The sequence below is a fragment of the Lethenteron reissneri genome, chromosome 36, assembly GCF_015708825.2.
Source record: "Lethenteron reissneri isolate LAM-NWPU_2019-01 chromosome 36, ASM1570882v1, whole genome shotgun sequence".
In the NCBI taxonomy this organism is placed as follows: Eukaryota; Metazoa; Chordata; class Hyperoartia; order Petromyzontiformes; family Petromyzontidae; genus Lethenteron; species Lethenteron reissneri.
The window spans coordinates 13,077,391-13,221,569 of record NC_083814.1 but is presented as its reverse complement, the minus strand read 5'-3'; the positions used below and the strand labels follow the sequence as shown (position 1 = coordinate 13,221,569).

Sequence of the window (144,179 nt, the reverse complement as noted above, 5' to 3'; positions counted from 1 at the left end):
CAGCAGCAAGCAGCAGCAGCAGCATCACGGGATAATGAGGCCCTGAGTGGAATCTTGGCTGGCGGCATCATTGGCGGTGGCGCACGCGTCTCGTGCTGGGGTTGGCTCTCTCGACTCGCAGAGCGGGTTCACGGCTCTCAGGTTGGGGCGCAGCGACCCACACCCCGCCCCTCCCCCCCTCCCCTCCTCCGTAAACCAACAATGAAGCGGGGGCGAAATTAATGGTGACGAAAATAACAACACGGAATACATTTTTAAAGTGTGTTGCTTTATTTACAGTGAGATGTATTTTGGCAGACGTATATTTGAGCATCTACTCATCTTCAGCCTTTTAAATTCATCATCTCACATCGCACAGACTTTATAAAGCTTAAACCAGTTTCCTTCCGAGTACAAAAACAATTAAAAATCTCGCTAAAATATAAAAATCATTATTCAACCAATCTCCAGCGTTCATCACAAACCTCCGACAGATGAATACAACCAACAGATGTATTTTCTCTCAACCCACACTGCTCCAACTAAACGCACATCTCTCCACGCTGGACTTCAACCATGAAGCTACAACCACTTTTCTCACGTTGAGGATGGTCGCGGGGCGAGGCGGTGGTGGCGATGGTGGTTGGGAATTGATTTAGGAACTGTGTTTCGTGCTTTTAGATATATTTAAAAAAATAGATTTTATACTTTTTATACAATTGTTTTGTGCCGTGTTCTGTTTATGCGTTCCATGTAACAGCCAGCGAGGTGCTACAGATCAATGCAAAATGAACATTCACTTAACTTGGAATCGTGTTAGGGTCCAAACGCAATTACTGGCCATACTCCCACGCCAGGAATGCAGTTGTGCATTAAACAGTTACATTAAAGAAAACGTTTAAAAGATCAGAGCTTCAAAGTTATTCAGTGTATGATGAGCACCATGTAATAAGTGGCTGTCCTACGGATATACTGTCCCGCGTCATAGGAATGTGGAATTTCCACGACTGGCTCAGGATCGCCAAAGGAAATGAGCGTGGCTCGATGCCGATAAGAGCAGGGAGCAAATCGATGCGATTGAGCGAACAGCGGTTGCCGTTTGGTGTCCACGTTTCAGCGAGCAACGAGGAGTGATTTATCCACGGGGAAGTGGCGAGCGTTGCGACGAGCCGAAGGGGGAAGGCCCACGTGCTCGCCGCTGGCTCGAGACGTCCCACGGCCGGGTTCGACGTCACCGCTCGACGCCGTTTCGCTCAGAATGGAGAGGGCTGCAACGGCAGACTCGGCGCTCCAAGTACTCGACCCGTCCGCTCCAGCATCTCTCCAGAGATGTTGTAAACGCTCGTCACGAGAATTAATCGGACGACATTGCGCTCTGATGGGTCAGGGTCGTGTACATCTTCAGCTAAAATAATATCAACATCAGAATATGTATTTATACTGGAGGAATCCGATGATCTTTGAAGCTCTTTTCATAGATGTCCAGGAGGTTCACAGATGTCCAGTTAGACCGTCCAGTAGGACATCTGCGAACCTAATGATGATGATTAAACGAAAGGCCAGTAAAAAAAGATCTCGAATTGCGTGACTTGCAGAGTTTTTTCACGAGAGCAACTCAGCGGTTTCCGACACAAACGCGGAGGATTTGTAGGAGGTTCGGTTTAAAGGAGGCGGCCATCCCCATCAGCTCCAGGATTGTCCCTCAAGAGGTTGCGATCGTGTGGACCACCGTGGGAATCAAATCTGTAAATGACGAGAAACACAATCGTAACAGACAAATAGTGCAGGCCGGAAAATCTCGAGTCTCGCAACAACAACACGACGACGTGAGCGACGCGCACTCGGCCTTTGTGCATTCAGCATTCGAGAAGTTACTTGGCCCCATCGTGCCAATGTGTGGCAGTGTGGGCACTCCACACACACGGCTCCCAGAGTCGGCAGCTGTGAGCATTGGTGACTGTACTGCGCTGATGCATCCTAATGAAGACGGGCCCAATCTACCGTTGTATATCTCGCTCTCATTTCTGCTGCTGCTACTGCAAGTCGATCACATTTGCGCAGACATATATATATATATTGTTATAGTCACCTCTGGCAAGAGGACCACACTGCACTGCTTCAGGGACTGTTGATGGCCTTTGTGCAGTATGCACAAAGGCGCCGTGTATTCTGTACGGACGATTCTGTGTCGTAGTTATGCAAACCAGTGAACAGGGCATATACATTTCAAACATTCGAGGAAATATATTTTTAGAGATATATTGGAGCACTAGATTCTTGTTACACGTATTCTTGGTTCTTTCGGTACAGTCACGTATTCACCTGTAATCATATACTCTTGCCGAGACACAGGGGAGGGATCTAGCCAGGGGCAATTGATGCCTTTAACCAATCCTGGGCACACAAAGACAGAAATCCCCCAGATAGCCTTACAGACTGTTGGGGCAAGTGCTATTAGCGAGCACCTATGAAGGCCGGCACGGTGGCACACGATGTGGTGGGTGGCAAAACTGCTTTGTCTCCCAAGTGGAGGCCCATGACCGGTTCAGATAATCGCCACTGATGTTGGTCGTGAGCGTGAATCGAATTCCAGTTGCCGGGTTCGTAGCGCAGCACGCTAACCGCTCCGCTACCGCTCCCCACATCCACCCACACACACACACTGGCCCGCAAGGTGAAGTATGGTTAAAAACAACCCCTTGGTCCACCACGACGGATTAGCTGCTTGATAGCGACCAAATATATTTCCCCGTGCGCGTCACGACACACCGATGGCCAGAAAATCATTCTTGCTTTCGGGAACCGTGCGCCGATTGAGCCGTCGCTGAAGATGTTATCCCACCGCCGCCGTTCGCGAGGGACACGAACGGCGGCCGGAGCTGGGAGCGCGCGGCCATCGCTCGCGGGTTCACAGCGAGCAGCGCGGGGGCTTGGGGCGGGACGCGGCGCCCGCGTCCATCCGTGCGGTGCTCAGAGGCCATTTGGCAGTCACCAACGCCGGACGGTGGCTTGACCGTCTCAATGGAGGCGGCAGCGAGGCCGGGCCAGCCCTGTGGAGCAGTGGCGGGCGAGTCGGTGGGCCGCGCGAGGGGCCCTCCTTCACCTCCGTGGGCCGCAAGCTCTTCACGGCGCTTGTGCACTCATCACGACCTCACGCGTCACCCCCAGGGACACTGCGACCAGGCCGCCGCCGCCGCCACCACAGGGGGCTCCACGGGACGCATGGCTGCGCTGCTGTAGGGTGACCTCCACAAAAGACCGTGCGGCTGATGGGATGTGTAAATATTCCCGTTATATTTTATCCGGAGGGACAGATATGGCGAGGAGGCTCGTTGTCCACTTATTACTTTGGGCCTCATTTAAAGGAGGGCAGACAGACTCAGGGGTGGCACGACATTCAATGTGAAACAAACGTTCATAACTATTACACGCTGGAGAGAGTAACTGCGCAATCCGCCCGAGCCGCTTGTGAGCCCTGCTCTCAGCCCCTGGTTGCGCGCGAGGAAAGTCTGCGACGCCCATTACTCGATTGTACTATTTTAGTTTTTCCATTTTGTCTGGCCCCATTTCTGAACTTTGAAACGTATTTTTTGCAACACGTTTCACCTGCTTAGAAACGTTGAGAAGGGGGTAGGGGTATCCCACCCATTCCTCTCCAGCCACCCCCCTTCCCTCCTTTCCCGCTGACGCGATGTTGAGGCAGGCGATGGAATCCCTTCGTCACGTCTGGCGCGGTTTCAGCGGCGGCCGCAGGAATCCGTCCACAGCGCGGATATTTCATCACCTGGGGGCGGGCGACTGACGTTGCGTGTCGCTTGCCTCTCACCTGCGTGCGTCACGCCAGGCCCGATTGAGTAACAAGCACATTGCCGTCCAAAAATAAACTCAAAATTGGCTCCCAGCGTTGGTACTTTTCTTCACTCAGAGCCCCTGGTGGGATTTCCACATTGCTGTGGTGGGTGCCAGTCCAACCATACAACAACCACGCGTTCATCAGTTTCCATTGGCAAAGAGCCTCCTGTATTTGTCTTCTCAACGATTCAATGCGTATCGTCAACAGCACCGTGCGCCGAAGAGGAAACGCATACCACAGGTGGCGTCTTCTCCTTGGACAGCGGCCGTTCTTCCCAGCAGCCAGAGGGACAACTCATAGGCACATAGGGACAACTCATAGGCACAGATGGACAACTCATAGGCACAGAGGGACAACTCATAGGCACAGATGGACAACTCATAGGTACAGAGGGACAACTCATAGGCACAGAGAGACAACTCATAGGCACAGAGGGACAACTCATAGGCACAGAGTGGACAAGTGATGGGGACTGCACGATACGCCGTGGGGCTTAAAGAGGGAAACTTTATTTTCAGAATGTTTTCCAAATGTACGGTCTTAATTTTGGTGAGGTATTCAGTCACGGTGTCCTCCGCACGTCATCGCCGGCATCCCACGCCGACTTGTGATGCGATAATTCGTCCGGCTCCAGCACACGAGCCGAACTCATCGCTCCGTCTCCACGGCGGACGTACTTGTGGGCGTGTTCTCTCCTCTATCCGCTACTACGTCTTTAGTTATTGACCATCAATGACCGACCGTTCTGGCGACGTGTCCTACACAAGCCCATTGGTTCTTATCAGTCGACACTTGAATGCACACACGTACATGGACAGCCATTCTGTCAACCCACTCCTGGATGAGGGTCTCCCGTGCCGTGCGGATCGTGGGGGGTCGTTAATGGACGGAACTGCAAAACACGGCAAGACTCAAACAACAGAAGACGGGCAACACTAATTAAACAGGGACAGTGAGACGGGCGGTACAAATGAGACAAACGTAGAATAAGGTCGAGAATCAAATCATGACAGCGAATCGCGACCATTAAAATTTGTGCACAACCCAATTACACGACCGCATTGCATGCAAGGGTCACAATCTCATTGCTCCTACAAAGGGGCATTTCAATACACGTGGGGCAAGACAATAATCGAAGGCGGCTTATTGGTGTGCTTATTGGTATTCATGAGAGAGTTTTCATGGTAACTGAGTGTCTGCTGAAAACAAGCCACCGAGAAGAATTTGTGGGTTTGCTTAAATCGCAAGTTTGTGGAATGTGAATTTCTACAAATGTCAAAAGTGAGAGACTCACAATTTACGGCTAAAAGTTGCTAAATATTTGCCTGTGGCTGTTGAACTTTAGCGGCTATCACGAGCCAGCTGCTCGCCGAGAGGACGGCTCAGATTGAAATGCACAATTATCACAAACAGTAGAAAACTGCCACCTGCAACCAGAGCATCTTATGGTTGCAGGAAATCGCGTGGGATGTACTTCACTAACTACTTACGCGCGCGCGCGTCCCAAAAATAATTTTTCGAGATTTTCGCGTAAAACATGACCATAAAGCCACAACGATTTAACCAAATGCACGGGAAACGAGGAGTCAATTATTGTCATTGCAACCGCGGCCTCTCAACGTGTACAGCAGAACGCCTTTTACTGACATCGTCGCATATTTTTGCCGCGGCTCCTATCACCCACGACGACCGCCACTCGTATGGGCCGTCTCATTTGGTCCATGAGCCTGAGGGGTTACCCAGCTCCTTGTGCCATTCAGAAGAGTCCGTCCGTGCCATCCATCCGTCCACATGTCCGTACAGACGTCCATCCGCACGTAGGCCCATCTGTCCATCCATTCCGTCCCTTCCATTATTCGTCCGTGCGTCCGTCCGTCACGATCCACACCTCCCCACACTGTACGTTGAAGGAAACAAATTAAGAGACGCTAAAAATGTTTCGCTTGCCGAGGAGATTCCCGGAAACATAATCACCGTTATGAATTCCCAACGTTTTGATCACGCGTTATCTAAAAAAAAAATTGGAACATCCGAAAGCCCAGCCGTGTGTACATGACGATGTCGTCTCAACGCTTCAATGTTCAAACCGGATGGAGTGGTTAATGACTGCTTGCCAATAAGCAACTTGGATTTCACATTTCTGTGCAACAGCTCAGATTCACTGTGCGTTGTGCGGCGGGCGACGAGCAGCAACTTGCATGGTCGAAGAAGAGTTGAGCCCCTTCTGACCCCACAATGCCAGCTCGTGGTCCGTGCGGCGTTTGATGTGACCATCGCCAAGGCAACAAGGTCAGATATTCACGAGCAGTGAGCAGCACCCACCCGGACCTGTCTCGACACGCGGTCGCCTGTTCGTCGTCGCATTCTCTAGAGCCAGAGGACTACGGGATGGCATCGTCGACATCCTGAACACTAAAGGACAAGGGAAGATCAAAGGTTATCAAGGAGTATTTTACCTCCAACAGAGTCTACCTGCAAGTCCTATAAACTACAGTCTGTTCTCCTATAACGCAGTAGTTGTTGCGTTCCTGAAGAATGTCGTGTTATGTCAAAATCGCGTTATAATAAACAAAGACAATATAGGGTAATGCACAGTCTACGATAACACACGAGATGCGTACGCAGGCTGCACGAAGATTGAGGCGCGTGTGTAGCATCTAGAAGCATCCAGCAGCATCCCAATGCTTTGTGTGATGATGCTACACCGAGGCAGCCGTACAGCCGCTTTTTCCAACTCCACGTTATATCCCATTCGTTTACACGTTATAAAAAATGTGTTCCCCAATACATGCAACGCGTTATATCAAATTCGCGTTATCAAAACACGCGTTATAGAACAGATTGTACTTCCGAGCGTACATATATATACACACTAAAAACGTATAGACATTGCAGGGGGTTCATAACAAATCTGTATCGTTTCGTATTTCACTCCAACTATACCCTGCGGAAAATGCGCGGGCAATGTTCCTGTGGTGTTTATTCTGTGATGAAGAAGGGCCATTGCCTGAAACGTCGCCTATTATACGAATGTGTCCTCTTGGGACCAGTGTTTTTGAGGAATGCGTTGAGGTTTTGTTACTCGGAATGAAATGCGTGAACTCTGCAGTCAGTGCGTAAACAGGAATCGATGTTTGGATGCAAGATTTGGGCGAAAGCGTCGGTTTTAATCGACTAGTCGTTAGAGGCAGTGGGGAAAACGTGCCCGTACACCACGCCTGTGCTTCTCGTAAGGGGCTTCCTCTCTCTACGCTCGCTGCGGTGTCTCCGCAGAGGGGAACCGGCATTGGTCGTGGGCAGCAGCTGCTGCTGCAGGACACGCAGGTTGCCTGCTGACGCCTCGACACTCACAGTCCCGCCACTGGTGACACGTCCAAGAAAAGCCACAAGGATCATTGTGAGTGGAAGAGAATTGCAAATGAGCCAGACGCTTTTAGCAGCCAGTTGCCCAATGGGACCTGTTTGCGGTGAGTGATGGGGGTGGTTGGGTGGGTGGCTTGTCAGCTACGCAACCGCTTGGCAAAGGTTGAATTCTGCACTTGTGGCTGCAGGCTTGCACCTTGCAATGCAACAGAAAACGAATTCGAACAAATTCTTTAAATTACAAAGTTGAATGTTTTATTTTTATTACTGTTAGGCTTGTTTATCCAGCAAAGTCTCACCGAGGCTCACGAGTCTTTTCCAGGAGGCTCTTTCCAAATGTTAGCTGTTGGAGGCGATGACTGCTCTTTGTGTGATCCCAACTGGGCCAATTGTGGGTCATTTTTTTTTCCGGAATTTTTTTAAACGTCACGAATTTAAATCACAAGATTTCCAGACGCAATCTTTAAAACCGAAAGATAAAATTAACCTGTGGTTGATATTTTAATGTGTGCGAGACATCCGTGATCTGGGCGAGGAGGTGTCAAGTCGAGGACAATACAGAAAATGTGAAACAGAATAAACTTCTGGCTTGTACGCCCACTTACAAATAAAGAATCGTTGTAGTCCACGCACTACGTCCTATACACTTTTACATCAGTAGGTTTAAACTGGACCGGGTTCACCCTTCTGGGCCTCATCAGCAGAGCTCGTGTTTAAGTGCCGCATTGTCGCGACACTGGTGCAGAACCTGTACGGTAATCATGATTACTACCCTGGAATAATTCGCTTTTATATTACGTCAGAAAGATTCGTAATGTGCATCTGCGCCAGAAGCATTCCTTTACACAGAAACTAAATGTCAACCAGTTAAGCCTGAGGCTTTTTGGTTAAGAGAACCAAAGCCTTTTCAAGCGTCCGTTTCCAAAACATCATTCTCTGACAAGTTTGTGTTTTAAAGATCATCCAATCAGCGGCATCGTGGGTTGATCTTTGACAACAATGAAGAGAATAACTCTTGTCAAAAAATACTTAAAAGTTTGCCGGGAATGGCTGAGTCCGCGTTGCGAAATGTTCCAACGCGGTTCTAAAATAGGAAGTCGGCGAACACGGCAATTCACGCGACGCTGTAGTTGCTCCAGCGAGCTCGACAAACCGTGAGCGAACTTAAACCGTTCAACATCACCTGGCCTTTCTCACATCAGCAGTCCACCAACATGAACACTCCAATCCATTCACATCAACACTCTGTGTTATGGATTACCACTCTTCAAATCGTGGCTATTCAGCATCCATTCCCTGCTGGGGAATTTGCCTGCGGAGTTGGCCAAACATCCCAGCAATATAGGACCACAGAGCGTGGGCGATTGTTGGCGCCAGTTCTGGCTGCCTTCCCTCCCCGCTCGTCTGTGGTCTCCCGCGGCTTGCTGGGGACAAGAACCGCGCGCGGAGTCAAAACTGAGACGTGGGTCTGAGCTGAAAATTGCACGAGCCACGCTGCAAAACAACAATGCACCATGACATCCTTTCGTCAACCCACTGCTGCATGGAGGCCTCCCAATGTCGTGCAACTCGTGAGGGATACTTCACTTACTTCACCACGTTGGTTGGTGCGGGGTTGCACTACGATCCCCGTACCCCGAGTTCGATTCCTACTCGTGGCCAACACCAGTGATGAATGTCTCAACCGCTCCTGAGTCTCCCCTAAGTCGACTCAGCGTCAAATGAGAACCAGGTGTGGTGTGTAAAACATTAGCACTGGGGAGACAAAGTCGGCCTGGCGTGGTGCTGGCCACCCACCCTCTTGTGTGCCGTGCCGGACATCATAGGTGCTACTCGCGCTTGCCCCAACAGCCTGTCAAGGCTACACGGGGTATCGTTGTCTACGTGTTATGTAGGTTGGGGCTCACAGACAGTACTTGCATAGCTGCGTGAAGAGTTTTTTTTTTAAACCAAGTAGGGATGATTGCGATGATGGTCATAACACACCGATTACACGGCAGCTCAACTTGTTAAATTTACGTTTATTCAGTGACTATTCGCAGCGCCTTTCTCTGGTGTAAACAGACACTTTTGAAATGATTAAATATGAGTACTTGAATGTCATGCAAAGGCAAAGGTTACATTCTTTGAAAATTGGTTCACGTTTTGTTTAAAGGCTCTCTGGCCAACTTGACAGATATCAATGCGTTCAGTTATTTGTTTCATTCCCTGATGTTCAGTGCAAGTTCAAGAGCGATGTTGCGAGAGTGACCACCCCACTGCCCTCTGACCCCGGCCGCCTGACTGGGACTGCCGGCCACGGCTGACGTCACAACCACCGCCTGGACTCCGCGCTCACCAACACGACGTGGGCAGCGACGGTGTCGCGTCGTCAAACAACCCCGATGACTGCAATGCGTGGGGAGGTCTTCATCCAGGTCTTCCCTGGGGTTTCCACCTCCACCACAACCACTACAACCAACAAAAACTGCAACAACCACCACCACCACAACCAAATACTACAACAACCACCAAAACGCTTCGCTTTCTACCCGCATGGCTCCACTTTATTCTCTCCTCCCGTCGACGTTTCTTTCCCACCAAGCTCTGACAGCAATAAGTTCACTCAACTCCTGAACCGCGTTGCTCCACTCTCATCTGTCACTATTTTGATTGGTGCTGTTTGTTGCTGGTCGCTTGACGATTTGGAGTTTAAATCAAACCAAGGAAGTGGTGTTTGGAGACATGCCTCTGTTTGTGGAGGACAGGAAAACACCTTGCCTCATTATTCTCTGTTACTATTTGTCTTGGGACACATCGTTCCGATTAATTCGTGCGCCCCTCAGGGGCAGTTATGCATGACTCAGTATCGTCATCACCACCGGCATCATCATCATCATCACCATCATCATCACGTCATAAATCACAAGCGTCCTGGGCGTTACCGTTGGGGAGTCCGACGAGCAGAGGATCAGGCCCAGTGGGGAACGACCCCGCAAGTGGCACAACCTCACACCGTGCACGTGGCAAGTGGCACAACCTCACACCCTGCACGTGGCAAGTGGTACAACCTCACACCCTGCACGTGGCAAGTGGCATAACCTCACACCCTGTACGTGGCAAGTGCCACAACCTCACAGCCTGCACGCGGCAAGAGCCACAACCTCACAGGCTGCACGTGGCAAGTGGTACAACCTCACAGCCTGCACGTGGCAAGTGCCACAACCTCACACCCTGCACGTGGCAAGTGGCACAACCTCACAGCCTGCACGTGGCAAGTGGCACAACCTCACACCCTGCACGCGGCAAGTGCCACAACCTCACACCCTGCACGTGGCAAGTGCCACAACCTCACACCCTGCACGCGGCAAGTGGCACAACCTCACACCCTGCACGCGGCAAGTGCCACAACCTCACACCCTGCACGTGGCAAGTGGCACAACCTCACAGCCTGCACGCGGCAAGTGGCACAACCTCACAGCCTGCACGTGGCAAGTGGTACAACCTCACAGCCTGCACATGGCAAGTGCCACAACCTCACACCCTGCACGTGGCAAGTGCCACAACCTCACACCCTGCACGTGGCAAGTGCCACAACCTCACAGCCTGCACGTGGCAAGTGGCACAACCTCACAGGCTGCACGCGGCAAGAGCCACAACCTCACAGCCTGCACGTGGCAAGTGCCACAACCTCACAGCCTGCACGCGGCAAGTGATACAACCTCCCACCCTGCACGTGGCAAGTGGCTTCCAGGTGGTGCAGTGGATCAGTGCGGCAGGTTGTGCGGAGCTGCGAGTGTCCCCCCCCCCACTCCCACCACGTCGTGAGTGTGCGGGTTCTCCAGCTTGCTTCTGTGCCCCCCCCCTCCCCACAGGCCAAATGGTCATTCGTGGAATTGTCCAAATATCCCAATGTGGGACCCCCCCCCCCCCCCTGACGGAGTTTTGAGACTCTAAGGCCGCTTTCCTGGGTAAGTAAAGGGCATGGAAGTCGAGGCGACATTGGGAAGCAGTCGAAGAGGCATCTCGACCATCACTACTCGGTGGCGCCCCTTTAGCTCCTTGCCAACCTCCGGTTAGCACGGTTGGCGACGTACGGCGTAAAAGAAGTTCAACATCCATATAAAGACAAATATACCCCTATAGCCTGAATAGACTGTTGGGGCAAGTGCTGTTAGCGAGCACCTATGAAGGCTGGCATGGTCCACGAGGGGGTGGATGGCCAGTACCACGCCCGACCGCCTTTGTCTCCAGAGTGGTGATGTTTACACACCGCACCAGGTACTAATTTGAGGCTGAGTCGACCTAATGGAGGAGGTCCAGGACCGGTTCAGATAATCGTCACCGGCGTTGGCCGTGAGCGGGAATCGAACTCGGGTCTTCGGGTTCGTAGGGCAGCGTAGCGCTGACCGCTACACTACCGCTACCCAGACATGCACGCACCCCACGTCACTCGCTCTCCATTTATCGCTATCGATCCTCGATGTGGATTCAAGCCAAACGACCGCCTCGTGTCCATGGCCCGTGGGAGCCGTGCTGACGTCTTCGCCAGGTCAGGTCGGAGTGGCCTGGCCACTCTCATCCTGGCCAGTCCCCAAGGCTGGGCCACAGAAGCCTTCGTCAGGGCACGAGCATGTCGGCAGCCTGCGGCCACGTGTCGCGCCTCGCCCGTCACCCCCAAAGGTGTCCACTTCTCCCCACGACTACTGCGGCTGACTTACTGACTCTATTGTACGTGGGTTGTGTAGGTATAGATGTGTAGGCATAGATGTGTGTAGGTATAGATGTGTAGGTGTCGATGTGTAGGTATAGATGTGTAGGTATAGATGTGTATATACGTACACATTTTATTTGGCAGGAGGGGGGTCGACAATTGTTGTAAACCTGTTGGATCAACTTTTTACCCCCACATCTGGGAGGGGGGTTCACTTTCTATAACTTTTTGATTCCGGCCTTCTGAAATGTAATTTAGTTGCCGGACAAACGGCACGCCAGGCTTTTATAGTAGAAGCGAGCGGCACGCTGGATTGGTGGCTCTTGAAGCAGAGCAGGCCATAGGTCAACGGGCTCTCCTTGGGAAATCTAATTCTAAATCTGATCGGAGAGCTGGGTCGACAGAAAGAATGCTACGCAACATTACACACTCATCGCTCACTCGTAAATGCCACCACTATCTCGCAAGCACAGCAGGGTTGAACCTGGCGGTGTGCAGCTGTATGGGTGACCACCACCGCCGGGGCTTGCCAGGTGTTGTAGTCACGGGGCTGCGAGGGGCGGCCGGGAGATGGCAGTGCCGAGGGTCTTCCCCTCGTGTGCTCGGTTGTCTCCGCATTGCTCACACACGGAGCCACATTCACATTTGTGGAATTGACCGAATTCGGGACCCTGCTGAAAAGAGTCTAGAGGCTCGGTGAGGACCATTCCGCTTGATTGGACCGACCCTGTTCCTGTCACGGGAACCCACGACAGTCACTGCGGGGCCTGGCACTCCACCGCCGTGTCCGTCTATCCGCCCGAGGACACGACTCTTTCTTCTCTCTCTCATTCAAACTACAAACGGCTTCCCGACACCAATGTCCAGATCTGTGTGGCTCTTGAGCAAAGCTGGCAACCGAATACTAAAATAAATAAATATAACTCGTAACATCACACCGCGTAGCAGCTGAATCCTGCTGCTCCACTAACAAAGGGTTCCCAAGATACGCACACTGACATTATTCAGCAAAGTGTTATTGTGCTGACCGGGTCTATATTTTCAAACCACAAATGTGACACCGCGAACAATACGCCACCGCGCAAAAGTGAAGATCGAGGTTGCTGAGAGCAGGGGTCCCAAACCTCCGGACCACGGACCGATATCGGTCCGTGGTCTGTTAGGAACCGGGCCGCACAGCAGCAGGAGGTGAGAGCGGTGAGTCCGCGCGTGGAACCCGCCCCCATTATTTTATTATTGACCACTTCCATCCGCGCCTCTTTCCCGCACTGCGCACTCGTCTCAGTCAGCGTTGGTGAGGCCACAAGCTCTAACCCCTAGTAGCCAAAATGAGTAAATGACAAAGTCGCTGGAGAGCTTCTTTGAAAAGGAGGAAAGACCCAATGATGACCCCCCCCCGGTCCATGAAAAAATTGTCTTCCACGAAACCGGTCCCTGATGCCAAAAAGGTTGGGGACCGCTGGTTTAGATCACCCGCTCTCGGCTTCCTGCGACGTGAAAAGTTGAGTTGTTTTTCATGTTTACACCTGCGATGAAGTTAGTAGCGAGGAAGCGGAGCTTGGACACCGCCCTGCCCCCATCCAGGGGTCACGCTCGGGCCCCCTTCTCCTTTAACCGTCAAGGATCCCGCGCGCGTCTCTATCGGCGCTGCGTTCCGGCTGGACCGGTTCCGTCTCCTGTAATTGCCTCCACTTTTCGCGACTCGCACGCTGCCTTCCAGAGCCCCCTGGGTGCCGGAGATGGCGGGAGTTGTCCGGGGTTGTGTCTGGGTGGGGATGGATGGGGTGGGGGGGCTCCTTCCTGCCTGGCGCGATCCTCACGATGCCTCCAAACATTCCAATTCACACATCGCGCCTTTGCGTTGTTTCCCGATAAGGTGGTGGAGCGGCCACACCTCCCGAGATGAGGCGGTGCGTACGTGAGGGACGTGAGGGGCGCGGGTGTTGGCTGCGAGGGGATGGGAGGGCTGCCACCTTACAGAGCAAAACAACAAACAAACAAACAGCGCGAACAGCCCGCGGGGGCACCTTGAATGCTAAAACCACGTGGATTTAAATCGTTAGAAATAATCCACAACCTCAAACACGTAACCACATTCATCATCGAAGGCCTCACCGAGTCTCAGGATTCTGTTTCAGGAGAGTCCTACTACATTCAGATGTTGGGCCACCTGTTTTATATGGAGACGGGGCATCAGGAGGAGAGACGGGACCGTGTAAGAAGATGGGGCACGTTTGGTGGGGAAAAGGAGACCTGGAGAGAAAAACAAACACAGCTAGAGGAAGTAACGTGCCAGACGCAGAGGAATCATGGCATCTCTGTCGTGAGAAATCTGTGACAGTCAATGAAACTAAGCAGCAACACATTCGACAAACCTATTCTCTACGATGCATCACTGACTTTTGCGTTGGGCCACGTAGTAGCGATCTGGCCAAATTGTGTCGTTAAGACCCTCCACCACCCGACGCAGCCAAACAAGTTAAATTGTGGAGGAGCTTACCAACACAGATTTGGGCCAGATCGTGAAACGGCCGACCCCTAACTCCACCCCTAAACTGTGAAACCCAAGTTCGAACCCGCAATCTCGGCGCTGCTCGCTCAGCGCTCTAACTACTAAGCCACCCAGTCATGGCATGATCATCATCACCAGCCAGAATCTATACACTGCTGCTGGATTAAGGACTTTCGCCATCTTTCATTGTCCTTCAATGCAACCACCCTTCCAGCTCCTGCGCGCTCACTTGCTGAATGTATAGCTCCATCTCTGCAGGGGACGTCCTCTCAGCCCAAACCTCCCATTGGGTAACAAACACGGAGGTAAAATTTTTCCAAGTTGCGCAATTTGCTCGTCGCTATTTCTGCGGGACCGCCGGGGGAAGGGCGTACGGATGGACACGGGTGCGGCTCACGATCTCTGACCCCCACGGGAGCCTGCGGGGGTTAGGTGTGGGCGAGAGAAAAAAACAACCGGACCGAAAAAGAAATGCGACGAATCGCGGTGATCTCCATTTACATTCCTAACTTTGTGGGGGATCCCAGCGTTCATTTCCACCGGCGAGAGAACGCAGCTCGCCCACCCTTCCGCTCGCGATTCCAACAACCCACGCGTGCACAGGGGTAGGTGCGTGCAGCCCTCAGTCCCGCCGGGCCGCAAGGATGACCAGGAGATGGTAGCACAGCAAGCGGGATCATGACCCCCATCTGTACGGAGCTGGCATGTAAAGGCTTTCTGCGGGTTTGCCAGCTTCCGCCTTCCACCTACCAAACACTCAGGGCCCGTGGAATTGGAGGGAAAACACACTCCAATGCAGGACCCTGCTAAAAATAAGTCTTGATCCGATGTAAGGTTTTCCCAGAAAAATGGCATTATATACACTGGGTATCCCATGGCATGGAATGTAAATTCCTGCTAATTATACGAGTAACAAATAAACCTTCTCACTTGCTGCATCATGAAGGTATTTAAATAATTCGGATATGTAAATATGTTATATTTTCTCCGGTTTGAAGTAAGATACATCTGGCAAAGGAGGATTCCTGTAATTTTCCAAAGGAGGTAGTCTGTCATTTGTTATAGCTCGCATAGATTTTTCGAAACCATTTGCGAAGATAACGCCAACAAATCACGCGAATAATGAAAGTTTTGAAACGCAACGAGAAGCCCGTCGACAACGGAGTGCAGCTCGCGCGCCACGCGGTCGCCCGGGCGACTCCGGGTGTTGTGGCGTCCCCGCCGCTCCCTGCCCGACGGCGGTGCGGCGTTTTTGTGAGCAACCGGCAGAGCTCCCCCGGAGGCGTCGCTACCGTTGTTGGGCGGCCGATTGACGGCGACCCAGGGGGCGTGGGGAGCGGGTGAGGCTCGGTGAATCGGCGCGTTTCCCCCAAGGCCCGGGTACCGCAGAGTTCAGACCGGGCCAGTGGTACGGCCGCCTGGGCATCTGTTCTCCGACCCGCGTGTTCCTCTCTCCCCGTCTCTCCCGGCACGCACCTCTCTCTCTCTCTCTCCGCGCTCTCCGCGAGGAGCGAACATCTCGGGAGCGCGCTCCTTCCTCTGGCTGCCACGCGGTCGTCAGTCTCGACCACCGGCCCCTCTGGCGACGCGTCAAGTCGAGGCCCCACCACCGACGTTCAGCGAAGCGCAATGCGCGCTGCATCCAACGCGCGCGCTCTCGTCCACGCCGCCCCCCTGCTGCCCCCGCCGTCTTCACCCCACGCATGCGCCTCTCCGCAGCTTGTTTTGCTGTTGCACCTCCTCAGCCTGCGTGCTAATTGTTGTTTTGGTTTTTCCAACGGTTCACATCGTCTGGAGAGGTTCTGCAGTCGTTAGCGCACTGCACAACAAAGCCAGCCACCCGTGTTTGATTCCCGAACACGGCTGACCGTCCACGGCGAGCGGTATCTGAACGCTCCATGCCCCCCCCCCCCCCTTCAAAGAGCCGCACTGAGCAGCGTGGTGAAGTTTTGGTCAAACCCCACGTGAGTTTGACACGTGGCTGGCTTTCGCGACCAATATCATCCATAACAAAGTTTTTATTAGTGTTAGATCGCGTCAACATACATGTGTTGTTAAAGCCGCCACCACCAGACATAGCCAATTAGTAATTCATGATTAATTAATGAATCATTAATCCTTCCCCCCCCCCACTTCGCACGAGAAGTGCTCACAAGTGACGTCATCACATCTACGCCTCTATATAAGGAACGAAACAGGAGAACTTCTCCACAAATCTGGCTGTCGCCTGATGAAGCTAGTTGTAATTACTGGCGAAACGTCGTACTCAGATTGTAAATGTTGCTCTCCAACACACCGGTGGTGCTGTACTAGTGACGAATTGGCACGTTCTGTTTACGTGACAACCCTTACTAGTTGGCTGTGTCGGGTGGTGGCGGGTTTAACGACACATTTATATTTTTACGCGATCTAGCCCGAAATAACCCCCCTGTATTATGAAAACCCACGTGACCAGCACAGGCAGCGTGGTGGATGCCCACGTGCTCAGCAGTGGACTCACGACGTGGCTGTAGATGGTAAACTGGTGTTGTTGTTATTAGTATTGTGATGAATCCAGGGATACAATGCGCATTGTCGTAGCACGTGTGGAGAGAACGGGACACACTGCGTGGGTGCCGGTGGGGGCTCCTTCTCCCGGGACGCGCGGCAGCGCGGGGTGTCAGCGCGTTGTTCGGGGACAGAGAGAGAGAGAGACAGAGAGAGAGAGACAGAGAGAGAGAGACAGAGAGAGAGAGAGACAGAGAGAGAGAGAGATACGCGTCAGAACCAACATAATTTAGGCCCCAGGGCTCTGGTGCTGCAGTGATAATAATAATACTCTTGCCTCAAAGCAACAAGCGCCTGGGTTCGATTTCCGACTTTCGGTCCGGAGTTTGTATATTCTCTCTCCCCCTCCGTTCTTCGGCGTCTCCGGATTCCTCCCATGTTTGAAACAAACGCGGCGTCGGCGATTATAAACTACTTCAATAAAACCACTGACAGCGCCGTCACGCTTCCTGGAAGCCACGAAACGAGAAGGAAGTTTACGAACTTCCAGGATGTGTGGCTCCCGTTTACATAGAACTCACCGTGACACCTGTCCCCAAAGATCCCCCGTGTAGGCTTAACGGAATGTAGGGGCAAGTGCTGTTAGCGAGCTGCACCAATGAAAGCAGGAACGGCAAACGAGGGGGTGGGTGGCCAGCAACACGCCGGGTCGCTTTTTTTATCCCGAGTGTCGATATTTACACACCGCACCAGGTACACAGGTTGAGTCTGAGTCAACCTAGGGGAAACCCAGGACAGGTTCAGATAATTGTCAGTGGCGTTGGCCGTAAGCGTGAATCGAACTGTGGTGACCGGGCCCGTAGCGCAGCGCTCCCCGCACACCTGTGCCCTCGAGCGCGACACCTGCCACCACGCCACAGGCGCCGGGGACGAGGCGGAACGACACGACCCCGTGCAGCTGGGATGGGGGGTGATGGGCGAACATGGCGATGCTGGAAGATTGCCTGCAAGTGACTCAAGCCGGGGACAACCCGCAGCATCACCTCCCACTAGGAGCACTGACAGGACCCGCCTCGAAAGAGTCCTGAGACTCACGTGGGGATTTGCTGCTCGAGCCAGCGTCACGATAATAAGAACAAGCGTTCGTGGTGGATCCTCTTGGCATTTAAGAGGAAGCTTTGATAGCCACGCCGCCTGCTCGTCCATTGTTCGTCGTGTCATATATAATCTGCAGCGCCTTTGTCAATCCACTGCTGGATGAAGGCCTCCCCACTCCGTGGTGCTCTCGGCTGGTTCGTGTGGATTGGTGACGGATGGGCTCAAGGATGGCGTCGAGGATCGGTTCGAACGTCACTCGCCACTGATGTTCGCCGTGGCGGCTACACACCAACTGGGCGTTCCGGGTTTGGAGTGCAGTGCACTGCTAACCATTGTACCACCGCTCCCCTCCCGACTCGAAGGTGTTAGGGACCACTCTGATCTCTGTTGTCCAAGCAGCCATGGAAATTCCACATTCCTATGGCGAGCGCCAGTATGACGAGGACAACCACATGGTAGAGTACAGTAAAACTCCTCAGATAAGCATTGAAGCATCGGTGCTCATTCTCTGTTTATAATCCTGAGGTAGTGGTAGGAAACTACACATTCCCATGGCGGGGGCAAGTCTACCCATCGGACAACCGCTGTTGACGTTCCCGCGCGAAGTGGTTCTAATTCTATGGAGCAGAGCGCCACGACGGGGCTGAGTCAGCGCCCAAGCGGGATGTGAGCCACTGGCTCGAGGTAGCCGGGACAATAGCGGGGAGCCGCGCTCCGGCGCGATGGAAAGTAGGGCTCACCGCGAATCCTTCGAGTGAATGGTGACAATACCAATAATGGGGAGCAATTATCTTTAAATTCAACTGAACAAAGGCAACGTCCCCACGTGATCTGCGCGTGTGTTCTGTGTGTGTACCGGACAGCGGGCACGCGTGTGCAGTGCACGTGAGAGCACGGAGCGACACGCAACTCGGCCTCACTGTGCACGTTGCGCTGCGCGCAGTCGCTGGGGACCCTCCCGGGGCCGCTCTCTCTCTCCACGCGTGTCAGCCTCGTCCCCTGGCGGCCACTCACGTAGCGTGGACCCGGGCGCGCCGGGTCGGCGCCTCTCCTCAACACCACCAAAGTGGAAACGCCATCAGCTCGGATCTCCGAGTGGAGTTCGCACGATCGCCACCGGCTCGGTCAAGGCCCCACTACGCACAGGATCCCGGGCATCGATTTCCCACCGGGAAGCCTCTGGGCCAGAGCCCCTCAACCGCATCCACCGCACAAACTATGGAAGCTGCAGCAGCAGTCTCAGATGATGCGGACACTGGGTGATGATGATGATGATACACACATGGGAAATGATCAACTCTCTGGCAGTGTGCGGAGACTGGTGACCACCCGGAACAGAACCATGGGACACGTAACGACTCAACTCGCAAGGAGGAGACATCGTCGCAGCAGCGATGCACCACTCCGCCGACACTCCTGCCGCAACCACGTGGATCATCGTCAACCACCTCGATGTGCAATGATAGGCGATGATCTCCATCAATATGAGAAGTACCAAGTAGAAGTCACGTGCCCGTCGGTAGATGAATGCACGACATGAGAGAGGTGTTTGAGTGATAGAGAGATTACCACCGCAATTATATTCCTATTCTTTGGGTCTCTCGGTGAAGCCACGTAGGTAGAACAAATAATAATAAAAATACTAACGTGGCTTTCAAAGCTTCCTGTTATTTTTATTATTATTTTTATTATTACTTTTTCTATCTACGTGAAATTACCGAAAGACCCAAAGAATATGAATTCCTGCAGTCACGAAAACTTTAGGTCAAGATCTAATTCTATTCGTGTTGTGCGTGATGACCACAGCGCTGCGTCCAGGAGCTCGATGTTGGTGTCGAGGACTTCTGCTGGCCACGAAGAGAGGGCTTCAGCAGGCAGAGTTCGCGTGGTTTTGCCGTTCCTCATGCGTCGAAGGAGCGGAGACCACGGTGGTTTATGACAGCAATCGGTGTTTTTGTCTCTTCGTGTTGTTGTTGTCGCTGCTGTTGCTGTGCTTACGCACCACGGATCTCCCGTGTAAAATAGCCGGCAAACTGGCTCAGCGGGACCATCCGTGCACGAAATAAAATCAACTTACACCGCCGCAACAGCTCTTCTGTACGCTAGGCGGCAGCGTAAATACTCATACCCAACCCGAACGATCATGGCTCTTAAACGGTAAACGTTTTCAGAATCGATTACCGGTTACCGGTTCGGGACGTCGGAAAATATTTCGCCGGGGGTGTTATCCGCGAGCAGGCGGTGCGACAGAAGTGAGGCGGGGGGTCAACTTCACCGCTGCGCGTCCGCTGCTTCAGCCGCGGCGCTCTTCGTGTTGAGTCGCGCGCCCCCCGCTCCGCCAGAGGGCAGTGTGGTCATTTAGCCCGGGTCGCTTCCACCTCCCCTCCACCCTCCACGTGAACATCTCTCTGTGCTGAAGAAGGGCCATTGCCCGAAACGTCGCCTATTATATGTAGTTTCCCGTTCAGGGCCACGGTGTTGTTATTGACGGATTTGTTGCGGTTTTTATACTTTATATTTTTAGTGCGCAACTGACAACGCAGTGCCATCCATCGTTTCGTTCGTCCAGAGCGAAGTGCGACATCGAGAAGACCACAGCCCGAATGCACCCGAGTGTCGGTCATGTGATTCCCTGACCACACTTCACCATGCGGGTTTAGTGAAGACGGGGAGCATAGAAGTGCAGTACAGCAACAGTTGTTGTTGTTCTACTGCCGTCTGGTGTCCGCCCCCAAACCGTGCAGTCGTCACGCAGAGCGCGGCTCGACCGCCCCCTCGCGCGCTCGCTGCGCGGGCTCGAGGCTGACGAGCTTGCGGGTGATGGGTGAGACGCGAGCACGGCGCAAGTCCCCCGAGTTCGTGACAGCTGAGGCTCGCCGCGCGATACTGAACACGCAGAGTCCAGCAGAGCGCACGGGCGGCATCGTGGGGTTGGCGACTTGGCTCGAGCACGCACGGAGTATTCGCTCTTTGCTAAAGTTCAAGACACAGCCACAGTGGTGCGACTGTGGCCATGCAACCAAAACGATGAACAATAAAGTCCCATAGAGATACAGATATATATATACATAGAGACACGGAGCGATACCTCGAGACCCATTGATATAAACTCTTGACTTTAAGCTTTCGTGACTGCAATAATTCATATTCTTTGGGTCTTTCAGCAAAGTCACGTAGATAGGTTCAAAGAAATAACAAAAATAACAAATTATTTTATTTGAACCTATCTACGTGAATTTACCGAAAGACCCATTGGTATACATTAAAAACAACCTCAGTAGTGTGATTGTGGCCATGCAACTCACACTGTGGACCCCTGAGATAGATAATGTTACTTAAGTTGCAATCGGTTCTTTATCGCTCACACGGGGTGTCTCATTGGGCAATGTATCCACTTCAAACTTACCAACAATCAGACGTGGAGTGCCATGGACAACGTGGAGACGTGTTGAGCGCAGCGATCTCACGCGGCATCGCATAGCAGACGGCGTGGACAGTGAGTGGACCCCACCACTCACTCACTCCCCACTATAATCACCGTAACGGGACTCGAACCCCGGCTCGCTGCCCTGCAGCCCCCACGTGCCAGCCATGTATTATACATGCACGCACTGCGTCCTCGGGCAGGGGGAAATTGTGCCGATCGATTTATCGACTGCGTTTTAACTTTTATCCTCAATCCCTTTTGGCACGGCACCCGGCCGCCACCTACAAAGTGGCGTCAGGATTATGGAGCCGAATGTCTCTCCCCCCCCTCCTCCTCCTCCTGCTCCTCCTCGCGGCCCGCATCGCCCCCGTTGTTATCCGGCCACAAACTCAGCACAGTCGCCGCTAGCAACGTGGCCACTCAGAGGTGGACACGAGGCGACGTCTCGAGCAATGACCCTTCCGAGCAGTAGTGACCTTCATCGCAGGTCTGGGCAATGCCCCTGCCTCCTCTGATGTGAAGACGGTTCAGTGCCCGAAACGTGACATATTGCCATGAAAGGCCACTGCTATGAAGAAGGATAACGCCCGAAACGTCACCAATGAGATACATATTTTAGGACCAGGTTGTTATTGAGGAGAGCTTGGAGTTTTTGTTGTATTTGTGCACCACTGCCAACGCATGTGCCAGGCTGACGGCTGGCGAGAGGGGCTGGCGTGGACAGGATTCAGCACTGACAGTAGAACAGAGATACGTACACTCCGCGACAATGTATGTTGACAGTATATGTTGACAGTATATATTCACAGTATATGTTGACAGTATATGTTGACAGTGTATATTGACAGTGTATGTTGACAGTATATGTTGACAGTATATGTTGACAGTGTATATTGCAGAGGTGTGGACTCGAGTCATGTGACTTGGACTCGAGTCAGACTCGAGTCATGAATTTGATGACTTCAGACTCGACTTGGACTTGCATAACAATGACTTTGTCCCACCTCTGAGGTGTGGACTCGAGTGATGTGACTTGGACTCGAGTCAGACTCGAGTCATGAATTTGATGACTTCAGACTCGACTTGGACTTGCATAACAATGACTTTGTCCCACCTCTGGTATATTGACAGTACATATTGACAGTGTATATTGACAGTATATGTTGACAGTGTATGTTGACAGTATATGTTCACAGTATATGTTGACAGTATATGTTGACAGTGTATGTTGACAGTATATGTTCACAGTATATGTTGACAGGGTATGTTGACAGTGTATGTTGACAGTATATGTTCACAGTATATGTTGACAGGGCATGTTGACAGTGTATGTTGACAGTATATGTTCACAGTATATGTTGACAGTATATGTTGGACCGCTGGCCACGTGTTTAGTTGACTGCAGGTGGCTGCCACTGCGGGCAGGAGGCCGAGTGCTGTGGGCCGGCGTGCTTCACCGCAAGGCCCGCGAGCCACTGGCGCGCCTGGTGGCCTTGAGTGGCGACCCTGACGCGCCCCGTCGTCCTGATGCTGTCACACCCCCAGTGGTCCCCAACGTGTGGCGCCCTCACGCTGGTGATGTCTTATCGGCGACAGTGCACCCCCCCCCCCCTCTCTGAAAGTGAGTGACGAACGCTGCCCTGCGCCCATCTCGCTTCGTTGGCCCGGCCTGGATTCATCCCGACACGAGGTGCAGACCAGGCGGGCAAAACGTCACCAAACATCCACAACACCTCTCAATATCCCGGTCGCTAAACGGAAACGGCCAAACCGGTAACCGATTTCAGAATCCATTGTCGATTGTGTGTATTTGTGTATGTGCGGCAAACAGGTGAACGGTATTTTTAAAAACCTGTAATGCAAAACACTGTTGAATACTGAACACATGCATCACACGTTAGACTCATAATGTTGTAGGTGGCAGGGACAGACAAGATATCAGAGTTAGTTTTGTCAGCCACGTGGTCTTCACCTTTTTACTCCCAAGTATGCGCGAGTGTTCACTGTCAAGTATCGTCGTTTGTGGAGAGATCTGCACATCTCGCAATGTCTCTGGGGCAACGCGGAGTCTCGTGGAGAGAAGCTTCTTTGATCGTCACCCCGAATTCCCGTTCAGCGCGAGTTCAGGCCACCTGGTGTCGTCTCGAGTGGGCCGACCACGCAAGCGACTTACACGTCTCCTAATCTACTCACAAGACTCCAAACGATTCAGAATGGCCCCGGTCAGACTTCCCAATCGCACCCGCGGACGATATCACACCTCGCTAATCCTCACAATCTGCCATCAGCCGCGAGATCATCCTCACTGCCTCAGGGCCCCGCACCGGGCCTGAGGCAGCCTCCACCCCTCCCCCCGCCCGTGCTGCCTGGACTGCCCCATTCCTGCTGCTCTCTGCTCCCCGCGGCCAGAGAGGAGGAGGAGGTCGCCGCTTCTCTTCTGCTGCCCCTGGGGTTTGGAATTCCCCTCCTCCCCCCCCCTCTTTGAGTGAAGATGTCATGTCTCCCCTTTCTCTCATGCCTCTCACGGTCTCTTCACTTGGACTTTTGTACGACTGAATTTGAACACGAAGAGCAAAATTACCAATGGGTCTACAGAAGAAGTAGTGTAACCAGGGTATAGTATCTGTAAATGAAGTAGTGATGGTGGGAAAGTAGTGGTGGTCGTGATGGTAGCAGTGATGCTTGTGATGACGGGAGTGTTATTATGGTCGTAGCGATGGTCGTGGCATTTATGTGATGGTGATGGAGGTGGTAGAAGTGGCGGCATTGGTGATAATGGTAGGATGCTGGAGTTGGAGAAGGATGGGGATGGAGGAGGATGGGGAGGAGGATGTGGGGGATGATGCAGAAGGAGATGGAGGGTGGTAAATGGGATGACGAGGAAGAGAATGGGGGGGGGGGGGGGTGATTGGAAGGAGGATGTAGGAGGAGGATGGAGGATAAAGGGGAGGAGGATGGTGGGGCAGAGGATGGAGGATGATGTGGAGGAGGATGGCGGGGAGGAGGCTGGAGGAGAAGGTCACACCTGTGATTCCGCGTTTAAATGCGCGCAGATTTATCGCGTCTCGCAATGCGTGGCCGGCGGATTATGTGGATGGATTGACGCGAACCGTGACAGGCAATTTAGCGATCGCGCGAGAAAGCAGCACCTCCCAACTTATTTATACCCATGCCGCACACACACACACGCGCGCGCGCGTATACACATGTACACACACGTGTACATGTATACAAAGACAAAGATCCCGCTTACAGCCTAAACATATTATTTGGCTAAGTGCTGTTAGCGAGCACATATGGATGCCGGCACTGCACACGTATACCGTACACATCCACACGTGTATGACGATGCTGATTAGACACACCGTGTCAAGAGCGGGCTAGAGTTTGCTTGTGCTGACCCAATGCTGCTGAAATGATGCGTTCCCCCCAGAAGAGCGTGTAGCTGATGAGATGGTGTAACACACACACGCATGGAGGAGCAGATGCGTGCAAGCCTGATCGTGAATGTCTTCTTCATTCCGATGCCTGCTGCACCTTCACCCATCACGTGACCCCCCCACCCGCTCCCGCACGCCGGACGGTGACGTTGCGTGTCATCCCACAGCGCTCGTTTGCATCGGTCTATGACGAATGCCAGTTTGCTTTAAACGAAACAAACAAAAACATTACGACCGACAAATTACTGGAAGAGAGTAGACGGAGCTGTTTACACGCGCATCTTCTGGGGTCGGGGGAATGTCACCTCTGGGGACACCAAGCGAACGCGAGGAAGGTCCGTTGCGAAAGAAGCACTGTTGGTGGGAGTCTTCCACAACATTCGTGCAGCTGGCATCTCCCGGACGAGGCTTCACGAAGCGCGCTCTCCTGCGTGACCACTTCACGCAAAACAAATTGAGACAAACGAACGGGCGGGGGCGATAATGTGCAAAGCCTTTATGTGAAACCGCAATTCTTTCTGAATCAGGCCAGCCGGCCGAAACGTCGAGACTTCTTCTTTTCATCTCCGCGACAATAACCGACGTTTTATTAACCTCATTTGTGAGTCAACGATGGCATGAGGGCGTGCAACTCAACCCTGGCGCAGGTCACCTCCTGCCTGGGTCACGGTCCCTGCCACTCCCGCAAGTCGGCCTCTCTGGGGGGCGGGGCGGTGGTGGGGGGGGGGTGGTGGGGGGGGGGAGGTGGTGGAGGGGGGCGGGGTGGTGGTGGTGCGGGGGTGGTGATGGTGAGGGGTGGATGGGGCTTGGTGGTTGTGGTGGTGGTGGGGAGCGGTGATGGTGGGGGGTGGAGGGGGCGGGTGTTATTCTGAATGAACCTGCCATGTTAATGGCCTTGTGTTGAATCTTGATTTGAAGCTTTCGTGACTGCAGGAATCCATACTTTTTGGTTCTTTCGGTAAAGTCACGAAGGTAGAAATAAAATAAAACGAATCACGACGTTACGAACGCAACACAAGCGCCCGTCTTCAGGTGAATATCGCGACAGCTGCGATGTCTGCTGTGAGCAGGACGATGTCTGCTCCCTTGTGTTGATTTTCCATCGCCACAGAAGCCACGTGGAGACTCGGGTTTCTTCTCAGGCGTCCTCGTCATCACCAGCCATGAACACCTCACTCGAGACCCATGCGTCATCGCACCTCCTGGCTTTGACATTCCGTGCAGACCGCGGAGTAACCATCAACCCCATCGGAACATCACGAGGCCGATGCGCACATCTCTTTCAAAAGTGAAAATGTTAAGACGAGCTACAGGAGTGCGACTGGGGCCATGCAACCTGTGGACCGCACAGTAAACCCTCTGTGGTCTGCGCTCCTTCAAGGGAGGAGGAGGAGGAGGGACAGAGAAACGACGCCAATTATCTCTCTCGTCGTGGCCAGCAGCAGACCTCGACATTGCCATCGAGCTGTCCAACGTATTGTTGCTGTATCGTGCGCAAGAACAGAACAGAATATATCCATCCACTGCTGGATGAAGTCTTCACGAAGCCGTCGTCAATATTCGCGATCTCGCGTTGCGCACGAGGATCTGTCGGGCGCGTTCCCTCCTTCAGCTGCCACTCCATGCTGAGTCTCGACCGCCGTGACGCGTCCCGTCCAAGCCCCACTCACTCTTGATGCACAAAGTCAAATGGGCATTGAGGTGCCTCCCATCTCCCGCTTGTCGAATCCACCAGCGGTGGAAATCCCACGTTTCTAGGGCGGGAGGCGGGGCGGTAGGCGAGTCTATCCACGTGACATCGACTATCGACTTCTTCACAAAAGTGGTTAACCGCTTTATCGACCCCGGAGTGACGATGGTGGGCTGAGTCACCCTCTCAAAACCATCACCAGCGGGGTGGGGTGGGGGCAGGCGCGCGCGCGACTCGACACGAGAAGACTTCTTCACGAGGCTTCTGCAACTTTGCTGACCTCCCCCGGAGTTCCCATCAACAGCGCCTCGCACGGCGGCGCGGGGCGCCCTACGATTTAATTCCTCATCCCACCACCACCACCGCCACCACCGGCTGCTGCTGTGTATTTTTTTAATAAATAAAGGAAGGAAGGAAGAGAAATCGATACGCGGTAATGAGAGTGGCGCTGCCGTGCCCGCGGCTGAGTGTCGCGGCGCCTCTGAGATATTTAAACACTCCTCCCGTGCCTCACTGCCACGGCCGTCTTTATCAGATAGCTCGAGATCGGTGCTCTCCTCCCTCCCTCCCTCTCCCCTCTCTCTCTCTCCCCTTTTGCTCCTTCTCGCGCCCCTTATCACGACGCATGCACACCCCGGATTGTGCGCTCCCACTCCGGGGGGCTCGCCCGGGGAGAGGGAAGTGAGAGAGGAGAAAGAGAGGGGGAGAGAGAGGGGTTGAGGGGTTGGGGGGGGTATAGGGAGGAAAGAGGGGGGGGGGGAGAAAGAGTGGGGAGAGCGGGGAGAGAGTGGGGAGAGCGTGGGGAGAGAAGAGAGAGTGGGGGTAGAGGAGAGAGTGGGGATGGAGGACCGAGAGGTGTGAATTTCCAGAGCTCCTCAAACACGGGGTTGTTGTTGTTGGTCTCAATATATCTAAATGCCTCTCTATGGCAGAGTACAGACGGGATATTCTCTTCTCTCGCTGTGCGCATTGTGTCAGGTGGGGCTTCGTGTTACCCACGCGCCCCATTCGTCTTCGTTAACTTAAATTCATCCCGTTGCATCAGCCTTGCTCACAGGCCCGAGTCAATTGACTGTCTCGTTCTTTTCCAGCCGTAACTCCACTCAACTCCACCGTCACGTCTCGACCTCCGTTGCACCGAGATCCTGGCGCGGTTCTTGTCGCGAGTCGAACTTCGCTTGGTGGGGAGTCCCAGTGCCGCAGGACTTCGGAGCGCGTGGCTCTGCGGGGCACGATGCCGTATCCCGCCCTTCACTCTCCTGGGGAAGGCTCTGGGCACGAGTCGTCTGGCTTCGCTGCGTGCTGTTGGTTACATGCGCGCGGATTATAGTTTGTGTAAACTCTTTGATTTAACATTTTCATTGTTTTATGATGACGACGATGTTGTATGACCAATTAAATACCCCTTTTAGAGATTGCGTGTAATTTGTGTATTGTTTATTAAAAGGTAAGAGGGCAGGGAGGAGAGAGAGAAGTAGCATTTGGGAGAGAGGAGAGATAGTTCGGTGGCGGTGGTGGTGGTGAGGGAGGGAGGGAGGCTCTCACCCTTCTTCACAAATCCTGTTACCGGCGGGACTCAAGCATGAAATCAAACTCGATGGGGCCAGAGCGCCCGCCGGGCACACGGATTCCTCGGGGCCCCCTCAGCACGGCCCCCCCCGCCCCGTCACGCCACCTTTCTCTTCCTTCCAATCCCCATCCCCTCGGTGCACGCCCCCTGCTCGGAGCGACATCGCCCGGCGCCACTGTTCCTCTCCCTCCGTCGGACCTGAGACGGTGGCGATGTTGAATTCCACGTTCATGTGGCGAGCGTCGAGTGCGCATCTTCGTCCCTGAAATGGACGAGAGTGCGGCAGGGCCCTGCCGAGAGCACGCGCAGCAGCTGAGACGGTCTCGGTGCGCAGTAGTTTACACCCGAGGCGTTCACGACCGATGCTCCGACTCTAAAGTTCGTCTCGTGTGGGACAGATCTACCAACACGATGCAAAGTCACACCGTGATTCACCCAAAGTATCCGCGTCGTTAATCGTCGCCTGGGTTGTTGAATCCGACTCTCGCGCTCGTGATGAAACCGTTCGGAACGACTAACGCTGCCGAGGCAGTGGCACTACTCGCACGCATCTCGCACCCTCTTCAGCTGCTGTTCTGACTGCGCTGACTGAACGCGTGAGTTGTTGGTGGGTGACGCAGAACGATCGAAAACTCTCTTCCGCGGGCTCATGCCGCGTTGCCCCCATGACCAAGTGCACGTGTCCGCACGCCCCCTTCCACCCCGCTCTCATCCACCCCGCGACTCATCATTTTGACCCCATTCCATCTTCATCAACTTCCATAAATAAAACCCCCTTCTGTGATGTGTTTTCCGGTTACGTCCGTCAACAATAATTTATTTTTAATAAGTGAGCTCTGTATCTATCTTCCGTGCTATGAAGAAAAAGGACCATTGCCCGAAACGTCGCCTACTATATATTAAACTATTTTGTATTTTACCAGGTCAGGCCCACTGAGCTACATAGCTCTCTTTCAGAAGCTACCTGGCCGCACAGGATCGGCTTGCGTGGAAATTTATAGCGGCCAAATACTCTGACCGTATGTTTATAAATGGGGAGGGAAAACCCGGAGGACCTGGAGAAAAATCCATGCGACTCACGGGGAGAGAGACACGCAAACTCCAAACATACAGCAGCAGGCGTCAGCGTCGGGATCGAACCCACGACCTCCTGTACACCAGGCGAGGTAGTTAACATCTCGCCACGGTATTATTCCCTATAAGGCCACAGTGTTGTTGACTAACGTTTTTTATATTTTTTATTGTATTGCGTTTGTTTAGTTGTCCTTCCCCCGCAGTTCCCATTGGCACGGTTGATTACGTACGGTTGGAAATAAGTTCAACATACATACAGAACAGAAGAACAAATGATAATGCATCATTCCATGATTCCGGTATTTCCATTGCTGTGAAAGTTCTCAATAAGGAGAAGTTTATGCCAGCAGTTGGCCCAACTTGTTTGATGACGGCCACGGTTATTCCATCTGGTTCAGGGGATGCTCACTTTTTCTCACTGTGCAGAGCAATGGTAACTTCTTAAGGTGTGACATCTTGAACGTCTTCTTCCTTACATTACCGACATGTTGTGGGGGTGTGGGACGGTGTTTCGGTCGTAAATATACGATCAGGGTCATCACTATAGACGGCTGCGATTTTAGCGCTGCTATTAGAGATGGAGGGATGCTGAGTCAGAGGGACATTTACGATCTTAGGGCTGCTATTGGTGGACACCTGTTCATCCACACGCGTCACATCCACGTGGAGTGAAGCGGAGGCGTAAGCGGCAGCGCCACGTAGGATCCATGCGTCCGCCTTTGTATCCCCACGGCTAAACCACACAGACGCGCGAACACCACGCTTGCTAATTGATTAGCGCGTGGAGATGGAATAACGGAGGTAGTGGCATCAGCCCTAATGAATCTGCTCCCCGCCTCCGACGTCATTTCTTCCACCTGTCATCCTCGTCTCCCACCTCGTCTCCCTCGCTGTGTCCCCTTCGTTCTATTCCGCCACGGGAGTCAAGGAAGGGCCAGTGGCAGATGGCGCGTGTGTGCGTTCGTGTGTTCGTATTTATCGAGAGGCGGAACAATGGTTAGCGCGCTGCGCTACGAACCCGGCCACCCGAGTTCGATTCCCACTCACGGCCAACAACACCAGTGGCGATTATCCGAACCGGTTCTGGGCCTCGACTCGGCCTCAAATGAGTACCTGGCGCGATGTGTAAACATCGCCACTGGGGAGACAAAGGCGGAACGGGCGTGGTGCTGGTCACCTACTCCCATCGTGTGCCCTGCCGGCCTTCACAGGTGCTGCTCGCTAATAGCACTTGCCTCAACAGTCTGTCAAGGCTATACAGGGGATCTTTGTCTTTGTTGGAGGCAATGGTGGAGCAGCGGTGGGGAGGAGAGGCGAGGAGGCGGGCTTGTGGGGGGGGGAGGGCAAGCAGCACTGCATGCGGATTGAGGAGGTTGGGGAGGGGGGAGGGAAGGGTGGGGAGAGGGACGGAGTCTGGGGGGCTCGCGGACTTGACGGGGGCGAGTGGGTGGCGGGGGGCGGGGGGCGCGGGGAGCCTGATTGCCAAAAGCTGATCAGTTGGAAACGCGATCCATCCCACAGAATCGAGCGTGCAAAGGTGGCCGCGTTTTCAGATTCGGCGTTAATCTGCTCGGAGCGATTGTGCACGACTGTGGAATTCGTCACAGAGATTTTTTCGACTCGGGAGCCACAATGGGATCTGGGTTTTTTTTTTTTTGCGGTCTCTGGCGCTCATCTCTTGCCTTGCCCAGCGCACAATGCGCGTGTGTGCGTGCGCGCGTGTGTTTGTGTTCCTCTTTCACTTGTCAGCCGAAATACAGGTGCAGCGAGACAGCCCCCCGCAATCCCACACCCCCACGCCTCCCCTCGCGCCCTCTCCCCATGCACCCCCACCCCCAAACACGCAAGGTGCGAGGATTAGTCTTTAGTCTTGAGCGTAAAAAAGGTCCGTGGGATAATAATGAGAATAATTACAATTATTTACCCGGCCAAAGCCTCGCTTAGTCCCATGATTCGCCGTAAAAGAGGGGTCTGGCCACGTTGGGGTGTTTGGCCACGAATTCCCATCGAGTCGTGAGACGCGCGCGTGGTTCCGTGTGGGGAGGGGAACGGAGAACCCCGGAGAACCACCCAGCACGGCGCCTCTGCCGTACCCAAAGGGGAGACACTTTGCACTGCCGTCTCCTGGCAGCCTACAACACCTGGCAAGCCCTTGCGGTCGTGGCTGTGGTGGTGGTAGTGGTGGCCGCCACCCACCCCAAGCACCAATCAGGCTCAACCCTACCGAGTGTCGGATATTTAACGACACCAGGCGCATTCAGGGCGATTTGGTCGCGAGGCGTCCAGAGTGGGTTGACAAAGCAGTCGTGTCGGGCACGCGCGGTTGTTGTCGCGTCCCGTGGCGTGGCGACTCCCGTGCCACGCGATCCGCAACGCGTTGCTCGCTTCGAGACGCGAATCTCCCTGGGAGAGGGATGCTCGCTCACAGTCTAGCCTGGCACAAGCGCCACTTAGTCGCCAACGGGGAGAGTGTGAGTTTGTGTTTACCTTCATAGGTGCTCGCAAATGTACGTGCGTATGCACTGTATGTTGAACTTCTTTCGCATCGTACGTAGCCAACCGTGCTAATCGGAGGTGCGGGGGAAGGACAACAAACTAAACACAAAATGTCGTTGCCCCAACAGTCTGTTTAGGACTGTAGATCCTCGTCTGTGTGTACCTAGCCTGGCACAAGCGCCGCTTAGCTGCTAACGTTGGTTGTTGTCGAGTGTTCTAACTCTGTGGGGAGCGGCAGTGCAGTGACGAGCGCACGACGCTACGAACCCGGCGGACCCGGCAGTCGATTTCCGCGCACGACCGATCAGAGAGTGGCGAATATTTGAAGCGGTCCTGGGCGTCCCCCGAGGTCGACTCAACCTCAAACGAGTACCTGGTGCGATGTGTAAAGATCGGCACAGGGGAGACAAAGGCGGCCTGGCATGGTGCGCCGTGACTTAATAGGTGATCGCAATCAGCACTTGCCCCAGTTGTCCGTTCAGCGTAAAACAGGGGATCTTTGGCTGTGTTATGTTTACATATATGTGTATGTGAGTTACATGTATGTGTTGTACATGTGTGTTATATGTATGTGTGTTATATTGATGTGTGTGTGTTATACTTATGTGTGTTATATTTATGAAGGCAGTCTGGTGTGTGTATTATAAGTATGTTTTGTCCATGTGCTATGTCTATGTGTGTGTTATATTTATATGCATTTGTGTGCTATATTTATGGAACCAGCGTGGTGTCTGTGTGTTATATGTATGTGTAAGTGATTGTTATTTGTTTTCATGTTTGCGTGTGTGCTTTGTCGATGTGTATTGCGTGATTGTGTCTATGTGTATATTAGTGTGTCTCTCTGTGCGCATGCGTACGTGTGTACGTGTGCCTATGTGTGTCTATGTGGAGAGGTGTTTATGTATGTGTGTGTGTGTTTACGTGTTTGAGTGTATTCGTGTGTGCCTGTTAAGCGTGTATATGTGGTACAGACCCGATGTGTGTGTTGTCTGTGTGTATGTAATGTATGCCCGTGTGTCTGTAAGGGTGTCTGTATCCACGCGTGTGCCTGTGTCTAGTTACGGCCTGTGTGTGTTGAGTCATAGCCGTGCATTTGAATGTTTGTGATTGTATCTGTGATTCGCTGTGAATGTCTCTGTGTGTCGGTGTCAGTCAGCGTGCAGGGGCTGGCGCACTGCGCCACGAACCCCGTGATCTGGGTTCGATTCCCGGCCACTACAATTTAAACCTACCCAGGGGCCTGCCCATAGGTCGACTCAGCCTCAAATGAGTACCCGGCGCGTTGTGTGAACATCGCCACCGGGGAGACAAAGGCGACCGGGGGCGTGGTTCTGGCCACTCACCCCATCGTGCGCCGTGCCAGCAGTCATTGGCGCTCGCAAACAGCACTTGCCCCTGCAGTGCGGTAAGGCTATGCAGGGGACATTTGCCTTTGAGTCTATTAAGTACTCGTGCGTGCGTGAGGCTGTCTGTCCGTCCTTGCGTCTGAGTGCATCTTCGCTCGTGTCGATCAGCCATCAGCTCCTGCCGCCTCTCTCTCTCTCTCTGTCTCTCCCTGTCTCTATCCCTGTCTCTCTCCCTGTCTTTCTCTCTCTGTCTCTCTCCGTCTCTCTCCCTCATCTCGGCTGCGGAGTTCCCACCGCCGCCGTCGTCAGCCCGTGGCTCGCACCTCCCTCCCACGCCTCGGCCGCGTGCGCAAAATTGAATTTGTCATCTGCGGCTCCTCATCCCTAATCAGACATTCCAGTCTCGGCAATTTCCCCTCGTAGCTGTCCGCAATCGTCCCCCCCCCCCCCCGAGTCGGCGGCGCGCGCCTCGCCCTGGCTTCTCCTTTCCGGCGGATCCCGCCGCCTAATCGTGGGGGCGACGTGTCCGGGACACCTGCTTCACGGGGGCGCGGAGAATCGGGGCTCTTTGGCAGCACACAAAGCCAGAGCCAGCGCCTCTCAGCAACAGCTGTGCGGATAGAGGGCGGGGGGGGCGATGGTGGTGGATGTCAGATCCTTACTTCGCGCTCTGCTAAATCGACGCTCTTCGGCTCCGTGAGGTTTTTTTTGTTGTTGTTGCGCAAAATAAATAAATAATGCGTCCCGGGATGCGGCCTCTCTCGCCTCCCCTCTCGTGAGAAAGAGGCCCGCGTAGAGTTTCCACCGTGGCCATCGCTGTGACGATGGTCCTGGTCTATGTTTATCTGTATCCGTGTATCTATGTGTGTCTGTGTGTGTCTGTGTATCTGTGTGTCTGTGTATCTGTGTGTCTGTGTATCTGTGTGGCTGTGTGTCTGTGTATCTGTGTGTCTGTGTGTCTGTGTATCTGTGTGTCTGTATCTTGTATGGATATGTGGGGAGCGGTCGTGTAGCGGTAGCGCGCCACGCTACGAACCCGGCGACCCGAGTTTGATTCCCCCTCACGGTCAACACCGGTGACAATGATATGATCCGACCTTAGACCTTTCCTAGGTCGACTCAGCCTAATATGAGTACCTGGTGAAGTGTGTAAAACATCGGCGCTGGGGAGACAAAGGCAGTCGGGCGTGGTGCTGGCCACAACACCCCCTCGTGTGCCGTTCCGGCTTTCATAGGTGCTCGCTAACAGCACTTGCCCCAACATTATGTTGAGGTTATACGAGGGATCTTTGTCTTTTGTATCTGTGTACGTATCTGTGTATATATGCATGCGAGTCTTTCTGTGTGTCTGCGTAGCTTTCCATATGCGCACATGTGTGTCTGTATTTGCACGTGGGTGCTTCTGTGTAGGGTTGTGTGTCTGTCTGAATACGGTGTGGGGAATGGTGGCGTAGCCGATCGCGCATCGTGCGACAAACCCCGGCGATAGAAAGTTCTGTTCCTGAGAACGGTTATCGTCAGTGCCAAATGAAATCTGCACCGGTCATGGGCCTCCCGTAGGTCGACTTGGCCTTAAACGAGTGTAAACATGAGCACTGGGCGTGCTTCTAGCCACACCGACGCTGTCGTGGGCCGTGCCAGACTTGAGTCGGCACTCACTGACAAAACTTGCCCCAATACTATGTTCAGGCTATACGGAGGACCTTTGTCTTTGTTTGTGTGTGGGGAGCGGTAGTGCAGCGGTGAGCGCGTTGCGCTACGAAACCCGGCGACCCGAGTTTGATTCTCACGGTCAATATTGGTGACGAAAATCTAAACCGGTCCTGGACCACACCTAGGTCGACTCAACCTCAAACAAGTACCTGGTGCGATGTGTAAAGCAAAGCATTGGGGAGACAAAGGCGGAGTGATTCTGGCCACCCACCGCCTCGTGTGCTGTGCCGGCCTTTATAGGTGCTCGCTAACAGCACTTACTCCAGCAGCCTGTTCAGCCTACACGGGGGATCTTTCTCTTGGTTGTGTCTGCTGGCATTGCCAGTCATCTCGGTCAGTCAACCCAGAACACCTGGGTCTGTCTCGTGGCCTCGTAGTGATGTCGCCGTCACGAAGGGAGCAGTTGGTGTCGTTGTGTCTGTTTCAGTACATATATGCGTGTCTGTGTGTACAGCGTGTGTGTCGTGATATCTGCTCGCTAACAACACGATGGTCGGGTGAGTCTCTCTCTGCGTTGGAATGCATCTGTGCTTGTCCAGGTAGATGCAGGCGGGCGGGCGTGTCTGTGACAGCGCGTCTGCGCGTGTCGATGGTCGGGAGAGGTGGTGCAGTGGTTATCGCAATTCGCTTTGCCGGCGACCCGAGTTCCCACTCACGGCGAATATTTGAATTGGTCCCTGGGCCTCCCCTAAGTCGACTCAGCCTCAAATGTAGTGCCTGGTGTGATGTGCAAACATCAGCACTGGGCAGACCTACGTAGCCAGCCGTGCTAATCGGAAGTGCCCCAATCGTCTGGTCCAGGCTGCATCGGGGTCTTTCCAACCCCAACGCAGTTCCCAGCGCCGCTGCTACGGGGCCCAACTGGACTGTCACCGAACCACGGTGATATTTAAGTACAGTTCGTCGGCAGTCGTACAAGCACGAGTCTCACCCGAAGATGACACGTTGCGTAGTAGGGGGGCGCTATTGAGTGGTGATGAGCAGATATTTTTTTTTTATTTTTCTAGAGCGATGCGGTGTTCTCTGAACCACGACACCTGTGTAAGACGACCTCACGGGATCTTTACGGCGCACTGCGAGGCAGACGGCGCGTGGTGATGTTGTTTCGGTTAACGCACCAGCGCAGTATTAACCAGGTCGGCCACCGGACTTTGAACCACGAACTTCTGTAGCAATGAAAACAAAAACACGGCGCGCTGCACGTCTATTCGTGTGCGTGATGGCAGCAGCAGCAGCAGCTGCTGCAGAAGCTGCAGCGAGTTCAGGGTTTGAGGAGCGCGATGCCAACCGATGTTGAGGTTCTGCTCGCCGTGGCGAGGGAGACGGCTCGAGGCGGTCTGCGATTCCTCATTGGGACCGACGGATGAGGCGCTCCTTGCTGATGTCAACGATGATGCGAGGAGACACGCGATGAGAACCACAACAACAAAACAGCCCAAGAGAGACTCCACTTGGTCGATGCTTAAGACTTGGTTTTTATTTGTGAACGCGGAGAGGGGTGGTGGACAGGGCGGGAGGGGGGCTTACAGAGAAACAGAGGCGTGGGGTGGGGGGGGGGGTCCCGGGGGGGAGCCCCCCCCCACACCCCCGTGATGTCGTCGCGAGAGCGGCGGCAGCAGCAGCTACCAGCGGCGAGGAGGAGGAGGGGGGGGGGCAAGGCCGTGGGGGGCGCACGGACGGACGGCGGAGCCGGGATGCAAGTGCAGCTTGCTATACACACACCATCTAGCAACACGGAATAAATTACAGGGACATATATGTACAGGCACGGCGCGGGGGGAGGGGGGGTGGGGATTATGGGGGGGGGGGGAGGGGGCAGTGGGGGGCACACGTGGAGCCGGGGTCGGTGAGATTCCGTTTGGATGACGCCAAAGAGCGAGACGGAATCACGGCTCTTGTGTCGCGGGGGGCACGGGGGGGGGGGGGGCAAGGGGGGGGGGGGGCACGGGGGGCGGCGGTCTCACCTCGGTACAAACGGTCAAAGAAAAACACACAAATAATAACCGGCATGGTCCATGTCCATCGCAGCGGCAGTCACTAATCACTCTTAAATAAGCCCCCCCCCCAGAAATCACCCCCACACGGGCGTAGTAGGGTGGCCATCGGCACCCCCCTGTGGTGTGCCGAAAGACGTCACACGCGTGGAGTGTTTGTCTCTGTTTCATACAGTATATTTACTTACAACTTTTACAGTGTCACCAAGGTCGTTCGCCGAATCTCGGGAGTGGACAATACGAGCAAAACAAATATAAAAGAAGAGCGCACGCGCACACACACACACGCGCACACACGCACACACACGCGCACACGCACGCACACGCACGCACGCGCACACACACGCACGCACACGCACGCGCACACACACACGCACGCACACACACGCACGCACGCACGCGCACACACACACGCACACACACACGCACGCACACGCACGCGCACACACACGCGCACACACACACACGCACACACACACACGCACGCGCAGGCGGGACATCGGAGACGTCACGGGCCGTGTGTCTCGCTACCGCACGCGGGACTGCGGCAGAGTTCGGATGGGGGAATTCACCCACCTCGCTCCTCCTGTGCGCAGCGTGTGGACACACCACCAAGTCCCACGGGACAACAACATTGTTGTACATTTGCAAAGTAACGCCTCTATACATTCTAAAAGCTGTTGCTAGCCGCATCAAAGGAACTTTTACAATAATAATATCATCATCCAAAATTGGTAATAATTTTGTAACAAATGGAAATACAGGTTCACGTTGTCTCGCTGCGGTTTCGACAGCGGAACTCCCAAGGTTCCGTAAGGAATTAGAACCAGCGATGTTGTCTTTATTATTTATATATCTCACAAGAGGCGGTGGGTGCCACGAGGGAGGAGGGATGTCGCCGCTCCGAGACGCGAGGCTGGCGAAGTGGGGGCAGCTTCGCGGCGACTTCCAACAGAGGAACGCGCACGCGTGTACGTACAGACACAGACAAGATCCCCCGTGTGGCCTCAGTAAACTGTCGGGGCAAGTGCTGTTAGCGAGCAGCGCTTATGAATGCGGGCACGGCACACGAGGGGATGGGTTCCCGTTCACGGACAACACCAGTGACGATTATCTGAACCGGTCCTGGACCTCCCCTAGGTCGACTCGGCCTCAAATGAGTACCTGGTGCGGTGTGTAAACGTCGCCACGAATGGAGACAATTGGCCAACCACCCCTTTGTGTACCGTGCCAGCCTTCAAAAGTTAGCAATTGCCCCAACAGTCTGCTAAGTCTATACGCGAGATCTTTGTCTTTGTGCACATACAAACGCTAACAAACAAAAACAACACGCTCCCCCATTCACCGAGGCAGAAGTCATTTTGGATCTCGTTCCGTTAAATGCCTCTGAACCCGAGCACACAACAACACGAGATGAGTCAGTGAACCAGACCCGGACCACGCTGGCCTCCGCCCTCCCCCACTCCAGAATGGAAGAGCGCGAATCTCCACGGGGTGGAGAGCAACTCCCTGGGATGCCCCACGACAGTGGCGGTGGCGATGTTGGTCCACTCGGGGCCACGCCACCGCAGGCGGCCGTCCGAGGAGAAAAATTCGGATGATTTTTTTTTGTGATTTTCTCAAACGACGTTTTTTGTTGTTGTTCCACCACCAATGTTTATACGTTCAAAACATACCACATTGGCACCTTGGCTATGCGCGCGTGTATAGATATACCGTACACAGACGCACATGTACACACGTACGCATATGCTGTATACATATGTACATACACATACATATATACGCACTGTGTATATACACGCGTGCTCACACGTACACACACACAGCGTATAAAATATTGGACGCTCGGTAAATGGAATGAAAAAGCTGAACAGCTCCACGTCTTACACCCCGCCGGGCGATGCAGAGCGGAGCGCCCGGTTCCAGGAGCGTCTCTCTCTCTCCCACCTCCACGCATTCCGACAGCCGGGCCGCCCGCTCGTCGTTATTTCGTTACCTCGTTAGGGTTAACGAGGTAACGACGTGCCCACCGCTCTCTCCCGGTGAGCGAAACCTGCCCGCTGTGTGGCGCGGTCAGAATCGTGGCCAGAATAAAAACCCCCAAGCTCGCTCCCAAACGACACCCCAATTTGGTCGGCGATCGGGAAAGGGAACCGGCAGTGAGAAGATCGTGGACGCTGCGGGGAGGGCGTAAGCTCGGTCCGCCACCCATCCAGGCTCGACACGGACAACCCGCGGATTGGCACCGTGCGTCGGGCGGCAGGAAACTGATTAGTACCGACATGTGGCGCCGGTAACGCCGCGTTGAACCTTTTTACGCGTTTAAGCAAGGGTAATTTGTTTGTTGTTGCAGCCAATACAGAATAAATGTTTGCACAAATTCGTGTCAAAAGGCCCTCCGCCACCCGACACGGCCAAACACATGACATCGGCACGTGCGCGCAAGCGTTTAGCGACGCGAGCGGAAGAACAACTCTCAACCAAATTGGCCGGCGTGCGACGAGGCTGGCTGAGAAGTTAGTAGTCCAGGGCTTGGTCCGCGGGAGAGGCGGCGCACGCCGTGAGCGCCGACTGCAGGCCGGCCGGCCGCGACGCGGCGAAGGCGGTCTGTGGCCGCTCGCCGAAAGTTCCATTTCCAGGCGACGCTCGCTCGACAGGCGTTCAGTATTTCAGACGTGGCGTGTGCCCGCCCGCCCGATGGCGCAGAAGCGATAAGAGGAGGTGTGTAATGGGAATTATTCTGATGAGGCTCCTCCTCTGGCGACGCGGTGCAGCCGCCTCGGCGACTATTTCACGCCGATTCACGCGGTGGCGCCTTCAGCTATGTTCGTCTAAAAAACATTTCTTCTCAAGGCCCTCTTTCATTCTCAAACTGTTGATGCAAATCTCCAACTGCGTTGAGCCATCATATCGAGCAACTTTTTGTTTAAATTTATTTATTTTCGTAAATGTTTGCTTCTGTTTTTCTTTTGCTATTCGGTAACACGGATAGCATCTCGCCCTCTCGGCACGGAGCGTCGGCTGTCCCTGTCATTATTTGTCCAACGAGCCAACACCATCGCCATCATCATCATCATCACAGGTGGTAGTGGCAGGGTGGGACCTGTGGGTTCTCTACGCCAACAGGCGCGTCGCCGAGTTCCCCCGGGGTGGCGTGTGGTCGACCGAGCGCCGCGGGGGGAGAGGTTCGCAGCGCCCGGCGTCGGTCGCCCACGTTTGGTCCGGCAGTTTCCGGGGACTGCTCGGGGGTAAAGAAGCTGCGTTACGTTCTGCATTGATTTTGTGGGAAGTGAATAATTGGTCACCATTTCGATAGACCGGGACCTGCCCCGGGAATGTGGAATTTCCACCAACGGCTCAAAGCCATCGGCAGAGAAGAGCACACTGCCCCACGCTCACTGGAGTGAGGAGACGCCGTGGCTGGGAATGTCTGAATTTTTCAAAAATGCACACGGCTTGCGAACTGGAATGGGCACCTGTGCGCCGCCGAGACGAGGTCGTCACTCGGGAGCTTCGGGGAGGGCGGCCCGCGCCGGCGCCTCTGCTAAACGTTGCCCGGTGACACGGCAGGAATGGACGAATTAAAAACACCGACGACGAAAAGAACCGAGGAACTCGGAGGGAGCAGCCCGGAGCGGCGTCCTTGCGCGCGGCTCTCCGGCGGACGAGTTACGGGCGAGCGGCACGGAGGCGTGCGGGGGCCGGGCGAGCGAGCGAACGAGCGAGCGAGGGAGCGAGGAGGAGCGGGTCGGGGCGGACGAGGTGCCGGCGGGGGGTGGCAGCGCATGGCCCCGTCTAGTAGGCCTGCCCCGTCTCCGCCACCTGCAGCAGCCCCAGCACGGCCGAGTGCTCGCCGAGCTTGAGCCGCCTCTGGCTGCCCAGGCCCACGTTCTTGGCCAAGTAGTCAGCGGCAGCTGCGGAACAGAAGCCAGGGAGGTGGGGGGGGAGAGAGGGGAAAAAGATTTTAATAAAAAGGACCCCGCGTAAATGAATTTACAAAACTATGAAACATTACCCGCGCATTAGTCTCGAGGAGAAATGCGTGGGGGATTTTGGGGTAAAGATGAACGCGGGGACGGCATTTGTGGCTAAAAGGTTCACCGCTGTTTCGAGTCCTTGTGACCAAGGAAATTAAATGTGAAACACAGGAATGCAAAATAAGTTTTGAGAGCTGTGGTTTCTTTAAAAAAAAAACCACGAGGTGGCCGGTGGGGGCGGCGGTCTCGTCATGAAGCCGGGCCGCACGTCCGCCGCGGCGGGCGCGCACAGATGCCGGGATTTCGCAGTCCCGAGCGCCGAGCCTTTCAAAAACAAACTCAACGCTTGGCTATTTAAGGAATTACTGCAGAAGGAGCTCTTTGAGGTCGGGAATTAAGCAGAGAGACGGCGGGGGCAGAGAGGAACGAGCCCGTGAACTTAGCCGCGAAAAGAGTAAAGCTCTATATTTCTTTCTCTTTTTGTTGATAAAAAATGTTTACCTAACTGTGAAGAAAGAAAAGTTAAGCCAGTTTAAACCCCACGAGGAGGCCAATTATTAATTGACCTGTGGCGCGGCGGGCACAATGCATCAGTAGGAAGCGGCGGCTCCTGTGGCGCTCCGTTAGGCCTGATAAACTACTCCTCCAAGAGTTCATTAAACACGCCCCCTCCCGTGGCCTCCACCTCGGCCCACGCTCCGCAGGGGGCCGCCCCCTTTTCAGGGCCTTTGTGCGTCCCACGCGACCCCCTGACCTCGGCTCCCCGGGCTGCCCGGGGGTCGCGAGGGGGTGAGTGACATCACTGGGCGAGCGAGGGGAGAGGAGGGGAGAGGAGAGGCCCACGCTGCCGGGGTTGGAAGTGATCTTATAGGACGGGTTCACAAGGTTACAGGGCCTGAAAAATAGCCGTCTTAACAAAACCTTTCTTCTTTATCGGGAGAAAGGGAGAGGTTTTTGTTGCGCTTTTATTATTCTTATTATTACAACTGTCGCTGCTATCGTCGGCACTCGGGAACGAAATGTACTTATTTCGTCAAATCATTTAAACTATGTTTATCGGTTTGTTTATGCGACTTTTTTCGTCAAATTTTTTTATTCACAGCTTGGTTCAATGCAAGCGAATCAGCGAGTAAGCAGAGTTCCGGAGCCCAAAACGTTCCTATTCATGATCATAGTTGCAGGGCCAAATTGCCGCTGGTAGCACCGAGGTGCCTGTGGGATGAAGAGGTGAGCCTACGAATTCGCGTCCGAGCAAAACAATATCATCGACGCTCAGAGATAAAGGGGCCTGAGTTAAGCCCTTTTTGTATCCTGTTGGGGCAAAGCATTGTTAGCGAGCGCCCCTTAAGGCTGGCAGAATACACGGGGGCTAAGTGGGGGCAGCGCAGACACACGCCTGGCCCCTTTGTCTCCACGGTCCGACCGTTTAGGCCGCGCCGCTGGAGAAAAGGCCGAAGGGGGTGGCCACGGCATGCCCCTGGCCACGGAATCGGTGCGGGAACCACATTGGCCGCTCCCCACACACGCAACCATCCCCTCTTTAGGGCACGTGCTGTTAGCGAGCACCTACGAGAGGGTGGTGTGGGCAGCAGCGTGTACCGTCACCTTCGTCACCCTTGTGCTAATGTTTACACAGCACAGCAGGTATTCATTTAAGGCTCAGTTTACCCAAGGGAGACTCAGAACTGGTTAAGATTTCACTTGCAACTGATGTTAGCCGTGGCCGAATCTCAAACCCACATTGGAGACTCAGCTCATACACACATTTCTCTACTCACCTACACAAAGACAAATGTCCCCCATATAAACCCTTTAACAGACTCTTGGGGCAAGTGCTCTTAGCGAGCACCTATGAAGGCCGGCATGGCAAATGGGGGGATGGGTGCCCAGCGCCACGCCCGACCGCCTTTGTCTCCCCAGTGACGATGTTTACACACCGCACAAGGTACTCATTTGAGGCTGAGTCGTGTTGGCCGTGAGCGGGAATTGAACTCGGGTCGCCGGGTTCGCAGCACAACGCGCTAACCCCTGCACGACCACTCCCCACACACACACAAACACAGACAGACACACACACAGACACACAGATAGACACACACACAGATACAGACAGACACACACAGACACACACACACACAAGCTGCCGCCGCCGCCGCCCGCCTCATGGGCGGCAGCGTCCAGCGGTGGCAGTGACAGCGGTGGTGGTAGTGGTGGCAGTACCTACTCTGTCCGTACTGGCTGTACTGGTAGGCGGCGGGCATGGGTTCGAGGCCGTATCCGGCGGCGGCGTAGGTGGCGGGGCAGTAGGCCTGGGAGGGCGGCAGGCCGCTGCCATCGTGCTTCATGCCGTCGCCGCCGCCGCGCTGGCTGCAGCTGGCGGAGAGGCCCGAGGAGTGGTCGACGAGGCCGGAGGAGGGCAGCGGGGACAGCGAGTACTCCTGCCCGTGCTGCGGGGGCATGGCCGACGGGTTGCCCAGGATTCCCATCATCTGCCGAGGTGTGCAGAGGGGGGGGGGGGGGGGGAGAAGACGGAACGGGAGGGGCGTCAACTCGCGTCGTCGCGGCGGCCGAGGTGAGCTGTGCGTCTCGCGGGGGGGGGGGGGGGGGGGTGTTGGGATCCGTGCGGATGTCGGGGGGATCAACGAGGTGCGGTGTCACTGTGGATCGCGCCACTCGCTGCTGGCAGCGTAGCTACGCAGGAGCCTATAGCGCCCGTTACGCAAAGTGGTCACTCGTTCAGGTGCTATCCAGGCTCAACACCAGCTTGGCTTGCGAGACCTGAGATTCTCCTCTTAACCTTGGCAGCGCCTCGAGCGGCCTGCTGATGAGAACACACCAGCCTCGACCCGAGGCTCGCGACTCGACGCGGGTACCCGCGAGCTGCCGACCCTGCGATGTATAACGTCGTAGTTGCGCAACGATTCACACGCAAGTTGAAGCAATAATCACATTCGAGTTTGCCGCTGTGACGAGTGTAGCGCCTCCAGTGGCTTGCAGGGCTTCCACAGTGCAGCGTGAACACAATTCACGACGCGCCCCACACCCCACCGCTCGCGCCCCGAGCCCCCTGCCGAGCCGAATGTTCCGGACAAGCGCACGCACACACACATATACACAGACGCACGCACGCATGCACACACACATATACACATATACACAGACGCACGCACACACACACGCACGTACACAACAACAACAACCGCCATTCGCCACTAAGTGGCGGTAACGTTACCACGACGCTTGTGCCAGGCCATGTGCACGTTGAGGCCACGCCCGCTGGCAGGAGGTCACGGGGCAGACCTAGGTGCCACGGGTCGACTGAGGTGACTAGCTGATGCACCACCTGTGCCCCCTGTGATAACTTGCTGTGCTTTAGCCTCCTCCACAGAGGCCGATCTTGACACCGCTGGTACCAGTCATCGGCAAGTCCACTCAGCTCCACATCCTCCTGTACCACATCACTCCATCTCTTCTCTAGCCCGTGCCACGCCCGTTTAGCCCCCTCGATCCGGCCGAACAAAAGCTGTTTAGGCATGCGGTGGCTGTGCATGCGGGCTACATGACCCAGCCAACGCAGCCTTGCCTGCCGGAGGAGCTCACCGATGGGACTTTGTCCAGATCTTTCAAGGATATGTGAGCTCCTCACACAATCCAGCCTGCTTAAACCCAAAATGGATTGTAGGGAGGTCAGCCTACATGTTTCTAACCGGCAAAGATGTTCCACTAGGGGGGTCCACGTTTTGCAAGCGTAGAGAAGGGAGGGAATGACTGTGGCCGAGAAGACCTGAAGCTTCGTGCGTGCGGATAAACAGACCAGGTAGCTTCCACACAGCATTACGCAACCGAAGAAAATATAATTCGGAGTGAGACCTCTGCTGTCAAACCGGAGCTGGTCATGAGCACACTGCCCAGGTATAAGAAACTCTCCACAACTGCCCCATCACTAATTTGGATTTGTGGGGGTGGAGCGTCCGATGGTACAAAATACCCAGGCAGGTGCTTAGTTTTGGTGGGGCTGATGGTAAGGCCCCACCTTTTAGTGGCACACTCTAGGTTCAGCAGCAGCGCCTCCAACTCCTCCTTTGAGTGAGCAGCAATTAACCAGCTCATCGGCATATATAACATGGTTGAGCAATAGGGAGCCATCCCTTGACCGCACCCGGGCATCGATCAGCCTCCCATTGTATCTGTACCAGATGGACATTCCTCGGGTACAGTTATTGAAGGCTTCACGAACTACGTGGTCTAAATAGATGTTAAATAATGTAGGAGCCAGAGGACATCCCTGTCGCACTCCAAAGTGAACAGGGAATGTCTCCGACTCCCTGACACGTAGTTTTACCCGGGCCCGCTCACCATCATGAAGGTCCTTAATGATCGTGAGCAGTGGGTCAGGGACTCCGAAAGCACGAAGAACAACCCAGAGCCCAGGCCTACTGAAGGTATCATAGGCCTTGACCAGGTCAATAACGTACACACGCACGCACACACACACACGAACACACACAAACACACGCACGCACACAAACACACGCACGTACACAAACACACGCACGCACGCACACAAACACACGCACGCGCGCACACAAACACACGCGCGCACACAAACACACGCACACAAACACACGCACACACACACACGCACACACGCACACACGCTGGGGAGCGTGGTAACGGCCCACGCTTGCGATCGCCGCTCAGGCGACGCGCAGAGCGCGGACAAATCAGCTCCACATGGGTCCTCCACTTAGCAGCCTTCAGGACCCATTTCCTGCCCTGCCCTCTGCGCCTCCCTCCTCCCGAGTTCGCATTCCCGTCGCGGCCGCACGCTCCACCCCCCTCGTCCCGTGCCCTCGCCCACACGCCCCTCGCTCGCTTGCCCGGCCGCTAGTGCCGCCGCGCTTTGAACGCGCCCCCCCCCTCGCTTCACCCCCACAAAACCCTTCACCTTCCCCCAGTCGCCCTCCGACTCTGAACACGCTCCCAAAAATAACTCTGAGCGCCGAGCAAGTGGCCCGGTGGTGAGCTGACGACTCCGTGGCGAAGGGGCGGAGAGAGCCCTCTCGTGACGAGCAACGGACAGCGAGCGTCGTTATGCCTGGTCGCCTGCTGGTCGCCTGCTGCCTAGTCGCATGTGGCCTGGTCGCCTGCTACCGGGCAGGGCCGACCCACCCCCCTTCAGGCTGGAGAGCGGCCCGCGGACATCAGCGAGCTGTCCCTGAGATGCCTTCGAGTGACCTTTGGTCCACACGCATCCAAGGGGCAGGCACCGGCCTCGCAAAACACAACCGAGCTGAAATGTAACGAGATTAACAACGGGATCAAATTTCTCGTGATGGATTTTAGTTGTGCAGTCGTCGGTGACCAGGCTGAGGCCATCAACTCGCTGAACTTGAGAACCCGGTTCGATCACAGGCAGTGGCCGGTGCCCAGGGTCTCAACGGCGCCCGCTGCCTCTGACGTCTGGTCCCATCCTCACCAACGTAGAGCCTCACCTGACCCTCACCCCTCACCCTGACCCAGGGCTACTCATCAGCTGGGGGAACACACGAGCGTGTGTTGTCGGAGACTTCGTCAATGACAAAAAGGACTTTAAAGTTACGGTCACGTGTGCGGTTGTACCGCGCTCTGGGGGCGACAATGCGGCCTCACGGCCACCGCAGAAGCGGCGGCACCGCTGGCGTGGGACGGCGCCTTGGAAGGGTGTGGTGACGTCCCCGTGGAGTCATCTCGCGACAAGGGCCTGGGGCGTCACCCCCTCACCTCCTCCCCCCTCTGACGATTCCAAGAATTGCAATGATTCAAGGTCACGATTCAAGAATCGTTAGAGGATTCGTCCCGCTCCCCCCACCTTGCACTCCGCACGCTGCACCCCACACTCACCACCCCACAACCCATACTCACCACCCCACACCCCTTCACTGCGCACCTTCCTCTCCCCATGTGCGGCTTTAGTGCCTGGGCTGGTTGGCAGACGACGTCGACGACGAGGAGGAGAGAGGAGAAGGAGGAGGAGGAGGAGGGGAGAGGAGGAGGGGGGAGGAGGGGGTGATGGGGTCAGCTACCCAGCAGCTCTTGAGCCATTACCGAGCTTTTAATTGACTTGAAAGGAGGGAAAGTCAGCGAGTGAGCGAGTGAGAGGTAGGGTGGGTGAGTGAGCGAGTGAGAGGTAGGGTGGGTGGGTGGGTGAGTGAGCGAGGGAGCGAGGGAGAGTGCCATGAGAGGCGATACGTGTGCGCGCTGATTTCAGCTCTCCGCTGTCAGCTCCGGTCAGTGCAGAGCCGCCGAACGCGAGCGTGGGCAAGGTCCAGCCCCCATCACACGCCTGACACCTCGCGCGTAATTAGGGGCAGGAATGCGGCAGCTCACATTCTGACGTTCCTCACAGCCCCCTCCCCACCAGCGCTCCACCTCCCCCCACCCCCAACCCCCCCCCCCCACGAGCCGTTGGATGCACGAGCGGCGTGGCGTGCGTAGCGTAGTGTGGGTAGCGTAGTGTGCGTAGCGTAGTGTGCGTAGCGTAGTGTGTGTAGCGTAGTGTGGGTAGCGTAGTGTGCGTAGCGTAGTGTGGGTAGCGTAGTGTGGGTAGCGTAGTGTGGGTAGCGTAGTGTGGGTAGCGTAGTGTGGGTAGCGTAGTGTGGGTAGCGTAGTGTGGGTAGCGTAGTGTGGGTAGCGTAGTGTGGGTAGCGTAGTGTGCGTAGCGTAGTGTGGGTAGCGTAGTGTGCGTAGCGTAGTGTGCGTAGCGTAGTGTGGGTAGCGTAGTGTGCGTAGCGTAGTGTGGGTAGCGTAGTGTGCGTAGCGTAGTGTGGGTAGCGTAGTGTGCGTAGCGTAGTGTGCGTAGCGTAGTGTGGGTAGCGTAGTGTGGGTAGCGTAGTGTGCGTAGCGTAGTGTGCGTAGCGTAGTGTGGGTAGCGTAGTGTGGGTAGCGTAGTGCGCGTAGCGTAGTGCGGGTAGCGTAGTGCGGGCAAGCGCCGACCTCCCCCTTAAACGAAAAACAACAATGGGACAGCGAGAGAGAGAGCGGGGAGAGAGACAAACCCCGGTAGAAAAATCCAATTGCGACATAATAACATCCACCAGGGCGCATTCACTCCAGAGAAGTACCACTGGAGAGGGAGTGCCTCACCGCTCCCCCCCTCACCGCTCCCCCCCTCACCGCTCCCCCCCTCACCGCTCCCCCCCTCACCGCTCCCCCCCTCACCGCTCCCCCCCTCACCGCTCCCCCCCTCACCGCTCCCCCCCTCACCGCTCCCCCCCCTCACCGCTCCCCCCCTCACCGCTCCCCCCCTCACCGCTCCCCCCCTCACCGCTCCCCCCCTCACCGCTCCCCCCCTCACCGCTCCCCCCCTCACCGCTCCCCCGTCACCGCTCCCCCCCTCACCGCTCCCCCCGTCACCGCTCCCCCCGTCACCGCTCCCCCCGTCACCGCTCCGCCCCTCACCGTTCCGCACAACAAGAAGCTATTTCATGCGCCGTGGAGAGCGAGGAGGAGGAGGAGGAGACGGCCCCTCGCTCCTCGTGCCCGCCCCCAGCCAAACCCCGAGCAGCGGAAACTTAAACGAAGCACGAGGAGCGGGGGGGGGGTAGGCGGAGGAGGGGGTAGGAGGGGGGAGAAGAGGGGGGGCATGGAGGGGGAGGGAGCCAGCGAGCAGGTTATTGCAAAGGGCCAGCAGGAAATTGGTGTCTTTTTTTTGTCGAGTTCTCGTTCTCGGTAGGAACGTGAATGTCCAGCTGCGTGGGGGGGGGGGGGTCTGTAAGCCGTGTGGGGGGAGGGGAGTGTGGGGGGGGGGGCTCCCGTCAAGCTGCGCGGTGCGAACGCGCCTCTCGCTCTGTCACCGCTCAACACTCGAGGGTTTGCGCGTAACCTGAAAACGACGCCGCCCCCGGCGCGGGCCGACGAGATGTCGAGCGGCGATCACAAGCTCCGGCGCGTTTCCCTCAAGCGACTCGCGGGGGGAGGCCTCCCCCCCGCCGGGTTGGGTTATCGCTGGCCACCGGCGGCAGTCACGACCTGGAATCGAACTCGGGGTCGCGGGGCTCAGGGTCCCCGCCCGGCTGAGATGTATTTCCGTGGAAACGAGAACGGGGCCGGGCAATTTGTCTCAAGCGTCGGAGACGCTGAAAACGTTCACATCGTCTGCACGTGCGCCCCCCCCCTCCCCACGCTCGGGCCCGCGCTGCCAAGCCAGCTCGTGCTGACAATATAATTTCTGGATCATTGACTCGCGCTACGTGCCCTGTCCGTCAGCCAGCGCTCGTTGGGTCGCTCGTTCGATCTCGCAGCGCGAGAACGCCACCTCCGACAATCGCAAATTGGACCCCGAAGGCTCCGTGTCGACGTTGGATACACGTAACATCTCATCGCCGCCGGCGGATTATTACGACGCGGGAACCGAGCTGGGAATTTCCAGGTCCGCGAGTGTCCAAGCGTCGAGAGCGGCTGCGACGCGTTCCGTTTCGAGGGGCGCGTTTCGGCCGTGATTAGAGGCCTGGAGAGGGCCGGGCGGCGGGCGAATGACTCAATCACTTAGGGTGGGCCAGCAAAACATCTCCCAAACGTGTTAACAACCCAAAGCCATTAGGCGAGAAGTTTTGGCACTTTCCTTTTTTCAAAGAAAATACTGAGATCGATTCTCATTAGGGGGCACGGCGAGCAGCACATAAAAGCCCACGACAGTAACACGAGGAACCATAATATTGCCAACACGTGTAACGGAGGTAATCCGAGCCGGGCCGAGAATGAATTCCGTGTTCCTCGTGCCGCTGCTGACTGACAGCGCCGCGCTACAAAACTGTTGGCGTCGATTTTCAGGCACGGCCAAAAAAATTCCCCGTCTCAAAAAAAATATAAAATATAAAATAAAAGATTTTAATACGAGCTGTCGGGTCTGCAGCGGCGGCTCGCGGAAGGCTTCTCTGCGCCGACTTCTCTCACTTTTGTTCTTTCAACACGTGTTCCTGTAACAGGGCAGGCCGCTTATTTATTTATTTACAAACACCGTATATTTCTGCGGGGATTTTTAACATCCATTCCTGGACACGTGAGACCGAGCAGAATGCGAGTCGCCGTGCGAGCGCGAGCGGTGGTTAGAACACCACCTCCCAATCCAGCGCCGCACGTCTGCCACGGACCTCCCCCCGTCGCCCCACCACTCCTTGACCAATTTTACTTTTCCACAAATGCATCTTAACTGCGCTCTCGGCGTCACGGCACGAGATGAAGAATCCATCTGGAAATCTTGCACGGTCGTGTGAACCACCCCCGCCCCCTTCACAAAATGTTAGAGAACAGCCCACGGAAGCGGACATCACAGAGCTACTTTTTGAGGTCCTTTCAAGTGACCTGTGTTCCACAGAGTAGGGGGCAGAACTTCCCCACCGGCCCACCAGGGTACCGTGTGTAGCACGGCAGACAAACCATTATTTATAGTTCTCCGAGATGGAGTTTTTGTGCAGTCATCGGTGACCGGGCTGAGAACATGAATTCGCCGCGTGAGAGGTCCCGGTTTAATCGGGGGCGGTCGTTAAAACCCGGACTGGAACCGGGAACCAGCGGCCCTGGTTTCGTGCCTCCGGCCTCTGAGCCACCCGGTTCTCCTCCCTCGCGTCCCAACCTCAAATTCACCGCGCTCCGTCAGCCCTCGGTTCACGAGAGCCCAGCACCCCTTCCTCCCTCCCCCACCTCCCTCGGCACTCTCCTCCTCCTCCCTGTACCGCCGCCCCCAAAGAAAAATCACCCCTGGCCGTTAATTGAATCCAACACAGTCGAACAGAGTTAGTCTTTGTCCGGGCCCCCTGGCAGCGGTGGGCCTCTCTCGCTGCCACTCGGTGCGTTCTCTCGCTCTGCACTTCACAAGAGGTGCGCTGCGAGGAGCGCTGTTGCGACTGCTATTATCAGCGCTCCATTGTACGGGGCCGTGTTTGCTGTAATAACACGGTCTGTTCTGCACGGCGAGAGGAGCGCATTTGTTCAAGGGCCGGACAGGAAATTGTTTAAATAAATCCGAAACAGTTGGCTTACCAGTTTTAATTTCCGTACCGATTATCGCGAGCTTACGCGACGAGATCAATCCCCCACCCACCCTCCGCCCCAATAAATTAAAGCGAGGCAATTTTCGGGCGCATTGACGAATCATGGAGGCACCTTGCGTGCTCACCGGTGGGAGTTAAACCAACAACAACGACAACGACGACAACAACTACAGTGACGACAGCGACGCGAGGCCATGCGAGTCGGGGCACGTGAACCCTCGCGTGCCGGGCATCGCTGCGCGGCCACGACGCCGGCAGCGTTTGCGCCGATCGCTGCCAGTTTTAAAACAAAAGAAGAAAATGGAAGCTCGTGACAAAACGTGCGGGGGCTCAGCACCGGGTAACGAGCAGAGAGGACGGAGGGGCGACGCCTGCGCGTGCCCCGGAACAGATTTAGAAGTTGTATTTATTTATTGAGATATTTCACCATCCCTGAAGCTGCAGCATCTCGTTTGCGAGGGCGTGCAGGATGCGCAGTTCCACAAATCAGGTGACCTCACGGTGAAAACCTCCACATCGCCATGACATTATTACACATGGGGGTCATTCTACAGTTTTACTAAATTGTTTCTGTTAATAAGAGGCCCGGCTTGACACATTCGCGCAAACCAAGGCAGCGTCACCGTCGCCAGGTCCGGGCGCCTCCGACGCCGCAGCAGCAGCGCTCCACGGGCGCTCGCGAGCGCAGCGGCGGTGCCACGCGCCGTGCCACGTGCCGTGCCACGTGCCGTGCCACGTGCCGTGCCACGCGTCTCGACCGCACGCCCAGAACCGCGTCCATCGTACGGCACGTGTCTCCGCCGCGAGCAGGCCCGGTGCTGCCACCACCGCGAGCCATTTCCAGCACGACGCCCGAGCGCGGTGGCGCTGGCGGCAGCGGCTCGTGGGGTCGGGCAACGTGGTGGCTTCGTGGCCGATCCGCGCTCGCGCCGTGGCCACGACCGCGATTCTCGTGATGCTCGGCGTGGCTCGGGCGCCTAACGGGTTGTGACAATCCGGGATATGAAAAAAAAATAAAGGTTGCGGAAAGAAAGAAAGAAAGGGGAAAAAAATGCCAACACATCAAACTACGTCTTAAAATGGGATTTTACATTTATTGTTTTTACCGTAGAAATTGGGAAAAAAATCTGTCAGGTCTCAGGAAGTGTAATTAAGGCTGAAGCGGCTTTGGGTTTTCTTTGGCGGGGCTCCAGCGGCGCGCGCAGCGAGCACAGGAACGCTTACCCAGGGCGTGACAGCCATCAGCGGCGCGCTTGTTGTGCTTGGACACATCCACAAAATCTTGCCTCTACCTCCCCTGCTGCTGCTGCCCCCCACCACCCACCCGCCACCACCGCCACCACCGCCACCCCATCTTTTCTTTTTAGCGAGGGAGCGAGCGAGCGAGCGGGTGCGAGCGGCCCGATATCTCGGCCTTCTGCGGCGCGGAGATAGCGATTGGGATTGGTGCCTTCTGCCAGTGGCCCTGGGGCAAGGCGTAATGGGCTGCAGATTTACCGTTACCCCTCCTTAACGAGATTTAGCGAGCTCTTTGAGGGCTCCACGCGGCTCAATTCACAGAGAGGGAGGGAGGTCGCGGGCGTGGGGCGGGGGGGGGGGGGGCGAGGAGGGAGGGAGGGATGGAGGGAGAAAGACAAAGAGGGGGAAAAACAGGGGGACAGATATTCGGAGGGGGAGAGGGACGGAAGATGAAATGGAGAGCGGCAACGAGAGGAGCGAGAGGTAAGGAGGGACGAGGGCGGAGGGCAAGTGGGAACGCTTGCCCCCGTATCGAGTGTTCGGGAGCAGCGAGCCCTACAGCGATGACCTGGCCTGTGGGGTCGATGTGAGGTCACTCTCGGTCTGTTCTCAGATCGGACCGACCTCCATATCGCCCCCTCCCCCCCTCCCAAGCGCATGTCCAGCGAAATCAATTAACCTGAAAAAACATTCCTGGGACTGTGGTAGAGAGGCGGCAGAGAGGCGGCAGAGAGGCGGCGGAGAGGCGGCGGAGAGGCGGCGGAGAGGCGGCGGAGAGGCGGCGGGGAGGCGGCGGAGAGGCGGCGGAGAGGCGGCAGGGAGGCGGCGGAGAGGCGGCAGAGAGGCGGCAGGGAGGCGGCAGGGAGGCGGCAGGGAGGCGGCGGGGAGGCGGCGGGGAGGCGGCGGGGAGGCGGCGGGGAGGCGGCGGGGAGGCGGCGGGGAGGCGGCGGGGAGGCGGCGGGGAGGCGGCGGGGAGGCGGCGGGGAGGCGGCGGGGAGGCGGCGGGGAGGCGGCGGGGAGGCGGCGGGGAGGCGGCGGGGAGGCGGCGGGGAGGCGGCGGGGAGGCGGCGGGGAGGCGGCGGAGAGTCGGCGGGGAGGCGGCGGGGAGGCGGCGGGGAGGCGGCGGGGAGGCGGCGGGGAGGCGGCGGGGAGGCGGCGGGGAGGCGGCGGGGAGGCGGCGGGGAGGCGGCGGGGAGGCGGCGGGGAGGCGGCGGGGAGGCGGCGGGGAGGCGGCGGGGAGGCGGCGGGGAGGCGGCGGGGAGGCGGCGGAGAGGCCGCGGGGAGGCGGCAGGGAGGCGGCAGGGAGGCGGCAGGGAGGCGGCAGGGAGGCGGCAGGGAGGCGGCAGGGAGGCGGCAGGGAGGCGGCAGGGAGGCGGCAGGGAGGCGGCAGGGAGGCGGCAGGGAGGCGGCAGGGAGGCGGCAGGGAGGCGGCAGGGAGGCGGCAGGGAGGCGGCAGGGAGGCGGCAGGGAGGCGGCAGAGGAGGCGGCAGAGAGGCGGCAGAGAGGCGGCAGAGAGGCGGCAGAGAGGCGGCAGGGAGGCCGCCGAGTTTTTGCCGCGGCGCTGCCCACGAGGGCAGAGCGCCCCGCGCTGCCCACCCGCTTCCCATTCCCCGCGCGTGTCGACCGAGCGTCACGACGGGGCTCTCGCCGCCCCGCGGCTGCCAACGGGGGGCCCCGGCGCGCGAGTCGCGCTCCCCCCAGGTGCGCGAATCAGAGACGCGGACGAGTTGAGGAACAAAATCGGAAAAGCGGCGCGGAAAAGTTCTCAAAGAAGTGTGGAGAGGCGCACGCCGGGGAGTACGCCACGAGGCAGCGAGAGGAACGCGACGCGGATTAGGGAACGCGAGTCAGAGGCGTCACACTGGCCGCGTGCGGAGAACGTGAGCGGGCGGGGCACGTGGACGGGGGGGACGGGGGGGACGGGGGGCACGGGGGGGACGGGGGGGACGGGGGGGGGACCGGGGGGACCGCGGAGTGTCGCCCGCCGCGGAGACGGAACGCTCCGTCGCGCTTCTGCGCGGGGCTTCATCGAACAGTGGGCAGCAGCTGCTGCTGCTGCTGCTACTGCTCGTGACGATGAGTAGCCCTGGTAGCCGTCGCGTGCCCCTCTTACTTGTGAGAGCACGTCAGAGGGACACGTGCCGCAGAGACGGCGAGAAAGAAGAGGTATCGAGGCGGGCGGGTGGCGGGGTTGGTACATGGGAGGGGGGGCTGGTGGGGGGTACATGGGAGGGGGGGGGGCTGGTGGGGGGTACATGGGAGGGGGGGGCTGGTGGGGGTACATGGGAGGTGGGGGGGGGGGCTGGGTGCGCATCGGGGACGGGGCGGGCGGTGCCCGTCACTGGGCGAGTTCACGTGCCTCTGCCCAGGGCTGCGAGCAGCAGAAGAACAAGGGCTCCAGTGAGAGGCGGGGAGAGCACGCGCTAAGATTCCTCGCGGAGCGGTGGCGGCGGACCCCGGCAGCTCTCACGGAGAGAGGAATACAAATAGAAGCCAGCGAGCAGTCACACTGCTCGCTCCGGGGCACAGCGTTTTGAATTATGGGCATTTCTTTAAAAAATATATAAAATTGTCTATTGTTTCCCTCCCACTTTAATAATGCTGCCAACCTATTTCGGGATTGGCTGTGTGACCGCTGTTTAATTATTTATTGTGTTATTCATTTTTTTTATCCCGCAAGCAGAATTTGGGTTTCTTTCATCACCGCGCCGAATAAAAGATTCTCTCTCTGTGTGTTTTGACAGCGGAGAGATGGTGGCATGGGGGCGGCAGGCCGAGGCGCTAGCAACGTGACGGGGAAATCTCCCATACGTCTCCTGCTGTGTGACTTAAACCCATAGATCATCATCAGTCTCATCATCGTCGTCGTCGCCGTGATACCCACCACCACGCCTGCACTTGCACCGGAAGCAAAAGCTGCTGAGGAATTCAACGGGAAAAGATGAAGAAAGGAAAATGAAGATAATTCCACTCGCAGCACCGGGAATCAAACGGTCGCCCCGGCACAAACCGGGCTCAACAGGGAGACGATGCTCGGCAGGTGAGGCCCGCAGCTCTCGGCAGGTGAGGCCCGCAGGTGAGGCCCGCAGGTGAGGCCCGCAGGTGAGGCCACAGAAGTGGCTCCCACGAGGCGCGGTGCTGCCGAGATCCGCGCGGTGCTCTCGAAGGGAGCGCGGCCCGCGGCACCCGTAATGAACATATTGCCACTTTCTCGCGCGTTCATTTTAGTCTCCACATCGGCGGCTGCTGCCAGCGTTCGGCGCGTTCGCCCGGAGAACAATTTAATGTCTCGCTGACTGGCGGGACCCTTAATCGCACGGAGCAATCTGTCTCGTTAATTAGCCCGGCGGAGGTAATTAAAAGTGATAACTGCGGCGGCGCTCGGAAGCACAGGGTGAGCCGGTGTGGGTGGGGGGGGAGCCGCGGAGGGGGGGGGCAGGGGGAGGTTGCCGGTGGGGGGGGGGGCTGGAGGCCGTCGGGTAATGAGAGTTGACGCTTCGCTCCACCGCCCCCCTCCGGACAGATGGAGCCGGGCCGCACGGCGGCCGTCACGGACGAGGGCAGCGGCGGGGTCGGCCGTGGAGAAACCGCGCGAGGAACGTTCTTTCCCTCTCCCGTTCTCGCGGCCGCCATCCTGAACAACGATGGGGACGACGCTGAACCGCCGCTCCCCCCACTGCCCGAGCCCCCCCCACCCACCCACACCGCCACCCCGGGCGTGGAGTGAAGAGTTCCGTGTAATCGCTGTCGCCAATCGGTGCGAGTGGCAGCGCCACTCCTGCATAATGAACCAATTTATTCATTTGCGTTCTGTATTAATTACGCAACGTGGGAGATTAAATGAAATTGGCACGTTTTAAATAATAATAATTACCGCCCTTTTGTCAATCGCCTGCTGAATGAAGGCCTCAACGGTGCCGTGTCGGTCACGGGGGTTGTTTGACCATACTTCACCGCTCTGGTCAGTTCCGGTTCGCAAAGTGGGGCGAGAGACACGGGACCGGCATTCGAACCCGGGTCGCCAGGTTCACAGGGCAGGACCCACAGCACCGCTCATCTATACCAACACCAGCGTGGCGAGACAGTGAAATGTGCCGTAACCACTGGGCTTCGGGTTTTTTTTTTCCCGACTGCCGAAAATCGGTTTTAATTTGAAGCAGCTAAATGTCACGGCGACCTCGTAGGGTGGACCTGGCGGGGTGGACCTGGTGGGGTGGGCCTGGTGGGGAGGGCCTGGTGGGGTGGGCCTGGTGGGGTGGGCCTGGTGGGGAGGGCCTGGCGGGGTGGACCTGGTGGGGTGGGCCTGGTGGGGTTGACCTGGTGGGCTGGACCTGGTGGGGTGGGTCTGGTGGGGTGGACCTGGTGGGGTGGACCTGGTGGGGTGGGCCTGGTGGGGTGGACCTGGTGGGGTGGGCTTGGTGGGGTGGACCTGGTGGGGTGGACCTGGCGGAGTGGACCTGGTGGGGTGGACCTGGAAGGGTGGACTGAGTGGGGTGGACTGCGTGGGGTTGATCTGGCGGGGTGGACCTGGTGGGGTTAGCCTGGCAGGGTAGACCTGGTGGGGTGGACCTGGTGGGGTTGACCTGGCGGGGTGGACCTGGTGGGGTGGACCTGGTGGGGTGGACCTGGTGGGGTGGACCTGGTGGGGTTGACCTGGCGGAGTGGACCTGGTGGGGTGGACCTCGCTGGGCGGACCTGGCGGGGTGGACCTGGCGGGGTGGACTTGGTGGGGTGGACCTGGCGGGGTTAGCCTGGCAGGGTGGACCTGGTGGGGTGGACCTGGTGGGGTTGACCTGGCGGGGTGGACCTGGTGGGGTGGACCTCGCTGGGCGGACCTGGCGGGGTGGACCTGGCGGGGTGGACTTGGTGGGGTGGACCTGGTGGGGTTAGCCTGGCAGGGTGGACTGTGGGGTGGAACGAACCTCCCTTGATTCAGACTTGTTTAAGGGGCTCTGACCGGCGCGACGCGGTCCGTTTTAAAACCGTTCCGCACAAAGTGCCCAAATCTCAACGGCAAATTTTGGGCGAGCCGGCCCTGCACGCCGCCTCCTCCTCCGCCTCCTCCTTCTCGATGTGACCCCAGAAAGTCACCCTACACGTGTACCGCGCGGCATCTGTTACCGCTAAATTGCAAAGAGATTGTTTTTCCCACCAAGCACAAAATAACATGGAAATGGAAAAATGTCATATATATGCTTATTTACTTTTTCACGCTGCTGGCAGCATTACCATAGCGGAGCGCCGAGCGGCAGCAGGAGGTGTGACCTGAATACTGTCGCTGGGTCTCGGCCGCATATTCAGTGCGCATCGCGGGCTAACCAGAGGTTAGCACCCTCATTAGGGGGTAAATCTAAACGGTTAAATATCCCCCTTGCAGCATCTCCTTCGTCGCTAAATAAGAGGAAGGAGCGAGAGAGAAACGAAAGATCCCGGCACATTAAAGGTGAACCGTGTGATTAGCGTCATCCTTGCGGAGGTCCTACCCCCCCCCTGCCCACAAAGGGAAAGCGGAATTCAATTCGGAGCGTTAATCATCGGGAAGGGGAAAACCGTCGAATGGAACAAATTAGGCGGCGCCGTGACCACGTGACGGCGGGGCTGGGCGCGTCGGGGTGCCGCAGGAAGGTGTGTCACAGCAAATCGGTCCTGACACCCGCTAATGGGCTGGCTTCATCACAATAATTGGATGCAAATGGAGAGTGAAGTATCTCTCAGCTGGGCTCTGCAGGCCCGGCAGCCCGCGCCCACGCCCGGCCACGCTGCGACGGGCATCGCGGCGGAGGAGGAGGAGAGAGGCACACAGCTGGCGGGGCAAGGGAGAGAGAGCGAGCGGGAGGGAGGGAGGGAGCGGCGTGCTCGCTCGCTCGCTCGCTCAAGAGACAGCGAGAGAGAGAGGGCCTCTCCATGAATAATAATAATAATGATGATGAGGAGGCGGCTCGTGATTGGCTGACGGACATATGGTGGTGGAGAACTCGCGCTCGGAAGCCTTCCTTCTGAATTAAACATTATTGTCCCTTCCGTGGCGATCGGTGTCACAACCGCACTAAGCTGTCAGGACTGATTTACATCAAGATCTAATCGGTAATAAGACGACGAAGACCAAAAAAATAATAAAATGCACCTATGAATAACTCTCCGGGGCTGTGCTCCTCTCGAGTGTATTTTCATCTTTTAATTTGCAGAGCAGAGGTCACGGAGCAAAACTTTTCTTTGATCATCTCCCAATTCCTACAGTGCACCGGTGCACACCCACTCGCTCGCAACAACGCTGGCTCGCAACACCGCTCGCTCGCAACACCTGCTCACGATGATTTGTCGCGATTCCATCCAAGAACCGAGTGTTTTGTATTCACCGCGGCGAGTGGTACGGCCTCTCGTGACATCCCCTGCACCCCCCCCCCCGCCCCCACTTCGCCAGCAAGCACGGACCAGTGTGGTGAAGTATGGTCAAACAACCCGAACGACTAGCACAGTCAGGCGAGGCCTACATCCAGCAGTGGATTGACAATGGACGATCAATTTCGATTATTTAAAATGTCTAACAAACCTGACAATTCATTTACTATTTGAATGCCACTAAATGGTAAATGGCATGTTATATCTTATAGACGAATCGTGCACTTAACCAGGTCAGGTAAAAGAAGAGTAAGTTTAGTTCAACATTTTGGACCATGTTCCTGTTCTGCAATGAACGGGCCCCGCGGTGCCAGTGGGAGGGATCTCTCCTGCGACATCGGGCAGCCTGGCAGCGTTGGCTTAACTGCCCACATTCCGCTGCCCAGGCCCAGAGAAATCTAAACCAGCCTGCAGTTTTCCTTCCCGGTCAAAACACCGCCGGGAAGCGTTGCTCCCGTGGGACCGTTGTGCCACTCGGCTCGCAAGGTGAGTTTTCCAATCTAGAGTGAGTTTGTTTGTTCTCACGGTGAGGGCGCCCTCGTCACGCTGGGAGAGCTGCGGTCGACTGACGGTCACTGCTGCACCACCGCGGCACGGATCCCCCCTCTTTGCGAGCGGCGTCGGGGTGCCCGTTGGGTCCACTTCACGACGCTTCGGTAATCCCGCGAACAAATCGGCGGGCAGCTGCAGATATGGTATCGTGCGTGTACGAGCGAAAACATCTTTAATGTTTCGTAGTAAATTCCTTCTGTGGAGTTTCTTCCCCTCCCACCGTTAAACTTCTGGCTCAGGCCCAGTCCCATCTGGAACGGCTATAGGGACGCCCGCTCTCCGATGTCACAGAAATATGGAATGTATAAGCGCTACACGGCAATGTCAGTATCACATTGCACATCTGGTTGACTTTAGACGTCGATACACAGATTTTCCTGTGATATGCCAATAATTCAGATTTATTGAAGCTAAATATTGCCCTTCAGATTGCACGTCACGGGAGGCTACGGTGTTGGCGTGTTGGGTTTTTCTCTGTGGGAGTGTGGGTGACCTTCCCCCCCCCCTCCCCCTGGCAAAGCGGCAGCCAAAAAACACCAAATCGATATTTTTGAACCGGGTAATGTTTCTCGCTCTCCACACCCAAGGAGCGCCACGCGCGCGAGCTCTGAGCCCAACGCAGCGAATTTAGCGCAAATGGGCTTAAAACGAAAAACAAGAACGGGAGGTGGAAAGGGCTAGAAAATATAAAAATAAATATTTCACTCAAACCCCGGAAAAAATCCGCACCTAATTCCAAAAGCCGGGGCGAGGGCAGGAGGCGCGGTTTGTCCCAGCGTGAAGGCCAAGGCTGGACGACTCACATCGCCCGCCCGGCGGCGGCAGCGGTGACGGCGGCGGCGTGAGTGGCAATGCGAGCGACGATGTAAGCGACGATGCGAGAGACGATGCGAGCGACGGCGGTAGGGGCGACGGCGGCGGCAATGACGGTGCCGATGATCTCTCCTCGTCACACCTGCCAGCGTGGCATGTGTGACCAAGCCGATTCCGATGCCGACCCACGCCCTCTGACCCCGGCACCTTGGCACGCGGCGGCACGGCGCTTTCGCACCAGCTGGGCTTTGAGGTGTCGGCACGGGGGTGGGGGTGCGGGCGAGTGGATCAGCGGATGAGCGAGTTGGCGGTGGTGGTGGGGGGTGGGTGGGTGGTTGGTGAGCCCCAGGCATTTGTCAGATGGCCCGTTTGGCACGGACGGGAGCGTCGGGGGAGCTGGGAAGCAGCTTGAAATCCCGGGCGACGTGTGGGCGCGAGAGATTGTGTGGGAATGTGGGCGAGAGCCAGCGAACAGGTGCAGGCGCAAGGACGGTTCCGTGCTGACCGAGCGATTCTCGCGAACTTGCGATGGTAAACATTGCGCCGCGTGACATAGCGGCGTTCGCCGGTTCTTACGACGCCCGCTCAGTGTCAAGGTGGACGATGTAAATTGAGATGGTCCGTGACCCGTCGACCTTTGCTACTGCGTTAATTGTATCATGTGGTCAATGGTGAGACAAACACATCGACGTTTTTGTTTCTATGTCCGTTGACATCGTTGTCCATCAGCCTACGTGGCTCCTACCACACATCTCCATTTCTCGCACAGAACACCGTGGCCTGCAACACCAGGCATCGCAGTGGCATTTGATAAACAGGCCGCAACTTGCTGATGAGCTTCGGAGAAGTCGAAGCCAGTCTGGAATTTGCCCCGCTTAAACAAAGTGCCACTGGAGAGCCTTGGTGCAGAATGGCCTGCAGGCTGGCAGATTCAACAAACATTATGTGATTCTTATTCACTTTTGCAGAGCCTCGACTGCTCGTTAAACACGATCCGAATGCGCGTTCCGGCACGCACCCGCACGGTGACGGAGCGAGATGCGCAGAGGACGACCCAGGTGAAGCGCCGGCCGTTCCCACGTCGCCCCCGTGTCGCCCTCGCGTCACACCGCGAGAACGCCCTGTCGCGCCGCGGCCGGGACGAGCCAAGCAGCGTTACGCGCCACGTGAAGCGCCGTACAAAGCGGAGGCCGGCACCGGGGATCAAGTGGGCTCTGGGCGAGGCCGCTTCCCGGCAGAGGGGAACGTGGGCGCGTATCCGCGGATCGAGTGGCACGGCGCGGCACGGCGAGGAGTCGGGGGCGGCCGGGTGGCCCCCGCCATGAGAAACGAGCGACCGCACGGGCGAGCGCAAATCCACCGCTAAATCCGTGCCAGATGAGGCACGCCGGCACGTCCCGCGAGACGGAGCCCATCGCTCCGTCTCCACGGAGACGGACGTGTTTGGAAGGGGCGTGTGGGTGCGTGCGTGTGCGTGTGTCTGGGTGCGTGTGGGTGCGTGCGTGTGTGTGCGTGTGCGTGAGTGTGAGTGCGTGTGTGTGCATGCGTGTGTCTGGGTGCGTGTGCGTGTGCGTGCGTGTGGGTGCGTGTGTCTGGGTGCGTGTGTCTGGGTGCGTGTGCGTGTGCGTGTGCGTGCGTGCGTGTGCGTGCGTGTGTGTACGTGCGTGTGTGTGCGTGCGTGTGTGTGCGTGTGTGTGCGTGTGAGTGCGTGTGTGTGCGTGCGTGTGAGTGCGTGCGTGTGAGTGCGTGTGTGTGCGTGCGTGTGCGTGCGTGTGCGTGTGGGTGCGTGTGTCTGGGGCGTGTGGGTGCGTGCGTGTGCGTGCGTGTGTCTGGGTGCGTGTGGGTGCGTGCGTGTGCGTGCGTGCGTGTGCGTGTGAGTGCGTGTGTGTGCGTGCGTGTGCGTGTAAGTGCGTGTGTCTGGGTGCGTGTGGGTGCGTGTGTCTGGGTGAGTGTGGGTGCGTGTGGGTGCGTGCGTGTGGGTGCGTGTGGGTGAGTGTGAGTGCGGGTTGGGCGCTGCGGGGATGGACGAGTCGAGGGGTGCGTTGCTCCCCAACAGAGAGAGGATCACGGAACCGACATCACCTGGGATTCCCAGACAGCCTCATGTGTGTAAACAGGCTCAAACTGCTCATGTTACTCCCTTGCTCTGTGGAATTCTATAGCAAATCTTATCGGGAATGCTGCCATAATAATATCTTTTTAAATTAAACATAAAAACATATTTGTTTGAGTTTTCTTATTGTCAATCAGGACTGACAGATTTTTGTTGTGTTTATTGTTACTCGCTGCAGGATGGAGGGGCATTGCTGACCGCCGCGAAACAGAACCCGTGTCCGTCACGTTCCGGGTGGGGTAGACGTCGCTTCACCGGCACACGCCGCTTATCCGGGCGAGAACTCAAGAGGCAGGAAGAGAGCGATTCAATTGCACAAGCGAGTGGACCGAGTCACCAAAGTGACATCAAAACGAGGGCCGCGTGAGTTGGCCGATTCCCGCGCGCTCGCCGGTCGGCAACGCAGCGCGTCCCGCACGGCGCTCTCCACTCTCCCAGCCCCGCCGTCTCCGCCCACCCCGCGCCCACCTCCCTCCACCCCCCGCCCCACGCCGGCAGCCGGCCGTGAAATGTTTAGTAAATATTATTCCCCGCCGCCGCACGGGGCCGCCGCTTACACGGGGTCAGCCGCCGCACCCGGAGCTCGTCGCCCGCGTCGCTCACGCACGGCGAGCGAGCGAGCGGGCGATGCGACGCCGGTAATTGGGGGGAGGGGGGGGGGCTGCGGGGGACACGTGTCCAGGCCGTCGATGATCCCCACGTCCGTGCGGTTGTTTGTTTTGGGACCACCGGGACGCGGCGGCGATTCCTGCAACGCTTAACAACGCGGCCGCTTCTCCAGAAGCCGAACGGAGAGCGGGGGGGGGGGGGGTTGTTTATTTACGAGGGAGAGGCAGTCCGTCACAGTCCAAGGAGAAGAGTCTCGTGTGTGGAGCTGAACCAGGAGCAGGGAGAGTTGACAGCACGGGCAGCGGACGGAGCGTAGTGGGGACAGCTGAGGAGGACGTGGGCGAGGAACACAATGCAGAGAAAAGCCACGCACGTGACCAGGGGGTAACACTCGAACCTCCGTGTGGATGAATTCAAGAATCCATTCCTCTACGGCCATCCGTTGACCACCGTGCAGCCCATCCTCAGAGAAGCAGACTCATTCTGCTCGGGATGTTTTTGCATCTCGTGTCGTTATTATTTTTATTACAAAAGAAGCGAGGATAAAGTCCCCTCTGACGACTGGTCTCACAAAGGTAGTAAATTACCCCCTTTAGACGCACTATTTACACCCTTTGGCTGAGCTTTGATAGAGGCCTGGGAATTGACACTGATTGCCTTAGCAGATACTTTATAAAAACGGCAGTGATTTTTTTTCTTCTTTAGAGCAAAGAAAGACAAGATGAAGATGGGGGGGGGGGGGGGGGTGAGTCGGAAAAAAAAGTTCCCTCGCTCAGATCAAGAGCAAATTCCTGGCGTGAGAAGCTGTGAAGGATGGCGGTGGATCAGACCCGAGGAGCGACCCATCCATCACGAGGCACAGCCGCGCTGCCTGACAGGAGCAGGAGGAAGAAGATGAGGAGGTGGTAGAGGAGGAGGCGATGTTTACACACCGAACCAGGTATTGAATTGAGGCCCAGGACCAGACCAGATAATCGTCATTGGTGGTGGCCGTGAGCTGCAATCGAACTTGAGTCGCCTGGGTGCGTAGTGCAGCGCACTAACCGCTGCACCACCGCTCCCCACAGACAGGTACACGCGCACACATGCACGGTCACACACGCGCACACACGCACGGTCACACACGCGCACACACGCACGGTCACACGCGCACACATGCACGGTCACACACGCGCACACACGCACGGTCACACACGCGCACACACGCACGGTCACACACGCGCACACACGCACGGTCACACACGCGCAGCGAGGGGGTAGGACCGCGTGCGGGGCCCGTCACGGCAGAATTTACTCCAAGAAAATAAAAAAGAAGAAATTGAGCGCACGCGGGCGAGCGAGCGAGTGAGCGAGCGAGTGAGCGAGCGCGATGGAGCCCAACGACGTTTGCAGATGTACGCCCGTGGGAGCGCGGGCGCGGCGCTTCCATCCAACGGCAAATTCCCACACGAGCCATCGCCGCCGCCGCCGCCACGCAGATGCGCGCGGAGCATTTAAGGGGCCCCCCGGGAGGGTCGGGGTTCTCAAAACACTGGGCGGATGAAAGGAGCGAGGAAGAGCCGGAGCCCGCGCGGAAACCTCGGGCGGCCCAAAGCGCGCGGCGCGTAAACGAGCCGCTGGGAGCCATCACACTCGGGGCTTCGTGTACAAGACGCACTACCCACTCAAGTTATAAATAACAAAGCAGCGCGTCTATCATTTGCCGTTTGATGACGCTGCCATGTTCACCATCTACCTTGCCCAGCCCACCGCGTCTGTCCTGCCGATCGACTCACTGTGGCATCACGAGCGGTGGGGTAAAGTGTGGGTGGCTCCCACCTCTTCCCAGACGCCTGGCCACACACCCTCTCGAGGAGTCGCTCTGGAGCTCCCTCTAGTGGAGGCCCTTCCACCAGAGGTGAGCTGAGCGAGCAATTGCGGGGCTGCGCCTTTACCCTCTGACAAACGTAGAGGTGGCGCAGCGGTCCGCTCACCGCGCCGCCCACGTGGCTACCACAGTTCTATTCCCGGGCCACGGCTAACATCCGTGGCAAGCGACATCGCCGGACCGCTCCCGGGGGTAGCGCGCTCAGCGATCTCGCGCTGACTGGCGTGGCAAGATCGACGCGGTGTGCGGGGAGGCAAAGGTTGTTGTTGTTGTTGCTGTTGTTGCTGTTGAAGGGCATTGATCTGTGGGTAATGAGGCCGTTCCGTCACTCGCGAGCTTGGCGTTCCGGCCCAGGTGGCGGCGGGAGGGAATTTGAGGAATCCCCAGCTGGCTGACGCGTTGATCGCTGGTCAGGTCAAAGGTTAAGTGCCTCCCCGCTCAAACAAGCGCCGCGGGGTAGGGGCCAGCGGTGCTCATCTCTCCCGGTGGCCTTGAGACGGTGATGGAGATTCCACATTCTTATGGCAGGGGGCCATTCCCTTCATGGTACAACCGCTGGTGGACTTTCAAGAGCCCATAAGAGATATCTGTGTGTGTAAATTAACTATTATCTATAAATATGAACTAAAAGATAGATACATGATCTATTCACATTTAAATGAATTAACATATCTTGTAATATCCATAATAGAGGTGTTTTGGGTTAGATCGCGTAAATATATAAATGTGTCGTTAAACCCACCACCACCCGACACAGCCAACTAGTAAGGGTTGTCACGTAAATAGAACGTGCCAATTCGTCACTAGTACAGCACACCAGTGTGCTGAAGAGCCAAGCCACAACATTTACAATCTTAGTACGACGTTTCGCCAGTTATTACAACTAGCTTCATCAGGCGACAGCTACATTTGTGGAGAAGTCCACCTGTTTCGTTCCTTATGCAGAGGCGTAGATGTGGTGACCACCCTTCTGCGCTCTTGCACAATTGTGGGGGGGCAGGATTACTGAGGAAACGTACATGATGCATGTGCATTATCCGAGCCCTTTGATATTGTCCTTCTGGCGAATTGGCATGTTCTGTTTACGCAACAACCCTTACTAGTTGGCTGTGTTGGGTGGTGGTGGGTTTTAACGGCACATTTATATATTTAAGCGATCTAACCCAAAAAAACCTCTTACGGATGATATTGGTCGCGAAAGCCTACGTGTTTAACATATATTGTAATATATATTTACGATGAATTAGTAGATATCCATTTCTGTACTGTGTATATATGCACCACTGGTGGTGCGCGAGGCAGTGGGAAGCGGTGCACTACGACGTGGAGTCGCTTCCTTGGTGCGGGGCGAGCTGCTGGGAGAGCGAGCGAGCGAGCGACGCGGCATCGTGCCCACGTCGGGCGCTGCCGAATTTGGGGTGAAAGCGGCAACGCGTCCATGGGAACGTTCTCGTCGGCCCTGCCGCCCGTGCGCCCCTCCCTGCCGGCAGAAGGCGCTCGATCGCGGACGACTGACGGTGGAGAAGCCGGCCAAGGGGACTTTGTTTTTCGCGTCGGCAGCCGCGAACTCGCCGCTCGCAGCCCCTCGTGACTGCGCCCCGGGTGGGACGGGGGGGGGGGGCTCTGCGGTTTCCCGAACGCCCAGCGCCGCTACGGCCCCTCGATGAGTCACAAAAATTGCGGTTCCAGCAAATTCCAGTGCGCAACAACGACGCTGCGGGCGGAGCGAAGCGCACTGCACAGCGGCTGCTTTGTTCCCAGAGAGATAAACTCCCGTTTCGTACCCCCCGTCACGCCGTCTTCCTTCAGGGTTATTTTTATTATCGTCGGAGAGGGGGAGACACGGCGCAACGGTCGGCGCGTCGTGCGATGAACGCGGCGACGAGAGATCGATCCGGAGACGTGGCAAGCGTCGGTGGCGAGCGATGTTCTGGGCCTCCTCTCTCGCCGACCCCCACTGACCGGTGTGGTGAAGCATGGTCAAACGACCCCCATGACTGTGACACTGCTTGGGGAGGGGCCTTTATCCGCCAATGGTTTGACAAGAGGCTGTAAAATATTATTATTATTCTTGTTTTTGTTATTATTCACATTTGCGTTGGTTATATGTAACACAGTACAGACACTTGTTGAGCAGCAGGGCTCTGGACTCTGCCAAAACCGAGGGGTTGGGTGGCGAAGCGTGAGGGATGGGGTGAGACGGATGGAGGAGGCGAGGAAGGAGAGGGAAAAAAAGCCGGAATAAAAAAAAGTGCGAGAGAAACAATGAAACGAAAGCGTTTGGGTCATGTGGAATTTCACCGCAAAATTGGCGCTGAAAAGTTACACCAGAAAAACGTTCGCGAAATCCGCTTGAAGGGGGAGGCGGCGCTTTGCAATAAAACACGGGCGTGCAGAAGCGGCGCAAAATCGCAGACAAACGCGGCGCTGGAAATCATCTCCAGCGCTGTTTTATGCGCCATTGCAATCTTATTTTCTGCCTGTTAGCAGAGATCGTGTCGGGCCTTCCGAGTGCCAGGGCTGCGGCCTAATCGCTGTGTAATTGCTTGTAATTTACTTCTTACTCCGGATCGGCATCGGTTCTGCCGCAGGATTTAATGGCGGTTCACGGGATGAGGATAATTTGGGAGGGGGGGAAAGTAGTGGGTGGGAGGACGGGAAACGAGAGAAAGAGAAGCTCCTTTCAGCAGGTGGCGGCGGGGAGAGAGAGACGGTTTTAGCTGTCACTCACACACGCAATCCCTGCCAACCCGTCGCTAAAGACTTGCGTATGCAGCGCGGGGCGTGCGGGGGGGGGGGGGGGGGGTCGCAGGGCTCCGGGAAGCCCCGGCGGAGAACGCGATTTGGAATGCTTAACACTATTTGGCGCTACCTGGGCGCGCAAGGTTTAGCTAATCACTGCTAAGCTAAAATTTAAACACAAGCCGCCGCCGTGCCACGCCGCCTTCCACAAAGGCCGCCCTTTATTGTGGGCGGCGCGTCCTGCTGGGGAGGGCCAGTCGCAGGGTGACCGTCGCCATGGCGGGGCACCGTAATTGCCGTCGCGCCGTTGCGAACGAGGTCGCTGCCGGGTTTGTTCGGCGGTCGGGGCGGAGCGATGGAGCCGTGGTTCGATTCCTGGCCACGGCTAAGAGCAGTGGAGAATGAGATCTGAACTGGTCCTGGGCCCTCCCATCGCTTAGCCAAGCCGTGCTGACCCTGCGTGGCGAAGTATGGCCTAACAACTCTCATGGCCGGCACGGAGTGGTGAGGACTTTATCCAGCAGAGCCGTCAAGTCTGATTCTTCACTCACTTCCTGCATTGTTCTCCACAGTCACTCCATCACCATCAACAATGAAAATGCATTTGATTCGGTGTAAATTGGCGCATCTTCCCAAGCTCTCGCATAGCAAGGCCTTCATAGATCAAAATAATTCGTCAAGATGGAACAGCTCCACTGAGATTGCACAGAGGAAGTAAAAGCACACAAATTGGAAGAGGAGTAAGGCAAGGAGATATGCTCTCACCACGGCTATTTCTCAGCAATAAGAGACACAGACTCATAGTGACCCACAGACTCACAAAGTGACCCACAGACTCACGGAGTGACCCACAGTCTCACAAAGTGACCCACAGACTCACAGAGTGACTTACAGATTCACAGACTGACCAACAGACTCACAGATTGACCCATAGGCTCGCACGGAGACATCTGTCCTGACAGTATCTCAGATACTGATCTTAGGCCTTCTCTTCCCTTGGTCGCCAGACTCGTGGAGGCCACGCCCACTTAGCGCAGCTGCCACGTTCTCTGCTGGGCTTCTGCGTTGTTTCTCCTGCCTCGGAACGAACTTCTCAACATCCTTCCCTGTGCAAAACGCCAGCAGCAGCTTCTCGTCGAACTGCACGGTTGGAGGGCGGCCCTCTGGTCCACACCGTTTTCTCTATGCGCACGCTCCGCTCTCTTCTTCTCTTCCAAGGTGGTTTCCACAGCCCATCAAACACGCCTCCTGCTAAAGCGCTCGGCATCTTGACCTCCTCGCAGCCCCCTCCATAAAGGACATCGCCCGCCCCTGTCTCCACAAAACCCTCCGTCACCTCCACCATCTTCCTGCCGGCACAGCCGATTGGTCCGCGGGAGCCCCGTTTCTAACTTCCGTGACCTTATACCTGCAGACCGCGACCCCGCGCCCCCTCGACCCCACGCGCCCTCACCTGCGGGGAGAGGCCGTTGGCCATGGGCGCCATGTGGTTGGACGGCGCTGACGCGGCCGACATGAAGCTGTCCGAGTAGAAGCCGGAGCGGTTCGAGGAGAGGCCGTAGGCTCCGGCGCCGTCCCCGCCGGCCAGGCCGCCGCCCTGGTGCATGGAGGAGGGCGGCAGGGGCTGCGGTCTGTGTACCGTCGTGCCTGTGTCCACTGTGGGAGGACGACCATGTGGGGGAGGAGGAGAGAGGGTGTTTTTAAATGGGGTCGACGAGTCAAGGCCCATCAGGTGTAGAGTTGCCGTAGTCTGGGAACGTTTTGTGGAAAGTTTGAAGTGTGACTTTACATTTGAGTCAGATCAAACTCAAATTGGTTTGCCAAGAGACTAACCAACGAGGTATTTATGTGAATACCAATATTGCTTGCTGTGCATTGCGCGATGGTCTAATGTGCGCACGACGGTCAACATCAGAGATGCACGGAGAGGAACGTTGACATGGGGTCCCTGCCCAGGGTTCACGGCCTTACAAACTCCGTCTCTCCTCTACAGTGAAGACGGCTGAGATTGTGGAACGTTTAAACTTGGCCTAAAAACACCAAAACGACTCCGAGTCACAATTCTAAACCCAAATCTCTAAAATCTTACAATGAAACCCCCACCGACCCTCACCGACCCCTTCCGCTGACCCCCCCCCCCCCCCCCCCCACAGGGATGCTTGCCTTCAATAAATTACAATCAGCGCAAAAACACACCAGACAATAGCGTTTACTGTAACGCGCTCAGCGCACTAATGAATTAATTCCCACACACGCCAGCGCGTCATACACCCGCTCGCGTGCGCGAGCACAATGACGCACACCTGCAAGGCGCCCTCCGATGGAACCCTGCGCAGATTCTTTGCCGATTGCGTAAGTCAATTCACGTCGCTCACGGGCGCCGCCGGATCGTCTCCGGCGGTCAGCACGCTCGCGCGCCGCCACTGCCGCAGGGTCCGTCCATTCCCGTGGGGGGGCCCAAGCGGAGTGCGGCGGCGGTCTGTTCTAGAACGGACACTCGGGGCCCCGTGACGCCGAGGGAGGCAATGGGTGCCGTGGCCCGGCGCCAGAGCGAGCTCGGCTGACGAGGGACCCCACGATTTCTAGTGTGGCCAAAGGGCACGGCTGGATCGAGTCGGATGGATTGAGGGCTCAGGGAGACCTCCACCCGGAAGTGGATTGATCCCAGCCACTGCCGACAATGATGACGATGACCACGATGACCATGACGATGACCGCGCAGCGGCGAGCGCCTCACCTTGCGGGATGCCGGAGCCCGGGTAGGGCCCCTCAGGCAGCTGGTACGGCGGCAGGCCCGGCATGCTGGCCGGGGGGAAGCCGCCCGGTATGAGGTGGTTGAACGCCGCCAGTTGGTTGGCCCCGGCCTGCTTCCTCCAGCGGGCGCGCCGGTTGCTGAACCAGACCTGGGCGGGGGGTGCGGGCAGAGGGCAGCGCGAGTCAGGCGCCGCTGCCCGTCGCTCTCTCGCTCTCTTGCTCGCTGCCCACAAACGTCCTTTGTCCATTAAACAAAAAATAATTGCCGCGTTTCCGCGGATGTGAACGTCGCTCGTTGCGCAGCGCGCCGCCCGCCGTCCCTTGCTACCCGCCTGTGATTTATTGCCCAATTAGAGGAATTCACGGCAGTTTATTTATTACTGGGTCAATGTTTCCCCAAATTATCGCTATTATTTTTTTTCACGTCCGCCTCAAAACAGCTGCAATTAGTGGAATTTGCGTTTCGCAATTTTTCGTTTTCTACCACGCACGACGCGCACGACGAACGCCCCCGGTCGCGCACGCTTCTCATCCGCCGCCGACGCAGAGTCCGCTCGCTCTGCGGCCGCTTCTCTCTCCGTGCCACTGGCGCCAGGAGGGTCCATGCAGCCACGTGGCCACTAGGAGGAGGCATTGGACGGCGGCGGCGCGGGAGGAGACGGGCGGCACGGACGATGCCCGGGCTCGAGACGGCGCGGGAGAAGACGGCGAGATCCGCGTTTAAAAAGAATAAAAATAATAAGAAGAAAAATAATGAGAATAATCAGGCCGACAGCGGCGACGAAGCGTGGGGGAAGAGCGGCCGGAAGGAGGAGGAGGCGGGGGGTGCGGTCGGCCGTTCCTGAGCGACTCGATCGGCGCTCGCCTGACGCCCATGCGCAGCGCAAACAAATAAATAAATATTCTGCCGCGTGACATCTCGACGGCGGTAGCGGTGATCGGCGATCGGGGGGGGGGGGGGGGCGGTTTCTCAGGAGTCGAAAGTGCAGGGCTCCTGCGGGAGCTGCCCCCCCGCGCCCCCCTCTGCCTGCGGGTCAGGCAGCCCGTGGCCCCGTGCCACTCTCCCCAACGCTTTCATGTCGCTGCTGCACTTTGATTCGTGCGCCTTGGAAAGCGATTAGGGCCGCGCTGAGGCTGGGAGGCGCGAGGAGTTGTGTTACACGGGCGGCCCCCTCAACTCCGGGCATCGCGATCGCCGCGATTACTTATTTATTTATCCATCCACGTACATCCCCCCTTGACGCACTCCCCACCGCCACCACAAGCACTGATATCAGCACTACGACCATCAACTCCACCACCACCCCCACAATCACCATCCCCACCAACACCACCACCACCATCCCGTTGTTTCTAAGCCACTGGGCACCGACAACATTCTTTGTCGCCAGCTGCTGTGGTACCGCTCGAAATTCGCCCCGACGTGGCTAGAGAGGGCGAGCGAGCCGCTTGCTAACGCGTCTGCGATTGGCCCCCGATGAATTGTCACAGCCCCGGGCCACGGGGCATTCGCAGTCTCATGATGGGAGCGCCGCCGCCGCCACCCGCGGATCTCTAAATCCCATCGGCGGCGAGCGCCGTGAAAGCGGCGAGCCGGCGGCAAGGACCGCTAACATCACGGTGCAGCTTGTGGGAGAGACGCTGGGAAGGAGAGACGGAGAGAGACAGAGATGAAGATGGTGGCATGGAGAGATGAAGGGATGGAGATGGAGGGAAGGAGGAACAGAGGGATGCTGGGACGCTGATGCAGCTTAAGCCCACTTGGACAACGTAAACAAACATTGTTTAATCGACCGGGCGAGCGACTCCGAGGTGCAGCGTCTCCCACGCTGTGGAGGCCGGGTCGGGTGGTGCAGTAGGTAGAGCACACGGCACGCAAGTGGAAGGTTTCGAGTTAATTTCCCAGGTGGGGTCGAACTTGCCTCTTTATTCCTCTAGGGCCGATAAAGTGAGAAACATTTAGTGGGATGTGGACGGCGGTGGTGTCCTACGTGACGCGCCGCCAGCATAGGAATGTGGAACTTCCACAAGTGGCCGTGGAAATTGTAACGAGCGCCACGGCCCCAACCGCTGGGACGGTGGTGCTGCAAAGCGCTCCTCTTGCGAGCGGCGCCAAGGGCACCGCTCCCACGCTCCGCCGAGGGCACCACAACGAATGCCCGGGGGGGGGGGGGGGGGGGGGGCCCGAGAGAGAGCGCCGGTCCGAAGGGACGCTCCGTGCCGACGGCGCAGGTGCGGTGCCACGTCCACCGCCCGTGCTGCGGCTGGAATTCTGGGAGCGATAATGATTTTCCCAGCGCGGATTGCACATCGCTTAGGCTCGCTCCGCGCTCGCTCCCCGCTCCCCCGCCCGCCCGCTCACGCGGTCTCTACTAATTCCCCGTCTGGGAGCAATTACCGCCACCCCCCCCCCCCACGTCTGCCACCCCCTCCCTCCCCCCAACCACCACCCCACACGGCTCCCGCTCGCCCCCTCGCCGCGCCGCCGCTCTCCACTTACTCGTCATTTGTCCGACACGATTGCGCCGCTGGCTGGGTGAGACGCGGAGTGCCGAGCTGCGCCGACAGAGTTACAGAGACGGACAACGGCGGTGCGAGGCGCGAAAGTCGAGCACGGTCGGCCCGGACACCAGGGCCGCCGCCCGTGTCACCTGGCTCCTCATCATCATCATCACCTCCTCACTCCTCCAATCAACCACCAAGCTCCTCGTCACCTCCTTGCGCTCTCCGCTCAATCGGCGGTGAGCACGTACCCCAGGGCATGCTGGGAGCGTGCACGCCGCTATGGGAGCCCCCGGGGGGCTCCCACCGCTCCGTGTTTGGGTTTGGAAGCGTTGCTGCGTCTCCGCTCGGGGCCAGCTGTCTTCTTGTTCAGGGTGGGGACCGTGAGAGTCGTAGTCTTGGCATTCGGGGGGAAGTGGCAGAACCGCATGCCCACGATCCGCCGGGGGAGGGGGGGTTGGCGGGTCACGCGAAGATTTGTGAAAATCCCAAACCCGCTGAGCTGCGAGTGGGCAAGGAGATAGCAGTGTGGCAAGCGCCGACCATTGGGTTGTGCCCTCTCGTACGCCTCGTGGGGTGTCCTCCCTGTGCCAATTATTACCACAATGCCCGTTTACCCAGGAAACCTCACCGAGTCTCAAGACTCTTAAATTTAGATTGAAAGCTTTCGTGACTGCAGGGATTCATCTTCTTGGTTCTTTCGGTAAAGTCACGTAGAAGGGAAATAATAAAATAATAAAAATAAAACATAATAAAATCATTCTCACGACGTTTCGGTCACAACGCAAGCAGCCGTCCGAAAGAACCAAGAATATGAATCTCAAGACTCTTCTCCATGAGGGTCCTGCCAAGTTTCCATAGGAGGGGGCGATGTTGTGTGATGCCAATTGAATGACTTGAATGTAAATTTGCAGCATCGGAATTTTGGTCCAAGAACGTTGCATCATCGTTTTTTTTTTTAGCTATGGCAGCAAATCCGAGAACCCGGAGGAAACCCACGTCAGACTCGGGGAGAGAATACAAACTCCACGCAGAGGGGCACCCGAGTCGGGAATCTAACCAATGGCGTTTGTGCTGCGAGGCACGAGTGTCACCGTCACGGCGCAGCCCTGCCGACCGATGAGACTGCGCAACAGCTGAGGGGCCTGGCAGAAGGAAGGAAGCGATGGCGCTGATGGCAGGGGCCTTGATGTTCTCTTGACCCTGACATGGAACCGGAGAGGCCAGAGAAACTCCACGTGGGGGGGAGGGGGGGGGTGACACTGAACACTGCCACCTCCTCGTAGAACCCCACCTATAACACTTGGCAAGCCCCAGCGGTGGCGGTCACCCACCTTAGCTCTAGCCGGGCTCAATCCCGCTGAGCTTGCGAGAACCGCGATGGGTGCGGGGGCATTTGGGGTAATTTGGCTGCAGGGGAATTAGGGGAGCGAAAAGGGGAAAATAAGGAATGGAAACAAATTTAATTTGATGTTGTTTAGTTAACCAGGTGAGAGTTCTTTCACTTTTTTTCCAGAAAGCAACCCGAGTCACAAAGGAGCGGTTATTATTTTAAAATTTAGCTGCGGGTAATTTTCACGTTTGAAATATGAGCTACAGACACCGGGCACGCGGCAGCCTGCTCTTGAGAATTGCATCACGGGGTTCCCAAAACGGCCACGTTACAGCAGAGAGCACGTTCCGATCGATCGCCCACGCCCCCGCCCCCCCGCGACACAGACCGGGCACCCGTGGCTCGAGAAGAAATGATCGTGACGACGGCGATGGTTATTTTCACGACGACGATGACGAAGGGTTATATTAACCGCTCGTCAAATTCAGTGACATTGAACACTCGTGAAATGTGAAGCTGAGCTGGGGGGTGTGGGGAGGTGAAGGACGGAGATGGGTGGGGCGGGGGCTGAGCTGTGAAAATGAGCCTGGGGTTTGATCTCGGCGCGGTGAGGATTCCGCGTATCTTTCTGTCAGGAAAAAAACCCCAAGGAGCGAAGACACTTGCAGAATCCTGCGCTCTGCATAAAGAGACCGAGTGCCGTGCGCCCAGGAAAGCCAAGGTAATCCAGCGGCATTACGGACGAGCCGTGATGCCGGTGGCACGCGGCAGCGAGGAGGAGGAGGAGGTGGGGCGAGTGGGGGAGACGGCACAACGCTGGCCGCCGGTGCAGTGTGGGGACGCACGCACGCACGGACACGCGCACACACACGCACGCGGACGTTCACACGCACGTGCACGCATGCAGATATGAATGCACATGCATGCGCACATGCAGACTCTCACAATCGCACGTGCACACGTGTAGGCAGACACGCACAAAGACACGCGTGCGCGCACACACGTAAGCAGACGTGCATGCAAAGGCATGCACGCGCGAGCGTGCGAGCACATGCATGCACGTGCTCGCACGTGCTCAGGTTGACGTATGCGCACGTTCACGCATACACCCATAGACTAGCGCGCACGTACAACAGTACACGCATTAGCACAACCACGCGCATGCAAAAACGCTCCCGTGCGTACACGCGCACCTTTAAGCAAATGCACCCACACGCGCGCACCGCCCTCTCCCGCGCGCGTTCATTTTGCATTCCATTGAATGAAGTTTGTGCAAATGAACGTCCAGTGTGAGTGCTGATAACGCGGCTTAAAGCGAGAGAAGAAATGTGGAAATCGAGTGGGTGTCTGCGGAGAGGGAGAATTTCAAATGCCACTAATGCAGAATTAATTTTGCTTTCTGCTGCTTCTCCCTCTCCCCCGATCGTCCCCCTCCCCCCTCCACATCCAAGCGTAATAATTAAAAGCCGTTAAAACTTTTAATTCCGCACACTTCACCCAAGTTTAAGAAATCTAAAGTACTGGAATAATAATATAAAAAAATGTTTTAAACCATTACAGCTCATTAGGTTAAATTGAAAGCGTGAGCGATGAGTAATGACCGTTAACTGCTCGTGTAAAGATGCAGGGGGAAATAAATATATAATGGCGGTGATCCACAGCGCCCGTCCGAGCGGGGGCATCTGGGAGAGGAGGCGAGTTGGGGGGGGGTAATGGGTGGGTGGGGGGGGAGTCAGGGGGCCTGTGGAGCGGGTGGCTTCACGACTCCCCAAATCAACAGATCCGACAGATGTTGGCGCGGCCCTATCAAAGCGGAGGCAGACACCTGCCAGAGCAGGGACGCCCCGGTCGGGTGTCTGGCAATCGGAGCTCTGGGGACGCCGCGCACCGTCGTGATGTAATCGCATCCGAGCGAACATTTACGATCTCTCCCTCTCCTCCATCCTCACCGCCCCTCCGCCGACGCCGCCGCCCCGGCTCTGCGACCGTGGGCTCTGCCCGGCCACGGCCGCCACGGGGCTGCGGGCGGTTGCGCCGGTGAGCTCGCTCCGACACGCGGCCGTGAATGTTCCCCGTAACCACGGCGGCACCCCGCCGCCAGGGATATTGCTTCGGTAATAAATCTGAGGCTGCATCAACCGCCGGGCGCAGCGTAACGCCGCCCCGCAGATGGAATCGCCATTCTTTGAAGTGGAGGGGGGCTAACAAAAGACGGAGTTCCGGGTGGAGGCCGCCCCCGCGCCCAGAAGCTCCGGCATCGGCGTGTGCCGGAAGGGCGAGACATGATCCCCAGTCCCGGCATCGGTACCGTCGTGATATCTGACACACGGCCGCTCAATGGTTCACACGCCGGTGCAATGATCGCTCCAAATGTATTTGATGTTTTGTCACTTAATTTGGCTACGAATGGATTTTGAAAGCCATTTGTCCGAGCCAACCTTTGTCACGGGATTCATGCGAAGTTCAATGTTGATGTTTATGTGCGCACCGTATTCCCACGTCCTCTGTAACGCTGTTGTTCTTGCTTTGCTTTCTATTTGCTTCACTGTCGTACTTGTGCTTTCACGTCACTGCTTTTGTTATTTTGGTAAAGAGACTCCCCCCATCCTGGCCTCCTGAGTTCTCTCACCTGGTTACGCAAAAATCAACGTGCAACTGGACACATCGCTGGCGCGACGACGCGTGCCCGCAGGCCGCCACGCGCTAGCAGAGCGCCGGCGATGGGCTCGCGTCACGGCGATGCTCTGTCAGCCGAGTTTGGTCCCAGGCCACGGCTCACGGCGGTGGTCTGGGATGTTAGAACCACGCCGAGGCCACCCCTTCACCAACCCGCACTGACCAGCGTGGGCTGATGTGAGGCCTGCGTATTTTTTTTATTGTTAAATGTATTTATGTTTTTAAAGTGCTTTGCAGTTTCTCTATTCTTCTGTGTACATGTAAACGCATGCTGCATATTACACGCAGCGGTTTTTATTTATTTATTATTTATTTATTAACTCGTTGCCCGGGTTTTGAATCCATCCTGCGCGCAGCAAGCCCAGATCTCCAGCGCTGCAGATGTACTACAATAGCTGTATCCCCTTGACGGGCTCTCGACAAGAGGTCGGATAAAGGCCAGAGACTGAACAAACCAAACCGTGGCTCCACCACCTCCTCCTCCCTGCTCCCACCAACCCCGCCGCGCCAACTTCTCTCCGAGTTGGCGCGAGAAACTTCCACGGAGGAACGTCAGGGTCAGCAAAACAAATGGCAGAGGACGAGCGGATGAGCGGACGAGCGGACGAGCGGCGAGCACGCGCGAGGAGTCGGTGGGGTTGAGCAGCGATCGCCGGGCCCCGGCGTAGCGAGCGAGCCGGCTAAGCCGGCGCTCCGCGGGGATCACGGGGACACGGCGAGGATTGCACTTCGTGATCGCCAGAGCCCGCGGAATCATTTAGTCACCGTGTTTAGTAAACGCTCGGGGCTTTTGCTCTCTACCCCCCCTCCCCAACCTCCCGTGTTTGTTTAGGCTGTGGACAAATCTCTTCACGCTCGCAGGGAGCCTTCCGTGCGCGGAGAAAAACAAAATGAATAATGCAGCGGGCGCGGCGACGGCGCACTCCCCTCCGACCATTGTCAGTCAATTAGCGCACGCGGGCACTCGCCGGGGCTCCCTCTCCGCCTCGCCACAGAAAGGGGGCTTTGTTTCGGGGGTCTCGGCCCCGGGGGCCCACGGGGACTTGGAACGTCACGGCCGTGGCGAGCGGGGCTCAGGTGGAGCAAAACGCTTCTGCCACAAACGATCCCGATCACGCGCGGGGGCCAACAGGTGGCAGCCATCATCGTGGCGCTCCGCAAAAACCGCTCCACTCCTCCCAGCCGCTAGCTGCATGGCCGGGCCGAGCACTCTTCCTGCATCTCCTTCCCTCCCTCCATCTCCTCCTCCCTTCCTGCATCTCCTTCCCTCCCTCCTCTCTCCTTGCATCCATCTCCTCTCTCCCTGCATCTGTTCCTCCTTGCTTCTCTACAGCTCTCTCCTCTCTCCATCTCTGTCATTCTCTCCCAATGTCACTCTCTCGCTCTCCTACACCCCCTCACACAAACCTCAGGTTTTATATTAAAAAAGCACTCGAGGAAACTCGACGTGGCGTGAGAAGGAGACGCAAACGGTTTGAGTGCAGCGACCACGAGACGGAGAGGCGCGGAGTGGGGGGGTGGGGGGTGGGGGGGCACCATGTGTTGAGTCACCTGACATCACCGCTGAAACATTTAAGATGCTGCATCTCCGGCTATCCTATGCTCTCTCACTTCTACCAGCCTTGTTTGCAATTTCCGCAGTGACCCAGTTATTTCCAAAAAGGTCATTAGGAGCAGTTAACCGGACATTATAATGAGCTGCCTTTACTATAATGAATAGAATCCCCCAAAAAACATTTTTTTAGCTCACCAAAACTTTATCCATTTCTATTCCTTAAAGAGCAAATTGGCTGAATAGACTATCACCTGGTTAAATAAATTTCATGAAATCAATCCTGGGTTTCACCTCAGGCTAGACCAGATGAGACTGTATGAGGCCTAGCCGGGCTAGACACAGCCTGACAGGGCCTGCTGCTGCCTAGCCAGGCTAGACACAGCCTGTGTGGACCTGCTGCTGCTGCCTAGCCAGGCTAGACACAGCCTGTGTGGACCTGCTGCTACCTAGCCGGGCTATACACAGCCTGACAGGGCCTGCTGCTGCCTAGCCAGGCTAGACACAGCCTGACAGGGCCTGCTGCTGCCTAGCCAGGCTAGACACAGCCTGTGTGGACCTGCTGCTGCTGCCTAGCCAGGCTAGACACAGCCTGTGTGGACCTGCTGCTACCTAGCCGGGCTATACACAGCCTGACAGGGCCTGCTGCTGCCTAGCCAGGCTAGACACAGCCTGACAGGGCCTGCTGCTGCCTAGCCGGGCTAGACACAGCCTGTGTGGACCTGCTGCTGCTGCCTAGCCAGGCTAGACACAGCCTGTGTAGACCTGCTGCTGCCTCGCCGGGCTAGACACAGCCTGTGTGGACCTGCTGCTGCTGCCTAGCCGGGCTAGACACAGCCTGTGTGGACCTGCTGCTGCCTTGCCGGGCTAGACACAGCCTGTGTGGACCTAGCAGGGCCAGACATGGCCTGACAGGCTCTGGCGGGTCGGGCAAGGCACCGGCGGGGCCTCGGCTCACCTGCACGCGCGCCTCCGTGAGCTTGGTGCGCTGGGCGAGCTCCTCGCGCGTGTAAATGTCCGGGTAGTGCGTGCGCTCAAACGCCTTCTCCAGCTCCTCCAACTGCTCTGCCGTGAAGGTGGTGCGTGAGCGGCGCTGCTTGCGCTTCAGCGGCAGGTCCGGCTCGGAGTCCACGTCCGAGCTGTCCTCCACCGTGCTGCCTGCTGAACACACGGCACGGGCACGCACGGGCACGCACGGGCACCCATCGTCAACCACCACTCGGGCAGCACGGCCAGCGTGAACGCTGCGGCTGCCACCGCTCCCACCTTAAGATCGACGGGGACATCAGCACTCGGCCAATTATCAAAGCTGCGCAGTGTCCTGTCGTAAAGTTCAACGCAGCGATGCCGGTACTAGGCCTGGGTACAAATCAATATCCTGCTGCCACCCGAACACAAATGCCAATTCCTAGAGGGGGTCACTGACCTACCAATGGCAACGCGAGTCACCACCTTGGAATTTAACAACTTAGGGACAAAGATCTCTCACACGTGCTTGATTCCGGGTCATACATCCTGGCGTATGGGACTTTGGTGGCAATAGCGTCCGATCACTTGAACTGGATATCCTCAACAAAGTTAATATATACAAAACGATCACGTCACCGACTGCGATGGGACAGAAGACGTCACATGTGGTGCATTTCAATAAAATACGAATGAGATCATAATGTCTTCGCTGTTCACGAGCAGAAGACGTTGCGTGTGGAATGTAACGTGCATTTGTATTCGTTCTGATAACGATCCAAATGACAAAAAATTAAGTCAAGTGGGAATCCAATATAGCTAAGTGTATACGTTATTTCAAACAGCCCACATATATTTTAGGATAAAAAGTGGAAATATTGTGAAAAACACTTTGGTCAATTAATAAAATACGATGCCAACTGTCATCGTTATCATCATCATCGTAAGTCATCGTCACTATCACGTGATTCACAAGTCGCGATGAACAGCATTTGAAGCGATGTGATGAGACAAATCCGCATTGAGATGATCGTCTCAAAGCCAACCTAACCACACGGAGCTCAGTTTGAGCCCAAAAAAATCTAACATTTACGACAGTCGGTTATTTATAAAAATAGAAACAAGTCAAGTTTGAAACAACGCACAATAGAAATTCATTCAGAGGGACTCGGTGTGTAACTAGCGCAGGTCTCCACAAATAATTTGCCTTCGATGTTTTTTCGTTCGTTATCCAAACGAAAAAACATATATATATACGCTGTAAAAAACATTCATAAAGAGCCCTTATCTTGGAGGCGCGCAATAAACGCACACGCAGCACAATTTCAAAATCGGCGAAGAAGCGTCTTTGTGTGCGAAGAATGGGAGCCGTCCACAGACACGTTTTAAATATTCACAAAATAATTTGCCACGCTTCGCATTAATTCAAGAGCAGCGTTCGCTCCGTTACTAAATCAGCCCATGAAACCCAACACGGCCATTCTGGTAAAATTAGTCGGCGGCTGCGGCGGTGCTGGAACTCATGAAGCCGCCGCTTTGTGCAGATGCTGCACGTCGACGATGTGGACGAGGTGGATGATGTGGGTGATGTGTACAATGGGGACGAAGTGGATGATGTGGACGAGGTGGACGATGTGGACGAGGTGGACAATATCTACAATGTGGACGAGGTGGAAAAAGGAGACAGGAGATTAAAAGCGTGGCCACTTTCGTTGCAGTTTCAAATCAACGCCTCCGTTGGCCCCAATCGCTCGGGTCTAAGTTTTGTTGTCACTGCGAAGCCGGCGCTTTCAAGCAGGCGCGGTAAATCCGGGCGATTCCCATGCCGGAATTACTGTCGCTGTTACGGCCGCGCCGGAATCGGCCCGCGTGTAAAAGTGCTAAGCCGCCGCCGGGACCGCAACAAATCCGAGATTGGTACACGAGTGGCTCCCTAGGCCTCTTCCATCGCGCTCCCCAACAGGCGTGAGCGCACGAGACAAAGCCGGGCCCTGTCTCACCACTCGGGATTTGAACTCGCAAAATTAGACTCTGGGGCGCAAGCGGAGGGGCGGGCGGCGATGGGGCGGGTGGCACCATTTGGTTGCTTAGAAGCAGTTGGCCATGGCAGAGTGGCACTGTAGTTGTGTTTGGGGAGAGGTGGTGGCCATGGCAAAGTGGCGCTGTGGTTGTGTTTGGGGAGAGGTGGTTGGCCATGGCAAAGTGGCGCTGTGGTTGTGTTTGGGGAGAGGTGGTTGAGGACTTTGGGGAGATGAGAAGAGGATGAACGGGGAGGGGGGGTGGGCGTGCTGCTGTTGCGCGTTTGGCCGCCCACTCGCTGGCGCCCGCACGCTCACTGGCGGGCGCGCGGGCCCGCGAGTGCTGGAGAGGCCTTGGAGTGCGAGGCGCAGCGCTGATTAGTGCAACAAAAAAAGCGCCGGGATTACATTTTTCTCAAAGTCAGCATCAAGGAGCCAGGCCAAGATAGGCCACTCGCAACCACTGGCCAGGAGCTTTAATTAAACAAGGAATTATGGGATTACGCCGTGTGCAGCATTAAGGCCACTCGAGCTGCTTGCCGGGTCCCGCGGGGGACGTTATTACGCGGAGATAGGCAAACCCGCGGCCTAGCGGGATTTCTGTCGATAACGCCGCGTGGTGATGCATTAATGCAACGTGATTTGTTTCATACTGCTTTTTTATTTCCTTCTTTTAGAGGGGGGGGGGCAGGACGGGTGGGTGGGGGGGTTATTTCTTTTCCTTTTCGGTTTCTGCACAACTCTCTCCTGCTCGCCCGCCACCCCCCGGCCTCCCACCTATCACCTACCACCCCCCCCCCCCCCACATCTCTCATTCCAGTCTGTGTCTGCCCTCCCCCCCAGCCAACGAGATTTTTATTTATTTTTTACTGCTGCTGCCAAACGCTGCTGCTCGTTACTCGGAGAGAGGCGGCTGCGGTGGGCCGCGCGGTAACGCGGCGTGACAGTCCCAAGCGTGGCAGCCCAAATCTCACCTCTCCAGGACTCACGGTGGAGCCGTGAGTAGAAAGGCAAGGAGCAGAGAGGGGGTGGGGGCCGGCGGGGGCGGCGGGGAGTGGGTGGGTAGGAGGATCAGGAAGAGGAGGAAAGGGATGGGCGGCGAAGGCATTGGAATAAAGAGGTAGTGATGAGCTGAAGAGGGAGAGGCACCTCGCCTCATTCAGGGGAAAAAAAACGGAGTGCGAACCCGTGACCAAATAGGTTGTGGGTCAACGCAACCAATCATCATTATTCCTCCAAGGTCAATAAAATATGTATCACTTTGTGGCAAGCAAACTTCAGTTGTTAGAAAATAACAGATGTGCCTCTTGTCATAGCAATGTGGAATTTCCACCGATGGTTCAGGTAACGAGGCATGGAGCCCCGTCCCGGAGCGACGCACAAAGGGCGCTCGCTCCATCGCTCGCTCCATCATCGCGGGTTTAGCTGCCGGGGCGAGATGCTGCGGCGAGGGCGGACGACGACCGCCAAGCGTTGCGCAGCGACGGCGGCGCCGGGGCCATCGCCGTCCGCACGCCGCGTCGCTCGCCGGTGCCAAAAACGCAGCACAGAGAGGGGGCGAGGCGGAGAGGTGGCACGGAGGACACACCTTCAGAGGGGACTGCGAGGAGGCTCGCAGAAGAAGGAGGAGAGATAAAAAGATTAGAGGAGACGATAAAAGAAGAGCGGCCGAGGCACAAACGCGAGCGCACAAAGGGAGAGAGAGTCTCTTTGTTTTTGGGCCGAAAGCAAAGTGTTTAAGCTGTGAAAAAGCCTTCTGACAGGTGACTAATGCTACCTCCATCCGTCACCGGGCCAACCGTTGCCAGTAGGAACAGCCTTTGAACTTTACGGCAGCTCAAAGAGGAAGGTCAAGGAAAGGAGCGAACGGGCATCAGTCACTGGTGTCCAAATAAGTGGTGACTCAAAAGCTGTTTAAGAAGCGCACAATGGAACCGAGGCTGCCGAGTGAATTTGGAGGGCGCGACGGCACTGCCGTTTGGTGCAAATTGCACAATAAGGATTTAATTTGTACCGATTTAAGCAACTTACAGAGGGGATTGTTGAGCACTGGGTTCAAGCGGGACCGACGCCGCTGATGAGACACTGCAAGTCGAAACCGGGTCCAGAGTTTGCTTGTGTTGAATCTAGGCACTTCCAGAAGGCAGTTTGGCTTAAGTGTAAAAACAATTGCGTGGTTTTTTTGTGTGTGCGAATATTCTGGACACCGACGCTGTTGGTTGATTAGTGAGGGGACAGCAAGGGCCAGGGCGGGGTTGACGGAATTCGACTCGACCCTGCCGGCAAGGGTTGCCGCGAGGAGGGGGCCATCGCGTCGGCGGAGGGATTGTGCGTGCACGAGGGCGCAGCAGCGCGAACAGCCCACCGCTCCGCCACGCACACAGAAAGCGAGATTCACTAACGTTGCATGGGGCCAGGGCGGGCCCTCGGGGAAACCGAGAGGAACCGTTGGCGCGTTGTGGGGCGAGCCCCGAGTTTTAGAAGGAAAATAAAAGCTGGCAATTAAGTAAAAACCGCAGGGCAAAAATCGGAACGATCGGCACGCTCGGAGCAGCATGGGAGCGATCGAAACTGGAACTGAACGAGGATTATCTAAAACATTTAAAATATTGCGTTTCCAAAAAACGTGGTGCCGGGCCGCGCTGTGCCGACCGCGTTCGCACGACACGGCCGCTCCCCTAATTGTCTGTTTCCACACGTGGCCTCTCGTTGTGCTCGTTTCTTTATTTATTTTAAAGGCACTATTTCAGCGGCCGCCGCTGCCATATGGAGGCATTGTGCGCGGTGGCACGGCGAGTTATCTCGCGATATAATGGACAGATAATTCAGAGGCCGCCCTTCCTGAGCACAGAAATTAGTTCTGGCTCCGCCAAACAGAAGCGCGCGCAGAGCAAGCGGAGGCGGCCGTGGGGGTGAGAGTCGTGGGTGTGGTGGTGATGTGGTGGTGGTGTGGTGGGGGGGGGGGGTATGGGGTGGGGGGTGGCAGCGAGCTGAGCAGCCGTGCTGCACCTTTTGTTTTGTGGGAGCGCCTGGCTGTGGCTTACTGGCGGCAGATGGAGGATTCATCACTTACATCCACCGCACGCACCAACATCCCCGCACCCTCCTCCCTCCCGTCGCCACTCCACTCCGCTCTCTCACAAACCACCACCACTCCCTCCTCCTCCACCACCACCACCTCGCATCACTTCACCCTCCTCAGCACTCCCGCCGCCACCTCTCCCCCAGCGCCCGCTTTTCACGCCCCCCCCGCCGCCCCCTCCCCCACCCTGCCCGCGCCCTCCCTCCCTCTCTCTCTCTCCCAGGCGCCCTGCGCCCGTCCCGCGCCCCTCTCCCTCCGTCTGTCTGTCAGGGAGCGTCTTTTGTGCGCGCGCTTGGAGGGCGGGCCAGTAATGGAGCACATCATGGACTTCAGGCACCATCTGCGAAGTCTATCAAGCACTCCACTCCGTATTCATTGCTTTCTGACACATGCCCAGCGGGGAGTCTCGCGGGGTGGGGCTGCGGGCTCCGTGGGCTAGGGGGGGGGCAGGGCGGAGGGCTGCGCGGGGAGGCGGCAGGGTGCCGACTGCGCTCACCGCGGGCTCCTCGCCGCGCGAGGGGCTCCGCTGGGCGCGGGGACCCGCGGGGACCCACAGCCGGGGCCGCGCGCCGACACCGCGCAGCACCGCGTCGGCTAAAAAGTGAGACGCGTGGCTCTGACCCCCCCCCTGCCCCAACCACCCCCCCCCCCCCACGCTTTCTTCTCCTTCCACGTTCGCTACACCTTGCACGTTTGTCCAAGAAAATTGAACGAAAACAAAACTGTTCACCCCAATTAAGAACGAGGGTCGACTGTTACGAGCGACCCGCCGCGCCGAACGTGCGGAGTTTCCCCCCCGCCCCCGTCTCCTCCGCCCCCGTCTCCTCCCGTCTCCCCCCCCCCCCGCTCCCCCGACTTCGAGCGCTGTTTCTGCTCGCCGAGTTCAGCGGCGTGGGCAGCAAATGGGCGAGCTGGCGGTGCCCGCTGCGGGAGGTGGGGGGGGCGAGGTGGCCACGGGAGGACGCACTCGTCTAAGCCGCGTATGGCGCGTTCGGCAAAAATGGAAAAATAGCGATTTATCTTAAAACTCTTCGCGGGGTTTATTCTCTCATGAAAAAGCTCGGCAGCCCAGAAGACGCTCGCGGTTTTGAAGCCTGGCTCCTTGAAAAAAAGTTTCGCTTTTGTAGAATGAAGAGAGAGAGAACAGATCTTTTCTCTGTCTCCCAAGAACCCCCTCCCCCACCACCCCCCACCTCCCATCCTCATCTCCCCAGGAGCCCACGCCACTCTGAATACTGATCTGACAACCTTGCCCAGCACAAACGTGATATCAATAAAGTTTGACACAGCGACTGGCAGGACAATGCGCTTGCGTGGAAGGTGACTGGGTGAATATTAAAAACCGCCAGAGACCCAGAGACCCAAGGCGGGAGGGGAGGCGGCGAGGGCGGAGAGAGAGAGGAGGAGGGGGGCTTGTGGCCCCGCGACCCAACTTTTGGGGGCTCTGCATCGGCCATAAATCCACGACCTGGGCCTGGGTAAGGCCACAGAAAGGGAAGAGGTTAGAGAGACATAGAGAGAGAGACACACACAGAGAGACAGAGAGAGAGACAGAGAGAGACACAGAGACAGAGAGAGCTATCACAACTGGTGCCATTGAGAAGTGGGGCTCAACGAGAGGCACAGGAGGAGGAGGAGGCTCGCGCTCAGCGGCGCGTAGCTTCAAAGCCCGCGCGCTTTAATTCAATAACTCGCATTTGATCTCATCATTGTGCGGCGCTTTCACTCGCAGCGCCACGGCCACAGAGGCCGCGCCGGGCCCGCAGAGCGGCCGCTTTGTCCGGCGCCTTCGCACGTTGTGAGCGACGTGACTCGCTCGCCCGCCCGCCCACTCGCTCGCCCGCTCGTTCACTCAATCGCTCCCTCGCTCACTCGCTCGATCGCTCCCTCGCTCCCTCGCTCGTTCACTCAATCGCTCCCTCGCTCACTCGTTCACTCGCTCAATCGCTCACTCGCTCAATCGCTCACTCGCTCGCTCGCTCGCCAGCACAGAGGTATTTTTTTTACAAGATCTTTTTTTCAAACTTTGCCACCGCCAGTTGCAACTCAAACAACGACATCAAATGTATTTGTTTGACTGAAGAAACCCGGGTCGAGTCTCAATTTTAAGAATTATTAAAGCAAAACAAATAAAAAGTCAAACAAAATTAAGTACAGCGATTAAGCAAATCGAAATCGGCCCGAAAGGAAGAGTCACGTGAGAAGTGGCTGTGCGACGCATCGGTCCACGTCTCTCGTCTCCCGCCCCGAGCTGCCGGGGGAATTCGATCATCTGCCAAATCCGATGGGACGTCTCTCCGCGTGCAAGACGCCGCCGCTCGTCATTACTTCTCTACCCAGAATGCCACACCGAGTCCCGAGACCTGTTGCAGCAGGCTCCCGCTGTAGTTGGATCGTCGTCTACCAGTTCACGAGGAGTGACAGTTTGGCTTCTCGCCGGAGGAAACCGGAGGACGCGGAGGAAACCAATGCAAAAATGTGGGGGAGAATGAAGACAACTCCAGGGAGAAATGCGCCCGAGTCGGGAATCCGTGTTGTTACCACTGTGCCAGCTCCCCTGCCGCCCACAGCCCAGGCGAGGATTGGATTGTCCCATCAAATGGAAGCGACGACGAGAGGCGGGCTAAACGTTCACTTTTAGATGCACGTCGAGAAAAAAAAACACCACATGGTCCGTTGCACGTCCGTCGCAACGCGCAACGACGCCGCTTGCACGACGGTACAGGGGGACTGCGGCACGCGCGATGAAAGCCCTGCCGATCCACCACCGCACACAAGCGCCGCGCTGCTTGTGTATTTTTTTAATGATTAAAAAACGAAATGGATTCCTCGCTCAACTCTGGTGCAGCGAGTGGAAGCTGGGAGGGAATGAGGCGTGGGGAGACAGGAGGAGGAGGCGGATGACAGTGGGGGGCAGAGAATGGGTGGAATTGGGAAGGCGGAGGGGGAAAAGCAAATGCGTCACGAGCGTCGTTTTGTTGCCGTGACACTCGGATCGGCCCTGGAGCCGAATGTTTGGAGTCCCGCTGGGTCGCGTCGGCGAGAACCCACGCACACGCACGCACAGGCGGGGCACAAACGCACACGCACGCACAGGCGGGGCACAAACGAGTACGCACGCACGCGTACACAGACGTTAAACACACCGCGTTACACGCAAACTACGTTCCATTACACACACACAGTGCGTTACGCACACACACTTAATTACTCAAAGATCCCCTGTATAGCCTAAACAGACCGCTGGGGCAAGTGTTGTTAGCGAGCACCTTGCGCTACACACACACACTTTGGTACACACACTGCTACACACACACTACGGTACACACACTGCATTACACACACGCTACTTGACACACACTGCTACACACACACACGCACACTGCTACACACACCACCCGGATTCCAACTTCGCCCCTACCCCATGCACCGCTGTCGTGCCGTGCGCCGGGAGCGAAACGGGGGTGGGGAAGAGGAGGAGGAGGTGGGTGGTGGTGGTGAGGTGGTGGTGGTGGTGGGTGGGTGGGTGACGGTGGCTGAGGTGCGGGGGTGTGGTAATGGTGGTGGGGGGGAGAGAAGGGACCCCCACGATCCGGTTATTAAAGCCATAACAAAACTCTGGACAAATTTGCGATTAGTGCCACTCGTTGGCCGCGTGTTTACGTTGCGCGCAGGGAGAAGGAGGGTGGAGGAGGAGGAGGGGACACGGCGGCGCGCGCGCGTGCACAATAATTAATAATAAATACACCCGGAGCGAGCGGCCACGGCGTCCGGCCGAGACGCTGAAAGGCATAAAATGGGGAATGTTATGGATGTAGAAGCGATGTGTGGAGAACTCTTGATTTCTCTGCCCGCTCACCAGCAGGGAGGCCGCGCAACGCTCACCCAGGCCAGCAGCAGCAGCAGCAGCGCCCCCACTCCCTAGCCGTGGGGGCCGCGGCGGTGGGAGGAGGAGTGGAGGGGGGCCCTGATGAGGGGTTATGAATAAGCCCCCCCCCCCCCGAACCCAGCCCCGCACACAAACCCGCCTCTACTCACACTCGCTCGCTCGACACGCGCGCAGGTGAGCACAGGTGAGCACAGGTGAGCGCAGGGAGCGGGGCGGGGGGGCTCGCTCGGGCCCTCTGTGCCCTGCCGTGGCAGCAGCGCTGCGTCCGCCAGCTGCATGCCGAGGTCTGCTAGCCACGACGAGAGGCCTTCAGCAGGGAGTAACTACCTCGTTACTACCTCGTTACTATCTCATTACTACCTCGTTACTACCTCGTTACTACCTCGCGACGAGTGCGCTGCGGAGTCACGAGCTCAAGGAGCAGACGTAATCACCGCCTCTACAGGTCTCTCTCTCTCCGCGTAACAAATATGACGGGTTTGTTCACACATCCCATCAGCGCGCTGCTTCAGCAGCATTGGGGCTCAACGCAAAAAAATCTGGAGCGGTTGGTTTCGACCTTCGGTGTCTCATCAGCGGCGCGCGATTCGTGCTGCGTAGTTACGTGGGAACGGCTGCGCATAAAACAGACAAAACACGTGTCGGGAATTTGTCAAACTGCACGCAGCCAGCCGGGTAGTGGAGGGGGGGTGGGCATCCCGGCCAGACCGAGCTTGGTGTTTGTGTTCCGTCTCACGGATCGTCGGACCGAATTTCAAACGCCGCCGATGCCCCCGCCGCCGCTCGTGTCCTCCTCGGAGCGCTTCTTATGGCGTTGCCGGCTGCTGCTGCTGCCGCTGCTGCTGCTGCGGGGTCCCTGGGGGGACCCGGGGCTCATCGCCCGGCGCTGCCCACGACTTCAAAGCCTCCCCCGCACCCAGCAGCAGCATCGGCGGCAGCCCTCGTAATGGCATTGCAAGCTGCGCCGGGCGTCTCGTGCTCGCCCTCTCCTCTCCGGGGCTCCCACAGTTAACCCTTCGCCCGGCGCGATGTTGTTACAAGCTCCCGTGCTCGGTCCCAGCACCACCCCCACCACCACCCCCCAGTCTCGCACGCACAGATAAGCCGTGTTTGTTTGTTTGTTTGCGCGAGCGCGGCCCGTGGGGTCGCACTCGGCAAGTGGCCGAGGGAGGGTTATCTCGACTTCCTCTCACACTTTCCCACCATCAGCGCCGTCAATAGCCGCAACCGACCCCCACCCCCCGCTGTGCCCCCCCCCACCCCCCGCTGTGCCCCCCCCCACCCCCCGCTGTGCTCCCCCCGTGATGACCCGGCAGGGGAATTCTGGCAGGAAGCCCCCGGCACACGGCCTCGGAGTTGAAGGTCGCAGTTGAAGACTCGGTCTAGCAGACACTGCCCGATTCGTCTCATCCCACACTCTGTGTTCACCCACCGCACTGCAGGTCGCAACTCTTCTCTCTCTCTGCTTCTTCCCTCGCACTTACTCCACTCTCGAATTCCCTCCCTCCTCCCAACATCAACAATCGTCTCTATTCCGCCCACAACACCTTCCGACAACAGGCTCGCTCAACTCGAGTAACGTCTTCCTACACTCTCATCCGTGACGACGTTGACGGCAGTGATATTTAATCAACGTGACATTTGATTACAGTGCTATTTGTTGCTGGCCGTTTGACGTTATGGGCTTTTGGGCCTTTGCTGAGCAGAATAATAAATATGTTTGTAGACTGCAGGGATCCGACGAACGATAACGCTCTTTATCACAAATGTCCAGGAGCTTGTGCTCAAACAAAATTACAACTATCCTGGTCGACGATTCCCACCCGAGGCTTCTCTCCCCAGCACGCGGTGGCATCGCGGGCGTGCAGCGGCACGACCCCTGCCGTGACCTCGTGGGGTGCAGCTCGTGTCCGCGTGGGGTGCAGCGCGTGACCTCGTGGGGTGCAGCTCGTGCCCACGTGGGGTGCAGCTCGTGCCCACGTGGGGTGCAGCTCGTGCCCACGTGGGGTGCAGCTCGTGCCCACGTGGGGAGCAGCTCGTGCCCACGTGGGGTGCAGCTCGTGCCCACGTGGGGTGCAGCGCGTGCCCACGTGGGGTGCAGCTCGTGCCCACGTGGAGTGCAGCGGTGCCACCCATGACGCCCGATTCGGAGAACGACTCTCACATTTGCCCTGTGCGACTGCCGCACAAGCGAGCTCCTCCTGTGAGCAATGCCACGGCTCTGTTCCACACAGGCGATGCTCTAACACCACCTTCCCAAATCTCTCCCTCCACGTACACAATTAGATTTTTTTTTACAAATCCCATCGAGTGCACTATCACCAGCATTGCTTTCAGCGAAGCTAACTGCTGATGAGACACCGTTGGAACCGGCCAAGTGTTTGCTCGTGTTAAACCAAAGCTGCTGTACCATAAAAAAATCACCCCCAGAAACTCCTGTGACTGTTGGGAATGTGTAAAATAATTATTTTACTTTTCCATGTGGTGGGCCAGGTGTGAGAAGGATGCGATTTGTCTGCTTATCTGTTCTGTGTTTGCTACATGGGTAGCCAGATACTGGGCCAGCACTGCTGTGAAACTGGGTTCGAATCCAGGTTGCATCCCCCAGTGATTAACCAGCCAGGTTCTCAAGCGCAGTGAGAAAGTGTGACGGTGTCAGCCCGGTGCTCAACAACGACTGCACAAAATTACATTTTGACGAATACGTTTTTCAATTAATCGCGGAAGGTTCCAGCTCCGAGAATCAAATCATTTGGTTTGAGTGGCACGTGATGAACATTGTTTGGAGGCAAGAGTAAGCGTGCCCCTTGGCTGGATAAAGAAATTTATTCAAGTGACCTCAGAAGTTGTTCTGTACCAACATCTTTCGGAGCCATTCTACGACACGGGGTGACGCACGGCTCGCTGGGAGAGCCGTGCTCACCTCTAGAGTCGTGCTCACCACTAGAGTCGTGCTCACCACGAGAGTCGTGCTCACCACTAGAGTCGTGCTCACCACTAGAGTCGTGCTCACCACTAGAGTCGTGCTCACCTCTAGAGTCTCACCACTAGAGTCGTGCTCACCACTAGAGTCGTGCTCACCACTAGAGTCTCACCTCTAGAGTCGTGCTCACCTCTAGAGTCTCACCACTAGAGTCGTGCTCACCTCTAGAGTCGTGCTCACCACTAGAGTCGTGCTCACCTCTAGAGTCTCACCACTAGAGTCGTGCTCACCTCTAGAGTCGTGCTCACCTATAGAGTCTCACCACTAGAGTCGTGCTCACCTCTAGAGTCGTGCTCACCACTAGAGTCGTGCTCACCACAAGAGTCGTGCTCACCTCTAGAGTCTCACCACTAGAGTCGTGCTCACCTCTAGAGCCGTGCTCACCTCTAGAGTCTCACCTCTAGAGTCGTGCTCACCTCTAGAGTCTCACCACTAGAGTCGTGCTCACCTCTAGAGCCGTGCTCACCTCTAGAGCCGTGCTCACCTCTAGAGCCGTGCTCACCACTAGAGTCGTGCTCACCACTAGAGTCGTGCTCACCACTAGAGTCGTGCTCACCTCTAGAGTCGTGCTCACCACTAGAGTCGTGCTCACCTCTAGAGTCGTGTTCACCACTAGAGTCATGCTCACCACTAGAGTCGTGCTCACCTCTAGAGTCGTGCTCACCACTAGAGTCGTGCTCACCACTAGAGTCGTGCTCACCTCTAGAGCCGTGCTCACCACTAGAGCCGTGCTCACCTCTAGAGCCGTGCTCACCTCTAGAGTCGTGCTCACCACTAGAGTCGTGCTCACCACTAGAGTCGTGCTCACCACTAGAGTCGTGCTCACCTCTAGAGTCGTGCTCACCACTAGAGTCGTGCTCACCACTAGAGTCGTGCTCACCTCTAGAGTCGTGCTCACCACTAGAGTCGTGCTCACCACTAGAGTCGTGCTCACCTCTAGAGTCGTGCTCACCTCTAGAGCCGTGCTCACCACTAGAGTCGTGCTCACCTCTAGAGTCGTGCTCACCTCTAGAGTCGTGCTCACCTCTAGAGTCTAACCTCTAGAGTCGTGCTCACCACTGGAGTCGTGCTCACCACTAGAGTCGTGCTCACCTCTAGAGTCGTGCTCACCTCTAGAGTCGTGCTCACCACTAGAGTCGTGCTCACCTCTAGAGCCGTGCTCACCTCTAGAGCCGTGCTCACCTCTAGAGCCGTGCTCACCTCTAGAGCCGTGCTCACCTCTAGAGCCGTGCTCACCACTAGAGTCGTGCTCACCACTAGAGTCGTGCTCACCACTAGAGTCGTGCTCACCACTAGAGTCGTGCTCACCTCTAGTCGTGCTCACCTCTAGAGTCGTGCTCACCTCTAGAGTCGTGCTCACCACTAGAGTCGTGCTCACCACTAGAGTCGTGCTCACCACTAGAGTCGTGCTCACCTCTAGAGCCGTGCTCACCACTAGAGTCGTGCTCACCACTAGAGTCGTGCTCACCACTAGAGTCGTGCTCACCACTAGAGTCGTGCTCACCTCTAGTCGTGCTCACCTCTAGAGTCGTGCTCACCTCTAGAGTCGTGCTCACCACTAGAGTCGTGCTCACCACTAGAGTCGTGCTCACCACTAGAGTCGTGCTCACCTCTAGAGCCGTGCTCACCACTAGAGTCGTGCTCACCACTAGAGTCGTGCTCACCACTAGAGTCGTGCTCACCACTAGAGTCGTGCTCACCACTAGAGTCGTGCTCACCTCTAGAGTCGTGCTCACCTCTAGTCTCACCACTAGAGTCGTGCTCACCTCTAGAGTCGTGCTCACCACTAGAGTCGTGCTCACCACTAGAGTCGTGCTCACCTCTAGAGTCTCACCTCTAGAGTCGTGCTCACCACTAGAGTCGTGCGGTGTTTGTAGGCGAGCGGCGGCAGGGAGTTCGCGTCTCCTGCGGGCACTTCGGCTCACTCGGAGTTTCTCAACAGAAACGGAAACCGGCGCGGGGGCGTTGGCACCTGTGCCCGCGTCGACCGAGAGCCGAGGCCCCCACGGAGTCTCGGGACTCTCTCGCGGGAGGGTCCTGCGCTGTGACGTTTGGCCGGTTCCATCTCTCGCGGTTTCTATTTCGCTTGAAAAAAAATGAGCGCTCCCCGGCGGTGCGGTGCTGTACGGCGGCGCGACCGCCACAACCGCCGCGGGCGTGCGGAGCGCGAAGGCAAACACGGTTGGAGCGCGGCGGGGCTCTAACGAGCGCTTGGCCCGTCTCCAGTGGCGCGCCGAGTCGCCAACGCAAACGCGAGCCGTGCGGCAAGTCCCGGGGGCGAGCGCCGATCCGGCCCGGCGATACAACGGGCGAGGTCGCGGCGCGTCCATCACGCGGCGCGCACCCCACAGCTCACAGCTCACATCGCCGCCCGCGATCTCGACGGGAACGCTCGGAGACTGTGATTGTTGGCCGCGATTCCTGAGCACCGGGAACGGAGCGCGCGGGCGGCAGTGCGGGAGACGACTAACCAACATTGCTCGTTGTGAACATCATCGTCACCATCATCACCATCATCATCGCCACCATCACTACCACCATCACCTTTGCTTCATTTAATTGCTGCACGATCTTTTAGCTGTTTTTGGTGTTGTGCTCATTCTGGTCTCTTAAGATCTTCTCACCTGGTTACACAAAATACAATTTTAGCTTGAATCTCAACCATCATCAATGTTGTCGTCGTCATCACCACCAACATCACCACCAACATCACCATCAACGTCGAGGTGATGACGATGATGGTGGCTGTGGAGGATCGCGCCACTGCCAAATTTTCCCAACATCGGCCTAATCGTTGCGTCTCTCAAATCCCACGATTTATGTTTTGTAGTATATTCAAATTATTTCTGTACGATTTAGACGCTGCGATATGTAACCAAGTTACTATGACCATCAACACCTTCAACGTAATCATCATCATCATCGCATCCTCCCGGTTCCCTGCGACAGGTAAGAGACACTCGACGAGAATCCGCGGAGGTGAAAAGCGATGCCGAGGCGCTCGTGGTCGCGCGCTCACTGCAATTTCCGTGTTTCCAGAGCGGCCGTTCACGGAGATTTACCAGAAATCCACTCGATTAGCGGCGCTAAGTGGACGGAGGAGGCGGCGGCTCAGACGGGAGGATTGGGGCGGTGTGGCGCAGGTGCGGGAACTAATCGCTTTGTTTACTCGCGGGCCAAGTGGGGACAACTGCCATTGAAAAGTCATTAGTGGCAAGTTTTACGGGGATTTTTTTTCCGGGCCTAGATTCCGGCGGCAGACACTCGTGTGCGCGCCGCACTTCAAAGCCACTTCCGCCCCATTCTTCGCAAATTAAATTTGCGAGCAGAGGTAATGCGTGCGCGAGCGGGGGGCGGGGGGGGGCGGCCCACGCTCGTGGCTGTTATTCCACCTGCCGGATGATGGTACATATTTCATTTGTCGAGGAAATTCCCGTGGCCCTCACGTGAGACGCTTGCCCCCCCCCCCGGGCGGTTTTTTCATGAGCGCGCCCGCCACTCTCACAAAAGGGGCGATTCAATTGGGGGGGGGGGGGGCGGAGGGGGGGTCGCGTTGTGGCCGTGGCGAGCGGGGGAGCGGCCGCGGGGCCCGGCGCTCGCCCGCTCCGTGAAGGACTCCTCCTCCAACTAACGGCGGAGTCGCACAACCAAGGGCCGCTCTCGCTTGGCCAATGCGGCTCCCTTGCCGGCGGAGCGTGTTCGTCGTCATCCCGACAAGGTTGAGACGTGATGACGTCAAATTAAATAAGACGACAAATCTACGAGGGCGAACCCACCGCGTGCATCTCTTGCATTTTCATCTTGGCAGATGTATCACCTCTCGGTTGTCTGTGGATAGATCCGCACCCTGCGATAGGAACGTGTAAGTTCCACCCCCAGCTCCGAGCGGTTCGCAGGAGATGAGAGTTCCCTCCCACCGCTCCAGACGCATCTCAACAGGAGTGTCCGACTCTAACTTCGCTACATTTTAGGAGAATCCGTTCATCTATTATTGTGGTGGATTGTGGGTAATATGATTGGCATAACCGAAGGGGTGAATCTCTGTCTCAGCACGTGAACATGAAACGGCCCCCTATGATCCAGGAGCATCTCATTCAAATGGCAAATCTCTGGACCGGCTTTGACTTCCACGAGTCTCATCAGCAGAGCGCGGCCCACCGACTCGTCGTTCGGAGTGCTGTGCCCCGCGGGGGGGAGGGGCGCAGGGTGGACGCGAGACAGAGCGAGCGAGCGAGCGAGCGCATCGGGCAGCCATCCTCACGCCCGGCACGACACTCGGCAACCTGATGACGACTTCCTCTTCACCACCACAGCAACATGGCCTCACCTCCCGGCTCCCACCGTGAGCCTCCCCGTGTCGGGTTAAGTGGCAACAGAGGCGCGTGGGGGGGGGGGGAAGTGGGGGCGAGGCGGGGGGTGAGCCGGTGTGGTCGGACTGCCGGGGTTTCGGCTTCGGTGATTTCTCTGAAGCTTTGCTGGGGGCTGCTGCGGGGGGGGGGGCAGGGACAGGACGGCACGAGGAACGGGGGGGGGGGTGCCGGGGTTGGAGTGAGGGCAGCGGGAAAATCCATGGAGGTTAAACTTGTTCCAGCTGTGAGCCGCGAGCACCGCAGCACTCCAGAGGCTCGCGGAGCACGGGGAGACGCGGGGAGACGCGAGGAGACGGGGGGAGGCACGGGGGAGGCAGGGGGGAGACGGGGGAGGCAGGGGGGAGACGGGGGAGGCACGGGGGAGGCACGGGGGAGGCACGGGGGAGGCACGGGGGAGACGGGGGAGGCACGGGGGAGACGCAGGGAGGCACGGGGGAGGTTCGTGGCTTTGAGCGATGCCTGCCCCCCGATGCCCACTCGTGCAGAGTAAGCAACACTTGCTCCTTTTGGGGAAGTAAAACCCCAAACAACAACAGCGGAACAAAAAAAGATCCGCCAGCAGGTTTTATCTGCCACTTACATGCCTCCATAAGCAATTCCACCGGATAATTTCCCGAGAGAAAGAGGCGCGGTTGTAATTAATAGCACGGCTTCAATCAAGCGCCTCGCCAGTCATCCTCCTCGTCAGTGACTGCGGCCACGGCCCCGCAGCGCCGCTCGCTCGCTCGCTCGCTCGTCCTCTGCGCTGCACGCGCCGCTCCGCGCCTCCCACGGGGATTCTCGTCCCTGGAACGTCGGCACTGCCAGGGCCTCTGTCGGCACTATCGCCATTCCTCCTCCACCCCCCCCTCTCCTCCTCCTCACCCCCCCCTCTCCTCCTCCTCACCCCCCCTCTCCTCCTCAACCCCCCCCTATCTCCTCCTCACCCCCCCTCTCTCCTCCTCACCCCCCCTCTCCTCCTCAACCCCCCCTCTCTCCTCCTCCACCCCCCCTCTCTCCTCCTCCACCCCCCCTCTCCTCATACTCCCCCCTCCCCTCCTCATACCCCCCCTCCTCTCCTCAACCCCGCCCCCTCCCCTCCTCAACCCCCCCTCCTCCTCCTCAACCCTCCCCCCTCCTCCTCAACCGCCCCCCCCTCTCCTCCTCCTCAACCCCCCCCCCCTCTCCTCCTCCTCAACCCCCCCCCTCTCCTCCTCCTCAACCCCCCCCCCTCTCCTCCTCCTCAACCCCCCCCCTCTCCTCCTCCTCAACCCCCCCCCTCTCCTCCTCCTCAACCCCCCCCCTCTCCTCCTCCTCAACCCCCCCCCTCTCCTCCTCCTCAACCCCCCCCCTCTCCTCCTCCTCAACCCCCCCCCTCTCCTCCTCCTCAACCCCCCCCCTCTCCTCCTCCTCAACCCCCCCCCTCTCCTCCTCCTCAACCCCCCCCCTCTCCTCCTCCTCAACCCCCCCCCCTCTCCTCCTCCTCAACCCCCCCCCTCTCCTCCTCCTCAACCCCCCCCCTCTCCTCCTCCTCAACCCCCCCCCTCTCCTCCTCCTCAACCCCCCCCCCTCTCCTCCTCCTCAACCCCCCCCCTCTCCTCCTCCTCAACCCCCCCCCTCTCCTCCTCCTCAACCCCCCCCCCCTCTCCTCCTCCTCAACCCCCCCCCTCTCCTCCTCCTCAACCCCCCCCCTCTCCTCCTCCTCAACCCCCCCCCTCTCCTCCTCCTCAACCCCCCCCCTCTCCTCCTCCTCAACCCCCCCCCTCTCCTCCTCCTCAACCCCCCCCCTCTCCTCCTCCTCAACCCCCCCCCTCTCCTCCTCCTCAACCCCCCCCCTCTCCTCCTCCTCAACCCCCCCCTCTCCTCCTCCTCAACCCCCCCCTCTCCTCCTCCTCAACCCCCCCCCTCTCCTCCTCCTCAACCCCCCCCTCTCCTCCTCCTCAACCCCCCCCCTCTCCTCCTCCTCAACCCCCCCCCTCTCCTCCTCCTCAACCCCCCCCCTCTCCTCCTCCTCAACCCCCCCCCTCTCCTCCTCCTCACCCCCCCCCTCTCCTCCTCCTCAACCCCCCCCCTCTCCTCCTCCTCAACCCCCCCCCTCTCCTCCTCCTCAACCCCCCCCCTCTCCTCCTCCTCAACCCCCTCTCCCTCAACCCCCCCCTCTCCTCCTCCTCAACCCCCCCCTCTCCTCCTCCTCAACCCCCCCCTCTCCTCCTCCTCAACCCCCCCCTCTCCTCCTCCTCAACCCCCCCCTCTCCTCCTCCTCAACCCCCCCCCCTCTCCTCCTCCTCAACCCCCCCCCTCTCCTCCTCCTCAACCCCCCCCCCTCTCCTCCTCCTCAACCCCCCCCCCTCTCCTCCTCCTCAACCCCCCCCCCTCTCCTCCTGCTCAACCCCCCCTCCCCACCCCTCCTCCCATCCTCAACCCCCTTCCCCTCCTCAACTCCACCCCCCTCCTCAACTCCCCCCCCCTCCTCAACCCCCCTCCCCACCTATCCTCAACCCCCCCCCTCCCCTCCTCACCGTCCCCTCCCCTCCTCACCGTCCCCTCTCCTCATCGCCGAGCGTCTTGCTGCCCCCGACTCCCTCCGAGTGACGAGGGCGTCGGCACTGCACCAGCTGCCGACTCGCCACCTCCCGCCCCTGCCCGTGCCTCCACGCAAAACTAAACACGTCAAAGTACTTCACGCACAGCCCACGTTCACTTGAGCCAATGCTGGTGAATCGCGCCAGATGTTCATCGCCTCGGGACCCATTTGGCAGTCCACTCCGCATTGGTTCAAGCGAGCCCCAATTCTGCTAACGAGACAATGAATGGCGAAACCGGCCCATCGCTTTGCTCGCGATGAACCGATGCTAGCTGAAATGTTGCACTGCCAGAAGGAAGGGCCGTGCTGTCTGGCGAGATGTGTACGGAATTCTTCAGGGCAGGGAGAGATGTGTGAAGGACGCATTCACTACTTGTGAATTCTGCTTCTTGTATTCTGCAAGACGACGCCGATGATCACTTTGCGTTTTGCTGTCAATCTCTCGGTCTCACTTCTCCTCTGGCCCGGAGTCTTCTTCCCATAATTCCCCGCTCTAAAACCCTCCTCCTCCACCTCCTCCTCCTCTCTCCTTCTCCTCCACCTACTCCTCCTCCTCACCACCCGCCGCTCCAGACGCGCTCGTTGCCAGTATTTGCTCAGCAGCAGCGTCTTGAGGTTCGAAACCATTCACACGTTTTATAAATCCACTTTGCTTTGTGATTGTATTTAAATGTGTACAAAAGCACTTGCAAAAGTCAATAACAACGGATTAACAGATTAAGACGGGCGCATGCGTTGGCTCGCGCGCGCACACACCAGCCAGCACCCGCCACTAAGTGACGGTGATGTTACCACATGGCACGTGCCAGGCTAGGTGCAGACAGACAGATCTTACATCTGTGTGTCTGCAAATGCTGTTAGCAAGCACCTATTAAGGCCGAGCAGGCACAGGCGCGGATGGTGTAGGCAGCGCCATGTCCGCTGTCTCCCCAGAGCTGATGATTACGCACACCAAACCGCGTACTAATTTGAGGCCGAGTCGACCAAGAGGAGGCCCAGGACCAGTTCAGATAATCATCACTCGTGTCGGTGGCCGTGAGCGTTATTCGAACTCGGGTCACTAAGTGTCGTAGCGAAACGAGCCAATTGCTACAACATGCACACGCACAGACTCACACGCACAGACTCACGCACGCACAGACTCACGCACACACACAGACTCACGCACACACACAGACTCACGCACACACACACAGTCTCACACGCACACACACACACAGTCTCACACACACAGACTCACGCACACACAGAGAGAGACACTCACACACACACGGAGAGAGACTCACGCACACACACAGAGAGACTCACGCACGCACAGAGACTCACACACACACACACAGACTCACACACACACACAGACTCACACACACACACACAGACTCACACACACACACACAGACTCACACACACACAGAGAGAGACTCACACACAGAGAGACTCGCACACAGACACACACACAGAGACTCACACACACACAGAGGGATTCACGCACACACACAGACTCACGCACACATACACACACACAGACTCACGTACACACACACAGACTCACGTACACACACACAGATAGACTCACGCACACACACACCACAGGTGCGCGTGGCCACCCCAAGAGCCGTGCCTGCGAGAATCTCCGGATCTCGCGTCCGACGATGCGACATCGGAGGCGCGCGCCGCGGCTCTCCCGCTCGGCACCGATTGTGGCGGCGGTGGCGGTGAAGGGATGCGCGCGGGAGAGGATGAGCGGATTAGAGGAGTCCCCTCGGGAATCGGGGCACCCAGCCACGGGGGGGGGGGGGGGGGGAGGGTGGGCGGCACCGCTAATTATCTCGCGCTCACACCGCGCACCGCGAGCCTCGCCCGCAACACCGGCGGCAACACGCCGACGCCGCGGTTTTTAAAAGATACGCGTAATATATTAAATTGTTGTTATTTATCTCTCCCCCGACGACATTGCCACCGTGATTTCGGCGGCGCGTCAGTCAAGAGACGACGGATCGTTCCGTGCGCGGCTCCCGCAGGTAGCGGTGCGCCTCCCGTGCGGGAGGACGGCTCCCGCAGGTAGCGGTGCGCCTCCCGTGCGGGAGGACGGCTCCCGCAGGTAGCGGTGCGCCTCCCGTGCGGGGGGACGGCTCCCGCAGGTAGCGGTGCGCCTCCCGTGCGGGGGGACGGCTCCCGCAGGTAGCGGTGCGCCTCCCGTGCGGGAGGACGGCTCCCGCAGGCAGCGGTGCGCCTCCCGTGCGGGAGGACGGCTCCCGCAGGTAGCGGTGCGCCTCCCGTGCGGGAGGACGGCTCCCGCAGGTAGCGGTGCGCCTCCCGTGCGGGAGGACGGCTCCCGCAGGTAGCGGTGCGCCTCCCGTGCGGGAGGACGGCTCCCGCAGGTAGCGGTGCGCCTCCCGTGCGGGAGGACGGCTCCCGCAGGTAGCGGTGCGCCTCCCGTGCGGGAGGACGGCTCCCGGGGAGAGACGGCGGCGCGCAAATCTCTTCGCCGGTCGCCGCGGGGCATGAGCTGCATGGGAAGCAACGCCCTAGAAAACGCCAATCGATCTGAAAATGAGTCACCATAAGAGCTTGCATTTAACCAGATTAAGGGCAGGACCAAAGCGTAACCAGGGCACATATCTAACAAGAGAGGACCCGTATTGCCAATACATGTCAGGCAGTTCAAGAGCATTGGGTTCAAGCAAGCCTGAATCTGCCGATGATGAGAGACTGAATGTCAAAACCAGTCCCAAGTTCGCTTTTATTGAACCAATGCCGTCAAAATGATGCACTCTTGGAAGAAAAGCCTCATGGCTGATTGGATGTGTAAAAAGTTGTTTTTGTTTCGTGGAGAGACAGATATGGGAAGGAGGTGAATGATTCGCGATGGGTTTCCTTGGGGCAGTCACTGGTGACCGGGCCGACACCATCAACCCCACACTCGGATTAATCACGGTGGCTGCGTGGCTGAAACCCGGATTTGAACCCGGGGTCTCAGCGGCACCGGCTCAGCGCTCTGACCCCTGATCCACACGGTCACCTGAGCAGAGGCGATTCTTACGCTTTTGGTAAACCGAGCCGGCCACTCGAACGCCGCGCGGCAACTACGGAAAACCGCGGCGTGCGGCTGCGTGCGCCAGCCAGCACCAGCCGGGGCGGGCGGGCGGGCGGGCGGGCGGGCGACCGGATCGCGAGCGCGGTTTAATGGGGGCCGTGCGGGTGATATCCCTCGCCAGAACTCCTGACCGTACTGTCGGAATAAGGGCCCCGCATAAATGGATGGCGCTGAGCTATGGTGAGCGCCGGCGAGCCGCAGCGCTAATGCCGTTATTATTCGCCCGCTTTAGCCTCGTGTCTAATTAATGGGGCCAATTTTGAGCTGGATCTTAAGGCTGTGGAGACCCTTAATTACCTGCGTGCAAATCCCCGAACAAAAGGGCGCCCATTTACCCCCTTTCTCCAGCAGTAACAACCTGTCCTGCTTGACCCCGGCATGGTAGTACAGCCATCGCTGGGCCGCCGCGGCCAGCGTCTGACTGGTGCCGCGCTCGCACGGGGCTCACCGCCACTAAGCCACGGAGCCAGCGCGCTGGGTGGATGGGCGAGCGAGCCCGGCGAGAGGGTGAGCGAGCGAGCGGGCGGATGGGCGAGTGGGCGGACTGGCGAACGGGCAAGCGGGCGAGTGGGTGGACGGGCGAGTGGGTGGACGGGCGAGTGGGTGGACGGGCGGGCGGGTGGACACGCGGACGGGTGGACGGGCGAGTGGGTGGACGGGCGAGTGGGTGGACAGGCGGGCGGGTGGACAGGCGGGTGAGCGAGCGGGCGGGCTCGACGTCGCGTGGGAGGAGGAGAGGCGGAGGAGCGTAGGGAACGAGACATCGTTGAGTTTCCGTCAAAGCCCGCGGCTGCACGGAGTAATCTTTCAAACGCTCAGAAAACGTCCACCAATCTCCTCCATCTTCAAACGAGCGTGGAGTGGCGATCATCTCCGATCATGGGCACGAGAACATACAGGGCAATTCCATGTTCTTCAGGCAGGGGCCAGGCGATCCTGAGGATGATCACTTTTAAATTCCCACAAAGTAGCGTTTGTGAAACGAAGGAGCGGTGGAGCGGCAGATTCCGCGCAGTGCGATCGCCTCGGCGACCCGAGTTCGAATCCTCGCCAGGGTTGACGTCAGTGGAGACCCCAAAATCTGACCCGATCACGTGAGCCCCCTACACCAACCGGCACTGACAAGCATGGTGAAGTATGATCAAACAACCCTCGTGATCGATACAGCAGTGGATTGCCAAAGGATTGATTATTTACTTTTATTGTTCACACGCACACAATTTATGTGATTTTGTGTATGGCATGGATTATGCATTTCCTGTAGAGACAACATGTAAGAGTATTAAGCTAAGAAAGTTACGAATGTTTCTCCCCGATATAAACGATTTATTTAATGCAGTAGCCGCGATGCCTCGTGGCTACAATCACTTGATGTGCGAATTAATAATTTTGTTAAAATCGCTATCGAGCTCAGCGCCGAGTCCCTGTCACTTCTTCTCTCGTTGTCAGAAAATTAAATCAGAGAAGGAAGCTCTCCCCTTCAAATGAGCACCCCCCCCTCCGCCCCAGCGCAGGAGAAAAGTTAAAGAGACGAGCACAATAAATCTGTACATCTTCCTCCGTTTTTAATTGCCCGCCGGGTATTTTAATAAGCGGCTGCGGTTATCTGTGACCGCGTCTCCCACCGTGTGGCCCTAATGAGGCTTCACTGCCCAACCACGCAGAAAACGCGGCACGGGGGCGGCGGCCGTGGCGGGCGGCCGCCGCCGATGACCCAGATGAGTTCGTTCCCCTCTCTCCCTGGCTCGCCCGCTCTCCGCTCTCCCCTCTTCGCTCTCTAAAACCCTCGCAAAAAAAAAAAATCGGGAAAAGATCTGACGAGGGCTCCGCGTAATCTCCCGGCTAATTCCGCCCCGCAAAGTCGCGCGTGCGCGCGGGGGACATTTTTGACGTTCTCGCGTCGGCGGGGAGCTCCTCGCCGCGGTAATTGTGCTCGTTTCACTCGGCTCTCAGATCTCGGCACGGACCGCCGAGACGCGCTCAGCGCCCACTCCCTATTCCCTCCGGGGGCCCCGCGGAGACCCCCCCCCCCAGCCCCCACCAACTTCCTACGGGGCTCCCGACAAAGACTAAATAAACACGCGGCGGCGGCGACAGTGCCCCCCCCCCGCCCGCCACCTCCTCCTGGCCCGCTCCCTCGATATTAGTTTACTGTAATTCAGAGTCAAGCACCCCCTGTCACAGCCAAAACCACAATGGCCGAACAAAAGTCCAGCGGATTGGCGCCGAGTGCCAAAGAATTCGCAAAAGCGTCGTCGTTCTACAACAAGCCGGGAAACAAAAAGAGATCCAAAGTTAATCTCCCGGCGATGGCGGTGGCGGCGGCGGTTGCTTGTTTTTGTTGCTGTACTGCATCCCGTCCCGAATCCACGGCCACCCAGACTCCCCCCCCCCCCCCCCCTGTGCTGGGAGGGACGTCGATGAAGCGCATCGATCGAGCGGTTCGGTGCTCGCTCGATGTAAATGTGGAATTTAATTCCACGCCGGGCGGTGTAATTGACCCCTCTTTTAGCCGACAAATTGTCCAGCACGCTGCTGCTGCTGCTGAGTGCGCCGCTCGCCGCGTCGATTTACACCTCGAACCGCCAGTGCTGGATGGACTACAGAAGAAAAAAACTTCCACAAGCCACCGCTCCTTCCCAAACTGTTGGAGATGTTACTCAACAACAATAATAATAGCGGTGATGTAGACGTTTGTCAAGCCACCATTGGATGAAGGTCTCCCCACGCTCTTTCAGTCACGGAGGTCGTTTGACCATACTTCCCCACATTAGTCACCGGCGAAGAGGGATGACCAGGAAATCGCTCACCAACGACGTGCGCCACGGGCACGGATCGAGCCGAGCTCAGGGCGGCTGAGGGCTCTTGGCCCAGTGCGCTAACCGCCGCGCAACCGCTCCACCCATATTTTTAAATAGGCTGCTGTTTATTTTTTATTCCTCCTCCAAGACCCCCCCACCCAACGCCCCCCCCCGTCCAGCCTCATGCCCCGCCCTCTTCGCGAAATCTAAGGCGAATTCAGCGAAGCTCAAAGCCATTCATATCGGAGCAACCTTTGTTTGCGATTTAACTGGTAATGGTTTTGAAGGTGCGGCGCTCGGGGCTGTCTCTCTCTCCGTCCCGTCTCCCCGTCTCGCCCCGCGGTGTTTTGAAGTGAGGAGCGGGGCGGCAGATTCACATGTCAGCGCGTCCTCGCCCGCTCCCCGAGACCCTCCCACCGCTCGCCTGCCCCCTTTGTGGGCAAGTCCATCAAGAGACGGAAGTAAAAAGAGGAGCTTTGAACGGGCGGCGAGAATGAAAGCGGGATTATACGTCGTCGGGTTTACGTGCCAGGGAGCGCCTAGGAGACGCCGGCGCCTCGGAACGCCGCCACCGCCCCCTTCTCCCGAGCCGACGCGCCATTGTCCCCGTGTCATTGTATTGTGCGCGCATCCTTTTTAAGATATTTAGTCAAGTGTTGGTTTATCTAAGACACTCTCCTGACATGCTGCCCATTCTAAGGCGTCTTGTGACTTTGGACCCAAATGCTTTGAGAAATAAAAAAAGAAGAAGAGATTCATAAAAAGGGGGGGGGGGGGGGGTTGAGTAAAAAAAAACGAGCTTTCTACTTCTTTGTTGCAGTGGCCACTTTGTTGAGATATTTCAAAAGATAGGAGTCGCGCAGAAAGGGCCTCTCGTCTGCATTGAAAGGAAAAAAAAGCAGCCCCCTTCGTTGTGCATTTAGCAGCACGGGCAGAGCTTGGCACGGCGGAGCGCCGCCGCCGCCAGCAGCAGCAGCAGCGACGGCGCGGACGTCGAAAAGTCGCGGGCCGGAGAACCGCGTGGGCCGCGAACTTCCACCCAATAACCAATCTGCTGCTCCACGGAGCGGCTCGGGGTGCCGCCGTGTGTCGCAGCGGGGCGGCCTCTAAGCCAGGAGCTGCAAGCGCCGCGAGTGAAATTGCGGCGGGGGCTGCCACGGTGGTAGGCGGTGGGCGGGGGGAGGCATGGAGGGGTGGAGGGAGGCGGCGGGGCTGGGATATTTGGAGAAATAAATTGACATATTCTGGTCGTGCCGATCTCTAATTACGTCCATTCGTTTTCACCGTTACTCTGAGGCATTATGGGGGATTTTCCGTGTGCCCGCAGCGGACGGCCAATATGACCCCGGCGGAGGCAGGAAAGGTGGCGTCTGTGCGCACAATCACCCCCATAAAGCAATCGAGCCCTCGACGAGTCTCGCTTTGATGGCCACCGTTTGTGTTTTTTTTTGTTCCTTTGCCGCCGTTCCCCACAAAGGGCTCTCTCGCCAGGGCCCGGGGAACGCTTCTGTTGCCCATTTTCTTTTTTTTTTCTCCTGCCACAAACAAAAGTGGACAACAAACAGCCGAGGCCCGGCCCCTCTCCTCCTCCGCTTCAGACGAAACTTAATCAAGGCTCCCGGCCGTGAGGCTGTAAACGCCTCGCGCGGGAGGCAACAGGTTCTAAAATACGGCGGGGCTCCATAAACGCGCACACAGCAGCGCCCGTAAAGCCCCCCCCCACCACCCCCCCCCCACCCACTTCGGGCCGTCGCCACCGCCCCGAGGCTCCGGCCCCCGTGGGCCGCCGCCGGCCAACGCGGGGCCACGGGGGCCCAATAACGGCGGGCGGCGCGCGTTCCCGCTAATGTTTAACGCAGAGACAATGAGCGGTGCCCATTGGCCCCGGGGCAGCCTCCTCCTCCTCCAGTGTTGACATTAGTGCTCTGAGAGCAGTTGTTCGGATTGTCTGCAGCGTAACTATTTGCCTTGTTGGGCTCTTTGTCTTTGGGGATGATGCAGCCACCTTTTCTGTTTGAGCTTCTCATCAAATGCAGTGGGCGCCCTACGCTCTGCCCATGTTGTTGTTGTTGTGAGCTTGTGCGCTGTTGTTAAACAGCCCTCTCTGCCTGTTTATCCATCGTTTCTCCGTAAATGCCCCAAACATCCGCAATTCTATCGCTCGACTAAACGTCCCTCGGCTACATTTCCGTGTGCCGCCATCCACAGTTTGATGCCGAGCCGTCGATCCCGTGCGACGACTTCGCTCGCGACGGGATCTGACGCACACACTCCTCGTCCGTTTGCACCCTCGTGCACCAAATCACCACATTCGCATGTTTCTGTAACTTAATGTTTAGCATCAACGGTTTCTAAAAGCAATTTGTCCGAGCCAGCTGTCGTTACAGGAAACATATTTGACTCAAGTTATTTATGATCGTGCACGGTGTTCAGTTTCTTCCAAGACTCGGTTGTTTTTGCTCAAATGTCTCTTTGGTTGTTTGCTCTCATTTATATTTGTTTCAACTGTCCTACTTTGTGTTGATGCTCTGCACGAGTGACCCCGGTGTCACAAGTGACCCGGGCCACGAGTGAAACTCATATCCTGGTCTCTGGAATACCTCGCCTACTTCAATGAAATCAACTCGAGTAAGGGATCCGTCGCACGCAGCTGCAGCAGCAGTGACTTCACAGCAGCACCGGGGGGGGGGGGGGGGGGTACAGCGGTCATCCAAGCGCCCTGCCAACCCGTCAACTTGAGTTCGATTCGCAGCCACGGCCGACGTAAGTGGCGAGGGTAAAACCTGAACCGGTCCTGGGCACCCGCACACGATCCACCAACCTGCAATGACCAGGGTGGTGAAGTATGGTCACAGAACCCCCATGATCGACATGGCAGGGGCAGCCTTCATCCGGCAGTGGATTGACAAGGAGCAGAAAGCCGACACTGCCTTAGGGACAGTCACAGACACATAGTAAATACAGAGGTGCCCTTGCCTGGACTGTGGGGTCAAGTGCTGCTACTAATTAGGATAATATTATTGTACAATCCAATGCCAGTGGCTGTCTGAGAAACTTCTTGTGATTCTAAGTTGGTGTGTTGCTACCTATGTGCAGTGTTCTGCAGACAGAGACCCATAGACTCCCATAGATAGAGAGACTCACACAGAGACCCACAAACTCAAGAGACCCATAGACTCACAGAGACCCACAGACAAGACACAGATCCCCATAAACTCACATTAAGACCAACAGGCTCACACAAGAGACCCAACAACTCACCAAGACCGTGGAGACAAAGGTGAGCGGGCATGGTTCTGGCCACACCACCCCGTCATGCGCCATGTCGGCCTCATTAGGCACTTGCTAACGGCACTTGCCTGTACAGTCTATGTAGGCTACACGGGGGATCTTTGTCTCTGTTGTTGTATAGGGTGTGTGGATGGTCATAACGGGGGCTCGCAACGTGGAGACTCACGCCTGTGGTGGGTGCGGGGCTTAGGGAGGCGAGGGTTGGTGGGATCACGCAGTGGTTTGAGAAACTCCCAAACCCCGTGGAGCTACTCCCGAGCGTTGTCCCCTTGCATGCGAGGGGGGGGGGGGGTGTCTCTCAGGGTCCTCTGGCTTCCGCCCTATCCCGAGCCAACCGCCGCTTCACGTGCCAGGGGCTGTGCCGGGTCTCGAGCCTCGGTGAAGCTCTCGTAGAGAAGAAAGGCTTCCTCACGAACACGTTCGGAGCCAGCGGTGTAAATTCCACATTCCTATGGTGGGGGTAAGTATATCCATCGAACCACCACTGCTGACTTCCGCCACGAAAGTGGTATTAATTTTATGAATCTCGGGATGAATTGTCGGGCCAAGCCCAACGTGGATTTGACCTTTCGAGCGTCTTACCACGAGCCGCTGGCCCTGCCGCTGAGCCAGCTGGCCCGAGGGTCAGCAGGGGCCCACTCAGCCAGGTCACCTGCTAAAGCCAAGTCACGTGCTACAGCCAGGTCACGTGGTGCTGCATTTGTGTCTCTGGGTGTCCATGTCTCTTGGACACCGGTGTGACCATCAACCACATCAGAATACCAACAGGCCGATGCGCACATCTCCTTCACAAATGGATAATTAAAGAGACAAGCCACAGTCATGCGACTGTGGCCATGCAACCCAAACTATGGACCATAAAGTAAACCCATAGAGATGTGCAGAGACCCATAGAGATACACAGAACCGCACAGAGATACATCGAGACCGAGAGATACACAGAGACCCATAGAACAAAAAACATTAAAAGATAAGTCACAGTGCGATTGTGGCCATGCAACGGAGACTACGGACCACAAGTGAGCCCACTGTGATCTACGCTCCTTCAAAGGAGGAGGTGGAACAGCGACACGACACACGAACTCACTGTCTCTGCTGAAGCCCTCTCGTCGAGGCCAGCAGCAGCAGACCTCGACCTCTGCATCGAGCTCGTGACCAAAGTGCTGCTGCTGCTGCCACCTTACACAACTAGAACGCAGAGAGTGCACACTCAGCGAAGGGCATCACCCAACCCTCAAATGAAGCCACCACAGCTACAGCGCAGAACCAGAGTACAGGTTCTCTCTGGCATGGCCTCCATAACCAAGCATCACGTGTTTTCTCTAGCATGGCCTCCAGAACCAAGCGTCACGTGTTCTCTCTGACATGGCCTCCATAACCAAGCGTCACGTGTTCTCTCTGGCATGGCCTTCAATGGATCAGCATCTTCTCATCTCTCAGGCCTTGCCAGTGGCGTAATAACGACATATTTAGTGCGGATGCATGGAGGGTGAAAGGGTGAGTTAACCCAAATGAGTACGCTTGCATATGGGGGGGGGGTCTACATGACAATGTACGTATAGGAAACGGGGGGGGGGGTGAAGCCTCGATAATAATTTGTCTACATTGGCCTCCAAATGAGTTAGATGGTCCGGCGGTGGACTGTTTGCTTAAACACGTTAATATTATTAATCCTTGATCGTTTCTGTGTGGATTAAATATCAGCCGTTCTATAGGATTCGGGGGGGGGGGTGCGTCAGGCGTGCGTACGCAGGTTGGGGGGGGGGGGTGTAAAAAGTACGCGTGCCTACAGGGAGGGGGGAGGGGTCAAGTTGACAGATTTTTGCGTACCGACTCAATTAATGGACTCTTATTCGTGGCGTAGTAACTACATTATCAGTGGCGTAGTAACTACATTATCAGTGGTGTAGTAACTACATTATCAGTGGTGTAGTAACTACATTATCAGTGGTGTAGTAACTACATTATCAGTGGCGTAGTAACTACATTATCAGTGGCGTAGTAACTACATTATCAGTGGCGTAGTGACTACATTATCAGTGGTGTAGTGACTACATTATCAGTGGTGTCGTGACTACATTATCAGTGGTGTCGTGACTACATTATCAGTGGTGTCGTGACTACATTATCAGTGGTGTAGTGACTACATTATCAGTGGTGTAGTAACTACATTATCAGTGGTGTAGTAACTACATTATCAGTGGTGTAGTAACTACATTATCAGTGGCGTAGTGACTACATTATCAGTGGTGTAGTAACTACATTATCAGTGGCGTAGTAACTACATTATCAGTGGTGTAGTAACTACATTATCAGTGGCGTAGTAACTACATTATCAGTGGCATAGTGACTACATTATCAGGGCGTAGTAACTACATTATCAGCGGTGTAGTAACTACATTATCAGTGGCGTAGTAACTACATTATCAGTGGCGTAGTGACTACATTATCAGTGGCGTAGTAACTACATCATCAGTGGTGTAGTGACTACATTATCAGTGGTGTAGTAACTACATTATCAGTGGCGTAGTAACTACATTATCAGTGGCGTAGTAACTACATTATCAGTGGCATAGTGACTACATTATCAGGGCGTAGTAACTACATTATCAGCGGTGTAGTAACTACATTATCAGTGGCGTAGTAACTACATTATCAGTGGCGTAGTGACTACATTATCAGTGGCGTAGTAACTACATCATCAGTGGTGTAGTGACTACATTATCAGTGGTGTAGTGACTACATTATCAGTGGTGTAGTAACTACATTATCAGTGGTGTAGTAACTACATTATCAGTGGCGTAGTAACTACATTATCAGTGGCGTAGTAACTACATTATCAGTGGCGTAGTAACTACATTATCAGTGGCGTAGTGACTACATTATCAGTGGCGTAGTGACTACATTATCAGTGGTGTAGTGACTACATTATCAGTGGTGTCGTGACTACATTATCAGTGGTGTCGTGACTACATTATCAGTGGTGTAGTAACTACATTATCAGTGGTGTAGTAACTACATTATCAGTGGCGTAGTAACTACATTATCAGTGGCGTAGTGACTACATTATCAGTGGTGTAGTAACTACATTATCAGTGGCGTAGTAACTACATTATCAGTGGTGTAGTAACTACATTATCAGTGGCGTAGTAACTACATTATCAGTGGCATAGTGACTACATTATCAGGGCGTAGTAACTACATTATCAGCGGTGTAGTAACTACATTATCAGTGGCGTAGTAACTACATTATCAGTGGCGTAGTGACTACATTATCAGTGGCGTAGTAACTACATCATCAGTGGTGTAGTAACTACATTATCAGTGGTGTAGTAACTACATTATCAGTGGCGTAGTGACTACATTATCAGTGGTGTAGTAACTACATTATCAGTGGCGTAGTAACTACATTATCAGTGGTGTAGTAACTACATTATCAGTGGTGTAGTGACTACATTATCAGTGGTGTAGTGACTACATTATCAGTGGCGTAGTAACTACATCATCAGTGGCGTAGTGACTACATTATCAGTGGTGTAGTGACTACATTATCAGTGGTGTAGTAACTACATTATCAGTGGCGTAGTAACTACATTATCAGTGGTGTAGTAACTACATTATCAGTGGTGTAGTGACTACATTATCAGTGGTGTAGTGACTACATTATCAGTGGCGTAGTAACTACATCATCAGTGGCGTAGTGACTACATTATCAGTGGTGTAGTGACTACATTATCAGTGGTGTAGTAACTACATCATCAGTGGTGTAGTGACTACATTATCAGTGGTGTAGTGACTACATTATCAGTGGTGTAGTAACTACATTATCAGTGGTGTAGTGACTACATTATCAGTGGTGTAGTGACTACATTATCAGTGGCGTAGTAACTACATCATCAGTGGCGTAGTGACTACATCATCAGTGGTGTAGTGACTACATTATCAGTGGTGTAGTAACTACATCATCAGTGGTGTAGTAACTACATTATCAGCTCAGGGGGTACGACAATCGGTCAGGTGGGGTTTTAATATTTGATTTGTCTCTTCGCACGCTTCCACCCGTCACTAAGCATCTTCTTAAACATCCATTCAAACCGCCTATTAAACGAGTGTTGCTGTTCTCTGACACTGTTGTTGAAGACAAATCCCCTGGTGGTTGTGAAGGGGACCCCAACTGTAGCCACCCTAGTGCCGGTGAGGCCACCACGAACCGCGAGCCTGGAGCCCGAGAAGGTCACCATGTGGACGTTCACCACTCGGCTTTTCTCGAGCGTCAGGCGGACAGCAACACACGAGAGAGTGAGCGCGTCCCTGCACACCCTCCTGCCTCCTGTACTGACCAGCGTGGTGAAGTATGGCCAAACACCCCCCCATGACGGGCACGGCGTGGAAGGAGGCCTTCATCCAGCAGTGGATTGGCAAAGGCTGAACAATCGTGTGCTCATTCACGAAGCTGCCGTGGGCTATTTCTGTTGCGTGAGTCACGATTCATCGATGGATCCGCGACTAAAGTTCGATTATAGACGGGAGACCTCCCCGTGTGATTAGATTCAAGAATCGATCATGCTGTTGGCCACTGTGAGCATATTAGCGGCCTCTAGTGGGCTGGTTAGGCTCGCGTGAACCCAGACCACACACACACACACACAGCTCTGTAGACGAATCGATAATACGCTGATTATAGTAATCGATTAATCGTGAAGCCTGAAAGCTACACAACCACTCTGATGATTACAAACACGATTTCCATAGCATCAGCACGCAGACAAGCCCACCTATTTTGTTCCCTCCAGATATAAAATGAAAATATGTTTCCACACATCCCATCAGCCGCGCGGCCTTCCTCCTCAGGTTGAACTATTCCAGCAGCGTCAGCTCAACACAACCAAAACCACGGCGCGGGTTTCGACATTGGGTGTTTCATCAGCAGCACAGGCAGAGTGCAGGCTGCTTGCTCTGCGTGACTCGATGCTGCCGGTGAACTGCCCGATGATCACGAGCACTACCCTCCTCTGTGTGCCTCTCTGCGCGTCGAACACACGAGTCCAACCTGCTTGTGGCCAATGCTCGCGACGAAGTCAGTAAAGTGAGCCGCGAGCGAAGAGGCTGGCTCGGTGAGTCTGAAGGCTCGTTAGTCAGGAAGCTCCTGCCGCGTTCGGGATGCTCGCGCCAGCTGCCTGTCGCGTTGCGTGTCGCGAGGAGTGTTTTCGCGTCGACCGCTCTGCGCCCGAGTCTGTCGGCACGAGGCGGCCCTGCATCGCTGATGGTCGTGTGGCCCAAGTGGGGCGGGGAGAGACTGCGGGATGATAGCGGTGGGGAGTGGGGACGAGGAGGGGGAGGAGGGGGGGGACACCACGGCGTGGTGTGGTCGCGGTGGTGAAGCTGTTGGGGGATTGGGGTGGGTAGGGAGGGCCGGGCCCCTGTAGGATCGAGACTCGGCTCAGTAACCGAGGCTCGATCTCTGGGCGGAATTAATCCACTTTCAATGCGTGCGAGCGCGCGTGACGCCGCGAGCGCCGTCGCGCATTGGTTCGCTTATCGCGCCCGAACAAGCGCAAGCATCATGGGGGGGGGAGGAGGGGATTTGGGCAAAGAGCAAAACACGAGAGGAGAAAGCCCCCCGGCCTCGCCTCCCACCCCCGCGACGTGTTTGCTTGTTGGTTTATTTGACGACGCGTCGCCGTCATCATTGTATCAGTCACAAATTGCCGTCACCCGAATCCACGTGTTCTCTCCGCCATTATAGTCACCGCCGAGATCGTAATTTTGAATCGCCGTTATCGTCACCAGTCGTCATCAGCTGCATCGTCATTATCGTCATTATCGTCATCAGCAGCAGAATCGTCATCAGTGGCGGCATAGGGGTTGTAATCGCTGTCACCCAAATTGTTATGATCGTCGTCGTCATCATAAAATCATCAGACGGGTTGGCATGGTCGTTATGATCGTCATCGCGGTCATCACAGCATCGTCCTCCTCGTCGTCGTCGTCACCGCGAGTCGCCCGCCTCGCCACGCGGCGTGAGAATACGCGTGTATTTGGTATTTGTTTGCTGTATAATCCTTCCTCTCCTGAACGCTAATCTCATAAATCCCACGCCCACGTTTCAAAAAGTCCCACTGACGACGAGGCCGGCGACAGTGAACGTCGTGGCGCGTGAACGGCACGGGTTGCACCGCAGACGTCCGCTCACGAATTATCCCGCGAACCAACAAACTCCACAACCAACCACAACCCGCCACAACAACCACCACATTCATAATTAATCCCGGCCACAACCTCCAAAAACCACAAACATCACTCACTTCCCACAGCCAGAGTCTGCCTCCAACAACGGCCACCAACATCCACGACCAGTCGTGAGCACACCACCTCCTGCCGACAGCCGCGCCGTGTCGAATCATCCACCGTGGCCGGCATCTCTCCCCAACAACAGCAACGGGGATCTCGTATCAGCAACCCTCGCCCGCACCAAGCACAGAGCCTCCCTCCCCAACCACATCGCTCACGGCCGCGCCTCCTCCCCCATCAGCCGCACCAATTGCGCGCGATTCCAAAAACAACCTCTCGCCAGCAAACTTTTCCAGCCCCTGCGCCCGCCTCCCCCGCCTCGACAGAAGCCCCGCAAGCCCGACTTGACCCTCGGCGGCCTACGGAGGAGTCCGGCCGCGTGGCTGCGCTGCAGAAAGCCCCCGTCTCTCCCTTGTCGTGTGATTTTCTGTGCGCGCAGCCATCAGATGCTCCGTGCGTGTTTAATTGGTTTGAGTTGGCACAACTTTGTACTGCGGAGATCACGCGGCGAGGACTTTTGGCTATGCGCGTGGCAGAGGCGTCCCGTTATTATCTCTCATTTAAAGTTAAATGTGAAATATTATCTTTGGGAGGCACTTGGCGATAAAAAAAAGGTTTGGTTTGATGGATTGTTGAACTGCGGGCAATGAAACTCGCGGCTATTTACGCGTGGGTGGCTGGGCTGGCAGGGGCGGTGGATGGCGGGAGGGGAGAGGCCTTTCACTTGAGTAATATTCCACGTTTCATTGTTTAAGGAATTCATCTGAGATACCGCCTCTCTCTCTCCACGTAAAAGCGCGCGGAATTTCACGCCATTTCCAAAACGTGGCTCGGGCACACGCAGCCGAGATAAAGTCCCCCATCAGAAAGCGGCGTTTAATTAAAAAATATAAAACTCGCTACGATGCGCCCGAGAGATGAGCAACAGCCTCCTCCTCCTGCCTTCGCCGCCGGCGCTCGCGGCGATGAGGACATTGTGTGTGTGTGTGTGATAGCCTCTCCGAGCGAGGAGCGGGGAGGAGGAGTCGCATGCGAGCTGCGCCCGAGGCAACTCGGTGCAACTCTTTTCAAGATGAAAGTGAGAAGAAATAAAAAGGCTCAATTTTAATCTGCTGCTCGACCAACCCTCCTTGGCTCAACAAGGCGCTCCCTCCTCTCTCCCTCTTCTCTCTCTCTGCCCCTCGCGCGAGGAGCGATTGAAACGTGGGGCAGTGAGCGATGCCCCGGGCGTTGGCTTGCTGCTGCCCGGCACAAGGGAGCGCTTTGAGAAGAGGAGGGGGTGCGGGGCAGGAGGGCAGGGGCGGGGGGGGGGGGCGCTCACGCTGCCCTGGATCCCCTCGCCTGGCCCGCGGGTTACCCCGACGTCAGCAAGTGTCACGGGGTCGGCTCACAGAAAACATTTAGACGGAGTTGTGGGATTGGGTGGGAGGGAGGGAGCGGGAACGATTCAAGTCTTTGCCCCCTCCACCACATCAACTCTACCTTAAACTATCTTCATCACGAGCCTTGCTCCATCCACTGCTGGATGAATGCCCCTCTTTGTTCAGATTAATATCAAACGCCCCTGATGCCATCCATCTATCTCATAGCCGCGGTGGCCGCGGAAGCGAACTTGGATTTCGCGGGTTCGTAGCGATGCAGTGGCCGGCGCCGTTCGGCAGTGCCGCGGTGTGCGTGGCTGGGCCGCCCTGACACAGATGCCGCTAATCCGGCACAGATTCCCATCCCGAGGAATCTGAAATTGCTTTGGTCCCGCGCGGAGGCGGCAGTGCATTCATTTAAATCAATAGAGAGCAGCAGCGCGCGTGGCCTCGGGGCCATTAGCAATCGTGACATGCACGCGCTAAGCCCTCCACGTATCTTCCCGGTGTCTCACTCTCCCCACAACACTTCCATCATGATTGCCCACGGGGGGTCGAGAGGGGGGTGGGGGGATTGGGTGGCGGGGAGGGGGCGGCGGTGGGTGGTGATGTTGAAGTCGCGACTCAGCCACCGCATGATATCTACGTGTAACGAGTTCTAATTATATGACAATGGAAGCACGTGGTCAATGCATTATCCACTGCTGGATCAGGTGACTCCCATCATGCCACGTCGTTCGTCTTGGTGGTGCAGTATTTGATGGCCATACTTCGCCATGCTGGTCAGTGTGGGATGGTGAGAGGAGGTGGGTTTGTGGGGAGAGAGCGCAGGCTGGGTTCAGATGTCATTGGCTGTCACCAATAGTCGGAGCCGGGAATCCAACTCCGCTCGCTGGATTCCTAACGTGGTGCGTTCTATCGTAGAATATACAAACACTATCGTATAATGATAATCGTAATAACATATCACCGGCCATAGAGTCAGTCAGTAAGGTGTAATCTAAAGATAATGAAAACTCAACACATGAGTCAAATACAACACTGCAGCCTTAAAAAGAGGATATAGAACAACCGACGTTTTCGGGCAATGGCTCTTATATAACTTTTCCTTTCAAGGCCGTAGTGCTGTTATTAAACACGGAACGTGTTTAGTTGTTGTTGTTTGTGCACCACTGCCAACGCAGCACGGCTGTTCTATATGGACGAGAGCGCTGAAATTCGTCAAATATTGTGACCTTTGTCGGGTTTGAACCCAGCTATGCCAGGTGTGCGGCGCTGACAGTGTTGAATGGCGCTCGATGCAAACCGGACAGCAGAGTTCAAATCTGGACATAACCCGCGTCGGGAGTGACCCCCCCCCCCCCCCCCCCCCCCAGAACGGATGGGTAAGAGAACTCGTCTCACGTTGCCTCTCTCTCTGCCGCTTCCCAGCGGAGGTGCAGAACGCGATTCGATGTTGACTCTGTGTGCGTCCCTCTGTACCGGGGTGGGTCAGGGGCCAGGACAGAGCTCTCGTCGAGTCGATCCGAGATGATGAACGCAACTCCGGTGCCTTGCTTGGCACATCGACCCAAGCGTCAGTGCCGGCAACTTGGGACGAACGAAATACAAAACAAAAACCAGCGCTAAAATTACTCATCGCAGAATACGTGGACGGAATTTGGGCACGACAGCTACCCCTCCCCCCGCCGGCTTCCGTACTGTTAATTCGGTACATTTATGAACAAACTAACATCGATTGATTGATGGACTGAAACGTGCGTTGGAAATCTGCACAGAATCCTTGCGGTGTGAGTGTGACGCTGGAGCCAATAGAAAGCGTGAGACACACGGTACCAATTACTCCGGTATCTCGCGACGGTATATATACTATGTGTGTATATATACTGTGTGTACATATACACTGTGTGTGTATATATACACACTGTGTGTACATATATACACACTGTGTGTACATATATACACACTGTGTGTACATATATACTGTGTATACATACACTGTGTGTGTATATATATATAAAACCAATAAATCTGGTTTACATGGCTTTGACAAGCGCGTCGTTTTAACTCCTTGATGCTTGTCCGGTTAAAATGACTGCTGCCTTTAACGCGTTACGAATTGACGAGTGGTGTCGCATCCGGGTTTAGCTGTGACGACAGCGCCGTAACCCGCACACGTGCGCACACGTCTACACCGCACGTGTGTCGTGCCGGTGAACAACACCGCACGTGTGTCGTGCCGGTGAACAACACCGCACGTGTGTCGTGCCGGTGAACAACACCGCACGTGTGTCGTGCCGGTGAACAACACCGCACGTGTGTCGTGCCGGTGAACAACACCGCACGTGTGTCGTGCCGGTGAACAACACCGCACGTGTGTCGTGCCGGTGAACAACACCGCACGTGTGTCGTGCCGGTGAACAACACCGCACGTGTGTCGTGCCGGTGAACAACACCGCACGTGTGTCGTGCCGGTGAACAACACCGCACGTGTGTCGTGTCGGTGAACAACACCGCACGTGTGTCGTGTCGGTGAACAACACCGCACGTGTGTCGTGTCGGTGAATAAGCGCGACTCGTCAGGAAGTGCGACCGGGCTCTGCGAAGCTCCTGGATTATCGCACGCACGCCGACAAAGCGCGCACGGTAATTTATTTCGCCATGAATAAAAATTTCAGTTTGTGAAAGAAAATCGCGCGATATCTATACTCGTCCAATTAAACATGGACCCATATAGTCAGCCGCTGGAGTGTGCGCTCTTTCAACGGAGGTGGAGCGGCGAAACGACACGAACCCTCCTCACTCTACTGAAGCCCTCTCGCCGTGCCTGGCCTACCTCGAGATTGGCGTTTCGCCCCTGAACATCTCACCATCACATGCGCAGCGAATGATTTATACATAATAACTAATCGGTTCAATGTGTTACTGTGACGTGTCTCTGGACGTGGTGAAACGGGAACGCGGACCGAGTGCGCCCTGGGGGCTCGTGGCGAGGTCGTGGCGCCTCGGGTCGGGTGAATTCGGAGCGGGGCGGACTCGACGTGGACGTCACCCGCGGTCCGCCCCGCTCCCCCCATCCCCGCCAGGACAGCAACGCAAACGCAGCCCCCCCCCCCCCTTCAACACACACTGCAGTAGTTGTTGTAGCGACGACAATGCGCTTTGTTTCTCCCCGGGGAAGATTAACCGAGTCTCGAGACTCTTTCTCTCGTCAAGGAGGGGCGAGTCCCGCACTCGGTGCAAGTTGCGTGCGCGCGCTGGTCACTAAAACTGGCCCGGTTTGTCCACTCGCGTCCCCCTCCCCGTCTCCCCCTCACACCCCCCCCGTCTCCCCCCTCCCCGTCTCCCCCTCACCCCCCCTCCCTGTCTCCCCCTCACCCCCCCCCGTCTCCCCCCCTCCCCGTCTCCCCCTCAACACCCCCCCCCAGCTCAGCCCTGTGTCGCCATTCAAGGAACGCGTTAAGTCGCTGAAAAGCGCAGCGCGTCGCGCGGAGGACGCAGAGGCGAGGCGCGGGGTCGCCCCGCACAATGCCGCGCCCACTGCGCCTGCCGGCTACACCGAGCGCGCCGGGATTGAGTAGGGGGGGTGGGAGGATGAGGAGGGGGGGGGTCGCCCTTAAAGGAATTTTCAATTTTATCTCCCTAAGCCTATAGAGAAGTAATTAGGGGCCGCGAGGCTGTGGCGAAGAAGTCGGGCGAAAGATCGCGGCGCTCCGCGAGCGCGGGGAGGAGGAGGAGGCGGAGGAGGCGCGGTCCGGGCTCACGCTGCCACCGCCGCCGCCTCCGCGGTCGCCGCCTTTGTGCTGCTCGCCAAGCCACTTTGGTCTCTGATTACAACTTCAAATGCTCGCCCGCGCGATCCCTCACCACCATCACCACCAACCCTCGCCACGCACCCAACGGCGAGCGGCGTGGCCGGACCTCGCTCGCCCTGGCGGGCTCTGAGATCGCTGCTGCTGCTGTTGTTGTTGTTTGCGTTGTTTGCGTTGTTGCCGGGTGCTGTTGTTGGTGTTGGTCGCGGTGGAGTTAAATCGCGCGAGAGCGTTGCGCGTTCAAATGCGCCTCGCTTACACGGAGACAGCGACGAGTCATCGACACGTCGCAACACGCGCAGAGTATCGTTCGTGTTGAACCAATGCTGTTGAAATGATGCCACATCCTAGAATGTCGCGTGGCTGATGAGATGCGTAAAAGGAAGCGCACTGTCTGTGAGAGTGGACCAATCGCACGCGCGCTGAGCGACCAGGGAGTCGTTCGCTGTGAACTCCACGCAAAGGCGCAGCGCTGCAATCGACGCGCCCACGCACTGCGGGACTCGAGAGGGAATGCGGTCGACTCTTCCGCATTGAGCAGGCGCGCGGCGTGAGAGTCGGGGGTGACCCACCACGCTTGACTCCACCTCGTGCGGTGGTGGAAGGGGATTTGGAGGTGGAATTGAATCGTCCACCAATGGATTGCAAGTCCAGTGTGCTACGCTAACCGTTACCCAAAAGGACAGCTCCTCCGGGTTAACTCGTCCGTTTGTTCATCAACAACAACAACAGCGGCAGCAGCGGCAGGAGCAGCAGCCTCAGGTGTCCCTGCACGGGCAGCCCGGGGCCTGACGGTGCTGCTCTCTCGCCGCTGGCCCGCGCGGTCGCCCCTCCACCGCGGCCGCGGCGTTTGATTCGCGGCCTAAACAGAGGCCGGATTTTGAAGCCTCCCCGGACAAAAGCGAACGTTTTGTTACAGAAAGCGGCGCCATTCCTTTCACGAGCGACTGCGGGAAAAAAAGGGGGCAGCGATAAAAGCGACAAAACGAGTCGCGCGGCGGGGGAGTGCTGAATAATTCATCTCTCATTGCCACCCCCCCCCCGCTCCTCCTGCAGGGGCCCCCGCCTTTTGTGAGCTCATTTTTACTCCCCCCCCCAACCCTCTTCAGCACCACCACCACTACCCGACTTATTTAACCCCCCCCCCCCACCGGTCCACCCACTCCCTCCTAACCCCCACCCGCTCCCTCCCACGGCAGATCCTCCGCCTCCTTCTTCTCGCAGCTTCTTTAAGGAATGTTGTGCGAGCAGCCAAACTGCTGCTGCTACTGCTGCTGCTGCTGCGGCCTCCGCCGCTGTTCGCCGCTGGCCGCCGCCGCGCCGGTTCAATGGACGAGCACTGTCGCCCATTGTGACTGCAAGTTCATCGTCAAGTTGGAGCCATGCGCCCGGGCACACGAGGGGGGCCCCCTCTCTCTCTCTCTCTCCTGCTGCTGCTCCCTCTCTCGCTCTCTCTTTATCCGCATTTCGCTCACTCCTCCTCCGCCCTCTCACCCCCCCCAATCCTCCACGCCCCCCCCCCCCCCCGTCTACCCCCTTCTTCCCCACATGTTGTGGTTGTGGCACCCCGGCACCTCTGGTTTGATCACCTAATTGGAAAGTCGAGTAAACCCATAGCGATACGCAGAGACCCATAGAGATTCATTGGGACCCATAGGGATACGTTGTCAACCATCGAGACCCACAGAGACCCACAGAGACCCACAGGAGACCCACAGAGACCCACAGAGATACATTAAAGACAAGCCACAGTCGTGCCAGTGGGGCCATGCAACCCACACTGCGGACCGCGCAGTCAACCCGCTGTGGTCTACGGCTCCTTCCACGCAGGAGGAGGAGGAAGAGCGACACGACACCAACTCTTTCTCTGTCTCTCTGTCTCTCTGCTGAAGCCCTCTCGTCGTAGCAGCAGCAGCAGACCTCGACATTGGCATCGAGCATTGCTGCTGCTACTGCTGCCATCACGCGCAAGGAGTGAGCAGCAGCAGCATTGGGAGAGCGAGTGAGTTGGGGCGATGGTTGCGGCAAGTCTCGGGGAGGGAGGGAGGCAGACTGCGAGGAGGAGGAGGAGGCGGGAGGGAGGAGGAGCAGCAGCAGGAGGAGGAGGAGTGGACAGGTAACGCGGATCCGAGTCCAGCCGTCGTGGGAGTCGAAGTCGTGGCGAAATCGTGGCGCGGTCTGTGCGAGGGCATCACGCGACCACTCTTACCACGTGCACAAAGACAAAGATCCCCCGTATAGGCTTCAACAACTCTTAAGTGCTGTTTGCGAGCCCTCGTGAAGGCCAGAATGGTGCACAAGGGAGTGGGTGGCCAACAGCACGCCCGGCCACCTTTGTCTTCCCGTTTACACATCGCCACAAGAACTCATTTGAGGCCGAGTCGACCTAGTGGAGGCCCAGAACTGGTTCGAATAATCGTTACTAGTATTGGTGGCCATAAGCGGGAATCCAACTCAGGGTTCGTAATGCAGCGCCCGAACCGCTCCACCACTACCGCTCCACACACATCACGTGTGCACACACGCGCATGATCCATGCATACACACACATTTTATACAACGTGATGAACTAACGTTTCGTGCCTTGCCCCTTATCCAGTACGCATGTGTACTGCAGGTATGGAAAACGTAAGCAGAAAAAACGTAACTCAACGCGTTCGTGAATAACTCTGTCTGGCCGTTCAAGTAAACATATTTTATGGGCGACGTTTCGGACAATAGCACTTATTAATAGCTACGAAATAGAGAGGCAAGAGAAAGCGAACTGTACTGAAACCATGCCGATCGTACAGCGTATCGACAAGTCCAAGGCGATCCATTGACAGATACCCCACTGACTGTTTTCGGTCGTGGAGAAGAGTTGAACGACCTCTCTTAGGCGCGGCGAGGTCGGTGGGAGAAACGGCTTAGTGGGGTATCTGTAAATGGATCTCACCCTGTGAATCTCGTAGATGCTATTTTTTATGTAAACGTACCGATCTACTTTTGTGTACACACCCGTGCGTGTATATGTATACATATATATACACACACACCGATCACACGCGCTTGTGTGTATATATACGCGCCCAACTGCTAAGAGTTTGATTGCTTTTTAACGGTTTTAGCGTCACACTCCACGGGTAGCGACTCGCAGGGCCGTGCTGTGATCCATCGACGATGGGTGCCCGCTCCAGAGCGACTTCGCCTCTTTAAAATTCCTCGCCCTCAATGTTTTGTGTAAACATTTTGGTTTTGGAGATCATTGTGTGTCCACAAGTTATGCGCATGCAGTCGGCTCCATTGCTAAACACAATTACACTCTTGAGCCCTTCTAGAACATTGTAAACTGTCCTCGACTCGGTCACGATCGTCAATGTGCATTAGAGTCGCGGGTTTAAAATATCAGAAAGATCCCAATCATTATCATCATGATCAATCCCCTGCTGGACGGAGGAAGGCCTCCATAGTTTTACAACACAATGTCCACAAATACAAAGCATTTCACTCGACAAGAAACCCAAAATCTCCAATGACCAGCGGTGCAAATTCCACATTGCCATTCCGGAGACAAGTCTGACCCGTAGGGCAACTGCCGATGGACTTCCCACAAAGTGGTACGCAATTGTATCGACCGCGAAGGGATGATGATACTGAATCATACCCCGCCCCTTTCTCACAATTATAACTCGCAGTCTCTGAACTAACCGCGTGCCGCTGTGATGATGGTGATGATGATGTTTGGTGGTGATGTTGGTATTGGTGGTGGTGTTGATGGTGTTCGTGATGACGATGGTGTTGGTGATGATGACGATGGTGTTGGTGGTGATGATGGTGTTGGTGGTGACGATGACGATGGTGATAATGGTGGTGATGATGGTGATAATGGTGGTGATGATGGTGATAATGGTGGTGGTGATGATGGTGTTGGTGGTGACGATGACGATGGTGTTGGTGGTGATGATGGTGATAATGGTGGTGGTGATGATGGTGATAAGTGTGACACCCTCCACGTGGCCTCGTGACCCCGAGACTGTCCTTGACACGCAGCTCGCTCTAATTGGGGTAATTGCGTGAGAGGCCCTCCCCCCCTCCTTCTCGAACTCCCGCTGCCCCCCGCGGCGCGATAACAGATTTTAATCGCCGATGACCCCCCCCCCCCCCGCATGCCCTCCCCCTTGCGAGCGGCTCCCATTGCCGCGTGGGATCAAGCGGTCCCGGTCAGAGGTCAGTGCTCTCGTGAGTCCCACGTCCAGTTTGATGGTGCAGTCAGAGTCGGCAGGAACCCATTCACTCCGCTCACTCGCTCGCTCGTCACTCCTCTAACGCGACTACCACGGGACACGGTTTCCCGTGAACGTCACTTCGTTCATTCCTCCGCCCGTGTTGAGGACCCGGTTCTAGTTCTGCCAGGGAAGTTTTCCTCCGAACCGCAATTGCACGCGCGGTGAGGTTCGGCGAAGTTCCGCTCAAACCATCAGGGCGCTCAGCTGCAGACTCTGCAGAGGCAACTCGAAGCGTTCGGCACAGCGGGTTCCCGTGTCCGCCTGCTCGTGCCTCTTCGTCTGCCTCTTACATTTGTCCGTCCGTTCGTCTGTCGGTCTGTCCCTCTGTTCGGTTCTCCGTCTGTTTGTCCGTCCACTTGTCCGTCTGTCTGTCGATCTGTCTGTCTGTTCGCCAGGCTGTGTCCGTCCATCCGTCTGTCAGTTCGCCAGTCTGTCTGACTAAAAAAATGACCTGTACTTTAACCACAAACACCTTCACGGGTCGTTGAGAACGTCCACACCACGTCGGCTTCATCGTCGCCATGGTGCGAGACTCCAACGCGTGAGAAATTTCCGTTAAAAAAAAAACCGCTCAGCGGTTTCCCCTGAAGGAGAACAGCACCCGGACTGGGCGAGCCGCCGTGCGCGGTGTGCAGGAATCGCTACAGCGGCCGCCCCAGTCAATACGGCCGGCGTTTAATAACCGCGACAACACTCGTCCGCGCCGTCTCCTTCACTCGCAGCGGACGTTAAAGATCCCGTGACGGCATTCACAAGAGTGAGGCCATCGCGTGCCAGTGGCGTTAGTGTCCAAATTTGGCGAAATTCGAAAATGACACCGCAAAAGATCACTTGGGATCACACGCGCACACAGAAGCAGCAGCAATCATCGCCCCCTACTGGCGGACCAATGCCCCCGGGACAGGCTTGCAAATAACACTCATTCGGGTCTCTTCGGTTCTGCCCTGGTCACACAAAATCAACAAGAAACGCATTGATGAGAATGCCCACGAGGGGTGGGCAATCGATTACCATCAATGAACTCGGTGCAATCACCTCTCACTTACGATTGACACATCACCAACATGCACATCAATGACGCTAAGTGCATATACAACGGTCACCCGAATAGCCTTTAACAGACTGCTGTTGGCGAGCACCTATTAAGGCCGGCACGGTGGCACACGAGGGGGTGGGTGGCCAGCACCACGCCGGACTGCCTTTGTCTCCCCAGTGGCGATGTTTACACACCGCAACAGATACTGATTTGAGGCTGAGTCGACCTAGGGGAGGCCGGTTGAAATAATCGTCACTGGTATTGGCCTTCAGCGGGAATCGAACTCGGGTCGCCGGGTTTGTAGCACAGTGCCCTAACCACTGCGCCACCGCTCCCCACTTGTCTCTCCGCACCATAAAAAATTACGTGTTTTTTACACATCCCAACAGCCACGCGAACTTCTTGCTGCAATGTTTCGGCAGCAGTATCAGGTCAACACGCAGATAGCGCTGGGCCGGCTTCGGCACTCAAACGTCTCGTCGTCAGCAGAGCGGGACTCGCTTGGACGGCCCTTGCTGGTGGCAGGGATTGTTCAGAGATGCGGCCACAGTGAGAGCCTCCCCTGTGCCGCACGGGGCTCATTGGACGCTTAAGTCGAGGGGAATTCGCCAGCGAAGTGAGAATCCGCGTGTCCACACTGCGCCCGCATCGCCACGCTCACTCGAGCTGCGGTAACCACCGTCCCCCCCCCGCCCCGAGCGAGCCGCCACACTGAGTCCAGGTCCGCGTGTGGTGGGGTAGAGTGTGGGTACTCCGACCTTGCCGTATGCGCCCATGTCAATACAGATGATGGTCACGCACACCACGCGTACACACACACACACACAACTACCGGATTCTGTATAATATAGATAACTCACAAGCACTCGTCAACAACGCTATGGCCTTAAAATAAATATATCATTGGTGACGTTTCGGGCAATGACCCTTTACAGCACATCGCGTTGTTTGTTGTCTGTGCTTTGGCCCAACGCAGCAGCATCCATCACCACCAAATACATTGTTTAATTACCGGATTATAAGACCCCCCCCTCCACGCACACAAATTATCGATTACACATACAGGGGGTGGAAAGTGCGTCTTATAATCCGGTGCATTCGGTAATAGGCAGGCGCTCTGTCCGCTCACACCGTGGGTAGTAGTTGTTGTTGGTTGTTGTTGTTGTTTTGGCGAGAAACGGCGTGCCGAACTGAGGCAGCATCCCCGATGCAAAGACAAAGACCCCCCGTCTAGCTTTAACAGGCTGTTGGGACAAGTGCTGTTAGCGAGTAGCACCTGTGATGACCGTCACGCGAGGGGATGGTGCACACAACACCACGCCCGGCCGCCTTTGTCTCCATCGAGGCGATGTTGACACATCGCACCGGGTCGTGAGCGGGGATCGAACTCGGGGCCTCTGCCGTGTTTGTAGCATAGCGAGGCGCGCTAACAGCGACACGCCGACATCGAATCTGTGCCGTGAATGTGCAATGTGTTAGTCTGCGCCGAGATACATTCTAACACGCACCGACAGCGTAACGCGCACTTGCAAAGACACAGATCTCCCGCGTAGCCTGAACGGACTGTTGGGCGGGCAGGTCACACACTCACACACTGAGACGCACTCACACACTACCAGACGTGAACACGGAAACACTAACACCCCCGGATAACACGAACGCAAACACACACAAACAAACACGCATTCTAACACGTACAAAACACCCTCACACGCTCTCTCACATACTTACACGCCCAACACACACTTAGGCAAACACAAACACAACAGCCAACCACGCACGTGCACACGCATGCATTCTTATACACTCACTCACTCGCACGCACTCACACACTCACTCACACGCACTCACACACTCACACTCACACACACGCACTCACACTCACGCACTCTCACACACACACGCACTCACACTCACACGCACTCACACACGCACACGCACTCACACACTCACACGCACTCACAAACAAACACTCTCACACTCACACACTCACATGCACTCACTCGCACTCTCACACACACACGCACTCACACTCACTCTCTCACACACTCACACGCACTCACACTCGCACTCACACACACACACACTCACTCTCTCACACACTCACACGCACTCACACTCGCACTCACACACTCACACGCACTCACACTCACTCACACACTCGCACACTCTCACACACGCACTCACACACTCACACACTCGCACCGACACAATCAGCATGCACAGACGAACAACCTACGCGCTAACACCCCCATACAAAGACAAAGATCCCCGTATAGTCGAAAGAGACTGTTGGGGCAAGTGCTGTTGGCGAGCACCTATGAAGGCCGGCACGGCGCACGAGGGGGTGGATGGCCAGCACCACGCCCGACCGCCTTTGTCTCCCCAGCGGCAATGTTTACACACAGCATCAGGTAATTATAGGAGGCTGAGTCGACCTAGGGGAGGCCCAGAACCGATTCAGATAACAGTCACTGGTGTTGGCCGTGAAGGGGAATCGGACTCGGGTCGCCGGGTTCGTAGCGCAGCATAGCGCTCGACACCCACTCACTCGAGACACACACGAAACAGATGATACAATGCTGCTGCGTTGGCAGCGGTTCACAAAGAATAACAACTCAACACATTCCGTGTCAATATCAACAACACCGCGTGGCCTTACAATGAAAACAAAATGTAGGTGCACGTACTTCCGTTGTAAACGTTTCGGGCAATGGCCCTTCTTCATGGCACACAGGCAGCACGGCCATGGGAGACGGAGTGAACGACGCCGCGGTTGGAGACTGCGCTACCCTCAGACAACGTGGCCCTGACCATCCGAGTCCCCTGCGTGCACACGTGTGTGTGTGTACGTGTGTGTGTGTACGTGTGTGTACGTGTGTGTGTGTACGTGTGTGCGTGTGTGTGCGTGTGTGCGTACGTGCGTGTGTGTGTACGTGTGTGTGTGTGTGCGCGTGTGTGTGTACGTGTGTGCGCGTGTGTGTGTACGTGTGTGTACGTGTGTGTGTACGTGTGTGTGTGTGTGTACGTGTGTGTGTACATGTGTGTGTTTGTACGTGTGCGCGTCCCCGCCCACCTTTGTCTCCCAGGATGCCGTCGATGCTGTGCTTCGCCTTCTTGTCGCCGTCGTCGCCGAAGTCCTTCTTCTCGGCGCCCTCCTCCTCCTCCTCCTCGTCGTCGCGTTTGCCGAACTTGGCGCGCAAGATGCGGCTGATGGAGCTCACTGCGAGCAGCAGCAGCAGCAGCACACAGACAGCAGCACACAGACAGCAGAGACAGCAGCACAGAGACAGCAGCACAGAGACAGCAGCACAGAGACAGCAGCACAGAGACAGCAGCACAGAGACAGCAGCACAGAGACAGCAGCACAGAGACAGAGACAGCAGCAGCACACAGACAGCAGCAGCAGCACACAGACAGCAGCACAGAGACAGCAGCAGCACAGAGACAGCAGAGACAGCAGCACAGAGACAGCAGAGACAGCAGCACAGAGACAGAGACAGCAGCACAGAGACAGAGACAGCAGCACAGAGACAGCAGCAGCACAGAGACAGCAGCAGCACAGAGACAGCAGAGACAGCAGCACAGAGACAGCAGCACAGAGACAGCAGCAGCACAGAGACAGCAGAGACAGCAGCACAGAGACAGCAGCACAGAGACAGCAGCACAGAGACAGCAGCACAGAGACAGAGACAGCAGCACAGAGACAGCAGCACAGAGACAGCAGCACAGAGACAGCAGCACAGAGACAGCAGCACAGAGACAGCAGCACAGAGACAGCAGCATAGAGACAGCAGCACAGAGACAGAGACAGCAGCACAGAGACAGAGACAGCAGCACAGAGACAGCAGCACAGAGACAGCAGCAGCAGCATAGAGACAGCAGCAACACAGAGACAGCAGCAGCACAGAGACAGCAGCAGCACAGAGACAGAGACAGCAGCACAGAGACAGAGACAGCAGCACAGAGACAGAGACAGCAGCACAGAGACGACCGCTGTTGAGGAGGAGGAGGCGCCCCCCCCCCCCCCCCCCGAGTCGCTCCCCCACGCGGGGCTCTCAGAGGGCCCCCCCCCGCCCGGGCCCACAAACTCGAGCACGAGAAGTCCTCGACTCGTCGATGTTCATTTATAAATCATCGCTGTAGACGCCGCACGTGTAGCGCGTGATGCGTGCGTGTGTGCGTGTGTGTGTGCGGGTGTGCGCGTGTGTGCGTCTATCGTTGAACTGTGTGTGCGTGTATGTGCGGGTGTGCGCGTGTGTGCGTCTATCGTTGAACTGTGTGTGTGTGTGTGTGCGTGTGTGTGTGCGTGTGTGTGTGCGTGTGTGTGTGCGTGTGTGTGTGCGTGTGCGTGTGTGCGCGTTTATCGTTGAACTGCGTGTGTGTGCGCGTGTGTGTGCGCGTGTGTATATGTGTGTGCGTCTATCGTTGAACTGTGTGTGCGAAACGCGTGGGGAGGCGGTGGTCGGGTGACTCCCGTCGCGTCCATTCATTCTGCGGTTGTAGTTTAGTTTCAACCACTTGTTCAAATGTCACTGTCGTCATTTGTATTCTTGTTTACATTATTTCTTCCGGACAATAAACGATCCCTCGCGGTGGAGTTGTTTTGTTGTTTCAGTTGCTGCTGCTGCTGCGAGCGAAGTGGCGCGTGTGTGCACGATGGCCGCGTGACGACGGCACACGCGACATTTGTAAATCTACAACTTACACAGGGCACATTTATACAATGAACATCGCACCCAGCCAACAGCACACACACACACATATATACATAGACACACACACACACATATATATAAAATATGAGCAGTAAGTACACGATGCACATCACCGGTACCATGCAGCGTACGCTCCTGGCTCTAACAAGTGGCAGCTGTGTTGCGCGAGCGAGTTTTAATGACAGACGTTAATGGGCTGAGACTGGCGGCTCGAGTGAGCGAGTGGTGATTTATTTGGGAGATGGTTTCGCGTGGAGGCTGCAGCAGCAGCGGCAGCTCTGTGTCTGTACGAGAGAGAACGAGGAGAGAGTTCCGACTCGCGTTCTCTCTGTGTCTGTGTCTGTACGAGTGAGAACGCGAGTCCCGACTCGCGTTCTCTCTGCAGGGACACGGCTCATCACCCCCCCACCCCCCCACACACCGAATTGACTCCTCTGCCGGGGCTATTCGGCCGCCAGCCTATGCGAGTTATTGTAGACATCAACTCAGGATGACTTATCAGAATTACATTTCACAGAAGAGCTTTACAAGAATGTATTTTGTGTTACGTGATTACGCGTCATGCATTGCGTGCGTGCGGAGAGGGCGATGACCACCAGATCGACGCGTGGTGTGCGAACACCGCGCGCCTCGGACACGCGTTTGATGGTCGTCCGGTTTTATTATTTGGCGGAAATGTTCCGCGAGTCCTTCTCTAGCGGTCCAGTGGCGCCGCGTTAAACCCCCTCGGCCGCGTGAATCGTCGAGTTGCTCGCTCGCCGTGAGAGTTCCGGCTGCGTCGACTGTCGCGTGCAACGTCGAGTCGGTGACGCGTGCGCGCCGGGGCGATAGCCGGAGACGGCGACACTGGACGCACGTGGACATCCATCCACGTGCGCACGGGGACATCCATCCACGTGTGCATGGGGAACGGAGTCCAGCCACTACCCACAGAGGATCGTTATACACGCTCCAGCATGTACACACACACACACACGTGTGTGTACACAGCAGCAGCTCTGTGTCTGCGTTTGTACACGCGCGTGTGTGTTTACATGCTGGAGTGTGTACACACGTAAACACAATCTGTGTTTAAGCGCGGGTGTGCGCGCGCGCGTGTGGATGCAGTCTATAGCAACTCCACACACACATGCAGTCTATAGCAACTCCACACACACATGCAGTCTATAGCAACTCCACACACACATGCAGTCTATAGCAACTCCACACACACATGCAGTCTATAGCAACTCCACACACACATGCAGTCTATAGCAACTCCACACACACATGCAGTCTATAGCAACTCCACACACACATACAGTCTATAGCAACTCCACACACACATGCAGTCTATAGCAACTCCACACACACATGCAGTCTATAGCAACTCCACACACACATGCAGTCTATAGCAACTCCACACACACATGCAGTCTATAGCAACTCCACACACACATGCAGTCTATAGCAACTCCACACACACATACAGTCTATAGCAACTCCACACACATACAGTCTATAGCAACTACACACACGTACCGTCTATAGCAACTACACACACGTACAGTCTATAGCAACTACACACAAGTACAGTCTATAGCAACTACACACACGTACAGTCTATAGCAACTACACACACGTACAGTCTATAGCAACTACACACACGTACAATCTATAGCAACTACACACACGTACAGTCTATAGCAACTACACACACGTACAGTCTTTAGCAACTACACACAGGTACAGTCTATAGCAACTACACACAGGTACAGTCTATAGCAACTACACACAGGTACAGTCTATAGCAACTACACACAGGTACAGTCTATAGCAACTACACACAGGTACAGTCTATAGCAACTACACACAGGTACAGTCTATAGCAACTACACACACATACAGTCTATAGCAACTACACACAGTATAGTCTATAGCAACTACACACACGTACAGTCTTAGCAACTACACACAGGTACAGTCTATAGCAACTACACACAGGTACAGTCTATAGCAACTACACACAGGTACAGTCTATAGCAACTACACACAGATACAGTCTATAGCAACTACACACAGGTACAGTCTATAGCAACTACACACATACAGTCTATAGCAACTACACACAGATACAGTCTATAGCAACTACACACAGGTACAGTCTATAGCAACTACACACATACAGTCTATAGCAACTACACACAGGTACAGTCTATAGAAACTACACACAGATACAGTCTATAGCAACTACACACAGGTACAGTCTATAGCAACTACACACAGGTACAGTCTATAGCAACTACACACACGTACAGTCTATAGCAACTACACACACGTACAATCTATAGCAACTACACACACGTACAGTCTATAGCAACTACACACACGTACAGTCTTTAGCAACTACACACAGGTACAGTCTATAGCAACTACACACAGGTACAGTCTATAGCAACTACACACAGGTACAGTCTATAGCAACTACACACACAGGTACAGTCTATAGCAACTACACACACATACAGTCTATAGCAACTACACACAGTATAGTCTATAGCAACTACACACACGTACAGTCTTTAGCAACTACACACAGGTACAGTCTATAGCAACTACACACAGGTACAGTCTATAGCAACTACACACAGATACAGTCTATAGCAACTACACACAGGTAGAGTCTATAGCAACTACACACATACAGTCTATAGCAACTACACACAGATACAGTCTAGAGCAACTTCACACGCATACAGTCTATAGCAACTCCACACAGATACAGTCTATAGTAACTACACACATACAGTCTATAGCAACTACACACATACAGTCTAGAGCAACTTCACACACATACAGTCTATAGCAACTTCACACAGGTACAGTCTATAGCAACTCCACGAGCTGGGATGCGGAACGCGAAGTCGCAGCGAGCGTGTCATATGAACGTCGGCAGAGTGATGCCACAGATGTAGAGTGGCCCTCCAAGAGAGAGAGAGGAGACAGAGCGACGTGTGACGGTACGAGAGAGGAAGGCAGCGCGGTGGGTATCGCCTGAACAGGCGACACACGCACGGGGAGTGGGGGTGATGATGATGGTGATGAGTGAAGATGCGGGAGAGATTCGTTTTGGATCACTAGGGATGCTGATGATGATTGTGAGTGAAGATGTGGGGGTGATGAGGTGTTCACGAGCGAGCGCACGCGTGAACATCGCTCAGAGGTTTGCCAGAAGAATCTGCGGTTAAAAGCGATTCCGATTTCACTCAGAACACAGACAAAGATCCCCACGACAGCCTTCACAGACTGTTGGGACAAGTGCTGTGCACACAAAGTAGACCTGAACAATGACAAGCGGATGTAATATTGACACAATTGTTTCTCTACAGGCACGTAACTCTCTGTGTGATCGTGTACACACCACACAGTGATCGTGTACACACCACACAGTGATCGTGTACACAACACACAGTGATCGTGTACACAACACACAGGCTCTGCGTAGAACACAAAGAAACAACGACATCCGTTCGCCACCAAGTTGCGTGGACGTCATCACGAGGCTTGTGCCAGGCTATGTGCAGCTTGCACCTATGTATACATTATTAAACACACGCACATGTATATATATACACACACACACAACTCTACACACACCGACACATAGACGCATATATGTACGTTGCTAGTGTAAAACACGTCCGTGTGTTCGCACGCATGTATGAACGCACGCATAAACACGTGCACACACATATACTACGGTTGTTAAACGATAACCGGGTAAATCGGTAACCATTTTTAAAACGAATACCGGTTCAAAAAGGGAGAAACCGGTAACCGTTTCTAGTGGAATTCTAGAAACGAATGCGCCGGTTTGATACGCGCGGACGGACAAACCGCACGGCGAGAACGGTGACGGCGCGGCCCACCACCACCACCACACTACCACCACCACCACACCCCACTACCACCACCACCACCACACTACCACCACCACTACCACCACCACACCCCACTACCACCACCACCACCACACCCCACTGCACACTACCACTACCACCACCACCACACGGCACCCCACCACCACCACACTGCACCACCACCACACCCCACTACCACCACCACCACCACACCCCACTACCACACCACCACCACCACACTGCACCACCACCACACTGCACCCCACCACCACCACCACCACACTGCACCCCACCACCACCACCACCACACCACTACCACCACACACCACCACCACCACCACACTGCACCCCACCACCACAACTACCACGCCGCCCGCAGGTCGACTAACGGTGGTTGCTACCCATTGTCCACCCAGCAGCAGCTACTGCTGGGTGGACAAGGAGGTGCAGGGGTGAAGGAGAGGGGGGTGAAGGAGGGGGGGGGGGCTGAATGAGGGGGGCGAAGGAGGGGGGGGTGAAGGAGGGGGGGTGAAGGAGGATGAGGGGGGTTGAAGGATGGGGGGTGAAGGAGGGGGGGATAAAACAAAAACTTTCCACATCGTCTCAGCTGCCGCGCCGGGCGCTGGGATCGAACCGGCCACCTCTGCATTGCAAGTGCGGCGGTGGTTTGTTGCTTGACATTTCTACACGTGTGGCAAAACCCGTGGCCGGGTTTTTTTTACGATTTTAATGGCGAAAGTGGTCATGCGGAGATCCCTATCTTAACGGCCTGACACGCGCACACACGTGCAGACATGCACACACGTGCAGACATGCACACACGTGCAGACATGCACACACATGCAGACATGCACACACATGCAGACATGCACACACGTGCAGACACGCACACACGCCGTACAGACATGAAGACATAATCAGACGCATGAAAAACACATACCTATATCGAGATATATATATACACACACCTAAGTATACACGTCAACATATACACATTTATATAAATAAGTGTACGTATACATGTACATAAGAATACAATACAGTGCGCCAAATATACAAACACGTACACACACGCGTGTACACATTTGTACAGATGAACACCTTTTGCACATGAACACACAAACACACACACACCTGTCACACACACCTGCACACAATTTGACACACACACACGTGACATACACATTTATACACACATGCATACGAACGAATACAAACACACCTGTACACAACGTACCACACACACCGGTCACATCGATACAGAAGGTGAAAATCTGTCGCATACCTACGCACACACACACACACACAATCAGCACACACATACATCTGTCACACACACACACACCTGTCACACACACACGCACGAGGCCCGCAGTGCGCGGGTCGCGCTGCCCGCGCTCGCGCCGCGCATACCCGAGGGCACCGAGGCGCGGTCACACACGCCGTCCTTCAGCAGCCGGTCCCGGATCTCCCAGCTGAACATACCCGGGTTCTCGCGCTTGTACTCCTCGATCTTTCGCTCCACGTCGGTGCTCGCCACCTGCTGCACGTGGTCGACACGGGGGGGGGGGGGGGGGGACACGCCGCCCAGTCAGCGCCCGGCGCGGCCCGATTCGCACGATCACTCACTCAGGCACTCACTCGTACGCTCACTCACAGACTCACTCTCACTCACTCTCTCACAGACTCAATCACACACTCACTCATTCGTACACTCACTCACAGACTCACTCACTCAGGCACTCACAGACTCACTCACTCAGGCACTCACTCGTACACTCACTCACTCACACAGACTCACTCACTTAATCACTCAGGCACTCACTCACAGACTCAATCACTCAGGCACTCACTCGTACACTCACTCACTCACAGACTCACTCAGGCACTCACTCGCGAGCCCAATTAATCACAGACGCGTGTACTTACTGATTCACAGACTCACCGACGCATTCACTCACTCACCCACGATCCAATCATTCGCTCATCTACTCTTCATTCACTCACTCACAGACTCAGCCACGCGCGCGCCTCGACTCACTCCTTCACTCATTCATCATCTCGTTCATCCACTCATTCATCCACTCATTCATCCACTCACAGACACGACCACGACGCCTCTCGCGTGCTCACGGCGACCCGCTTCAGAGGAGCAGCACGCGTGTATTCGTTCGTTCGTTCGTTCCTTCGTTCATTCGTTCGGTCCCTCGAACTGGTGCATCCCTAATGTGTGTACGCGGCTGATCTTAGCGTCGATTAACGCAACTAATCGCGTTAATATCTGCGTCGAGTCGTTCGCTTCATCTGGAACGAGCTCGTGCTCCCCTCCGTGTTGTGTAAATGTTTTAGCGCTCGTGGTGTTCACGAGAGGGGTGAGCGCGCACACGGTCCGTGCCGAACGCCCACCGCGTGCAGCGAGCCGCGTGCGTTGGGGCCGGTGTCTGTCGATTGGGTTGGCGTGGCCCCAACAGTCGCTAGAGGCCGCTACATTGACAACGTGTTGTCTGAATAACATCAAACGATCGATAATTGCATCGAATCGAGACCCTGCATCGCGACGATTAATTTGATTCGCCAGCTGTGCATCGTTAAAACTAAATATATATTTATATATATACACATGTGTAAGATTCCATCAGCCTTGTAAAACACCAGCGGCGCATGCCTGCGAGCCGACAGAGCCCGTGGATATCCACTCACGTGTTCTCAGAGAACTGTAATCCACATAAGCACACCGCGTGCCCCGAAGAGATACAAACACGGATGTACAACAATCTGTATTCGTACACGCGTACACACACGTGTTCAGCTCCGTCTCGTTACACGTGTGTGTGTGTGCGCTGGCGACCCCATCGCTCGTGTGCCTTGCCGGCCTTCATAGGTGCTCGTAAACAGCACTTGCCCCAAAATTCTGTATCGGCTATACGGGGAATCTTTGTCTTTGTGTCGTCTCTAACATCCGAAGACCCCCACACCATTTGTGTCTCCCAATTTGTAGATGTTTTCCATACCGCACAAGGTGCGCATTTAAGGTTGAGTCGACCTAGGGGAGGCCCAAGACCGGTTATAATAATCGTCAGTGGTGTTGGCCGTGAGCGGGAATCGAATCGAACACATGTGGCGGGGTTTGGAGCGCAGCGCGCTAACCGCTACACTACCGCTCCCCACACATACATATACAACATGCAAAAAGACACACACACACCGGTATGCATGAAACACACACATCTACAAACACACCAGTATGCAAAAAACACACACACACATCGGCATGCATAAAACACACACACACACACACATCCACACACACACATGCGCGCGGTGTGAATGTGCGTGCGTGCGCGCTCGTCAGTAAAACCGGGCAGCGACAATGAAACGAGAGCCACGGTCTGGAGTGCCGACACGCGGCGTGGTATTTACTGCGTCAACACCGCCGATGCGGCAACAGCGGGAAGCTCACCAAAGTTGTCGAAGGCTTGATGATGATGATGGTGACGGTGACGATGATCGCGGGGGTTGGTGATGAATGTGGTGGTGGCAGTGTTCGTGGTCGTGACAATGATTCCAAGAATAATAATCATTACAATTCTCCGCTCTTTCCACAGCGCTGAACCACCACATCCCAGACTTTAACCCGAACTCCACCAGGTGGCTTGCAGAGGAATTCCCCGATGCCAAGTCGATGCCGGCGCTAAGCGCGCGCGACAATGCACTGGGTGCGATATTCATTGTAACGACACCAACTGTGCACGTTGTAGATTTTAAATGTTAGTAGACACGTGCCATTACGCGTTTGCTGTATATATGTGTGTGTATATATATGTGTGTGTGTGAATGTGCGTCTCGCCGTTAGCTAGTGGGGAGCGGTAGTGTCGCGTTTAGCGCGCTACGCTACGAACCCGACCCACCCGAGTTCGATTCCCGCTCACGGCCATCAACACCAGGTGCGATTATCTGAACCGATATTGGGCATCCCCTAGAACGACTCAGCCTCAATTGAGTACGTGGTGCGATGTGCGAAACATCGCCCCCGAGGGAGACAAAGGCGGCAGGACGTGATGCTGGACACACACCCTCTCGTGTGCCGTGCCGGCCTTCATAGGTGCTCGCTAACTGCACTCGCCCCAACAGTCTGTTGAGGTCATACGGGGATCTTTGTCTTTGTTTGGTGTGACTGAGTGTCTGTGTGTGCACGTGCCATTCTGACTTTGCCGTGCAGGTTTGCATTGACGCCCGGGACACTTGACAACGAGATGTCCCATCTTGACTGAGACGTTCCATTTCCAGCAAACGTTCCATCTCGAGGAATTATCCAAGTGAGATGTTATTTTAATCAATTAATTAAAAAAAACGTTCACGAACCAATTCGGCTGCGTTCAATCCCACGTGGAGTAACGGGATGGTGGTGGTCCCGGGATCGACTCTGAGTGACCCCTCCCCTGAGGCCCCCCTGTACCTCTCTGGGTCTCTACAAGTCTCTGAGTGAGTCTCTCTGAGTGAGTCTCTCTGTGTCTCTATGGGTGAGTCTCTCTGTGTCTCTATGGGTGGGTCTCTCTGAGTCTATCTGGGTCTCTCTGAGTGAGTCTCTCTGAGTGAGTCTCTCTGAGTGAGTCTCTCTGAGTGAGTCTCTCTGAGTGAGTCTCTCTGAGTGAGTCTCTCTGAGTGAGTCTCTCTGAGTGAGTCTCTCTGAGTGAGTCTCTCTGAGTGAGTCTCTCTGAGTGAGTCTCTCTGAGTGAGTCTCTCTGTGTCTCTCTGGGTGGGTCTCTACAAGTCTCTCTGAGTGAGTCTCTCTGAGTGAGTCTCTCTGAGTGAGTCTCTCTGAGTGAGTCTCTCTGAGTGAGTCTCTCTGAGTGAGTCTCTCTGAGTGAGTCTCTCTGAGTGAGTCTCTCTGAGTGAGTCTCTCTGAGTGAGTCTCTCTGAGTCTCTCTGTGTGGGTCTCTCCGAGTCTCTACAAGTCTCTGAGTGTGTCTCTCTGTGTCTCTCCGAGTCTCTCTGGGTGAGTATCTCTGAGTCTCTCCGAGTCTCTCTCCGAGTGATCTGCGTGGAGTCGCGCGAGGCGCCTTCTGTTCATGGGCAGGAGGTGAGGGGGGAGGGGGCGACGAGTCACGACGGGGGGGAGGCGAGGGGGGGGGGTGATTGGGGGATGCGACCGGGGGGGGGGGGTGCACGGGAACCCCGAGGCCGAATCCGGGGCCGGCCTCGGGGTTGTGAGGGTCGCCTGGGGTGCGGGGGGGGTGGGGGCTAAGGGAGGAGGGGGGCGCCAGGCTGTTGCTCACTGCGTGAGATTGGGGGTGGTGGTTGGGGTGGAGGGCGAGTGGTGGTGGTGGTTGTGGTGGTTGTGGTAGTGGGGGTCGATGTCATCCAAGTCGTCTCATCCATCTAACCCGCAACTCCTGGGTCTGTCCCGTGACCTGCCAGCAGCGAGCCTTCCACACTTCACGTGATAGCCTCCAAGTGCACCTAGCCTGGCACAAGCGCTGTGGTAACGTCGTCGCTACTGAGTGGTAGATGGTGGCTATTGCTGTTGATAGTACTGCTATGATTGCTGTTCAATGATGGTGGTCGTGGAGGTGTAAGTGGCGGTAACGGTGATGCTGATGCTTGGTCGTGGTGGTGCTGCTTCTGTTCGTGCTGCTGATGCTGCCGCTTGTCGTTTATGGCCATATGGGGCGAGTGGCTGGCTGAGTGAGTGAATGAGTGTCCGCTGAATGAATGAGTCAGTGGGTGAGCGTCTGTCTGGCTGGGCTGAGTGAGTGAATGAGTCAGTGGGTGAACGTCTGGTGAGGTGCCATCCATCCCACCCATCCCACCCATCCCATCCGTCCATCACTCTCACCCGGGGCTTGCTGCCTCCGATGGCCCCGGGCCGGATGGATCCGGTCTCCTGGTATCGGCACAGGATCTTGGAGACGCAGCCGTGCGAGACGCGGAGCTGGCGGGAGATGACGCAGGGCCTCACGCCGTGGTGCGCCAACTCCACGATCTTGTGCCGGATGTGGTTGGGCAAGGGGCGCCCGTTGATGAACACTCCCCCCAGCTGGTTCACGCGACCCTGGCCCAGAGGGGTCGACACTGCCCGGGACAAGAGGGGGGGGGGAGGGGGGGTCACAAAGTGGGGGGGGGGGGGGGGCGTTAGGTTCTCGGTCGCGGCAGTGGTGCAGGTGACCTGTGGCGCATTCAGAATTGGCATCCCTGTTGAAATTTAGCCGAGGTTTTACTTTGTGTTGTTGTTACTTTTATCAGCGAAGGTCTCTGTTTTTACAAATGTTGACTTGTATTGACTGCCTCCGCACCCTCCCTGGGACGTTTCTAGATCCGTCTCTGAAGGGAACGATGTGGATAGTGATGGTGGTAGTGATGGTGAGAGTGGTAGTGGTGGTGGTAGTTGTGGTAGTGATGGTGAGAATGATGGTGGTAGTGATGGTAGTGGTGGTAGTGATAGTGGTGGTGGTAGTGGTGGTGGCCGTGTTTATCCTGCCGTTGCTATTTGATTAATTAATTTAAGGGATATATTTATTGTATTGTTTGTTGTTGTTGTTGTAACTTGCCGACCCGCCCCTACTGGACATCTGTGAAAAAGAGCTTCATAGCTCATCGGATTCCTCCTCCCGCAGTCTAAATAAAGATGTTGATTCTGATCAGTATTGCACCTGCTTGATCATCCTTTGACATGGAACATCTCGTCGTTGCAAGGACGTCCCGTGTGTCGATCGACGCGTACACAACGCACGCGCGTAACGACGCGTGTACACCTCCATCCCATAGAGTCTTCATTCATACAATCACTCCCAGCCAAACACGCGCACACACACACACGAGTGTGTGTATATATAGTATTCATACATACGCGATGCACACTGCGGGTTCACGAGAACGCACTCGACCCGTGACAGCCGCAAGTGTTGTGTGCGAGTGAGTTTTAATTAGTCGGTGTGATGGCGGTGTGGTGATCACGATTAGTGTTAATTGTGATTGTTATTATTGTGTTGTGTTTAGGGTTTATTCTGATTATTGTTATTATTGTGACTATTGTGTTTGTTGATATTACTGCGTTTGTGTGTATTGTTAGTGTGTTTATTGTGTTTCTTCGTTGTGTTTACTGGGGCGGAAACTTTGCTCCCCCATCACCTAACCTGCGGACAAGACGCATTCGTTATATCCAGCAGTGGATCGACCAAGGACTGTCCGTGACTGCACTATACCGACGATAGACTTCTAACAGTAATTGTTAAGGACATTGTTTGTTTGCTTTGTTTAACGTGTACAACTTGTATTACCTTACGTGAATTTAATTCCGGGCCGAGGTGAGCCACACTGGTGAAGTATGGTCAAATAAAGTTGTGTGAGAGGAGAAGGCTTGATTCATCCAGCAGTGGATTTGCTCAAAGGACTGCACAAAATCTGTACAGTATTCATGATATGTGTGTGTGTGGTATGAATGAACTGTTATATATATTGTTGGTTAGATGCTGGGAATTTATATCAGGGGTCATTAGAGTCCCCGGGTTTGGAATCCGCGCCGTGTTTTTACAATTATTGACACGGGAGGTTCATCCCCCCCGTGTTCACTCACACGGGTGCTTGAGTTGCCATCATTTTGCACATCCAGAAAATAAACCCAAGGGCCGAAATGATTACGCTTCGTTAACTATTAACAAAATAATTTAAAATATCACCGACACGTTCATTTATTTTTCTGCTATAATGCGGAGATATAATCTCTCTTTCCGACCCGTTCATGCTCGTGTTAAAATAATTAATTAGATCCCACACGCATTTTGTCATGTAATTAATTTAGTTGAGTTTTAGTTCGTTGACTTTGGTTGAGTTTTAGTTAATATTGGCGCGCCTTCGTTTGTTTATTTATTTGAGCCGACATTGACGTGACCTGTTTTCTTTTTCGTATCAATGTTGTCAGCCGACCGAGTGGCCCTGAAAAAGAGCTCCTTAGCTCTGCGGGCTCTAGTCAGTGGGGACTCCACTCCTGCTTCTGATTCTGACGATAAGTAACGCACCCCCAGAAGGGAGTGTGGCTGCTGGGATGTGTCAAGCGATAACTAGGCGGTAGATTCAACGTGGGGAGTGAATAAGGAGGAGGAGGAGGCGCGGGCCTGACTCTGCCCGCGACTGCCGAAGTCGCGGGCCGGGACCAGGGAGACTCCGAGGGGTGTCGCCCGGGGACTCCGGGCTCCCGTTAGCGCGCGGGACGTGGCCCGCCTCAAGGTGTCCTCCACCTGGTCTACGCACGCGTTCGTAATGATACGAAAAATGTAAAATGTAATCTCGTACGTTACCATTCCTTCTACCTTCAGATTTAGATTAAACACTACAAGGAGCCTAAATGTATGACGGGAGCGCTTGCTAAGCGCGCGAGCGTGAGAATTAACAATCTCTGTGCCGGTGTCGTCTTGAGATGGGGATGGTGGGGGGGGGGGGTGCTATGACCCCGGCACGCACGGCGCTACTCTTGTGAAGCGTCTCACCGGCTCTCAAACGTCAACACGCAGCGGGGAGTGGGAGTGGGGGGGGCAGCACATTCCTCGATGGAGATTATCGGCAGGGGGTTGGAATTGAACCGGGAAGTGAAACCCGCAGGGCTCGGTACGCCAGGCCCCTGTGTGGTGAATCCAGGGGGGGGGGGGGCTTGCTGCGGGGTTAATCAACATTGTTGTCATCATCATTCATCATGATTACAACAACAACAATAATAATCATTGCGGCATCGCCATAACGGGTGGAGATAACGGGCCCCGCGATCGCTCCGTGCGTCTCGCTCCGTCGGGACGATCGCGTTCACGGCGACATGACGCGAACACATTTACTGGTGACTGACGACACACCAGAGACGCCGGGCGAGGAGGAGGAGGCGTAGCGCGTGATTCATCGCTCCCTGGGTGCGAGACGGCTGCGCTACACCGCGCGTGTTTCTATCGCGTCGCGATGTGTTTATTAAATTGCGGCCCAGCACTCCCTTGAGAGACGAGGCGGCTGGGTCCCTGAACGCGCCACTCGCCCGGTGTTTACATCAACGGCGAATGGAGTTTCGTGTCGTCAGAAAGCTGACACTCGGCTGCGTGAATTCCACTCACTCGCGCCTGTACAACACGCGCCACGCATCGGATATCATCAGCAGCGACTGTGCGCGCGCATTCCGGGTTACAATTACACATTTACTGGGGGAGGAGGAGGAGAAGGGGGTGTCTCAATAAAATAAATACCTATATTTAAAAATTACTTAAGAGCTTAAATTATTGCTAAGATGTTAATCTCCGCGCGTGTCACCAGCACGGCCCCGACGTCAAAGAGACGTTCACAGGTGGCAACAGTCGCCTTGGGTTGCTCGGACGTAAGCGGGGTAACTGCGCAACCCTGCGGCGATGTTGGCCAAGGACGACCCCGGCAGGTCGATGGAAAAAGACGCCCCGGGGATTTGCCTGCGTTGGCAGCACGGAGCGAGTGTGCCTACCAAGCAAAACGGGCAGCAGTGGTTCGATGATGATCGAGGATTATTTTTAAAGGTATTATTTGGGGTGATGCTGCATGCTGCGTTGGCAGTGGTGCACAAGTACAATTGATGATATTAATAAGAATTACAAACAAACCTCAACGCGTTTGTCAATAACTCTGTGTGGCCTTTAAACATTCATATTACATATATATGTGTGTGTGCATGTGCCTTCCCTTTAAAAGGTAGCGCGTAATTGACGAATTTGTTCAGAGTTTGTGTTTTGTGTAAGTGTTGATGCAGGCAGAGTACGAGGGCAGGAGACAGAACAGAGGCAGGGATAAGTGGGAAGCTGCTGATGATATAGTAATGCGAGGCCAAAAAAACACAGACACACGCACACAGACAGACACACGCGCACAGACACACGCACACAGACAGACACACACGCACAGACACACGCACACAGACAGACACACGCTCACAGACACACGCACACAGACAGACACGCTCACAGACACACGCACATGCGAACAGAAAGACACGCGTACAGACACACACGCACACACACACACACACAGACACACGGACACACACACAGACACACGGACACGCGCGCGCGTGCACGCCAAGCGTGGTGGGACGCGGAGAGTCGGGTCGCGGCCCCGATTCAGCCGTGATTATTCCCAGTCATGTTGCGCCTAATCCTTTCATCAAATCCGTTTGCTAATCATGTTCCACCTCGCGAGCCGCAGCCCCTCTAGTCGAGCACTCGAGACGCGTGTAGATGCGGGGGCCCCGGGAGGAAACACGCGGGCTGGAACGCATAGCCCGAGGCGAGAGTTGTCACTCGCCGAGACAGTTTCACTCGCCGAGAAATAGACTCGCTCGCCAGGGAATAATCTCACTCGCTGGGGAATTGTCTCACTTGCTGAGACACAGACTCACTCACTGACATAGTCTCACTCGCTGAGACAGAGTCTCACTCGCCGTGTGGTCGTAGTCCCACGCGCGCGTGAAACCCCAAATGTCGCGCCCGTGCCCATCGAGCTACCCACGTGGGCCCTCTCTCAGGTGGCGACGCTGCTGCGGCTATGCTGCTCGTGGTGCACAGGTGACGTGTGGCAGGTAACAATCTCAACACGTCCCGGGTCAATAATAATCCTGCGGCCTTGCACATTACAACTACACGTGTATAAATATATATATAAAGTGTGGCGCTGAGGGCCAATGGCTTTTTTGTGCACAGCACGCGGGATCCAGCTACTCAAGGCGCTCGTCACCGACTCTGCCGACAAGGCACAGGACTCGGCACGCGGTGGGTTGGTTGGACGTGGTCGCGGTCTAAGCTCCAGACGCCGGCGGACATCGTCGGGCAGGAAGATCCCACGCAGCGAGTGGCTCTGAGTGGACAGGGGAAGTTCTCCACCCAGCCAGGGCGCTTGGGGTTGGGGGGGCGCGGGGGGCCACGCTGCACCCCCCCCCCCCCCCCACAATGCGGCGAGGTAATGCACTGCTTGGGTGGGGGGGGGTAATCATTAGAGGCGCTTTAACGTGTTCGTTTGTTTGTTTTAACCTTTAATAACAACAACAACAAACAACGACACGGGGCTCGGCTGGATTAACAAATCCCAGGATAACCCGACGCACGCGCGCACACGCTCTGTTTAGACCACAAACACACAGAGCACCACCACTGCCACCACCCACCACCACCAGTCGACTCACCTTCCAGCGGGAAGCCGCTTCGGGGGTAGTTCTGTCCTGGTGCCGGGCGCATCATCCTGAGAACTCTGCTGCATAAACACCGCGCCGGCAAAGTGCTGCTGATGATACTGCTGCTGATGCTGCTTCTGATGATGTCTATCGCTCTGGCTGATGCTGCTGCTTTTGCTGCGCGTTCAATAAACCGCGCTGAAAGTTGTAATACTTTCTCTCGCCTTGTCGTCGTTGTTGTTTGTGGTTGTTGTTGTTTATGGTTGTTGTCGTCGCTTTGTTCTCTATGATCGTGGAAATCGCTCCTCGCACGGAGCACGGAGCGAGCCGAGCGCGGCGCTCAGCTGCGAGCCGAGCGAGTAACTTCCCTTCCCACTCCTCCTCCTCCTTCTCTCTCACTCCTCCTCCTGCTGCTGTTGCACAACTTCTGCCTGGGTGTGTGTGTGTGTCTCTTGCCTGCCTGTGTGTGTGTGTGTCTCTTGCCTGTGCGTGTGTGCGTCTGCCTGCCTGTGCGTCTGCGTGTTAAAGAGTTTCTCTGTCTCCGTCGAAACGGCGGTGGGCACGGACGCCGCCGGCTGGGCGGGGGGGTGGGCGGGGGGGGGGTGTGGGCGGGGTGGCTCTCGCCCGGCTCCCTGCTTCGCGTTCACACCGCCGCCTCTGCCACGACAACAACAGCAGC

General features: G+C 56.2%; 1 protein-coding gene and 1 long non-coding RNA gene across 5 annotated transcripts; one reads left to right on the top strand and one right to left on the bottom strand.

Annotated features, from left to right (window-relative positions):
- Positions 1-37,140: 37,140 nt before the first annotated feature.
- Positions 37,141-143,824, bottom strand: PAX3 (paired box 3). 4 transcript variants are annotated; one of them, XM_061566215.1, is made up of 9 exons: positions 143,513-143,693; positions 138,176-138,411; positions 133,753-133,882; positions 126,799-126,945; positions 78,856-79,058; positions 69,818-69,983; positions 68,534-68,736; positions 42,936-43,204; positions 37,141-40,652 (listed from the first exon to the last, which is right to left on the bottom strand). In XM_061566215.1, the coding sequence occupies exons 1-9, from the start codon at positions 143,565-143,567 to the stop codon at positions 40,643-40,645; spliced, it is 1,419 nt and encodes a 472-aa protein (XP_061422199.1). In that variant the 5' UTR covers positions 143,568-143,693; the 3' UTR covers positions 37,141-40,642. The 4 variants fall into 4 exon arrangements, with proteins under 4 accessions (XP_061422199.1, XP_061422200.1, XP_061422198.1 ...); XM_061566216.1 differs by having other exon boundaries at positions 37,142-40,652; positions 42,940-43,204; positions 143,513-143,824; XM_061566214.1 differs by having other exon boundaries at positions 37,142-40,652; positions 42,940-43,204; positions 133,825-133,882.
- Positions 52,397-56,150, top strand: LOC133351189 (uncharacterized). Its single transcript, XR_009756156.1, has 3 exons — positions 52,397-52,468; positions 54,730-55,025; positions 55,509-56,150. It is a non-coding gene; the product is annotated as an uncharacterized LOC133351189 (long non-coding RNA).
- Positions 143,825-144,179: the final 355 nt, after the last annotated feature.

Bases quoted from the DNA above. Each gene is read 5' to 3' on its own strand.
- PAX3 (XM_061566216.1), bottom strand. From the start codon at position 143,567: ATGATGCGCCCGGCACCAGGACAGAACTACCCCCGAAGCGGCTTCCCG. The intron at 126,946-133,752 runs GTATGCGCGGCG...TGCTGCTCGCAG, and splicing joins CCGCGCCTCGGTGCCCTCGG to TGAGCTCCATCAGCCGCATC. The intron at 68,737-69,817 runs GTGAGGCGCTCG...GTCCTCCCACAG, and splicing joins GGGCTCCGGCATCCCGCAAG to TGGACACAGGCACGACGGTA.